The sequence below is a fragment of the Rhinolophus sinicus genome, chromosome 17, assembly GCF_057876585.1.
Source record: "Rhinolophus sinicus isolate RSI-liver-muscle chromosome 17, RSI-T2T, whole genome shotgun sequence".
Lineage (NCBI taxonomy): Eukaryota > Metazoa > Chordata > Mammalia > Chiroptera > Rhinolophidae > Rhinolophus > Rhinolophus sinicus.
The window spans coordinates 123968821-124112999 of NC_142517.1; the positions used below are offsets into that span (position 1 = coordinate 123968821).

At 40.6% G+C, this 144179-nt stretch overlaps 1 protein-coding gene and 1 long non-coding RNA gene across 2 annotated transcripts; one reads left to right on the plus strand and one right to left on the minus strand.

The window, feature by feature from the left end:
* Positions 1-78165: 78165 nt before the first annotated feature.
* On the minus strand, positions 78166-102670 carry INSIG2 (insulin induced gene 2). The gene is made up of 6 exons (XM_019748228.3): positions 102600-102670; positions 96482-96873; positions 84870-84994; positions 81202-81368; positions 80922-81021; positions 78166-79878 (listed from the first exon to the last, which is right to left on the minus strand). Exons 2-6 carry the CDS (start codon positions 96723-96725, stop codon positions 79837-79839), a joined length of 678 nt encoding a protein of 225 aa, XP_019603787.1. The 5' UTR covers positions 96726-96873; positions 102600-102670; the 3' UTR covers positions 78166-79836.
* LOC141572171 (uncharacterized) lies at positions 102207-120568 on the plus strand. Its single transcript, XR_012497374.1, has 3 exons — positions 102207-102420; positions 120122-120221; positions 120341-120568. It is a non-coding gene; the product is annotated as an uncharacterized LOC141572171 (long non-coding RNA).
* The last annotated feature ends 23611 nt before the right edge of the window (positions 120569-144179 follow it).

Sequence of the window (144179 nt, forward strand, 5' to 3'; positions counted from 1 at the left end):
ACATAGAAGAATATAAATTATGTCAAAATCCTGGTTATGGGGTAGTGGGTTCATGGATGCTCATTACATGCTTAAAAATCAAAGGAGTGATGCGTAGAAGAGGACCGAGCACACACCAATGAAGAGAGTGTGTCTCAAACAAGCAATTCTTTGCACCTAGGATTCAATAAAAATTAAAGAAAATAAAACATGAAAAAATAAAAGTGTCAGACATACCATCAATAGCAAACACCATAAAGAAATTATAGGTAAATATGACTAAAACTTTTAAACTTTTTATATCAAGAAAAAGAATTTAAAGAGTTAAAAGCTGAACAAGCTAATAAAATATTTTTGCCACATAAGAAAGTTAGTGACTATACTATATAAAAATTAATTCAAAGCAACAAAAGGATATCTTCATTGAGAAATGGACAAGAAATATAAACAGCCAAAGCACAAAAGAATATGTATAAATGGCCAATAAATATATGAAAAATGTGTTCCCACTCATTAATAATCTAAGAAATGCAAATTAAAATAAGAATGAAACATGGCAAAGATGGAAATGGTTGATAATGCTTGGTGTTGGCAAGCATGTGAGGTAATGGGCTTTTTCCTACAGGCTGGTAGAAATTGCTGCATCACGTTTGGATTCCATTCAGAATCAGAGTCATAATGGCAGCTCATATTTATTGAACCTTTGTTATGTGGCAAGCACTCTTCCGAGTGCTTTCCATGTGTTGAATTCCCACAACAACCCCAAATGGTAGGTACTGTGATTATTCACATTTTTCAAAGGAAAGCATTTTGAAATGTGTATAAAAAGTCATTAAAATGTGCTTATTGTACTGCATTAGCAATCTCCTATGCCTCAGTTGCTGAAGATAAATACAGAGGGGACTGACATCTTTAACATTTTCTTTCTGTTCACGTCTTGAATACTCATAATTTCATTGCCTCTAAATATCAAATCTTTCTGTATTTTGGATGCAAAGGGGTCCTGAAAGTGTGTGGGGGGGAAAAATACATAACCCTTGACCAGCCATTCCATTTCTAGGGGACATCGTATAAGAAAATGAGTAGGGACATGTGCCAAAATTTAGCTACAAATGCATTCATACCAGTGCTTTGTGAAATAAGAAAATTATAATAACCTAAATGTACAACAGTCAAAGTTCCCTGAATAAATTGGAATACACTCATAGGATGCAATAGTCTGCAGTCCCTTTGTAAGCTCTTCAAAATGTATTTTTAATTAAACTTTTTATTTTGAGATCACTGTAGAGTCACAAGCAGTTATAAGAAATAACTCACAGAGAGCCCATGTACGCTTTACCCACTTTCCCTCAATGGTAATATCTTGCAAAACTCTAGGACAACATCACAAGATACAGAACATTTTCAATACCACGGGATGTTTCATATTGCCCTTTTATAGCCACACCAACTACCCTCCCACTTCCTTCCCCTCCTTAACCTTGGGCAACCACTAATCTTGCTACATTTCTAAAATGTTGTCATTTCAGGAATGTTATAGAAATGGATTTATACAGTATACAACCTCAAGGGATTGGCTTTTATCACTCAGCTTTATTCTCTGGAGATTCATCCAGGTTGCTGCATGTATCAATAGCTTGCTCCTTTTTACTGCTGAGTAATATCCCATGGTACAGATATACCACAATTTGCTTAACCATTCACTCGCGGCAGAACAGCTGGGTTGCATCCAGTTTGGGGCTATTACAAGCAAAGCTGCTACCATTCTTCCTCTATAGGATTTTGTGTGAACATATAGGTCTTCATCTCTCAGGGATAAATGCACAGGAAGGAATTGTTGGGTTGTCTTGTAGTTTCATGTTTAGTTTTTGAAGAAGTGCCAAACTGTTTTCCAGAGTGGATGTATCATTTTACATTCCCACCACAGCAATGTATGAAAGATCAGTTTTCTCTGCATCATTGCCAGAATTTGGTGTTATCATTAATTTTTTATTTTAGCCATTCTGATGGGAGTGTAATGATATGTCATTGTAATTTTAATTTGCATTCCCTAGTGGCTAATTTAGATGTTGAATACATATATAACTTTAAATAGGTTTTAATTTTCAGAGCAGTTTTAGGTTCACAGAAAAATTTAGAAGAAAGTACTGAGAGGTCACCTATGCCCCCTGTCCCCCTACACAAGCACAGCCTTCCCCACTGGGAATATCCCACACCAGAGTGGTACATTGGTTACAACCTATGAACCAACATTGACACATTATCACCCCAAGCCGATAGCTTCAATTATCAGCCCAAGCCTATAGCTTAAATTACATAGTTTATACCCAAATTCCACAGTTCACTCCAGGTATTTCACATTCTGTGGGTTCTGACAAATAGATGATGACATGTATCCACCATTATGATCTACAGAATGGTTTCACTGCCCTAAGAATCCTTTGTGCTCTGCCTGTTCCTCTTCCTCTCCAATTTAAGCCCTGGAAACTACTGATTTTTTTACTGTTCGAGTTTTGCCTTTTCCAGGAGGTCATATAGTTGGAATCATACAGTATGTAGCCTTTTCAGGTTGGCTTCTTTCATTTAGCAATATGCATTTAAGGTTCCTCCCTGTCTCTTCATGGTTTAATAACTTGCTTGTTTTTTTGTTTTTGTTTTGTTGTTGTTGTTTTGTTTTTTTTAGCATTGAATAATATTCCATTTTCTGGTTGTACTACAGCTTATTTATTCACCTACTGAAGGACATCTTAGCTGCTTCCAAATTTTGGCAATTATGAATAAAGCTTCTATAAACACGTGTGCAGGATTTTTGTGTGAAATAAATTTTCAATTTATTTGGGTAAATATCACGGAGCTTAATTGCTGGACTGTATGGCAAGAGTATGTTTAGTCTTGTAAGAAACTGCCAAATTGACTTCTAGTTTGGCCGCACCATTTTGTATTCCCTCCAGCAATGAATGAGAGTTCTTGTTGCTCTATATCTTCACCAGCGTTTGATGTGGTCAATGTTTTATATTTTGGCTATTCTAACAGGTGTGTAGGGGTATCTCATTGCTTTAATTGCATTTCCCTAAAGATATAGGATGTTGAATATCTTTTTGTATTTGCCATCTATATATTTTCTTTGGTGAGATGTCTGTTCAGGTCCTTTGTCCATTTTCTACTTGGATTGTTCATTTTTTTACTGTTGATTTTTAAGCATCCTTCATATATTCTACATATTAGTCATTTGTTAGATGTATGGTTTACAAATATTTTCTCTCAATCTATAGCTTTCATTTTCATCCTCTTTATAGGATCTTTCACAGAACAGAAGTTTTTAATTTTGATGAAGTATAGTTTATTTTTTCTCATGTATTATGCTTTTGGTGTTAAATCTAATAACTCTTTGCTTAGCCCTAGATCCAGAAGATTTTGCCCTTCTTTTTTTAAATAAAAGTTTTATAGTTTTATGTTTTACATTTAAGTCCATGATTTATTTTCTGTTAATTTTTGTATAAGGTGTGAGACTTAGGTCAAAGTTCGTTTTGTGTCAATTATCCTGGCATTATTTGTTGAAATGGCTGTTTTTCCTCCATTGAATTGCTTTTGTGTCTTTCTCAAACATCAACTGAATATATTTATCTGGGTCTACTTCTCAGTTCTTTATTCTGTTCCATTGATCTGTGTTTATTTTTCTGCTGATAACACACAGTCTTGATTTCTGTGGCTATATAATAAATCTTAAAATTAGGTAGACTGATTTTTTTTCCCACCTTATTCCTCCTTTTTGAAATTGTCTTAGTTATTCTGGTTCCTATGCTTTTCCACATAACTTTTAGAATATTCTTGACCATACCTACAAAAAAATTAAAATCTCACTAGAATTTTGTAGGAATTGTGTCAAACCTGTATATCAGTTTGAGGAGAATTGGCACCTTAACTATGGTGAGTCTTCCAATTCATGAACATAGTATGTCTCTCCATTTATTTGGAATTTCTTTAATTTCTTCCATTACTATTGTGTTATTTTCAGCATACAAATAATGCACATGTTTTGTTGGATTTATACCTAAGTATTTCATAAATAGTACTATGTTTTTAATTTTAGTTTCCACTTGTTTATTGTCAATATATACAGTAGAAGTGCAATTGAATTCTGGTTGTTGATCTTGTACCCTGTGGCCTTAATGAGCTTACTTACTCTTTAGTTATTTTGCTTGTTTTATATTCCTTGGGATTTTCTGCATAGACAATCATGTCATCTGCAATAGGGATAGTTTTATCTCTTTGTTTCTAGTCTGTATGTTTTTATTTCCTTTCTTACCTCATTGCCCTGGTCAGAACTTCCAGCACTATCTTGAGTAAGAGTGGTGAGATTTCACATCCTTATCCTATTCCTAATCTTAGGGGGCAAGTCGTAAGTCTTTCATGATTAAGCATAATGTTAGCTCTAGGTTACACACACACACACACACACACACACACACACACACACACACCACATAGGAAGTTTAGGAAGTTTTATCAAGTTTAGAAAATTTCCTCTATTTCTACTTTTCTAAGACTTTTGTCATGAATGGGGTTTGAATTTTGTCAAATACTTTTCTGCATCAGTTAGCATGATCATGTGATTTTCTTCTTTAGCTTGTTAATATGATGTATTACATTAAATGATTTTTGAATATGGATCTAATCTTGTACCCTGGAACAAAGTCAACAAATAATAAAAATACTTTCATTATTTTTAATGTATTGCTGAATTCTATTTACCAAAATTTTGTTACAGATTATTGTACCTATATTTATGAGAGATATTGGTCTGCAGCTGTTATTTTTTGGAATGTGTTTGGTTTTGGTAGAAAGGCAATACTGGCCTCATAAAACAAATTGGAAGTGTTCCCTCCTTTTCTGTTTTCTGGAAGAGATTATGTAAAATTGGTACTAATCCTTCTTTAAACATTTTGTAGAATTCTGCAATGAAACCACATGAGCCTGGAGATTTTTGTATGAGAGATTTTAAATTATGAATTTAATTTCCATAGTAGTTACTGGATGAGTTGTGATAGTTTGTTTTTTTAAGGAAGTGATCCGTTTAATCTAAGTTGTCACATTTATGTGTGTACAGTTGTTCATTATAATCTCTTATTATCCTTTACATTTCTGCAGGGTCTGTAGTGGTTATTTCCTGCTTCATTTTTGATATTGGTCATTTATGCCTTCTCTCTCTCTCTCTGCTACAGGTTTGCCAATTTTATTGATCTCTTCGAAGAACTAATTCCTTGTTTCATTGTTTTTCTTTATTTTTCTGTTTTGTATCTCATAGATCTCTGTTCTCATCATTATTTTTGCCTTCTTTCTGCTTGCTGTGGGTTTAATTTTGCTCTTCTTTTTCTAGGTACTTGAAGTGGGAACTTATATATTGATTTGAGACATTTCTTCTTCTCTAATGTATGCAATTAGTGATATAGATTTCCCTCTCTGCACTGATTTATCTGCATCTTACAAATTTTTATGTTATATTTTCATTTTCATTCAATTCTATGTATTTTTTAATCACTCTTGAGACTTTGTCTTTGATTTATGGATTATTTAGAATTGTGTTGTTTAGTTTAGTTTTGTGTTATTGATGTCTAGTTTAATTCCATTGTTATCAGAGAATGCACTTTGTAAGATTTCAACTGCTTTAAATTTGTTTTTTGGTTCAGAGTATAGTCTATTTTGGCATATGCTCCACGACCACTTGAAAAGAATGTGTACTCTGCTGTTGTTGACTGGAGTGCTTTGTAAATGCTGACTTGACCCTATTGGTTGATGGCATTGTTGAGTCTTCTATATACTTTTCAATTTTCTGTCTAGTTGTTCTATCAATTCTTGAGATAAGGGTGTTGAAGGCTCCATCTATTATTGTGGATTTGTCTATTTCTCCTTTCATTTCTATCAGTTTGGGCTTTACACATTTTTCAACTCTGTTGTTTGTTGCATACAAATTTAGAATTGTTATATCTTCTTAGAGTAAACTTTTCATCATTAGATAATATCCCTCTCTGCCTGGCAATTTTCTGCATTCTGAAGTCTATGTTATGTCATATTAATATAGCCACTTCTGCTTTTTTTCCCCCTACTTCCGCCCTCCCCCCACTCCCACTCCTGTTCAAACCATTGTTTCTCAATCTAGTTGTGTAGGACACAGCTCCCAGTCCCACGCTGGTATTATGAGCCTTGCGCTCCCTCTGGCTGAGGCAGTCGGTCGCCAGTCGTTGGTTGGTCGGCCGCTCACAGCAGCTCACGGCAGCTCTTGCCAGCTGCCGGCTACTCACTCTGGCCACCAGCCACTCATGGTGGCACATGGTAGCCCACGGCAGCCCACACCGACCTCTGGCTGCTCACAGCAGCCCAGCTCCAGGGAGAGTCATTGTTCCCAATTTAAGCTGTAGAGGACGCAGCTCACTGGTCCATGTGGGTATCCACCCGGGGACCTCCGGCATTAGGAGCATGGCATTCCAACCACCTGAGCCACCAGGCCAGCACCACTTCTGCGTTTTTTGATTAATGTTTGCATCATATATCTTGTTCCATCTTTTTACTTTCAACCTGTCTATATTTGAAGTGAGTTTCTTTTAGACAGTAGATAGTTGGGCCATACTTTTCATTTCACTCTTAATTTCTGCCTTTTAATTTATGTTTTTAGATTATTTACATTAAATTTATATATTGATATGTTAGTGCTTAAGTCTACCATTTTACTTTTTGTTTTCTGTTTGTTCTTTCTGTTCTTCATTTCTCAGTTTTCTTTCTTCTTCCTTTCTTTGTTTTACTTAGACATTTTCTGGAATTACATTTGGATTTAGCTATGTTTTTAAATGTATCTCTCAGTACAGCTTTTGACTGGTTGCTCTAGGTGTTACATTTACGTGTATATAACTTATGTATACAATAACTCATCTTTGACTCCTGTGTAGAATCCATTATTCATTTAGCAAGCAATTATTATTTGTTAAATTTGACTGAGGTAGTTGCAACGTAAATCGAGTTATTTCTAATTTCATTTCAATTTAGTCTCCCAAATGATCATTTCACAAGAAAGAGAGTCATCCCCGAGCTACTCATGAATGTAGCACTACAGAAGAAAATTATTTGACAATGTAACATCCCTAGAACAAAATATTTTTGAAGGAGTGAGAGAAGACAGAGACAGAGGCAAGAGAGAGAATAGTCAAACTACCCATTGCATGTGACTGTTCCATGTACAAAACTGATTGGTTAGTCAGAGCAGCTCTAGATAAGACAGTTCTCAAGCTGGCGGCCTGTAGACCTAATCCAGCCATCCAGTTTTACATTGAAATTGGAATTTTCCAGCTTCTTTTGAAAATGGAATGATCTAGAAATACGAAATCCTTATTCACAAGTGTTCACATTGGCTGGATTGGAGTAGCATAGATGAGCATACCCTACACCCCAGAACCCAGCACTCCCTGCTGTCTTTCACCACCTTCTGCACTGAGGCTTCATTTGCCACCCTACTGGCTCTTATGGATATTTATTTAGCTTTTTCTGCTACAGAAAGCCCCAAAGTTTGGCGACTATAAAAGGTAAAACTTAAAAACGTCATAAGAGGGAAATTTCAACCAAAGCATGCATTCAACAAATGTTAGTTGAGTGCCAGGTGCCATGTCCTCAGATTGGAGAAACAGATGTTAAATCTGAGCTGAAGCTTCCAGTTTAATAGGAAAGAAAAGGCAAGTGCATAACCAGTTGCCATGATTCTTCGAAGTGGTCAGGGCTGCATGCGATGCACAAGGAATAATCACACCCTCAAAGGGATAGTTTGTCCTGCTGTCCATGGGGATGTCACCCAAACGTTTTAGGTTCTCCTCAGGGTGACACATCAATGGGATGTCCAGACACCTGCTTAAATCCCATTGCTCTTGGTAAGGAGGTTCCCTTTCCCATCCAGACGTTCGCCAGCAGATACACCCAGTCTTCATCTGTCTTGTCAATGGATGGGCCTAAGAATAAGAATCACAAAGGAAAAAAAAGGACAGTTCCCACATCCAGAATGTCGTAAGGGACTCTTCCTACTTGCAATGCTTTCCTCTAAGTCCTGGAAAACCGGTATCATTAGGCTCTACTTTGCACAGAGGTGATTAGGGTAAAGTTATGAAATGCACTATTCTAAAAGGGTCATACGGGAGCACACGCATGTACACATACCCATATGCACGCCTATATACATATGTGTGTAGTTATATACATGCACATATGTATGTATAAAGAGTCCTATCTATCTGTCTGTCTGTCTGTCTGTCTGTCTGTCTGTCTGTCATCTATCTATCCATCTAGCTAGCTAGCTAAAGAAATTGACTAAGCCATGTTGCTTTCTTCTTAGTGTTTTTGTTGTTGTTGTTGTTGTTGTTTCCGTGTTGCTTTCTTAAGGGTAGACTAAAACATTTGGGCATGTTCAGAGACACCATTAGAGAGAACTTTCCCCTCACAAATATCCAGGGACACATTGGGCTGGGTGTCCATGGGACTGACCAAAATCACATCTTCCCTGGGGCTTTTTCCTAAGTCAGTTCTTGCATTTACTCTCTGGTTCCATTTAGGAGGAAAAGGTTAAACCTCCTAATCCCTCTCTATGCAGAACTGAAGGGATTTGGGCCTCTGAACATAAGGGCTGTAACCGTCTTTGGATTTATTGAACTGCATGATTACAACCAAGAAAAAAAGATGTATGGAATACTTGGGATATGAGTAGTTTGAATGGAAAGGAAGACATGAATAATTAATAGGATTAAGAGAGAGGAGTACCTACATTTATTTTAAGGTGCCCCAGGCAGATCACGGGGGCTTTAAAAATCCTCCAGAGTTTAAGGATGCACCATCTCTGTGGAAAGTAATACCAGCTTTTCATGTATTAGTTCAACTCCAAAAGTCCTGAAATAACTGACAACATGTCTGACTTTTAGGGTGGAAAATACAAGTGCTGAATCTTTGTCTGGTGTTTTAGATACCACCGCTGAGGATACACGGGGAAAAAAAATCAGACCAACAGTTTAGCTCAGAGGAACAGCTGTTGTGGAAGTAGCGAAGGCTGAAATGTAATTCTGACCTTGCTCTTAACCAGCAACTGACCATGGGCCAGTCACTCCCTCTTCATGGCCTTCACTTTCCTGTGTCTACAGTAAGAAGATTGGACCAGAGGAATCTCGGGTTTCTCTTAGCTCCAACCCTCCCTCTGACTCTGTTCAATCAGCATGATCCCAGAGATATTCTGGTACTAATCCCAGAACCTGGGAGTGTCCCCTTCTATAGCAAAAATGACTTTGAAGATAGGATGAAGGATATTGAGATGGCAAAATCATTGTAATCATGAGGGTCCTTCTAAGGAGAATACTAAGGGAGATTTGACACAGAAAAGGAGAAGGCCATGTGATCACAGAACCAGAGGCTGGAGGGGTGTGGCCACCAGAGGCAGGAAGATGGAAGGAATAACTCTACCCTGGAACCTAAAAGACAAACCAGCCCTGCCATCACCTTAACTTCAGCCCTGAAGATTCAGTTAGACATCAGGCCTCCAAAACTGTAAGAGGATTAATTTCTGTTGTTTTAAGCTGTAAGTTTGTAGTGATTTGTTATAGCAGTAACAGGCAAGTAGTGCTCACACAGACATTGACCTTTCAGGGAGTTTCATGGATATGACACTTTTTGCCTCCCGCATGCCTACTTCATGCAATAATGCTACCTGCCTGACCCCTGAGGGCACTGGAGTTAGCAACCCTGGAACCCCTCACTCAGCAAGACTGATGCTACAGTCACCATTTATTTATTTATTCCCTCACTCAGTTATTCAGGCAATGTTCACTGAGCACCTGTAGGCCAGGAAATCTGCAAGTACTGAAGATGTAAGAATGGACGAAACACATCCCTTCCCTCCTCACAGTCCTGGGTGACAAACAGTGACAATAGTGTTGCAATAGTGGAAGGAGTAATGCAGATGTGGAGAAGTAAAGGGAAGGGCCTTGTCATTGTTGGTCATCAAAGGGGGTTTCTAGGACGCAGCAGGTAGGTCTTGGGTGCCAGACAGGGACAGAATGGGAGACGGAACTATGCCAGAGCATTTGCCCACATCGCTGCTCATGGCCACAGAAGACAATGCATCTGACTCCGGGTCCAACACCTCCTCACTGACCCCCACCTCCATCACTACCTCCCATGCCTCCCCAAGGACAGAATTCAGGATGGCCCACTGCCAGCGCTTTCTCAGAATCCTGCCTCTTGGCGGTTTGAGACTGAGGGCCGTGACCTATTAGTGAGTTGTGAAATCAATCTAATAAGTCACAGCCAGCATTTTTAAAAGCAGGATGGAGTTGAATAGAAAATACTCGAGTGTGTTGTACCTTACCAGTAAAGATGCTGTTTTGGAAAAGTTTAGTTTCAGAAAATTATACACACACACACACACACACACACACACACACACACACACACACACACCTAGTAATGCTACAACATGTATTCTTTTACTATGGATCTTGAATGAAGTATTTTGAGAGTCACTGACTCAACTACTTCAAAATAAGATAAGCTGCCTTAACCCTTTCTGGAAAAAGGTGGGCAAGAGGTGGTAAATAAAAACTTAAACAACAAGTGAGCATAAGTGAACTTATGCGCAATCTCTAACCCAGTAAGCACATAGGCATCTTATTGTGTAGATGCCATTATCCTTGGCATTCTAAGAGGCACAATAACAAACAGGGCCCAGAACTCAGCATTACCAGCTCTCAGAAAAGGTGAGGTGTGAGCACACTTACTATTGATTCTAGGCAAAATGCAGTTCAAGTACTGAACAGGTGCCTCGAAGTCTTCTGGGCCTAGAAATCATAGGCATCTTCAGGGAGAAGATGGCACTTGAGTTGGCCCTTAAACTTGGGTTAGTTTTTCATTAAGTGAGATGTGGTAAAGGCATTCAGGAGGAGGGTACAGCATGGATAAAGGCAGAGAGGCAGGACAGTACACAGCCTCTCCAGAAAACAGGAAGTACTCTTATTTGATTGAGTATATCATGAATCAGGGTAGGTGGGGTTCCTGCAGGAGATAACACTGCAAAGATAGACTGGGACCTCCATCAGGCCACTGACCCTCTTTGACGATCAGTTTTGTTTCTTTTCTTTTCTTTTCTTTTTTCTTTTTATTGGGGAAGGGGAACAGGACTTTATTGGCGAACAGTGTGTATTTCCAGGACTTTTTTCATTGGGGAACAGTGTGTTTTTCCCAAGAACCATCAGCTCCATCCGAGTCAAGTTGTTGTCCTTTCAATCTTAGTTGTGGAGGGCACAGCTCAGCTTCAAGTCCAGTCGCCATTGTTAGTTGCAGGGGCGTAGCCCACCATCCCTTGCAGGAGTCGAACCAGCAACCTTGTGGTTGAGAGGACGCACTGCAACCAACGGAATCACCTGGCCGCCTGGGAGGTCAGCGGCAGCTCAGCTGCAGCTCGTTGTCTTCATTCTAGTTGTGGAGGGCGCAGCTCGCTGGCCCATGTGGGAATCGAACCAGCAGCCCCGTTGCCCAGAGCTCGTGCTCTAACCAACTGAGCCACCCGACCGTCCATCAATTTATTTTCTACCCAATGAAGTTAATGGTATTTACCTTACTCATCTCTCTGGTGCCAGAGAATATAAAGAGAGAAGACAAGGGACAATGTTTTGAAGAATATTATTGCCCAATTCACCCATTCCCTCAACAGACGTTCCTGAGCCCCTGCTGGGTGGCCAGGATTGGTCTGAAAGATGGTGGTGGATGAGCAGTGCCCAGCCCTGTGATGCATGAGGGAATGCAAAGAACAGATCACTCCCTCTGCCTCGGAATGTCAGGAAGTGTCAACAAGAGCAGGCCGCTTGAGCTGAATCTGGAGAGATGAATTGAAATTCGCAGAGAGAACTAGGAACCCCAGGCGGAAGGAAGAGCACATGTCAAGGTTATAGAGTTGTGAACGAGGCTGATGTGTCCAGGGGATCCATGAGGCTGGGGCTCAGGGGGTGCAGACAAAGCAGTCTTGCATGGAGATGCCCTGCCTTCCACAGGGAATCTAAATTTCAATCATTTGCCGTGGCTTTTCCAATTCACACCATCTGCTGGCCACACTGTGTACCTGCAGGGGCGGGTCAGCCCAGATCAAGCGTATTTTTCTGACTCACACCAAGGTTCTGTGTGGGCTAGATAAGGCTTGCAGAGGTAGGACTTGTGAGAAAGGCAGATGAGATCCAGAGGGCAAAGGAAATTCACTTGGGCAGCGAAGGGACTGCAAGCAGGTTCATCACCAATTCTCCTGTGTGTGGACTTCTCCCAGTCCCCAAACTTGGCTCCCTACCTGGATTCTTAGCTCTGGCTCCAATATTTAATCGCCTCCCTTTTTAAACCACTCCTGACCATTCTCTTCTTCCAGCTACGGTCTGCCCCTCTGCCACCTCCTCCAGACAGTCTTCCCAGATTCCCCATCCAGGATTAATCATTGCTTTCCACTGGGTCCTTCTCCAGCCCCCTTCTCCTCCATGCAGGTAGCATGGAAATCTCTGTGTCAATCATTTGTGTTTCTCACATCTGCTTAGCCCATGAATCTCATGAACACACCTTCAGGTCACAGACCCCAGCGTTTGCCCCTTTACAATCCCACACAGCTAGAATGGAAAATAGTGGCCCAGAAGTATCACTTCTGATTCACTAGTAAAGGAAATACATCTCTGGATGAAATAGTCGGAGGATAGGTGCCAAGAGACAAATAGGGAAGAGCTGTCTCTCAGGAGAGGAGGGACAGGGGGCATTCAATCACACTCGGTAGAAACTCCCTCCATTCCTACTCCAGCCTCCTCACCTCAGATACTTCCACAGGGAGACAGTCTTCCAGGCCCTAATGAAAAAGCAGACTGAGAAAGTAGAATCCTGTATCTTGCATTTGCATTAGGGGGTAAAGAACTGATACTAGTGTCTTCTTTCTCTTGAGAGGTTGCTCTTCACGCTCCCTTCAGGCCAAGGAACGCAAAGATATGAAGTACCTGAGAGGAGAAAGGGGCGCCACTGACGGGGAAAGGGATTAAAAACAAAAAAGAGCATAGAGTCTGAACACACCACACAGGAGGTGGAATTGGAATGGCAGACTAAGAGTAGTAGATACAGCTCCTGCAGCCCCTGTCCCTCTCGCTTGATTCTCTTCTTCCAGACATCAGCTACTCCTGTCAGTTAACTTCCTCACCATCCACAGACAATTTCTGACTTTGGCTGGGGGACAAGAGGGTTCTGGGCGAAGACAGAATGGGAGCTAGCTGGAGAAAGGGTCCCAGGAGCAGAGGCCCATATGACAGATCAGCATGTCAGATAAGGAGCAGAGACGGGGCCTAATGGAAAGAGCAAAGCCTTACAGGGTACACGCCATGAACTGAATATGTGTATCTCCCGACAATCATATGCTGACGCTCTTCTCCCCAGTGGGAGGTGATGAGGTCATGAGAGTGGAGCCTCTTGAATAGGATTAATGCCCTTATAAGAATAGACACATGAGAGATGATCTCTCCACCACGTGAGGACACAGCAAGATGGTAGCCATCTGCAAGAGAGTGCTCACCAGGAACCCACGTGGCTGGCACCTTGATCTTGGACTTCCAGCCTCCAGAACTGCCAGAAATAAATGTTTGCTGTTTAAGTCACCCAGACTATGGTCATTTGTGAGAGCGGCACGAGCTCACTAAGACAGCAGACAGTTGGACTCTCTCTACCACGCGTTGCCATCCCTCCTGGGAGAATATCTGCACAGAAAGACATGTTCACATCTACCGACACACACACCCCTCAACACAGAGCTCTGGTTAGCACCAAATAAAATCTGGGGAAACCGGCCCTATTGCGGACACAGGAGCTACAACAATGGATGCAAATAGATGTGTGATTGAGAATATATTAAATAATCTTGCCCTAAAGAGCTCACTTGGGAAGTTGCTGGCATTCACAGCCAATCACAGTGCAAAGCAGATTATAAATTGTATGGTACAGCTACAAATAATGTAATGCGGGAAGATGGAGAAGAGCTGGATTAATTTGAGCCAGATTATATAGAAGCCTGAATGACATGGCAAGGCCTGTGGTCTGAGATCAATCTGTGTTGACTGACATACCATTTGAACTACATTGGCGGGCAGGGATTAAGCTGGAGGACCCGTTGGAAAGAAATCACAATTTAAAATAATAGTTCGTAATCCTCAGCACTTACTTCCTGTGCGCCAGGGCCTGTCCTAAGTGCTTTATGTATATAACACATAAGTGCTTTATGTATATAACACACAGTGACGTGCAGCCAGTGCCACAGGCTGAACTGTGTCCCTCAAAAAAGCCATATGTTTATATCCTAACTCCCAGGACCTCAAAGGTGATCTTGTTTGGAAATAAGGTCTTTGTGGATGGAATTACTTATGTTAAGATAAAGTTATACTGGAGTAAACAGGGTCTGGCATCTTTACAAAAAGCGTAAATTCGGACACAGACACGCACACAGGGAGAACACCATGAAGATGAAGGCAGAGGTAGATGTGATGCTTCTACGAGCCAAGGAATGCCAAAGGTCACCAGCACATCACCAGAAGTTATAGGAGGAAAGGAAGAGAGGGAGAGGAGAGACAGGAGGAGCCATTAAACAACAACAAAACTAGGTTAGCGGGGACTTAGCTGATTGTGACAGAGGTTGAGTTTCATCCCTGACCAGACTCAGAGCCCAAGTCTCCTTTCTTCCCACCTTGCTCCTTCAGCCTCACAAGACAGCCACCCCCAGGCACTACTGAGGTCCTCGTGTGCTGTGGTATTTTAAGCAGACGCTCTACTGCTGAGGTGGAAAGAGCACCATTTCTGAGCCAGAAGACAGCCCCTGTCCCAGCACATCCTCACACCTGCTGAGTGACCTTGAGTAAGAGCCAGATGGCCTCCACTCTCTGGCCTGCTCCCTGGTGTGCCCAATGCAGGCCTTGGGTCCAAAGACTGCTATCCATCTTCTCCCCTCAAATCCATAGGGTTCTGCGCTGTTGCCTTCCTTCTGGTGTCACTGGAAGACACTTCTGCTCTCTCACTCATGTTCTGGCCTCCACCGCATCTCTCCTGAGAAGACATTTCTGGGTATCCCAGGCTATGGAGAACAGCTTCTACCTTCACCTCTGATGGCCCACCCCACAGAAGGGCCTGTGCCATATAGAGCTTCTGCTGCGGGCGATCCATCTCTCGTGGGCGTGTACTCTTTTTCCAACTAACTAGGAAATTTCTTGAGAGCTGAGAATGTGTTTTGTGTATCTTCTGTATCTCTCACAAGAGTAAAACCAAGTTAAAGATAACATAACAACGATGATAATAACGATGCCGACGAGGGTGGTGACGATGACGATGACGACGATTGCCAGCCTCTCCTGAGCATGTCACATATATACCTGCTCCTCTCTTCCTGCAGCTTCTATCTTTCCCACTTTGCACTGTGGAAACTGAGGCACACAGAGGTTACAGGACTTGCCCAGGAGGAAGAGTCTGGAGTCTGGGAGGCTCTGGTGCAGAACCCTTGTGTTAAGAACTAAACGCTACTGCCTGACAAAGCTTGGCAGGGTGCTGAGCACTCCGTCCTCGCTGCACACGTCACACCCATGCACAGGGCTATTCAACCGCCTTCTGTTTGTGACACATGTTTACACTTCTGCCTGGTTTATCTCTGTGTTCCCAGTGCCTGGCATAATATTCAGTAAATGGATGTCTCAGTGAATGGAGATGTTCTAAAAGGAAGGTCATCCCCCACCCAGGCCTTGCCGGCCATTCACTGATCCCACGGAATCAACCTTTCACCAATAATCCATCCGTGGCCCCAGCCCCTACCCCCCAAGCACCTTATATACCCATAAGGCTACCAGAACAAGCTAAGGAAGACCCCACTCACTTTAAATTATCTACTCAAATGGTATTTACTTAGAACCCTCTCTGAGCATGGCCTTGCATAGGTAATTTATCTTTCACATTCTTTTTTAGCACCTTTTAAGACTTCTTAATAAACTCTGGGCAGCTAACTAATTTACATATCTGATGGCACAAAATGCACATTTACACTGCAGCTTCTAGAGAGAACTTGCCAAAAAATTCTTCAATTAGTCCCTGCGGGGTTGTTCCACTTTTCAGTGAACAGGATTCAAATTCTTTCCCTTCTGTGTCCAATAGCTCAATCCCAAACTTTTTCAAGAGTGTTCCAATGCAGTGTGGATGCCAATCACCCAGGGACTTTGCTAAAATGCTGCTTCTGATTCCGTTGGTCTAGAGAGGAGACAAAAAGTCTGTATTTCCAACAGCCTCCCAGGTGGGGCAGATGCTGGACTATATTCTGAGGAGCAATTGTCTAACTTCCTCCCTGCTTCAGCAGCACCTTCCCTGCCATTCCCAGGCCCATTCTCCATCCTCCCAGGAATCTAACACACAACACGGATCCCATCACTTCCCCACTTATCTCTCTGGGGCTACTCCCCACACTTCTTGGACTGACTCTCACGGTGATCCTCTTGGAGTCAGCCTGTGTCTCTGCCTCCTTCCCCTCAGTTGCCCCATCATACGACTTATTCTTCCCTAATATGCCCAGAGCGCTTCTCCCTCCTCACATGATTACCTCTGGTGTCCCACAAAGCCTTCCCTGACCAATCCTACACCTCACGCTTGAGGTAAAGCCTCTTCCCTCTGCCCCCCTTACTCTGCTGTATGCTCCCACCAGAGCGCAGCTGTGTTGAGCTAGGTAGGTGTCCCCACCAGACTGAGACTTCTCTGAGGACAGGGACCACCCGTGTCTTGCTCATCTCCATATCTTCTGTGACTCAAATATTTATGGAATGAACAGATGAGAACCTCTTTGAAGTGTTCCTGGACACAACCACTGGAGACAGTTAATAGAATTTCTAGAAGAAACAATGGTTACTTTGTTTTTAAGAATACAGATCATGGCTACGTGCATAGACTAACTTTTTAAGGCTAATTAGATGTTTGCTTATGTTAATGTATTTGACTATACCATTTGCTTTGCAATGTGCAGGTAGAAATTCTATATGTTGACTGACATTAAATGGTTTCTTTTAAGGGTGAAGTGAGCTATTTAAATGCACTTAGTCCACGACCTGCACAGGAGATAATTCTCCTTGAAGTGACTGCAGCACAATCTTCATTCAGTATTAGAGCCAACGTTTGTAAAGAATCGTTTCTTTTTTTTAATGTTATTACATCTATTGGGGTGACATTGACTAAAAAGATTATATAACTTCCAAGTGTACAATTCTATAATACATCATGTATATATTGCATTGTGTGTTCACCACCCAAAGTCAAGTGTCCTTCTGTCACCATACGATTTGACTCCCTTTACCCTCTTCTACCTCCCTCCACCCACTTTCCTCTGGTAACCACCATACTGTTTTCTGTGTAAGAATGGTTTCTTAAGAGATTATAATGGAAAGCACTAGGGATATTTGACACAGATGGGTAGATAGGTAGCCTTCACACAACATTAAGAATAAAAACAACAACCACAAATAATAATAGCTATAGTTTATTTCACACTTACTCTATACCAGGCATAGGGCTCACGCTTTACATCTATGATTTCATGTAATCCTCAAATTAAGCCAGGGAGATACTCTCCAGTACCTGCATTGCACCAATGGGACGACTGAGGCTCGGAGGGATTGAGTGATCAATGGGTCCTCACTTAGTGTCAGAGGCTTCTTCCACTGCTCATAACATCTGAGCAGATCTGCCTCGGTCAAGTGTTTACAGTGGCCATATGTGGTTCAAAGACAAGTGTGTCAAGTGGCCATATGGCATGAGATACATAGAAAGTAGAACAGAGCCTCCATTCTCTGTGAGCTGCCAGCTTAGAGGCCAAGGCAATGCCCACGATGCCCACATTAGTAGGAGAGATACAAAGTAAATGTATCCTTGATGGAACCCTACTTGATGGGGAGAATGAGACAAAGTAATCTAAATGAAAATTTAATAATTAGGCATAGAACCCACAACAGCTGCATGGAGCTAAGCCAAACCAGAGTCACATAGGAGCAGCATATAGTGGGGATCAAAGTGGCTAAAATGACTGGGAGGGGAAGTGACAAATATCTAGGGAGCGCCCAACATGGGCCAGATCTCATCCCATGCTTTCACACATGTCACCTCACTCATTCTTCAAGACGTCCCTGTGATGTATTTATAGTTGCTGCCATTTTACAGATGCGAAAAATGAGGCTCAGAGAGACTGAGGGATTGTTGCACAAGGGGAAGGACAGCCTTTGGAACTCAGGTCTGTCTTGTGTTTTCTGTGTAGATTTGTGGAGTTTGCTTACCTCTCCCTACCCACAGTCCCTACAATGCTGCCTTTTCTAATGAATTTTTTAAAGTTATCTAAAAAATCACTTGCCAGTAGACTCAGCCTGAGGCTGTGGCAAACACCAGCCCTCAGCAGAGGGAAGAGAGACTTGAAATTTCAGGAAATCACAGAAAAATTAGTAACTTGAGAGCACTGAAACCTGTTGAAAGGGCAGGAGATTAAGAAAAAAATTTTCATTTTATTACTGGAAACTTGAAAAGATGAAAATATGACCTTTTTCTGCCTCCCCTGCTTTTAAAAAGTGACAAAAGTGTTTCATATTCATACAAGCTATATTAGCAGAAGTGCCTCCAAATGTATGCTGCCTCCTGGAGCTCAAAGTTTCCGTTTCTTTATTATTTCTTTTTTGTTCTTTGGCAAGAAGAAAAGAGATGCTTTTCCAGTATAGGATGGTCCAGGTGGTTTTGATATGGGCTGGGCCCTGGCTAAACAAAGCTGTAACCCAGCAAGTTCTTCAAACCGTATTTTCCCCCTAACTTAGAGATGTCTAACCACGAGGTCCTTCCAGGCATCTGGCAGGGACACTAAGGGAAATACTCAGGTCAGAGACCCCAGGGCTTGGGCCCCAACCGTGAGGAGAGGAAACCATACAGTGCTGGAAAGTGTCTCCCACCAGCTCTCACTTCTCTGAGCCTTAACTTCCATATCTGTGAAATGGGAATACTTTTGCCTCCTCCATGGAGATTTGTGGAGAGAAAAAAACATTGCACAGTGTTTTACTAGGCACTTGTTTTAACCGGTATCAACTCATATTAACTAGGCACTTAATAAAATACACTATGCATATAATTGCTATTATCTACAATCACATTAAAGCAGAAAGTTCATCCAGTGAGGGCAGATGTCAGGGTGCGTGAGGGGAGGAGGCACTCTTTCCTTCCATGGCCATGAAGGGGCCAGCCTCTGTCAAATGACTGCATGTCTATGCGGGTATAGGCAGCTGTGTCGCCTGAGAAGGAGCTACCCATGGCTCACCGTAGCTCTGTGGGGACGAGCTGTGTGACCACGGAGCAGACCACGGGCAGGGACTTCTTCAATGGGAGAAGCGTGGGCCACTTCAGTGGCAACATGAGTCAGACCAGTGCCCAGGCAGCCTAGCCTGCATCCTTGCTCCTTTTACAGCACAACTTACATGCTGTGCAGGGTGCCCTGCACTGAGAGCCAAGGAGACAAGTGAGGTCTGAAACCCAGCCCAGTCGGCCAGCCCATCCCCCGCTGGAGAAAGGAAGCACTTCTTTTGAATATTCATAAAGGAGTGTAGGGGTTACTAGTAGAGTTCATAAAACTGTGAATCATAAAGAGTCCTTCTTTCCTTCCTTCCAGCCTTTCTTCCTTCCTTCTTTCCACTAACCCTTTTCAAGTCCCCCCTATTTGCTAGCTCATTAAGCCACAGTCCCTGCCTCATGGGCCCTCGGGTCTGAGGAGAGAGGGGACAGACGTGAAGGCGAATGACTACAGAACAGGACAGCAGGACAACATGGCTAAGGAAGGTGCTCCTCCAGAGAGAGAAGGAGCCCCTGCCCAAAGAGGGAAGAAACTGCCCCCAGATCACACAGCTCGTTGTCGCCGCCGGGCAGGTCCCCATTGAGAAAACTTCATGAAAAAGATAAGGACCAACAGCCAAATGAAAAGGGGACATTAAAACGGAGGAACTAAGGGACAGGAAATGCAGAAGCAAAAGGAAGGGAATTAAAGGAATATTAGAAAAGGGGGAGGTGGAGGTGAAAGAATGAAGAGGAGCCCAGATGGGATGAAGAAGCCTGTGACTCTATGTGTGTGTGTGTGTGTGTGTGTGTATGTGTCTGTGTTTATGTGTGCTTACATCAGAAAGAGACACATGAGGGTTGGGTACACTCTGTGAAAGCCACTGAGATAGTCATTTTACAGACATGGCCTCATTAAGCCTTGTGGCAACCTTGTAAAGTGCTTTTTATTATTCCCATCTTACAGATAAAATCTTGGAACTCAGGGAATGAAAGCCCAGAAGTCCCAGCTGATGTAGAGTGGCGCCCACACTGTGTGCAGTGCCCCACAGGACATGCAGAGCTGTCCTTTGCTGCTGGTGACTCAGCCCCTCCAGTGCCCCTCTCCATCTACCCTGTGACAGGCTATTGGTTCAAGGCAGCAGCCCAGGGACCCAGAAGGCCTGGCCTCGCCAACACAGCAATCTCAAGTGGGTGAGATTCAAGTCACTGGCATGGAACCAAAGCTGCCATTAGCACAGTGTCCAGAAAGAATTTGGGGAGCTGTCTGTACCTCTCAGCTCAGGTACACAGAGCCTCCCAGTTATGTTAATTAAACAAATCTAATCATGGAAATGAAGCGACCCAAGCACAGCAGTCAGCCTCAAGTTCCTGAGGATTGTCAGAAAATCCAATTAAGATAGAACTGTGCCTACCACGCTTCAGAAAGATAATTGGGGGCAAGGGTAGAGGTTAAGGAGAAGCTACGAAAGAAAATCATATCTTAAAATCCATTAAATGAACTTCCCTCTTAAGCAATACCTCTTGTGCCAGAGAGGGTCCAGGAGGAGTCTGAAAGATAATTAAATGGAAACTGGGCATCAGCCTAGTCCCCTCTTTACCATTTTCCTGAGATCCTGGTTGGGCAGCACGTGGCAGGCACAGGAGACGAGGATACGCAAGCTGGGATAGGAGTGCGGAGGCCCAGGGTCAAATATGACCTCGGCTCCACCACCAGTGAGCCATTTAATGTTATACTCAATGAGCCTTAATAAAATGGAATGGCAGGAACTGGACGAAAGCCACCTCAGAGGGTGGCCTCAGAGACCCAGGGGCATAATGGATATACAGGAAACTGAGTATTAGATTGGTGCAAAAGTAGTTGCGGTTTAAAAGGTTAAAAAAATTGCAAAGACCACAATTACTTTTGCACCAACCTAATAAAATCTTCTATCAAGCTTGCCATAATGAGCGTGTGTTTTGCCTAATGAAACAGCAAGCAGCAAGCAAAATATTGGTTAGGTGGCGAAAGAGAACAGGCGGAAGATTTATTCTTTCTTGCATCCATCTATTCAAAACATATTGAGTAACTGTATGTTCCAGGTTTACAGACATAAACACAACATGATCCCTGGCCATGTGTCTGTTTTTCTTCCCATTATATCCCTAACACTTAACAATAGGTTAATAATACTTGACAGAGTAGATAGTCAATAAACATTTATTGATTAAATGAATGAACTGCAAATTTTGTAGAGATTCAAGACAAGTAAACACATTTTCAATAAAGCATGATAAAACTATGAGAGAGATAAAGGGGCCCTATGAGAGAGAATGTGGGCACCACACCTGGCTGGGAGAGGGATGGGGGGAGCATTAGAAAAATGTGCTATGAGGGAGATGTCTCTGGATAAGAGAGGAGAAAAAACGGACCAAAAGAGGTCTGAAGGGCTAGAGACACTCCCGGAGCGCGACCCTCCTCCATAACGAAGGAAGACCCAAGGATGGGGAACTCAGACGTAGCCTTGCAAAGGTACCCTGCAGGTGTCCAGTCAGGTGAGAGAGAGCGAATGAAGGGAAGCAGGAAGCACGCGAGTGAGATTTGGTTTAAGTCGAAAGAACGGGCTGCGTGATGAACCAGAAACTAAAGTGGGAGCTCCGGAGGGCACCCCTGCAGAGGAAGGGCAAGGAACTCGAGAATGATGGTAGGGTGTGACTTACTGGGATGGAGACAGGGAAAGTGGCAGAGGGATGGAAGAGCGCATGCGCATCGTGTGTGTGTGTGTGTGTGTGTGTGTGTGTGTGTGTGTGTGTACGCGAGCGCCCGCGCACACACACAGATGAAAATCCTGCTGATGAAACTGACAAAGGCGAGGGCGCAGGGCAGCAGCCACCCGCAGGCCCTGAGCTGGCACGGCCAGTCAATGGTGCCCGAGGCGAGCGGGAGGGACAACGGGTCGCCTCGAAAAGCCAGACCTGAGCAAAAACAAAGCCATCTCTTTGAAATAAAAATGAAGCAGACGTGGCCAGGGAAAGCCAAATATTTGCGAGATGATGTGAACAAAGGGGAAAAGTCAATCTAGGCAAGTCTGAGTTTGTGCGGGGAGCCTTCCGCAGCTCTGGTCTCTGGATGCTTATTGAGAACGTCCTTTGCCCCTGCTTTCCCTGTCTCCTCGAAGGAAAATAAATCCTTGGCCAAATGAAACTTGACGGCAGGAAAAGAAGAATGCCTCCAGACTGTCCCAGATGGCACAAGTGGGGCGGGTCAGAGGCACCGCGCCGGTAGCACTGCAGCCGGTGGCTCCGTACTGTCACCCCGGAAACGCCTACCAGCATCGTGGCGCAGAGAACTTGGCCCTCCACAGAGCTGGGACAGGCGCAGCGCCAAGGAAACCTTTGTTTTCGTCTCTAGCCCTTCCTGCCAAATCCTTGGTATTTCTACCTTATAACATTGCTCATTGTACCCCCACCTCTGATTCTCAGTACTGCAGCCTCTCAGCCCCACCCCCACCGTCCATAGCGAGTCACTTCCCCCTCTTTTCTCTAAACCACAGCATCACACAGAAAGGCCCCACTGCAGTTACCCAAAAATCAAAGGCAAAGGAGTCACCAATACCTGTTTGAGGAGACCGATTGCATTTAATTAGCTAACTCCAGCTGCCATTAACCCGAACTCCTGTCCCACCTCCCTCCCCCGCCCCCCACCCCTCTCAGTGCCCTCTCCCAACCGCGCTGCTCACCCCCATCTATGTAAAAAAGCCATAAAGCCTTTCTCCAATCGCCTTCTCGGAGTTTATGCAACCCACAGAACACAGGTTGATTGGAAAGGTCTCTCTCCTGGATAACAACAATTCAATGTGCCTTGACATTTTAATAGCCTGCCGTCCTGGTGAACACAATCGAGCAAGGCAGTGAAGCAAAAATCATTAAGTAAGCAAGATAATCTAAGCAGAATCTGCTGCCTGCACTCTCACATCTGGGGGCAGGTTGTTCGGCTGGGGCAGTCCACAAAGCTGGGCTCGTCCTGGCTGGCTGCGCCTTTGTGTGAGTACACCAATACTCTTGTTTAGCTAGAGACACATGCCCCTGCTAACGGGTTTTGGGAGATAAACACATTCAGGAAAACATAGGTGCATTGAAACCCCAGTATAAAATAGGCTGATAGTGAACGCATTTACAGTGAATCAAAATACCTGCCACCCCACCAAACAACCACCAAATTAAACTTATTGCTCTCAGTTCAGGTTTGCTGTATCACTGAGAATGAAGCCAATATTGGTTGGGATTCCTAACGTCAACCATCTAAAGGCTTCTGTATTTCCATGCATATATATGTATTCATTTACATAAAGATTTTGAATACAATGCCATGGCTAAATATATAATATAAAACATTTATGCCTACTGTATGCAAAGTATTATAAATGCTTCACATCTATATGAATTCATTTAGTCCTGAAGACATAGATACTATTATCTCCATTTTACAGATGAGGAAACTGAGGCGCAGAGATTTGCAGCAACTTGTCCAAAGTCATCCTCTAGTAAGTGGTAGAGCCAGTATTTGGATCCAAGCAATCTGGTTCTAGAGTCCAGGTTGTCTTCCACTATGCTATGTTGTCTCATAAATTGAAATCACACAGAAAATTTTATAAAATCAGTTACATGTCTGTATAAGGTCAGAGCATTCCTTCACAAATGTGTATACAAGGTCTGACAATTTGAGTTCACGAACTCATGCTAGACAATGTGCTACATCCCTCATTGCTGAATATCACTACAGTCACCTTCGAAGCACTCCCCTTGGGAAGCTATGCACCAACAGCAGCACCTAGTCCACCCTTCAAAGCAGTTTTGGAACTCTTTTTCTGGAATGGCCATCAGAGCTATCGTCTTATTACCCTTGATGTCCTGAATGTCATCGAAATGTCTTCCTTTCAATAATTCCTTTGTCTTCAGGTAAAGAAGTCATTGGGGGCCAGATCAGGTGGGTAGGGAGGGTGCTCTGATACAGTTATTTGTTTACTGGCTAAAAATTCCTCACAGACAGTGTTGTGTGAGCTGGTGTATTGTTGTGATGCAAGAGCCATGAATTATTGGCAAAAAATTCAGGTCGTTTTTGTCTAACTTTTTCACACAGTCTTTTCAGCACTTCCAAACAGTACACTTGGTTAACACTTTGTCCAGTTGGTACAAATTCATAAGGAATAATCCCTCTGATATCAAAAAAGTTTAGTAACATTGTTTTGACTCTTGATTTGGACTGACGGAACGTTTTTGGTCGTGGAGAATTGGCTGATTTCCACTGTGCACTTTGATGCTTTGTTTCAGGGTCATATTGGTACACCCATGTTTCATCACCAGTGATAACACGGCCCAAAACATCGCTTTGCCTCTTCAAAAGGTCCTGGGAAACTTCGATTCTCCTTTGCTTTTGTTCATCGGTGAGCTCCTTCGGGACCACTTTTGCACACACCTTTCTTATGCCAAGATTTTCAGTTAAGATTTTCCTGTTTCTCTATCGATGTTTACTTGGTCTGCTATGCTTCTCATAGTCAGCCAACAATTTTGATACACAATTCGATGAATTTTTGCAATGTTTTCATCAGTTCTGTTTGTTACTGGCTGCCCTGACCTCTCTTCATCAGTGACACATTCTCTGCCCTCAGAAAAATGTTTAATCCATTTGCACACTGCCGTTTTCTTCATGACATTATCCCCATAAACTTGGACTAACATGTCCCTGATTTCACTTCCACTCTTGCCAACTTTAACAAGACAGTTAATGTTTGTTCGTTGCTTTAATTCAAACTCAGACATTCTTGCAACGGCACACAAAACACCGTAACAATAATGAACGCCACTCAGCAAGACACAGCCACACATTGACACGAACACAGCTGTGAGACACTGATAGACCAAGGTTAGAAAACCTTCCCGAGTTGTTTGTACAGAGCTGCCAATGTAAGCTCACCATGGCAAGTTCACAAACTTAACTGGCAGACCTTGTATTTACACACACACACACACACACACACACACACACACACACACACACAACATGTGATGATGTGGATACTCAAAAGGTGCAAAGAAGTTACCTGACTTCTTTTCATCACAAACACCTGCATTTACGTATTCAGCCATATTCACATATCGAGCATCTTGAGAGTCCCAAGATAATGTGTGAGTACTGAGGATACAATTAATTAGACACAAATGCCACCCTCAAATAGCTCATAGCCTCTGAGGAAGTCAGACCAGCAAACAGATGCTTGACCTTCCAGGTGATAGGTTAGAGACTGACAGAGAGCTGAGAAGACACTGCCCCCACTCACCTGCGTCACACATCCCCCACCCAGAGTGTTCTTGGGAAGCCATACACCTACTCCCATGAGGTTGCCATCACTCAAAACACCTGGAGATCTCCATTTGGGAGTTGCCTTCAAGACCAGTTGACAAGCTGCCCATGAAAATGAGCCTCATTCGTTGATAACCACATATAACACACACACTCACACCCCTTTCTTAGGAAGGAGGTAGGGGCGACATCACAGAACCCTGGGGTGGGTGGAGGGGGCAGCAAATAACGGAGAATTCTCCTGTTGGAGTCTAACCCTCCCCCGTCGTTCATGCTCCACCCTCTCTCCCTGCCCGGGAGCCCCCGTACATCCCTTTCCCTGGGTGCTGACTTGGCAAGCTATTCACTTTATGAATATGACCCTCAGAGGGGAGAGCCCCTCTCAGCAGCCCCCGAACTATGTTATCACCATTATTAAGGAGCTTAAAGAGGAGCGGGGAGGACCAGACACCACTGGAATTGCGGCCTGATTGTGATTGATGTGTTCCTATTAGCGCCTCAGTGTTATCTCTCTGGATGGCAAGAACAGCCAGTGGCTTGTAACACAACAGATTACCTGAGTTCTCAGCCTTAGAAGGATGTTTAAATAAAATATAGTCCCTCTTAGCAAGAGGCTCATTTTCTCCACGAGGCTCCCAGACTATTTCATGTCAGCTCTGATTCGCTGCGACTCTCCTCAGTAAACATGTCTTATCATTAATAATTCTTTACAAGCACAATCTCCAAGAGTCCTCTCTCTCTCTCTCTCTTTCTCTAGGTGGCTGGACTCAGACACATCACGCCCCAGTTTGGGTTCCAAGGTGCTTCTCTCTGGATTTTCACCTGCCTTGCCAAAAATGATTGATTACGCCGGGCCGACTGGGTGTCCGGCAATACCCAACAAATGACTTTGGCCCCTAACAGCAGGCCTTGGCCAGATAGAAATCAATATTTCACCATTAAAATCTATCAAAGAAGAGTTAAGGCACCATCTGTCCCTGCCGCCTCTCTATGGTGTGTGAACATTAAATCCGACACTTGTACTACATGGGTGATCAATATATAGTGGTTCACAGATCATTTGTGGTTCCCTCTTAGCAGTGATGGATGTCTGGAATCGTTGTGATTCATTTTGTCAGACCATTAAACAGGATTCTGTCCAGTTCCTTCCTGATTTCATTTAGAGGATCATTCTTCACAGTTCATAAGAGGGAAACGGTTTTACCAATCTGCTTCTATTTCAATAAGTCACTTTATAGAGATTTTGTGTCCTCCAGACTGTAAAAATTCTGGAGAGATAGTACAAACAGACCTCTAAAACTATTCACTGCATGACATATGCATAAAGTGTGAAGAGAGGAATGTAAATATGTTTACCTCTTTATCTGCAAATGTTGGTTTTAACCCCCTCCTGGCTGGAGTGCTGGCCTGCAGGCACCCGTGGAACAGTGCCTGCCACAGCAGAGAAGCTGGTGACTGGGGGCTAATTGACAGAGGCAGGGGGACATCCCCTGAACCCTCTGTGGCATGGCTGAAAGCAAATGGGAATGGCTTCTCCCGAAGTTGCGTTGCCGAGACTTTGATTTCTATAGTTACCATGAATCGCCTCTTAACCCAAATGATTGGCAAATGCCTCCCTGTGCTCCTGGGCAGCATGCCATCCCAGGAGAAGAAACACCAATCACGCCCTTGAGGGCAGCAGTGGGTGAACATCAGGATTGGTGACAATAACAGCTGTCATTTGTAGAGTGCCAACCTGTGCCAGGTACTTGGTGGGCACTAGTCCGGTCCTCCGCCATCCTGTGAGACAAGTGCTACTCTCCCCACTTTCCAGTGAGCAAATTGAGGCTCAGAGAAGTTAAATAACCTGTCCAGTATTACTCTAGCCAGGGACTGAAAGAGTCAGGACTCAGACCTGGGCCCATCACCAGAGCCCACGTAACTGTGATCAACTCTTGACTGGTGACCATTACTTTGCAGATGATTTTGTTTCACTCCAAGTGAATATCCTTCAGTCCGCCCGAGAGTGGACCAACCAATCAGGGAACTATTAGGAAATTAAAATTTTATTTTATTATTATTTTAAGTAAATCTGTAGCAGGATCACTAAATAAAGTGCTCCAAAGCCCAACAATTGCTATCAAACTATTTTCTGGATTTGGATGATTGGACAATTATGTACATCATTGTAGCACCTGGGGAATTCCCAGGTGAGAGCATGTTTTGGAGGTGTGTGGCATGGCAGAGAGCTTGGATGTAGTCTTCAGAAAGACTAGGCAAAAAAAAACAAAAACAAAATCTGTGCTGCTAATTAACTGTCACCTTAGGTAAGTCACTTAACCTCTCTGAGCATCTGTAAGAGGGACATTGATCACACCCACCTCACAGGGTAATTGTGAGGATTACATGAGACAATACAAACTTCAGCACAGGTCCTAGTACAATACACATTAGTGTCTTTTTATCCCTGTCTTCTTCCCTTCCTTTCTCCTTGACGTTGCTCCATAAATTTGTATTATACTGTATTTCAGCCTCCAATAAGAACCTGTAATGGTTTCTGCCACATCAGAATTTATTTAAGTCCTTTTTGATCCTAGAAACATAAAACCTGGGAATTAAATCAAGAATTGAGAAGTCTTTGGTCCAACCGTTGACCCAGTGCAGGAATCACTTTCCCCACCTGCCTAACAATTCATTTGCAATGACCAGGAGCTCAAGATGTCACAAGGAAGTCAGCCTCTTTGCTGAACAGCCTTTTTTAATGATACATTTCCTGCTAAACCTGCCTCCATGGAAATCCCATCCATTAGTCCCAGTAATAATTCCAATCCATAATCCCCTCATGTTCCGTATGATAATTTAATAGAATGAAAAGAAATGTTCCTTTTAATTTGTGATAAAACTACCTTTTTAAAGCATTTTGATTATTGAACTAAAATCCAGAGGCTTGTGACTGCGCCCAAGTTGCCCTTATGCATGTCTTCCAATGTGAGCTCTGAGCACATCCCAGCTCACACTGAGTGTGGTGGAGAGGTGTTTTTTGTTTTTTCTTGTCTTTTACGAATCCTCCTTCGTCCTTATAACTCTCTGGGTTTTCTCTGTCTCTGCAGTTCCATTCTTAAGCATGAAACCCAGAACTGCACAGAGCACTGTGATTCAGATTCGGTACTTCAGGTTTCATCCATTTCTCCCTTCCTTCTTTGTTCCTCCTCTCCACTTTTCTTCCATCTACCTGTCCTTCCACTTATCTATCCTTCCATCTTAAATATCCCAGGCAAAGCAGTATCTAGCTGGCGTCCGAACCCTTAATAATGGAATGCGATAAACTCCAGCCCCAGAAGCGATGCCAGCCTCAGTGGCTGTTGCAGCACCTGTTGCCCACCTTCACCCATGACCCAGACAGCAGCATAAGCCGCGTTGGGCAGGCTCTCATCCATGCCAGGGCCTCAGGGCATGTCATTGTCTCTCAGCTGTTCCCACCAGTCACATACTCCCAAAATCACAGTCAACAATTCTATGTTGCGCGTTCCTAAAAGAGCCACCCTCATCTCTCATGGTCATTCAAGCTGGAGCCGTCATCACATGGGCCACCAGTGCTCTGCTCTGCCGTTGCCCACTCTACCATCACTCCTATCACTCCGAGGTTTTCCTGGTGGGCCCCACTCAGGTCCCACTCCATGCTCTCCAACGTGTTCTGTCCCAAATGTTAATATGTTGAAATGTCAATTTTGCTGCCAGGTTCTTCACCTGTGTGCAGACCTCTGAATCCAGGATCTCCTGCCCACTTCAGGCACATACACAGTCCTTTCAGGTGTGGCCTTACACATATTATGAAGATGGACCTCAGCACTGGTTCCTTTTAAAAGTTAGGTCTGTGCACTCAGGTCAAATTGCATGAGTACATTTTTAACCAGAGGTGTGGTACTGTACTCAATTAGTGGCCAGCCAAGACCTAAGCACGCCTGCCTGGCACATGCATGTGACCATTAGATGTCAGTGGTGCAGGTGAGGACACAGCCATCATATACAGTCTGAGGTTGGAAAGCCACTGGCCCGACCTCTCTCCCTCTGTTGGGTAAAGCCATGGCAGAACTACTTCTGATGGAATAGGTCATGTACGAGAGCGTCCTGAAGGTTTCCAGGAACTCTAGACATTCTCTTACTCTTTATCCTAAGGTAAAACAATATATACATTCCAGACTTTTTTTTCACACCTCACTTTAGCCCGTCTTGCTCTAATGTAAGCCCATTCTGCGGGCTTAAGATTTTCATCTTTTTAAAAGGGATTCTCCTTCCTAATTATAGCACTATTAATTGCAAACCTACCATGTGTCAGGCATTATATTGGTTGCTTCATGACATTGTTTCATTTAATTCTCACAGCAGCCCTCTGCAAAATAGGTTTTATTTTTCCCATTTTCAGGTGAGAAACTGAGGCTGCAAGAGGTTTAGTTATTCATATAACATTGCACGGCTGATAAATGACAGAACTGAAATTCAAACCCAAACTGGACTTACAGCCAGAGCTACCAAACACGCGGCTATACATCTATCAGAAAAAAAATATAGTTGAATATATGCACCTTACAACTGCAGTGGGATTTACATGGAGTTCTGAAAGCAGAATCTAGGTCCGATTAGAAACTCTTATAGCAGTTAAATACATCTGCTTGACTTACCCCCTAAGTCATACCCTGCTGTCTAAACATCGGTAATATTTTTCCTAATTTCACTTTCAACTCTTGATTAAAGGGGCCAGCCAGCCTATAAAACCCTGTGCAGCAGGGACACAAGACTTAAACCATCCCTTTCAATGCAGAGCCACGTGGGGACAGAGTATCTGGGAGAGGTCAGGGCTTTTCACTTCTTCCCAATGGTAAGACTGCTTTTCGGGAGTCAGGCTGATGTCTGCCACCTGTGGTGAGGAAGGAAGGTGGATGGCTGCATGTGGACCTTGATCACAGACAATCTCAGACCATTGGAGGCTGTTCCCAGGAGGGCAGGCTGACTCATGGTGCCCCCACACTCTGGGAAAGGGCTGCAGGGAACCGATTTGGAAAATTACAACTGAGGAACTCAGCCAGGGGTTCCGAACTGGAGTAGGGAGCATAGTATCTCCCTGAGAGCACTCAGCAACCTGACGGTGAGTTGTTGCAATGACTGAGGGTGCTGTGGGCATTTAGTAGGCAGGGCAGGGTATGCTAAATGTGCTCTAATGTGTGAGACAGTCCCAAGCAATGACGAATTGCCCATTCAAAATGCCAGTAGGATTCCACTGACTGAGTCCAACTTTCTCATTTTACAGATGAGGAAGGATCTGAGTGATTTCCCCCAAAAGAGACCTAGGGAGAATTTTTGTTTCTGCCCAGTGGTGTCAGTGTATATTCAGCTCCCTCAGGAAAAAAAATCATGAAGGTTGTTGCTTCTCTTTAAACTAAACAGTAGGGTCACAGTCCCTAAAAATGAAAAAGGAAGTGATATTCAGTGAATGTGCCGAATTCTGCATTCAGTGCAACATGTAACACAGATTATCTCATTGCCTCCCTGAAAAAACAAACAAGCCCTGGGAATAAAGTGGTGTTGGAGGGAAGAAAACTGAGGCTCAGACTGACTAAGTCAGCTGACCAACGTCACACAGCTCATTTATCGCAGAGGCGAGATTCCGACTCAGCTCTCCCAGGCAGCAAAGTGCTTTCATAAGACACCTGAAAGCAGCAAGCTGGGTCCCCCAAATCATACCTCTCTCTGGACACCACAAATCATACCTCAGGTCTTCTAGAGCCTCCACCAACCTGGAGCAAAATTGAGAGAGGCCAGCTTCATTTTGGAGCCTTGTCTCCTCCTCATGTGATTCCTTCAACCTAATCCCTTAACCACCAGAGTTAGCCAGGAGAAGCTGGGTATGGATTATTGTTGCCAGGAATTTTTGCTTTTTATAAGAGTACCTATCAAAATATAAGAAAGGAAACTCCAATTGTAGAATGGGAATGGAGAGAGCGATTAGTGTCAAGGAGAAGTAGAACACCTTTCTAGAACCACTACTGTGTCACAAACTTGCCTTCCGTAAACCAGCCTTTGGGACCTGTTGAAGAAATACACAGGCTTTTGCGTGGTGCTTCTAACCAACTCTGAGTGTTTCCCTTTCTTTCTAACCAAACTTGACCCACTCAGTAGAGGGAGGAGGGGAAATAATAATGCAAAGAGAAACAGGGAAGGTAGGGAAGATGTCACTTCAGTTCAGGCTTCAAGACCTTCAAAGAAACAGGAAAATGAAAAGAACAACAGTGCCAATAAGATGATGACCCATCTTGGGAATTTTTGAAATCCTTATATATTTACTCAGCAAGTGGCCAGGTTGGGACGTCCATGCTATCACTTCTTAGCTTGTGATCCGGGCAAACGCCTTAACTTCGCTGGACTTCAAGTTCCTCATTTGTATAAACAGGGGGTCATTCCCACCTCACAGTGTTGTCAGGAAGAATGCACATGGAAATAAAACACTTACCACATACCGTGTTTCCCCGAAAATTAGACCTAACCGGAAAATAAGCTTTAGCACAATTTTTCAGGATGACATCCCCTGAACAGAAGCACTAATGCGTCTTTTGAAGCAAAAATTAATATAAGACCCAGTCTTATTTTCGGGGAAACACAGTAGTAGGCAGCCAGTAAGTGGAAGCAGCTGGGCCTGATCCACTCAAAAACGGAGAACATGCGATGGGTTTGGAGAGGTGCGGTCCAGAGTCCGTCACCTCCAAAACTCTGACTCTGCTATTGTCAATCTCTTTTTCTCCTCAAGAGTGGGCAGTGGGTGGTGGAGCAAGGAGGGGGGTTTTCAGGGTAACAAGACTAATCAGGATTTCACCATCAAAGCAAATATATCCAATTAACAGCTATTAGAGAAGCATTTTCTGGCACTGTGTGCAATGAAGTCCATTCTATCTAGTGGAAATTAATCTTAATTATTGGTACCTGCATACATACGTGCAAAGGGAAGCAACTCACATTAATCTACATTAAACTTAATAGCAGTCCGTGTATTATCTATTCTGAGTCAAAATTGACTGCTGGCCCCTGCACAGATATCTGCAGTGCTAACTCAAGTAATTACAGTGCAGTGGGTCTCAAAGACACAATTTGTTCCCTATATAATAAATCAGCTGCTAGAGCTTTTTATAATTAAAAACCAAAAAGAAAAAATAGAACTGTATAGGCAAATGTCATTTTCTTTTAAGGGATGTTAGGAAAAAAAGAAAATATGTCCTCTTATTGCCTCAACTGAAAGGAGAAACACCCATCTCTGATGGAATCCCAAACAGAGAGATAAATACAGTGTTAGGTTTTCAGAACTAGGGAAAACCATGTTTTCAGAACCTCACATTTAAGGTTTCTAAGAGGCACTCACTTCATTTCCAAGGAGACTGGGAAGGTTGTGTGAGAGAGATGTTTTATATTAACTGGAATTTCCAATAGTCTGGGTCAGGATGGAAGACCAAGTTGATTTTATTAAATTCTGCTTAAGAGGAACCCACTTCCTTTAACCATGAGAAAAAAGGAAATGATAACTATGTTCTCTTTTACTCTGCTGCCCACAACCCTTCAAATCAGGGCATTGTTCATTTACTTAATAAATCAACTTTTAGAGGTTGCCTTCCCTGCCATAGATCTCTTTCATGTTTGTCATCCCTGTCTCCAGAAACCGTGGGTCCTCCCTCCACCTCAGCCACTCCAGTTAGTGTCAGCTCTTCTCAGATGCCTAGAATCATACACCTACTCGTGTTCTCCGACCTCAGAGGCCACCTAGTCCAACCTCCACTGCAGCCAGCGTTTCCTAACGGGGGGCACACCTACCACCCCTGGCACAGGGGTGATTAAGCGACGCACAGGTAACACAGTGACTCCATTTGCCAGGTGCTGCCCGGCAGGCACCTGCTCCACATCAGTAAGGCTGCCCATACAACCTTTGCAGTTGGGAGACAGCTCATTCAAGCCAGATTTTCCCAGACCTGTCCCCCACCATCATCGAGACCCCAGCTCACCCCAGTGCAGGACCCTCCCTAAGCCCTTGCCCCCTCCCTGCCCATTCTTAACTCTCACTTCTGGGCCCCCCCCAGGCCTTCCTTCAGCATGCCTAGCATCCCTCCTGAGTCTCAACCAGGGACGCCATGTCCAGCTATTGAGGTTGTGTGTTTCTTACTCATGCCATAGGAGGCTGTCTTGACCTATAACTTAATTTTCTGAAAGTCAGAGACTGAGGCTTTGGCTTCTCTAGCATACCCTTCCAGTGCCTGCCACCATGCTTCCCACACTTCACCTGGAAAACATCTTATCGTCCAGATCTGAGCTGGGTCATTTCTTCCCCCAGAGAGCCTTTCCCAACACTCCACCCCCAGAATTTTTCTCGTCATTGTAATTGTTTGTGATCTGTATTCCCAGTGGATCATGCAAAGCCTACACACACACACACACACACACACACACACACACACACAATTTGGTGAATAAATGAAGAGACAAGTGACTATGAAGAGGGAAATCAACTGTGGCTTTTTCCTGAAATACAGCAATGACAGATAGGTTAGTGTTCAACTTCTGAAGGGGATCTTGTAGGATTCACACGCTAGGGGCATTCTCCTCCAGGACCCCAGGAACACTGATGGAGCTACCACTTGCCATGTTTAACAGCCCTAGGGCTCCATTTACAAAGCACCACAATCATAACAGCAGCTCCAGAAACACAAAAGTGGGAAGCGAACTTTCCAGGTCACGCAAATTTCAGGAAACCAGGTACCTCAGAGGGTTCTCAGAGAGTTTTCAGAAAAGTTTTTGAGGGTCACAGAGAAGAGAACTAACATTCATTGTACTCCCATCTTGTGCCAGAAATGGAGTTTGAGGTAGAGACAAACTTTTCCTCTTGCAGGAATGAAGGATGGAGTCCTGGAATCAACCCTAAAAACACTCTTCTTCCCTGCCCAGAAACAGCACCCAGCTATAAGTGGGAATTTTCAGTCAATCTACCAATGAACATTTGGTGAAAATTTCCACTTAAAAAAACAAAAAACGACCAGTTCTGAGTCTCAACACTCTAGTCGCATACAGAGAGCTGACGTTGTTGAACAGCCAAACAATGTTATAAATAAAATACCTCTATAAAACATTCATGCAAGATTACTGTGGTAAACAGAGCACAATGCTCAAAGGACAAAGCATTTGAATCTTGGTTTTGCCACTGTTCAGCTGTGTGACTTCTGGAAGTTTGCTTCAGCTTCCTGAACTTTATCTCTACAATGAAAGTAATAATGCCACCTCACAACTGTCCTAAGAATTAAACGAAACTTGACAAGATTACGTGCAGGAAGATGGGCAGAAAGGCGGTGGGTCAGAAGTGGGGCACAGAAGAGAGATTTGCAAAAGGAGAGAGGGGTCTGCACTGCCAGAAGGAGAACTCATCCGTGTGGTGCATTGGAGGACCCTTGACGTGTCCGTAATTGCTCATACATCCTGTTAGTCCTGTCATCCACAAGGATTCAATGCGCGTTTACAAATGGTGAACCAGTCAGACACAAGGCCTGCCCTCATGGAGCTTACAGTTTAACAAGAATACAGACACATAAGAAATTATTTGAATTCAGTGGGTTCAGTGCTCCAAGGTGGGAGGGAGAGGTGCGAAATGGAAGTAGCTTCTAATCCAGGCAGGTGAGTGAGGAGAGACTCATTCGAAGCAGGTGACATATTAGCTTTCAGAGGCAAGTACAGTCAACCAGGCTGGGCTGGACTGGAACAAAGGCGGTGGGAGTGGATGGTCCAAGGGAGAATAGAGGCTGAGGTCTCCACTCCCTCAGAGACTATAAGAGAAGTAAACAGAAAACAGAATCTCATAAGTCATGTTAATGAGTTTAGACCATATTGTAAGAACCAACATGGAGTTTTAAGCAGGAGGGTGACACCCATGATCAGAATAGCATTTTAGAAAGCAGGATGGGGTAGAGCAGGGCAAGACAGAGAGCAGGAGACAAGTTAGGAGAGATTTACAGGAAGTTAACTAAGGGAGAGATTATAAGGGGTAAGGGAAAACAGCGATATGTTTAAGGAAAATTACTCACAGCACTCATGAAAAATTGGAGTGAATGTGAGGAAAGGAGGAAGTCAACAGTGATTCCCAGGTACCTGACCTAGGCAACTAAATAAAAGGTGGTACCATCGACTAATATGAGATTTTGAGGGAAGATGTTATAATTAACTTCAGATACGTCAAGACTGGGGAAGTTGTGCGAGAGCAGATAAATATGTAGATCCCAAATCATGAAAGTTCTAGACTGGAGACAGAAGTTTGGGAGTATATGGATGATAAATGGATTCTGGGCTGTTGATGAGATTCCCAGAGAGTAAGAGCACAGAGGAAGAGAGAACAGCTGGCAGGGAATGCTCTAAGAGGTGGGCAGAAGAAAGGAATGCAATACAAGAGACTGAAAGTCCGCTGGAGAGGTGGGAGAGAACCTTGCAGAGAGTAGAGTGTTATAGAAGCCAAGGAAGGAGAGGGTGTTGCCAAAATGAGATAAGATTTGAGAAGAATTTATTGGGTAGGGCAAAGTGGAAGACTTGGTGACCTGGGCAAGTTCCAGGGGAATCCATATTGCTAACGTTGAGAGGCAGGTGGGAGGTGAGGAGGAAGAGACAACCAGTGCAGCAAAACTTACCAGGAACGTCCTATGATAGTTAAGATGAAAGACAGATAAGTACCTGGAAGGGGATGAGTATAGGGAGGGTTTTGGAATGATGTTGCTTTTTAAGGTGGGAGAGTCTTGAGCATGTCTTCCTACTCATGAGAAAAAGCCAATGGGAATGAAAGGCCAAAAAAAGTATATAAAAGAGAGGAAGGAAATAATAATAGAGGAGAGCCCTGAGGGAAATGGATGGAGACAGGATCAAGAAGGAATTTCACTGGAACAAGAATGAAAGAAGATTATGTATCTGCTACAAACTCTTTTGTGCTCAAATAACAGTAAATCCTCTAGGACCACAATCCTCTAAGATTGTGACTTAAATTCAAAGTTTAGAAATCAGGAGGTAGCTTTTTTTTTTACCATTAGTTAAGCAGCTCAAGGTGGGAAGGGCTCAGAATAAACAACCCTGTGATTTGCTTCGCCTTTGCCTCGTGGTTGCAAGATGGTTGCAGCAGCTCTAAGCATCATATCTTTGTATGACCAATTCATAGTCAGAGAGCATGGGTTGATACAAGGCCAAGACTTTCTCCTCATATACCTCCCTCGTAAATGAAAGAAAAATATTTTCCAGAAGCCCTCTAAAAGACATTGATATACAGTGGTACCTCGGTTTTCGAACGTAATCTGTTCCAGAAGACCATTCAAGTTCTGAAGTGTTCGAAAACAGCCGACAGCTGGGCCTCAGGATCTTGCACTCAGCAGAAGCTGTGTGACATGTTCGTGTTCGAAGCATTTACTTCCGGTTTATGGCGTTCGTAAACCCAAATGTTGTCAACGGAGACAACATGAGAGATACTATTGTATCACATTACCTAAAACCGAGGTAATATTGTATCACATTACCTAAAATTGAGACTTCAGTATCATCCCTAGACCAAAGCTGGGTCCACTTCTCTGAGATGAAGAGATCTCCACCCAACACCCACAGAAAATCAAGACTCCAATGGAAGACAAGAAGTGGCGTTAGGTTGGAAACGGCAGTGTCTACCTCAGAGGTACAGCTCAGGGATGTCAGTGAGCTTGGGGGCAGAAAGTTGAATTAATTCTCATCAAACCTCTGTTTTTTCTGTAAGTTGGTCACCTCCTAAGAGTGACAGGAAAGAGCTGTTAGGATATGAGGTCTGACAGGAGTGAAGAGATCTAAAATAACCACTGTGGGTAAGGGGAGAGTGAACTACTTGAGGAAACATCTGAAATTCCAAGGAGGTCCTCAGCAGGGAGAATGCTTGGGGAAGAAACTATAGAGCAAAGGAAAGAGGAGAGGGTGGAAGATCTGCTAAGTGACAGCTCTGCCCCAAGTGTTCACCAGGGTTTCCCAACCTCTGCATTATATTGGCACTCCGGGCTTATTAGTTCTTTGTTGTGGGGAGCTATCCTGTGCATGGTGAAATATTTATCAGCACCGCTGGCCTCTACTTACTAGATGCCAGTAGCACATACTGCCCTTTCCCCCAAGAATGTCTCCAGACATTGCCGAATGTCCTGGGATAAGGGGGCGGGGGGGAATGCAAAATAGTCTCAGTTGAGAACCACTGTTGTACACTGTTTCATTTAGTCCTACAGTGCAGGGATTGTGGTCAGGTTTTCAGGGATAAGATGAAATGCCCAAGGACACACAACTAAGAAGAGATGGAGCCGAAATTCAAACCAAGGATACCGGAGACATTCTTCTCTCTGGCCCTGAGCTCCACAGCCTGCAATGCACCACTAGCACCACCACTAAAAGGCAACGCTGCACCCTTGGTCCTGGCCTCAGCCTCCCCACTGGGTCTCTGCACTCATAGAGTCATTTTGAGTAGTGATCTGTTTTTCCGGGAAGAATTAGAGAACTCATAAAAATTCAATCTTTACAGGAGCCCTGTATGCTATTTTCCAGTGTGTCAATCATTTGGGTAAAAAAATGTGGCAATATTTTCCCAAGGACTTGGAGGAGGAAACCACCATCTAGAAAGGAAAATCTTTCAAGCTGGAATGTGCTCTAGGCTGCCTCTTTAAATGAAAAAATGTTATATGCCTGGGAAACATTATATCTGCCAAAGCAATATGAGGGTCGCGCTGTAATAATGATAGCATCAACTTCATGCTGCCTTTCATCCTCAAGACTCCAAGAAGGGCCTTAAAAATGAAATTTTATACAAGTGCACACAAACATACACACTATTGGAAAAATTCACACATATATCACTTTGTCCACCTCTCTAATGAAGGTGGAATGCAGTGGCAGATGTTTCACAGCTGCCCGACCCTTACCCTCCAGCAGTTTAGGACAGGAAGCTGAGGACACTCGATCCAAGAGGAATTGCAAGGAGAGTCCAGGGAGGTAAAATATAATCCTGCAAACTGGGATTCAGCCAAATACATGGAGTATCCTCCACATCATTGCCTCATCCCTTACTCCAAGAGACGGAACGAAGAAAAATGACAGGAATCTATCTGAAGCAGAGAGGTCATGCTCTCCCCATGAAGAGAGTTGGAAATAGAAAAGATCCCTACCACTCGAGGCATGCATGCTGTCCATACGCCTGCATCCAAGCCCAATAAAGTCAAGGTTATATGGGTTTGGTCCCCAGGACACTTAGTTATCACTACTCAATTGAATCATCATTGGCTGCATCCCTGTTGCATAGGTGGCTGCCAATCCCACTACAGGACAAGTCTTTTTGGTGATAGATGGTATCTTGTCTAATTAGGTCAGGCATTACAGAAAATGTGAGGTGTAAACACTAATATCTGTGGGGCATCTAGCTCAGATCAGGCCCTGAACTTGGAGATTTACCTGTGTCATGTCATCAATCCTTTCTAGGTCTTACTATCTGAACTTTACAAATAAAGAAACAGGCTTAGAAAAGGTTAAGAATTTGTGGGGCTATATCCCCAATAAGCCAGGATTCAAAGTGGACCTATCAGTATTACTACCACATCAGGACATAGAATATTGCTGGCATCCCAGAAACCTCCTTCTGCCTCCTCCAAATCATTACCGCCTTCTGCAGGTAAAAGCTGTTCTTCCTTCTATTAGTATAGATGAAATTGAGTCTGTTTTTGAACTACATATAAATGGAATCATGTAGTATGCTCTTTGATTCTGACTTCCTTTGCTCGATAATTTACTTACGAGATCCATCCGTGTTTTTGTGCATACTAATAACATATTCATTCCCATTGCTATATAGAATTCTACTGTGTGAATATATTATTTATCCATTCTACAGTTAATTGGCATTTAGATTGTCCCGTTGAGGGATATCTTGTATGAATAATGTTGCTACAAATTTTCTTGACATTTCTTTTAATGCCCACATGTTTGTATATGTATACCTAGGAATAAAACTGTTGTGTCACAGGGTATGTATTTGCTCACTTTTACTACGTAACATCAAATAGTTTTCCAAAATGTTGTACAAATTAACACTCCCACCAACAGCATGTGAAAGTTCCATTTGCTCCATATTCTCTAGACTTGGTATTTTGAGTTTCTTGTTAAATTTTAAACATTCTGATGACTGTGTAGTTACATCATGTTGTGGTTATAATTTCCTTGAAAACTAAACAACCTGATGACATTTCCATATATTTATTGGCCATTTAGACCATTCACTCTTTTGTGAAGTAGTTGTCTGTTTTAATATATTAATTTGCAGGAGATTTTTTAATATATTATGTACAAGAGTTATTTGTTGGATATAAGTATTGCAAATATCTTCTCATACTGTGGCTTGTACATTCACTCTCTTTGGGGATTTTTAGTACTTAATTTTAATGATTTTAATAAAGTCCAATTTATCAGTCTTTTTATTATGATTTTGCATTTGGTTTAAAAAGTACTTGCTACTCAAGGTGATGAAGATATTCTCCTATGGCTTCAGAAAACAAGTTCTAAATCGTTCTCTTTTTTTCTTTTCCTAATCTCTGGAAGAGTGTGTGAATGATCAATCTTATCTCATCTTTAAGTAATTGGAACAATTCACTGGTGAAGCCATCTAATCTTGCTGTTTTCTTTTTGGAAAGGTTTTTATTTGCCAGGAGGTAAAACAAGAGAAAGAAACAGGCAAGAGAAGCAGACTCTTAGATAATCCAGATATTAAAATTATTTGATGTAGTCTTTAACGGTGATTAATATGTACACGTATCCATTAGAATATATAGGAATATTTAAAATTTCTATTTGGTTTTTCTTTCTTTTCTTCTTTTTGTTTCTTTCTTTCTTTTGGTCAGTATTGGCAGGTTGTGTTTTTCAAGAAACTTATCCACTTAAATTTCCAAACTTATTAGCATAATATTCTTCATGATATCGTATTACTTGTTAATGTCTCTGGGATCTGTAGATTTCTTCTTTATTTCTTCATATTGACACCATATACATATTGGTACTCTTTTTCTTCTTGCTCACTCTTTTTGAGGCTTTATCCATTCTTTTAGTTAATTCAAAGCAACAACTTACAACATTATTGATATTTTTCTATAATATGATTTTTTTGTTTCACTAATTTCATATTTTATTTTTATTTTTGCCTTCTTTTTACTCTTTTGGGTTTATTTTACCATTATTTTTCTAACATCGTAAGATGACTATTAAAATAATAGATTTTAACACTTTCTTACTCTTTAATACATTCATTTTAAGGTTACACATTTATCTTTATATTTCAGATGTGTCTTTTATATGTAGTATTTAGTTGCAGTTTGCATTTTTATCCATTTTGACAATCTTCACCTTTTAACTGTAGTATTTAATACATTTATATTTAAAATAATTACTGATATAGTTTGTAAATCCCTAACCTTATTGTTTTCTAGTTGTCCCATTTCTTCATTCATCCTTTATTTTCCCTCTCTTGCCTCCTTTTGGACTAACCAAGTATTCTGATTATGCCTTTCTCCCCCATATTAGTATTAGGTTGTTAGTTATAAAGTCTTTTATTATTCTTTCAATGGTTATTCAAGCAGTAGTTCTCAAACTTTAGTGTGCATCAGAAACATCCAGAAGGCTTTTAAAAATGCAGGTTTCTAGACTTCACCTCAGATTTTCTGCTTCAGCATATTTAGGGGGAAACCCAAGAAGTTACACTTCTACCAAGTTTCCAGGTGATACAAATGCTGCTGTTTCAGGAATCACAAACAAGAAACATTGTCTTAGAGATTACATTGTACGTTCTTGATTTACTAGTCTACTATAGGTTGATACTTTTACTATAGGTTGATACTTTTACAAGTTTACTATTTCCCAGATAGTGCAACAACCTTAGAATTATTTAACTCCATACTCTTATTTTTATTTTTATGCTTTAATTTTCATTCATTGTAATTCTATTTTTAAACTCCAAAAACATGATCTTGTGGTTGCTGTTATACACGATAAATATTTATTTAATTTATTCATATACTGATCTTTATTTCTTCTTGCATTTCCACCTGAGATCATTTGTTATTTGCCTAAAGAATTCTTTTTAGTATTTACTTTAGTGTGTCAGTTGGTTGCAAATTCTCTCAACTTTGGTTGTCTAAAATGTCTTTATTTTATCTTCATTTTTAAAAGATATTTTTGGTGGGTATAGAATTCCAGATGGGAGATACTATCTTTCAGCATGATAAATACATCATTTCATTGTCTGTTTTGCTTCCAGCAATTCTGTTGAGAAGTCAACCATAAGTCTTATTGCTGCTTCCTTAAAGTTAAGGTGTCTTTCAAATGGCCTCTTTCAAGATTTTTGCCTGTCTCTTGGTCTTTGATTTTAAACAGTTTGACTATGGTGTTCCTAGGTATGGTTTTATTTGTATTGACTCTATGTGGTGTTCATAGTGCTTCGTGAAATTGTAATCAGATGATTTTCATCAGTTCTGGAAAATTCTCATAGAGTATTTTTCAAATATTGCTTCTGTCGCATTCTCTCTTGTGTTTCTGAATTTACACTTACAGGTTGTTAAAACTTTTCAACATGTCCTATATGTCTCTTCTGCCCTTTTTAATTGTGTGTTTTCCAACCTTTTTTCTCTTCCTGCTTCACTGATATTTTCAACTAGCTACACGTATATTTTCTAGTCATTTCTCTTGATATTCTGTTGTTCTGTTAAATCTATCTATTGAATTATTATTCCAGTTATTTTTACTTCAAAAAATTCCTTTTAATTCTTATTTATAGTTTTCAGCTCTCTAGTGACATTTTCTGTTTTGTTACCTGGTTTTTGCACCTATTCATGACAGTTATAAACTGTCAAATAACTTTAATATCTGGATTACCTATGGATCTGCTTCTATTGTCTGTTTCTGTCTCTTGTATTTCCTTCTGGCGTGCTCAGTAATTTCTAACTGAATTCTGGACATTATGTACAACAAATTATAGAGGATTTGGGTGATATTATGTTCCTCCATAAGGTTTTTAATTTTATTCTGGTTGGCAGTTAAAGTAGAAAACATCACCTTGTCTGAGTAATAATTGAGATAACTCAAGACTTGATTTTGGTTTTCATAAGGGTTGACATACATTAGGTTTGCCCTCAATCTCAGGGTATAGTCTTCAAAGGTCTCAACTGAAAGCCTTAGAGTCTATAAGGCCCTCTCCTTTAGTGCCCTGAACTCCAATAATTGTCCCCCTAATACAGTGGGACTGCAGAAAATTCTGCATTGCTTTAGAGTCTCTTTATGTTGGCCCACCCAACTTAGAAACTGGCAAATGCCTCAAGGTGAAAGCAAGACAGAATTTTGGGCTCACTTCTCTAAAGTTCTGTCTCTGCTGGGATCTCGGCCTTAGAAGCTGAAACTCCAATTTTTGTCTTGCTAGCCCCATGGAACTGTCAAAAGCTCTGATTCACTGCTTTCTCCTCAGTCCCTCAGCCCCATTCTGCTTATAAATCAGCAAACACTTTAAGAATAAAAGTATCAGAAAATATTGGGCCTGAGTTTACCCTAGAATCTTGGTTCCCCTTTCATTGTCATAGATGCTTGGCCTTACAAGGCCTGGCTGCTTGGGTTATTCTCCAATGCCTTCAAGGAACTGTTTGTTTTTCCCTTTTATAGAGATTTTACAGCTATCTGCACTGATAAATATATTGTCATACAAATTATTCAATTATAGCAAGAAGTGGAAGTTGATTGGTTATTTTTAAAGTCCTGCAGGTAGCTTTAATACGTGGTTGAGAGTCACTGCTCTAACTTACCATTCTCTCTCATGCACATGCAGTTTCCTCTGCCAGAAACTTCATTTCACATCCTCTACCTGGCCAACTTCTAAAGGAATCCTTTCCTTACCTAAGGACAGATGGGATTAGTGGCCATTCTACAGAAGAAGCCCATAAAACATTATATCTACTCTATTTTATCATTAACTCCACTATATTCTAATCTATGTGCTTTTGCATTTATCTCCTCCATCAGATTGTGAGTTCCTTGGGGATAGGAGCCATCTAATTTTTTGTTTCATCTTGTAAGTATTATAAATAAATTATTTTGAATATCACAGTGCTTTTTCAGTCCTCACTGTTCCCAAACACCAGTCTTCTCTCCCTGTCTCCAATCCCATAGAATAGCTTTTGGATCCATCGTAATACATCTGGCCTTCTGATCCTCTGAGGCCCATTAACTCCTCACTTTCCTTGGCTTAATCAGTAGGAAGCATTTCTAATCCTGCCACCAACTTCGACTATCCTTCATGCTTTCCCTTTCATTGTCATACATTCAAGAGATTATCTTTCTGCTAAATATATATATGTATGCCCTTTTTTTGGTGTATTAATTCAATTAGTCAATAATATGTATTGAGCTGCTAATATATGTATCAGCTGTGATGGAAGATATGGAAGATTTCATTATTGAAAGCTCAGCCCATAATTAATTAGCTTTGGAAAATTTCTTTCTAGGCATGTTTTTTTTTGTTTGTTTTTCTTTTGTGGTGGGGGGTGTGTGAGAGTGCTCATATATCTGGAGTTCATGGCCTGGTTGGAAAAAACAAAATGACCCCATCCTTCCACTCAGAAAAGGATGAGAATGCTTCCTGCATTACATTGATTATTTACCTAACTGTTGAAATAGTGATATCACATTGGAATTTTTCTAGATATATGCTGGGGGAATGGGGGAGGGGTCAAAAGTTGTTGACAGCCCAAAGAAAAGTATCTTCCCAGCAGAACAGCTGTTGCTATATTTAGTTAATGTGTGTCCTCTCAGTGAATAGAAAATAGGACCCTTTCTTAAAAATGTCATTTTTTATTTAATTGTTCGCCTCTTCCAGCACCGATTATCTTGTTTTATAAGTGCATAGTTTGCAAGGGGTGTGTGTGTGTGTGTGTGTGTGTGTGTGTGTGTGTGTGTGTGTGCATGCACACTGGGGGCCAATAGAGGAAATGGGAGGGAGAATGTCTTTCCCATAGTTGTGACTCCTGCTAGGCTCCGTCAGTGTCCTTACTGAATTTTCCCCAATGGTATTGAAATAGCGCTGTGGACAGTAATGAAATGGGTTGTGGAAAGCATCTAGCGTCTTGTTCTTCCTGTCTTTTAAGCATCGAGCATCTTTGTGTGATCCCCTAGGCAAGAAAATTCAGATCCTGAGACTACTCCATGACAATCTCTCAAAAGGCAAACTTAGATTCCGTAAAGATATCCTGGTAGAGAGAGCTACACAATTTCAAAAAAAGGGATCCAAGGAGGTAGTGTATTTCTCTTCCCAGAAAACAGGGGACACCTTTTATTTACTTTTGTATTTCCCGTGGTACCCATTGCAGTGATTTCCACCCAGAAAAACTGGTAAACAAATCCAAATAATGATAGAGATCAAGATAGATTGTCATCTGTCTAAGGTGAATGAGGTTTGACCCTGGCCAGAGGTAGGGAAATTGATAATATGAGCTCCTGGGTTCCTTTCAGCCCTGAGAGTGATAGTGAGTAACCCAAATTCCCTTTCAAACTTCACCTATCTTTCCCCCTCTTAATTCTCTGTATTTCGTTTTTTGTAGATTGACACGAACACCATATTCCAGACTAATGTTTACCAATTATTGCAAGTACACGACACCTTTTAAATGACAAAACCATTCCCCTTACTCACACATGCTGAAACTGTACTTTTAGAATCCAGTGATGGAGAAAATACTTGACAAAATCAACTATGAATTCAGTATCATTTTTTGGAATATATTTAAATCAGTATAACATTTGTACATATGTAAAATTAAGAATAAACTGTGTGGTATAGCATTACACATTAAGCATACAGACTGTATTTGATATGTGTATGGATTTGCAACACACTTGAAGTAACTCACTGTTTGTTTTTTATTCTTTCTGCTCACACTGCCTTCATCCTGTAGCACTCTTCCTCAAGGATGTCACCACCTTTGCTTTTGCACTTGATTCTGTCTCCGTCCTTGGTCTGGCCTGCCTTGTCTGCTCCTTTTCCATAGCCCTTGCTTAGCCATCCCTTCCTTTGAAATCAAATTGTTTCCCGTATCCTTGTGGAGATCTCTCTGACTTTGTTGGCCTTGTACAAAGTTGGCTTTACTCCTTGCCATCAGCATCTCTCACTCACCTGGAGTCAACTGAGCATAGCAAAAGGTCTCCTTACACCCTCTTCCTTGTTTGTCTTCCTGTTCTGTCTCCAACTGGCTCTGCTTCGTAAATACCAATTTTTTGAGCATCCATCAGTGAATACATGAGGCCCCCAGGTGTAACCATGTCCGTTCTCTGTGAATAACTCAGGTCTGGACTCTGCAGCTTAAGGGGTCCATAAATATTTGTTGAAAAGGGTGCCATTATGAAGTAGGTGCCGTATGTACTCTCAGGTGTCCCCTATTTATGGAATCTAATCTTTGCAGATTAGATGAGAACATTTGGTGACCTGTGAGGAGACCGCCCTGGCCTTATTGTCTAGAACACCACCAGGCCAAGCCAGAAGAAAGAGCAAGATAACCAAAGGCCAAACATTGCCATCCTATAATCTTCATTCCCATAGTTTTAATTTTGCTTCATGGGTCCCACAGAACAAGCCTGACCTTTCTTACATAAGACAGCCCTCCGTAAATGAAATGGTAATTTTTCTATCCCTCCCTTTGTCTTCTCCCTATTGGTTGAACAATCCCAGTTGCTGATGTTCCCCTTACTGGTCTGGCTGCTACTCGGTCACTCAGCTCACTCATTCTTATCCCTCTGAAAGCGTAACACACAGAATGGAACGTGATATTCAAGATGCAAAGAAGCGACACAGAGTGTGAGGACGCACTGCCCCAGTCCCCTTCTCATCACTGTGGCCGAGACCCACACCTCAGTTTGGAGAAGCAGTGTTTACAAAGAGTGTCACGAAACTCGTCATTTGTAATCACCTATTACTTGTATGTCTTTGAAGAGAACTTCTAGCTTCTCAAGGCCGCAGATTTCCAATTTTAAAAAAGTGCCCAACTTCATTTGTCACCAGGGAAATGAAAATGTAAAGCCACAGTGCAGTACACCAGACCCACCAGGAAGGTTAAAAAGACAAAGAGACTATACCAAGTGATAGGGAAGGACATGGAACAATAAGAATTTACATATATTACTGCAGGGGAGAGTAAATTGGCACAACTACCTTGAAAAAATATTTGACAGCACCTACTATGGCTGAGTCATTATTCCCATTTTTAGGGAAAAGTGAGTGTACAGGTCCACCAAAAGACATGTGCAAGAACTGTCAGAGAAACACTATCCATAATCCCACGTACCTGCCAACAATAGGATGAATATGGTGACATATTCACACTATGGAACAATGTAGACACGTATTTCGAATGAGTGAACTTGAAACACAAGCCGCCGTATGGATGGATCTTACAAACAATCGCTGAGCAAAAGAAGCCCACTTAAGAGAGCGTGTAGTATACAATTGCATTTACATACAGTCAACACAGGTAAAACCCATCCCTGGTGTTAGAAGTCAGAATAGTGGGTCCCTCTGGGGTGCGAGTGAGTAGTGACCAGCAGGGAGCGAAAGGGGGCATTGGAGAACCAGGATTGCTCTGATCCTCGATTTGGCTACTGGTTACATGAGTGCGCTCATGTTGTGAAAATTTATAGAGTCGTCTGCTTATGATTATGATTTTTTCTATAGGTATTTTATACTTCAACAAAAAGTTACATAAACTACAACAATAAAATAACAACAATAGCAATAAAACTAGGGCTACTAAAACTTCTTCAAAACTACCAACAATTAAGGAGGGGAAAAAACAGCTAGCGCAACTCCACTTAATTTTTTGCTGTAAGAGCATTGGCACGCCACGTCTAGGTCCAAATGAACCATCTCTCTCTTGTCACGTTCCACTACTAGCCTGGTCGCTTTTGCACCTGCTCTGTGGGCTTAGGCTTTCTCAGATTCATATATGCTCTGCCTGTGAAGGGAGCCCATTAGATTTTGGAAAGCATAATCACTACAACATACTAAGCACTTACTGTGTGTCAGATAAGAGATTTAGTTAACAATATTTTATTGTATCTACCCAAATACTCTGCAAGAAAGGTGCTTAACTCTTTACAAATGAGGACAGCGAAAAGATTAAGGCATTTGCCCAAATAGACATTGGATTAGTAACTGGATTAGAGGTAGAAATGATACCACATTTTTAATCTCTAGACACTGTCTCTGAATCAGATCACAACACAGCGTTCAGGTAGGTGTTATGTGGACCTCACTGGCGAGCCTTCCAGGACTTCTGAACTTCAGTTGCCCACACATCTACCTGCCCCATCAGTGTGTTTCCTATATGGTTAGTGATATCTTGCCTGTTCCTGACCTCCAGCAATGGCAGCACTCTGGACTCCAGGATGGACAACCCGATGACCATGTGCTTCCAGACAACTTACTGGATATTCTGAGACTGACGTTCATCTGGTGGCCTCTGTTTGTGGATCTGGCATTGACAAATTCCAAGATGCCAAGATCCAAGATACCAAGAAAGAAACCAGATGAAAAGACAAGGTCATACCCTAAAAGAAGGTCTATGGATCCCATAGGAAGCTCCAAGTTTAAATCTCCAAATCTCTGTGAGGTTTTTATCCTTCATGGCTGAGTTCAGAGAATAAAGTTGACTGAGAGCTAGAGACCACCCCTTGACAAATTTATTTTTTAAAGCAAGCTCTTAAGTGTTCCTGTTTTTTGGCTTTGAGCTGCATGGTATTTCAGAAATTTCTTGTTTCTCTTAAAAGCTGTTAGCAATCCCCAAATCTACAAACAGGCTTTAGAAGACAGGGGTGTGGAGAGAGTTGTGAGAAAGATTGTTTCAGGAGCAATCCCTCTGTAAGGAAAGCCGGAATCTAAATTGGATACAGCTGAAAATATCTCAATCCTGCAAGATTAGTCTTGACACAAGCCCTGCAGCAGAAGCATTCAAGGAATTACTCCAAAGGATTTTCCTTTCTTATTGCCCACTTATTTTTCTGCAAACCCTTTTTTTGAAATGTTGTGTTTTACACTAATGCAAAGCCTTTTGGGTTATCATCCTAAATGGATTCCAACAGGAGACATTTTGCTGGGGGCCGTGATTAAACAGGCTCCCTGGAATTTAGGCTGACCTGAGCCAGCGTGAAGCATCAACACTCCAAGAAGACCCAGCCCCCATCAAGGAGACCTGAGTGACCACAACAAAACAAAAAAAATCACCCACATTAAAATTGAACAGGACCAATTAAATCATTGCTTTGTCCTCCAGGGAGCAGTCCTGATTTCCTATTTCACCTCTTTGGGTTTGTAACAGTCTAATACCCAATGCCCTCACCACTTCCGCTTTGAAGTTCCTTCAAATGTCAGGGTTTTGCAGACAGGGATGTTTTCTAGGTCTTGATCCAAGCCAACAGAATAATCCATCCACTCTCATTCTCAAGAATCTTTGTTCTCATCTCTATTTGGATGTCAGCTTTCCAGCTTTATAAAATGGCAACAAGCTAAAAGGGGTTTGAATAGAAATGAGAGAAGTAGAACTTCAATTGACCAGGATGTTTGCTCTTATTTCAAAGAGGGTCTGGGTCATACTGATTGCCTTAAAACTAAGTGGACTATAGGACATCAGCAAATGAACGAACAGTATTTGGAGACCCAGCCAATCTCAAACATTTCCATGGGCGTTAGACCCCCAAAATGCCGGTTCGTTTTTTCCATACCCCCCAAAATTTAGATTTGCAAAACCAGCCAGATCTAATCTGAATTCTCCTCTTTGTTCTAGCTATTATAGTTATTGGACTCCTCCAAGTGGCCTCTTCCTCAGGCATGCTCTTGAAGAGAGTCATATAATCTAATGGCATAATATACCTTTTTCAAGAGAAGTATTTCATTTTAATAAAAATGTGTACGACCATATTTAATCAATCAGGCTGATTGACAACAGCAATAGTGGAGTCTTGCAGCAGATGCTGCTGCTACCTCATTCTTATTCCAGTTTCATTTCTCAATCAAATCCATGTGTAAAAAACATAATGTGCTGCCAACACAATGTAATAAAACCTCAACTGAAATGCACACCAGCGCGACAGAAACTGATAACTCAAAGTATGGAAAAAGTTAACTTCAGAAAAATCACTTCTGACACCCAAGTATTCAAGTTTTATGGACAAGAGATGCATCGTCTCACTATAGCTAACATGGATGGGCCAAATTCATGGATTTGTCTTGAAACAGAAAATAATAATCTCTAAAGCAACATTTTCCGAAAGCTGGCAGAAGAAGCCTTTTTTAACAGCCCAGAAATCATCCTTAAAATTGGCTGAGTTTGTTTGAGATGCACCATTTGTGTCATGGAGCAATAAATTAGTACTTGAGCAGCATTTTTTAGGGTGGTGTGCACTGGTTAAAGATGATGTATCACTGGTTGTCACACACTGAACCAGCAGTTTTTAAAGTTAATGACTCATAGAGGAATAAGGTAACCTAATTACAGCAGTGCCAGCGACAGAACCCAGTTACTGTACTCAGATTCCGAATGCCTCCAAATTTCAGAGTGGGGGAATTCTAAAGGACTTTCTTCTGGCAGAAACCCCAGTTAGGAAGCAGAAATAGGAGTGTCTGGAAAAGAAAATGGATCCATAGTCCAGTGAAATGTAAGTGCACTGGATTGATGAGTGTCTCCCCAAAATTCACATCCCTGCAGAACCCCAACATGTGACTTCTTTGGGATATAGGGTCTTTGCAGATGTAGTTAAGATGAGGTCAGATTGTAGTAGAGTGGGTTCTGTCAACAACCAATGATGGCGTGTGTATAAGAAGGCCGTGTGAAGACACAGGTACACACACAGACAGAAGACAGACATGTGAAAACAGGCAGAACATCAGAGTGATTCAGCTACAAGCCAAGTAATGCCAAGGATTTCCAGCAATCACCAAAAGCTAGGGATAAGCGAGGAATGTATTACACAATGCAATAATGCCAACGTTTGAATGATAACGTAGTAGTGATTCTCTCCGAGGAATTCATTCGTCATTGGGCACAATATGGCCAAATAGTCCATGTCACAAAAGGATTTAGCATGACACATTGGCTATAATCACAGGTAACATTTAGAATAAAATACAAGAAGTCAGCAGAAAAAAACAAACAAACAAAAAAAAACCACCAAACATTCTTCCTTTGAGTGATGGTGGGAGATTTTTAAGGTGGCACACAACACAGGAGTTGTTTCTGCAAAAGTAAGGGAAACCTACAAAATCTTATCGCAGCAGGCCCACGCACAAGAAGGCCACTCTCAGACAGTTGCAGCCGGCAACTACAGTGGCAGCATTTGCTCAGCTCTGTGCGTGCCTAGTTGGAGCAATGGCAGCTAGAGCCCCAGGACATGGCTGAGTGTGAGGCACTCTCAGTACCCACCTCCAGCAATTGCAGCCGGGTGGGGGGAGAAGCCTGTGCAGTTGGCATATCAGCTTTCAGAGAGGGATACGATCAGTCCATTATGAACTGACCTGGACCCACGTGGGATAGAAAAGAAAATTCAGAAGAGGCACACTAAGAGTCACACAGGATCCAGTGGGGCACGACGGCAGTTAACCCCAGGCCCCTGCTCTCGCTACTTTTGCATCTAATTACTGCGAATGCATACTTGTCTCAAGCTCGTTGTTAGTCAGCTAGCCAGGGTTCCTCCACACGGTGGGTTTGGTTCATCTCAACTCAATATTTCGCTGAACTTTATGAAGTTCTCAGAAAAGAAGCCTTTTAAATGTAGTGAAAGAAAAACATCTGGCCCACAGTCCGGGTGTTAACCACAGTCAAGACACCCACAGCTCAAGTAAGCAGATCTTTTATAAAAGAACGCAGACTCTGCTGAGTTGGGCAGCAGGATTGTCATTCCCTGGAAAGGAGAAGCATCCATAGGCCATTAGCGACATCTACAAATCCACCCCTGAACCGTGGTCCCTGTATGCATTGTCTGATCACACAAAATCATAGCTAGTTTTCAATATATATATATAGATTTATAGTCTCCCACCTCAAAAGGAGCTATCTGTAACAAACTTTTACTGAACACTTAGCTGGGTGATGAATATGGTAGTTTGGATTTTCACACACATTTGACAATGCTAATTGGCCTCAACCCCTCTCTGGGCCAGCGCTACCTCTAGTGTCTGAAGATTGCCGCAACTCTCTTCGCGAACCAATGGGAAGCAAATGGGTCAGTCTATGAGGAACCTGAGTGCACAAACCAGCAGGGTTTTGAAATACGTTCTGGTTGGCGTATGCCCGTGGACTGAGGACCAGATCCCCCTGCAACAATGTCACGTGGTAGCCAGGCCCTCCAGATTCTAATTTCTTGGGTCTCCCAGATATGGTATTCAGGGCACTGGTTACCCCTGGATATAAGAACCACTTTCACATAACTGGGAACTTTGGTTAGCATGTATTTGTCAGTCTCAGTCTTTAGGTTCTCAAGTATTACAACCAGCAGCACACACACACACACACACACACACACACACACACACACAGTGTTCAAAAATTCCTGAAATCATTTGCAGGCTCCCTTTTCCCCTCCCTGATCAGGTATGCCCTATGCCCCATCTTTCAGGAACTAGACTGGTTTAAACACAGTCTTCGATTGTCAGTTCACAGTTGGTGGGAGAAGACTCTGCCCCCACAGCCCACTTGCCTAAAGTTTGACAACCTCCAAGGGATGCCCAAACCTCCAGAAAGAGGAAAAGCTCAAGAGACTTTGTCCCAGATGAACCTTGATAGGAAGGGAAAAGGTCTAACTCAGTAGCCAAAGGGAAAAAGCTAGAGCCAGAGGCTCTAGCTAGAACATGACCAAGGAACATCATCACATGGGAGAAGCCAGGACAATAGGCAACAAACGACTTCCTGAGTAAACATGACCTTGGTGCTCCCTACCTCTCAGCTTCCTGCAAGAGGCTGGCATGACAGGAGGGCATAGGCACACAGAAGACCCACTATGTGTCCCCATCCAAGAGCATGCATGAGATCTGTGCCCTAACAGGTCCTGGCTGGGGAGACCACCCTTGACCAAACCTAGAAGGATTTTGTCAAACAAGGGGGAGGACGAGAGAGCTATGAGGTCTCCTGGGCTGGGATCCAGGAAGTGAATCATCTAGTCTATCATCCTGGTCAAGAGTCTTAATTTCCTCATCCATAAAAGAGAAGTAATACTTGTCCAGGTAGGATTGTGAGGTGGAAGAACTCAGCACTCAAACCTGATACTAAACTTTAGCTCTGCCATTTCCTAATGTGGTATCTTGGACGTTATATGTAATTTCTGAGTGGTAGTTTCCTCATCTATGAAAATGGGGATCATAACCAAACACAATGAATCATATGTATGAAGTTTCTGGCTTTATACTATAGGAACTTACTAATGGCAGCTGCCACTGTATAGGTAGCTATTTAAATTAATGAAAATTAAAAATTCAGTTTGGTCATGTTAGCCCCACTTCAAGTGCTCAATAGCCACATGTGACCGGTGGCTCCCACACTGAATAGCACAGATATAGAACATTTGCATCCTCCCTAGTTTCTACTTGGACAGGGGTCAAAAAGGGCAAGAGTGATCATGATTGAGAAGAAAGTCTTGAAGTCTCCAACTATTATGATGGAGCTGCCTATTCCTTCCTTCGATTCTGTCAGTTTTTGCTTCATATATTTTGATGTTCTGTTATTAGGTTCATAATTGTTTCTAATTGTTATATGTTCTTGCTGTATCAAAACTTTTATTAATATATAATGTCCTTTTTGGCTCTTGCAAACTTTTTGATTTAAAGTCTATTTTGTTTGATATCAGCACAGCGACTCCTCTTCTCTTTTGGTTACTATTTGCATGGAATATCATTTTCCATTTGTTCACTTTCCATCTATTTGTGCCTTTAGACAAAAAAATAATTTCTTGTGGACAGCATATAGTTGGATCATGTGCTTTTATCTCTTCTGCTAATTTCTGTCTTGATTGGAGAGCTTAATTCATATACATTTAAACTAATTACAGATAAGGAAGGACATACTTCTGTCATTTTGCTATTTGTTTTCTATATGCATTATTGCTTTATGCCTACTATTTCCTGCATTACTGTTTTCTTTTGTGTTTTATTAATTTTTTTAGTGAAATGTTTAAATTACTTTCTCATTTCCTTTTGTGTATATTCTATAGATATTTTATTCATTGTTACTATGGAAATTTCACTTAACAACCTAAAGTTATAACACTTTAACTTGAATTTTACCAGTTTAACTTCAATAACACACAAGAACTCTGCTCTTTTATCCTCTTTCCCCACCCCTTGCAATTAATGTCATAAAACTGGATACATTGTGTGCCCCAAAACATAAACTAAAAATTATTTTAAATGCATTAGTCTCTTAAACTATGCAGAAAACAAAATGTGAAGTTATAAACCAAAGTTTATAACAATAACAATGATACTAGTTTTTGAGCTAATAATTTTTTTAAATGTCTCTTAAATAATGTAGAAAACAAAAAGTGGAGTTACAAATCATTGTTATAATAATATAAGCTTTTATAATTTCCTATGTATTTGCCTTTATTGAGATCTTTATTTATACATATGACTTCAAGCTACTGTCATTCAAATGATGTCATTTCATTTCACCCTGCAGGATTCCCTTGAACATTTCTTGCAGAGTAGATCTAGTGATAATGAATTCCCTTAGCTTATGTTTACTTGAGAATGTCTTAATTTTTCACTTTTAAAGGACAGTTTTACCAGACATAGGATTCTTGCTTGCTAGTTTTTCCTTTTAGCACTTTGAATATGTTAACCCATTGTCTTCTGGCCTGCAACATTTGTGATGAAAAATCTGCTGATAATCTTATAAGGATCCCTTGCATGTGATGAGTCACTTCTCTCTTGTTGCTTTCAGCATTCTCTTTTTGTCTTTGTCTTTAGAAAGTTTGATTATATGGTGTCTCAATGTGGATCTCTTTGAGTTCATCTTGGACTTCATTGGGCCTCTTGGATATTTATATCTATTTCTTACATCAGATTTGAGAAGTGTTTAGCCATTATTTCTTCAAATATTCTCTTTGCCTCTTTCTCTTTCTTTTTCTGGACTCCCATAATGCATATGTTGGTTTGGTTTATGATTCCCTGCATGTTCCTTAGGCTCTGTTCACTCTTCTTCCATCTTTTTTCTTTCTGTTCCTCAGACTCAGTAATTTCCATCAGAAAACTAATATTTGTTTAGTGTGACTATGTGTCAGTCACTGTGCTGGGTCTTTACATCTGTCATCATAATTGATACTTACAAAAACCCTACAGGTTAAGTACTTTTTACTCCCATTAGAAATTAGGTAATGGAGGTTTAGAGAGTTTAATTTGATTAAGGTCACTCAGCAACTAGCCAGACAAGGCTAATATCCAGCCTTATTAATGGCCAAACTCATGTTGTTAGCCAGCTAGAATTGGATCACCGGTGAGAATATTAATGTGACTATGGTTTATAAATATGTAGGTGCTATGAAGAATGTTCCAGAGGAATTCATGAACAAAGGGAGAATTATGTAAACAAAGATTGATACATGACACAATTCCACTTACAACAATATTTCCACAAAATTTCAAAGAAAGGCAGTAACTAATTGAATCTGAAGTTTCATTTCTGGAAACTAATAGCCTAAGAAATTTGCAATAATTTCTGCCAAATGGAAAGTAAGATACATGATATGTGCACGTTGGATAAGAGAAGTGTTTGATCCCTTATCTTCTTAGTTAACATTGATCTTTAACACTGGTTATATGACAGTCCTCCAAATACATATAGCAAGGGAGGGATGGGGAGGAGAGGACAGAAACAAGAAAAATCCTGTTTAGTTTTACAGAGACAAGAGGAAATTTGTTGATACAAAAAGAGAGACTCTTGCATGCACTTCCTTGCTGCTTCTATCTGTCAGCTAAGAAAACCTCTAAAATCACAAATCTTATTTGAAAATCTTACTGTATACAGGCAAGAGCTCCTACCAGAAGGGCCAAACTTATAAACACACTTACGGTGAACTGTTCATAAGGCCCTGTGGATCTTCTGGCCACTCATGCCCCAACCAGCCTGTGAGTTCCTACTCCCACTATTCTTCCAAGTGATATGACACATGGTATCAGGTATCATGTAGCTTTTGTTGTGTAACAGCAACAACTGAAACCTCCCACAAAACCTCAGAAGCTAAAACAATGAACATTTATTTCTCACATGTCTACAGAGCCCAGCAATGACCCAAACTGGGCTTGACTGGACAGCTTTGATACTCTTATCTGAGATCTCAGCTTGGCTAAGGGTTGGCAGATCAAGGCTGGCTTTTGCTGAAGTGACTCAGCTGTGCTTCATGGAGCTTGCAGCCTCCTCTGGAATCAGTGGGGCTGGCTCAGGCAAGCCCTCGTAACAGTGGAAGCAGTACAAGAGAACAAGTGAAACACACAAAGGCTCCTGGGTTCTTGTCTCAGAACTAGCACATTATCTATTCTGCCTTATTCCACCAGCCAAAAGGAGTCACAAAGCTGAGCCCAGCGTCAAAATGGGAAAGCACTGCAGAGATGCATGATATATGTGCATTGATATAGTGAAAAGGAAGAACGAAGACCATTCATGCAGTCCGCCACAGGACCCAATCACACTAATCTGCTGAAGACTTAGCTTTCCAGTTTGCCTGGAAAGGTTCCTTGAGGACAATAACCACATCCATTTATCAGCATTTTATCTTTACAATTACTCTGCAAAACATTAATACGGTTTTCATTTTATAAATGAGGATATCAAGGCTCAAAAATATTAGTTAATAGGATTTCCAAAACTGCTTAAAATTAACTGTCCTTTCACATTGTGTAGCCCTGGAAAACTGAATTCTTAACACCAGCAGCAATTGCTAACATGCTCTACCATTTCAGCAAAGTGCCTCATTAGTGGTCCAAAGCCTCACCACACATTATCCTCATGACTGTACTCAGTGAGAAGCAACTAGTTTAGGGCACTGAGACTGTATTCTGTGGAGAGCCAGGCTTTGAGGAGAAGAAAACAGTCCTTTGAATATAAGGCCCTGTCTTTGCTTTATGTCAATAGAAGTTATAGAATTTGAGGATATATACTTACCATGAAGGCTCAAAAAGGGGTTGGCAGCCTTCAGAAAAGGCAAAACAAATTTTCCTTTCTTTTTTTTTTCTTTTGGAAATGTGGGGGTGGAAGGGTTGCACTGACAGCCATTCTTGGTTACCTACAGCAAAACTACCGCAGACTTGTGAGTCTTCCAATGGAGGTGGCAGTCAGGAGGGGTGATGGAAGGTGGGTAGTGGGGGCTGTGCCTAGCTCTCCAGCAGAGGTGCTATTGTGGCCTCTCTGGGGAGGGGTTGAGAAACTATGGGAAGAGATGAGGAAAAATGCCCAGGAGCTTCAATGGTGGGATCAGACAGGAGTGCAGAGTCCTGGCCAGCCCTGCCCCACCACCACCACATACACAGGGCACTTCTGCCTACAATTGCATTATATGCCACCCTATGAGCACATCACATGCTGAAGGAACCAAGTTTTAGTTAGTTTTAGTCCCAGCACCTTCACCTGCCAGTGCCATGCTAGGTGTGGGAGATACTGCGATGAGTAATAAATGATACTTGCCTCAAAGAGCTCACCGAGTACAGGATACATCAGGAAAAGAGAGAAACAGAGAGAGAAATGCCGTTGGGTGACCGAGTCCGGGCAGCATGTAGGGGTCAGTGAGCGAGGCTCCCCACGAGCGGTGACTGAAGCAAGAAGTTGAAGTACAAGCGAGAGTTTGCTAGACAAAATCTGGCAAAAAGACTTCCAGACCATGAGAAGATGCCGACCAAAGCTTGGCTATTAAAATCCCCAAATTCCAAAAGTATGAGTATTGAAGTCAGAACAACCGGTTTGAATATTATCTCTACTGTTTACTCCTCCATCAAATTGGACTAATCCAGTTACTCTCTTAGACTTAGCACCCTCGTCTGTGAAATGGAGATAATCAGAGTTATCTGAGTATCTGGGGACTGAGAGAGACACAGTATGTGAGAACATTTTACAGGCTATGTAAAGTGCTAGCTACACAGACACTCATTACCCTTATAATCATTAGTGCTATTATTATTAGTCCTTAATTAGGTGCCATTATTATTTGTCATGAATTCAGTGCCAGTGGCTCAGCTGGAAATGGAGGATTCCGAGATGAATAAAACAAAGCCCTGCCCTCCATGCGGTCATAGCCTAATAACAATCCACACTCATGCAGTGGTGACTGTGTGCCACGTTCTGTTCTCAGCACTCTCCGTGCATTAGCTCATGTCACCCGCACGACAACGTGAGAAGCAAGTGCCGTGCTTACTCTCATTTGGCAGATGGGGAAACTGAGGCACAGAGAGGTTAAGAAACTTATGCCAGGCCCCACAGCTGATGGGCGGTAGCATTCAATGTCCGGTGGCTCCAGGGTACCCACATTTCAGCACCCTTCATACAGGCAGATGGACAGTTAAAGAGGCCACCATAACATGATGTCATTAGTGCAGCGAGTGTGTTATGACATGGCAAGTACACTTGGTGTCCTGGGACAATAAAGGAGTATAAGTTGAGTGAGGGGTGGGGACGTAGTCAGCGAAGGTTTCTTACAGGAGATGGTCCCTGAGCTGAGTTCTGGCTGGGATGTGGGGAAAGAAGAGCCTATCAACAAAGACGCTGAGGGGAGAGCAGAGTTCCGTCCTGCAGTGTGGGAAGGGCAGGGAGAGGCAAATGGGAGGAAGCAGGATATGGTCGGAGAGGTGAGCAGGAACCCAGGCCTGCAGGGCCTTGGGTGCCATGCTAAGGAGCCTCGACTGTCTTCTGAGGGCAGCAGAGATTGCATTGAAAGGCTCGCTCTGGCTGCAGTATGAAGGACATATTTGGAGAGGGGTCTGGGCTATAGCTGAGGGCAGAAAGACAGTTTGGGGGCTACCACGGAAGTCTGTCTGCTGTTACTACTACTGGTGTCTGGAAGCAGACTGCCTCAGTGCGGGTGGCAAGTTGGAGAACTATTAAGAGAAAGACTGATGAAAGAGAAAGAGGAGGAAGAATCAAGAATGACAACTGGGTCCTGGCCTGGGGGATGGGTGGGGCAGGGTGGCATGCACCAAGCCCTGAGGAGGAAGACCTGGGAAGCACTAATACTTAAGGAAGGACAGCGGAAGCAGAGCCCGCAGGAAACTGCCAAAGAGTGAGCAGAGAGGAACGAAGAAAACAAGTGTGTGTCTGCCCAAGAATCCAAGGGAAGTTGAAGGTTGAGGAGTTAAGTCAGACAGACACCAAGAAGTCCCTTCCAATCAAGTTCTGAGTACTTCAGCCCAGACTTCGATAGCTGAAGGGCGGTGCTTTTCCTTGTGATTCAAAATGTTCTTGTTTTTCCCCAGTCTTCATTTTCTAAGACTTCACATTTCACTGCCCCACTCATTTAGTATGTTCAATTAGTTTCTCAATATCTTTGTGGACTCGTTACTGCTCCCTGCACACATAGACATCAGAGAATGAAGGAGGAGGTGATGCTGATTGTATTTGTAATGTGCTGAGACTGATAAATGAGCCGATAAACACACCATCACCATCACCAATAATAATAGCAACCCTTATTATTAAACGGCAGTCTCATCTCTCGTTTATTGAGCAGCTATTATGTACCAGGTGTTCTGTTATGAGTTTCACAAACGTGGCCAATATACAGTGTAGAAATGACATTTTTTCTTTTACAGAGGGAGAAGCTCCAGCTTGAGCAGTTAAGTGAGCAGCTGAAGATCACACAGTAAATAATAAATAGCAATGAGATGTATGTGTACTACCCGCCAAGGGTAGAGCCCTCAGGCAGCCCTTTGAAATGTGTTTGCACCTAAATGACTGATATCCTTGCTATGATTTGTGGGAAGAGGAGGAGTTATGTGCAGGAAGTAGAGAATGGGGAGGGGGGCAGAGCAAAGGAAACAGAATGAAGTGGACTCGGGTCAGGGAGTTACTGTTCCCAAGCCCAGTATTACAAGTTCAATTGTACCCTCAAACACTCAGTCCCGCAGTCTCTTTCAGAATCAAATAAGCACCTGAATGGTTTTTCATGCTTGCCATAGAGATGTATCCAAAGAAACAGAACACACTGATGCAAAAATTCCTGGCCAGCTTTCCTTCAAGGATACAACTATCAATCATTTGTTCCTTTAACAAATGTTTACCAAGCATCTACTGGATGCCCAGCATTGGGTTAGGTCCTAGGGATACTTGGTGAACATAATCAACCACACCAGTATATGAGAGAGGCACAGAGGATGCCCTTCTGCATTGTCTTGGTGGAGGGCGCTTGAAGGATAGAGTGGTTGGAAGGGAGGTGAGGGGCGGCTTGAGCAAAGGCCTCTTACTCTTACCCTATGTGTTCACCCCTCCTGCAAGCCCCAACTCACCCCTTAATACTTGGGAAGGCTTGGCTGGCCTGAGCTCCCTGGCTGGGTCCTTCTTCTGCACCCTTTGCACGTGTCTGTAAGAGCAGGTGTCAGCAGGCAATCCAGTCTCTGTTCCACTCTAGTCTGAGCTCTCTGCAGGAAGGGGAGGCGTCTCCTTGTCCCCAGTGCCAGCACAGAGTCCGCCCTTGATAAACACAATGGCATACATGTTGCATGCTGGAGTAGGTGTCTAAGAACACATGAGGATCTTTAGGTAGTCCTAAGCAATACGCCCATTTAACCACTTTACAGTTCCTTTCTGAGGGAGGTAGTTGCAAGTAATAGAAAGATTGGACGCCTGGGTTCTCAGAACAAGCTGAGAATATCACTTAGGGTTTTGTTTCCTCTCTTAACAAAGTCAGACCAACATTGTGGGCTTAGGACAATAGAGAATTTATCAAAGCCCATGAGTAGGGTTGTATGTGCTACAGCAGGTCCAAGGTCAACCTACATCCTGTAGTCAAGATGGTGCTAAGAGAGACTGTCTAGAAGGGAGGTAACAAGCACATTTGCTCTTTATTTTTGTTAACTCTGACCTATAAGCGATTCACTGGAAACAATTTTTCAACAAAGGACAGTTCCAAGTGCCTGGCATAGAATACAATGGCAGCTAAAGTAATAATATTTAGCAGTAGGAAAATGATCACGTGGGTAAACTTGTAAGATGTACACTGAGAACCTTGCCCCATCCATGCTTGTATCTGCTCCATTTCACACCCCTGCTTTCTGCTGCCATGATCAACAGTTTCATTCATTCTTTACCTGTACTTCCAGTGTTTATGCAAATACAGGCATGTGTGGAATTTTGTCAAATGCATCTGCAGTGTCTACAGAGACGATCATGTGATTTTTCTCCTGCGATCTATGTTGATGAACTGTCTTTGCATTCTTAGAATAAGCTGCACTTGGTCTTGACTATTGTTCTCTTTGTGTGCTGCTGCGTTTTGATTGCTAATATTTTATTTAGGTTTTAAGGACCAATATTCACGTGTGAGACTCACTTACCATTTCTTTTCTGGACATTCTTGGTTATCAATGTTATCCTTGCTGGATACAAACAATTTGTCTATGTTCTTTGTCTATGTTCTGGAACAGTTTAGTGTTGGGATCATCCATCCTTTAAGGGTTTGGTTAAATTTGCCTGGGAAACTTCTAGCCCTGGTGCTTCTTAAAAATGAGCTCCTTTACAATTTTATCTAAATTTTTCTGTGAAAATTGATCTATTTAGATATTCTGGAGTTGGTTTCAGTAAACGATAGTCTCCTAGAAACGTGTTTGTTTCTTTCAGATTTGCAAATTTAGATACAGTTGTGCACAATTATTTCAAATTTCTTCTCTTCCTGCATTTTCTTCTTGTCATTTATTATTTTTTGCATTTGTTCTTTCTTCCTTGGTTTCTGAGAATACTTACCTATTTTACTGAATTTGCCCTAGTGATGCAGGTATTCATTTATTTACTTTGTTTTCTCTCCTGGTCACCTAACTCACAAATTCCTTTTATTTTTATTTTATTCCTTCTGCTTTTCTTGCGTTTATTTTGTTCTTTTTTCTAACTTTTTGAGTTGATTCTTAATTCCTCCAATTTCATTCCTTTTATACTTTATATAACTATTCCTTTTATATTTTTGGCTATGACATTTCCTATGAGTATGGTTTTAGTTCTATCCTCTAGATTCAGAACCTAAAATGTAGTATTCACACTATCATTGGTTTTCAGAAATCCTGCAATTTTAATTTGTACTTTCCCTTTGACCCAAAAGTTGTTTAAATGACAACATTCTTAATATTCTCTGATTGTTTTATTAAGTTTTAAGTTTACTGCACTGTAAACAGAAAATGATGTCTACGTTATCTCTACTTGTGAAATTTATTGTGGTTTCCTTTGTGGTGATCAACGTTTTGATCAATTATTGTGGCTGTTCCATGGGCACTTGAAGCAAAAATATATTCCCTACCTCCAGGGCACATAATTTGATTTATATTCATCACATCTACCTTTATGTTTATGTTGTTGAAGTCTTTCGTGTCCTTATTTATTTTTCGTCCAATTGATCTGAGAGGATGTGTTGCTATTTCCTGAGATGTGGAAAGGCTGAGAAGGAGCCAGTTGCAGGAGGGTGGGGAGTGGGGTGGGGAGAAATCATAAGGTCGGTTGGAGATGTCTGTTAAATCATCTCCAACCAAAAATGACTCTTGCCATAAAGAAAAGGCCCCCTAAGTTTGGCCAAGATCTATATTGTCTAATTTCTATTGTTGTTACTTGAAAGGAGAAAAAATTAAACTTCCTTTTAATCAGGTCGCTTTGTATTGTTTTCTAATATTTTTCATACATAGATTTTTGTTTCTCTAGCCGTGATGGAAAATCCAATCCTCTTTTTATATTTCCAAGGTGGGTAGGACAAGATCCTTTCATGACTTGGAGGGGTTTTAGATGATGATGTTGCTAATAATAACATTTGAGCACTTACTATGAGACCAGCTCTCTTCTAGGCGCTTTGTATGTTTTAGATTATTTTTCTTGTTGAGTCAACCAGTAAGATACTGCAGAGCTAGAACTATCTCCCTGATATTTGGACCTTCATCCTGAGCCTTCCCACCATGTTGCACTACCCCTCAGTATGCATAGAAGCAGTGTTTTGTAATAAAAAAAGATTTTCTAATTTGCTGGATAATATGAGCTAATCATCAAATAGCAACCCCTGCCTGCCTCACTTCACAGGGCTGTGGAGCTAATACCATAGTCGGTGCAAAGATGTTTTAATCTAATGCTACATAAATAATGTATACTTTGATTCCTGAAAAAAATCATTCAGCTATGGAATATGTTCACTTTTAACATGATTAAGATATATGAAACAACTAAAATTCTACAAGGGATAAATTCTTCTAGGTGGGTAGATTTTTAATAGGCACCTCGTGTACTCTCAAATTCCCATGCATATGATCTTCATTCTTTGATTATGGATTGTGGATATCAGGTGTCAAAACAGGCTCATTCCCAGGACAAGTAGCAATGAAAGATAGTCAATGGAAAAGAATACTAATCACTAGCCCAAGAAGAGGTCCAAGATGGTGGAGAAGATAAACACTATGCTTGCTCCTTCTGTGAACAAGTTAAAACTACAACTAAATTATAGAACAATCAACTTGGAGAACCACCTGAAGTCTGGCTGAAGAGAAGTTTTATAACTAAGGATATGAAGAAGAAGCCACATCGAGACTGGTAGGAGGGGTGGAGACGTGGAACTGGCTAACCCCAATCCTCCATGTGGCGGGTGAGAACAAGGAGGGATATCTCAGCCATGGAGATTCCCTGCAGAGGAGAGAGGGGATTTGCAGGCCAGAGGGGATTGACACAAAATATTCAACGTGATGAAAAGCAAGGATTTACAACCAAGAGTACTCGCCCCAGCAAAACTATCATTTAGAATCAAAGAACAAATAAAGAGCTTCCCAGATAAGAAAAAGCTAAAAGAGTTCATCATCACCAAACCAGTATAACAAGGAATGCTGCAGGGACTTTTCTTAAATGAAAAAAAAAAAAAAAATCAAAATTATGAATAAAATGGCAATAGCTACATATCTATTAATATTTACTTTCAATGTAAATGGATTAAATGCTCTATTCAAAAGACATAGGAGAGCTGAATGGATAAGAAAACAAGACCCTTACATATACTGCCTATAAGAGACTCACTTCAGATGGAAAGACACACACAGATGGAAAGTAAGAGGTGGAAAAAGATATTTCATGAAAATGGAAATGACAGCAACAACAAAAAATCTGGAGTAGCAATACTTATACCAGACAAAATAGTTAAAACAAAGGCTATAACAAGACACAAAGAGGGACCAAATAATCCCACTTCGGAGTATTTATCTGAAGAAACCAAAACACTACTTCGAGGGGACATGTGGATCCATATGTTTACTGCTGCGTTGTTTACAATGGCCAAGATGTGGAAGCAGCCTGGGTGTCTGTCAATGGAATAATGGATAAAGAGGAGGTGGTACATATACACAATGGAATATTGCTCAGCCATGGGAGGGAATGGGCTCTTGCCATCTGCAGTGGCATGGATTGACCTGGAGGGTACTGTGCTGAGTGGAGTATGTCAGACAACGAAAGACAGATGCAATGAGATATTACTTATATGTGGAATCTAAAGAATAAAACAAACAAAACAGAAACAAACTCATAGATACAGAGAACATATTGATGTTTGCCACTTGGGAGGAGTGTTAGGGGTGAGTGAAAAAGGGGAAGGGATTATGAAGTACAAATTGGTTGTTACACAGTAGTCATGGGGATGTAGGGTATAGTATAAGGAATATGGTCAATAATATTATAATAACCATGATGCAGATGGGTACTAGATTCATTGGGGTGATAGATACAAGGGGGGGTGGCGGCAGGGTATAAAAGGTGAAGGGATTAAGAAGTACAAACTGATAGTTACAAAATAGTCATGGGGATGTAAAGTAAATCACAGGGAATATAGTCAATAATACGGTAATAACTATGTATAGTGCCAGGTGAGTTCTAGACTAGTCAGGGGGATCATTTCTTAAATTATACAAATGTCTAACCACTACTCTGTACACCTGAAATTAATATAAAATAATATGGAATGTCAACTGTAATTGAAAAATTTTAAAGTGCGGGGGAGGTGAAAGGGAATTAGAGGTCCAAATTTCCAGGTATAAAACAAATAAAGAAGTCATGGGGATGTAATGTACAGCAGGGGAATATAGTCAATAATATTGTGACAGCATGGTACAGTGTCAGATGGTTGCTGGACTTATCATGGTGATCACTTCTTTAGTTATATAAATATTGAATAACTATGGTGTACCCTTGAAACTAATAAAATATTGTATGTTAGCTAGATTTTAATAAAAATCTTTTTTAAGAAAAGAGTACTAATCAATCCTCAGGGAAGAGTATGATCGTTAAAAACCTGCACATAAAGGGGTGTGTTTCAAGTATTTCTTGTACCCAAGTCCAGTTCTCAAAGGTTTTCTCTCTTGCCAAAAGTGATCTAACATCTCCCTACATAGCTTGGCTTCTCTGTTCCATACTTATTCCAGGAATTATGAAAAAAGAAAGGCGTTTATGACATTTGAGGGGAGACTGACCCAGTGCTTTCACCTTTACTAAGAAGGACATACCGATTTTGGCAAAATAGGAGAATTTCATTCTGAAGTTGTAAAATCATCCTATCCTAGTGGAATGATTAGGCTTGCCAAAAATCAGAATTGTTTCACTGGCTAGGGCAGGGACCTAAGCCAAATGACTAGAGGTGGTCCTCCCGCATCTCTCCACCAGAGGCTTTCAAAAGACTCAGGTTAGGGAATCTGATTCTGATGCTGGAGCTGGTGGTGTTCCACTTGGATTTGTTCACGAGGAGCCAGCAAGAGAGGATCAACAAGCAGCCCTGGAAACCTGCCCTCTAGTTGCACAGAATCTCTGTAAGTATGAGAACAGAAATGGAGAGCTCTCAAATCAGGACATCATGAGAAGATTGGTCCCACAACCTGCCTACTTTGGGGTGTGCAGTACAAATTGAATAAAAGGCATTTCTATCATCTTAAAGAGCAAACTGATCTCTCAAGCCTTCCCACCTAGCATTTGGTAAATGCCAAACGAAGAGGATGGCAGCTGAAATTTAGGATGGATTTGTTGGAAAGGCACTAGACTCCTTTCCCAGTTTTCCTAGTTTTCATTTCAAACAAGAGACTGAAATGGTTTAGTTGTGGCCTAGCTCAGATTCAAGGGAGTTGTTTCAGTGGTGTCTCCAGCCCCATTAACCTAAATGTTCTTAGTTGCAAAAGAAGATCTTATTTAAAAGGAAGTGTGGCCAACTTATGCTGTACCACATAGGTTATCAGGGGCCTCCTGTTACACCAAGTGAGAAAGTTGAGCTAGGAATTGTCTCACTTGGTTCAAACTCAAGTCATAAATGACATATACCTAGTAAAAGTGATAAAAGCGTTGAAAAAGGTGAATTTTGCATGAAACTGAGTGTAGGTATTATCTGAGATCCAAAGACCTTCACAACCTCAGGTTTCATGGGGGCCTCCAAGGTCATTTAGTTCAAACCATACATCTAATTACTCCAAATAATCTTTGAATAATCCATTTGGTCAACAGGTTTCTCTTCCCATTGAGGGTCACTGTTATCTATGAGGTTACACAACTGAGTGCGTGAACTTGTTGCAACGATGTTGCTAAACTTTTTTGATATCAGAGGGATTATTCATTATGAATTTGTACCAACTGGACAAACAGTTAACCTAGTTTACTATTTGGAAGTGCTGAAAAGGCTGCATGAAAAAGTTAGATGACCTGAACTTTTCGTCAACTATTCATGGCTCTTGCATCACAACAATGCACCAGCTCACATGGCACAGTCTGTGAGGGAGTTTTTAGCCAGTAAACAAATAACTGTATTGGAACATCCTCTGTACTCACCTGATCTGGCCCCCAGTGACTTCTTTCTTTACCTGAAGATGAAGGAAATATTTAAAGGAAGACATTTTGATGACATTCGGGACATCAAGTGTAATACAACGACAGCTGTGATGGCCATTCCAGAAAAAGAGTTCCAAAATTGCTTTGAAGGGTGGACTAAGCGCTGGCATTAGTGCATAGCTTCCCAATGGGGAGTACTTTGAAGGTGACCGTAGTGATATTCAGCAATGTGGTATGTAGCACTTTTTCTAGGATAAGGTCGTGAACTTAATTTTCCGACCTCATATAATGCATCTGTGGCTTACATATTACCCAGAATCCAGCCTGACTTAGTAAAGGGAACATTAGCACAGTGTCTTAGTCATGGTCATTTAGTTACAAAGAACAGAAACCCACTCAGTTCAAATCCTTTTGTCAAGGGTTTGTTGGAAAGTGTGAGTTTCATGGGAAGTAGAAAGACATCAGATGGTTTTCCTCTCTCTCTATTCCATTTCCTCATGGTCTACTATCTCTCTTTCTCTCTACAATTAGCAACTTTCTCTGGCTTTTACAGCTTCAACTTCACTATGACTTTTTGGCTCTGATACAGGACACTGGTGTTTTTACATTTACCCTTATTTCTGTCATCATATCTTATCATCTGTGGAGAACCAGCCATGGGGATTTGTTTCGCAATGGACCTCACTTGACCAGAGCCAGTAAGACATGATGAGGCTTTTGCAGAGGCTTCTGAGAGATGGGACATGAATAAGAGAAGATATGAGGCTGGAGCTGGCAACCCCTCCTGTCTCTGTGAAGCCCAGATACATGCCAGCAAAGAGCAAATGGAAGGGAAGAAGCTGAATCCTACAGCAGTTTTTGAAACCTGAATCCCAGTTATACATGAAACCAGTCCTGCTCTTCTGTTTCACGAGTCAATAGCTTTCTTCTTGCTTATGTCATCTTTGAATCAGGTATTCTGTCATGCATAACCCCCAAAGCCTCCACTGCTAGAGCCATCAGCCCTGGATTCCCACTGCCCCGACCCCCTCCCTCAAGGACTGTGTGTCTCTCGTCTCCAGATGGGCCTAGTGTGGAAGGGCCGGCTGGGAGGAGTGCAGTCTAATGTATGTAGGACTATCCCTTTCAGATCTAAACATGGGGTAGAGAGAGGGGAAATGATTAACCTCTGGCATTTATATTCATGAAGTAGAGTCCTCGATCTGATAATTAGCCTAATTGCATTTTCTTCTGTCCTGTCATTGGTAAGGCCATGAACTTCAAAATATAAGGGATAATAAGTAGCAATCACTTCCAACTTCATAAATAATGCTTGTGATTTTTTTCATATGCAAGTATAATGGAAGTTTAGAAAATTACGGGTCCATTTCTTTGTTATTCTTATGGACATACCAACAACATTTGAAATTTTTTCACTATGCCAACTTTCATTTTAAAACTGAAGGCAATAGAGTGACTTAGAGGTTCAAATTTAAGTCATAAATGAAAATGTATCTGGTAAGAAGTGTTTCACATCCTATTACTTTATAATGAGAATATTTCTTTGATTTAAAAAACATCTCCACTTTAATGGCATGATGCAAACAATCTTTCCCCACACCTCTTCTTTCAAGACATCCAATTTATTTCATCGCAAAATAAGAAGTCTCAGGCTCCGAACCCATTCCTTAGCCAAGAATCGTACCAGTGAAGTTCATTGTTCCAACTGAAATTTAAAATCGTTTAGGAAGGCCAAGGGCACGGCTTTCACATATATGTTTAAGATCCACATCCAACATTTCATAGGAATAAACCAAGTTCCACCAACATATTCCTGTGTTGACATCACAAAGCAGATACAGCCTGGGGAGAATGAGGGCGGGGCTCCCTCCCCAGCTGTAATGAGACGTTGTGTGACGTTGGCATGTTATGCATGATCTCTGTAGGCCTGTTTCTCCACATACAGAGGCGAGGACGGACCTTACACCTTTCTATAGATAATCATATTTACCTCACAGCTTTAGTGGGGTAACTGAGTGAGGTGATGTAGGTAAGATATATAATAGAGACTTAATGTTATTTACCAGCTCTTACTTAGATTAACAAATAATGGCCCTTTATGAAGAAACATTTTGTAACTGTTTCTATTCCTGACTGTTCACTGCCTACCAGTTGTCAACATTGCCATAAATCTTACATAGTTGTAAAATTACATCTACATTTTTCATGAATTGAAATGTTAATGCCCTATTAAAGCCACTGAAATGTCTCTTTCTGCCACTAATTGACTGTATGACCAGGGACAAGTACTTAACCAATGTGAGTTTTGCTTCTGCATTTATAAAATGACAAGATTGGACTGCCCCAGATGAATTTTAGGGTCCCTTCCAGCTCTACCATTCTTCTCTGTGAATCTCATAATTCGGTTAAGTGGCTATGCGATATATATGAATCGTCATGGGCTAGTTACACCCTGATTCTAAATAAATCTATATTCTTCTCAGAAGAAAAACCACTGTAATTTAAAACTAGTCTCCCAAATAAATATCAGCCTCAGGATAAAAGGAGAGCGAGACAAGAGAGGTGTGATAGTACAATAATTCATATTCTCAGATTTTGTAATTTTGGAAATCTTTAAAATGTATTTCTCAAAATTTGAAGATGAATTTTGTGACACAGTTATAGTTAAAAAAATGTGTGTTTCCGGGCATGATGGACAATTATCCATTAGGTTTACAATCTACTGCTCCACATACAAAGCTCCAAACCCAAGTTACCTTAGTTATTGGTATAATAACTAATGATTGGTATAATTCTGTTTTTCTGAAACTACAAAACAGACTTGTCTAATTAACCATTCCTTTGGTGTTTATTTTGAAACCAACCACGTGTTTCTTGGCCTCTTCACATACAAATGATACCAGCTCCTACGCAATTCTTGTGCAGTTCACTTACTCTGTCCAAGTTTTTTTCTTGCCCTCCCCCTTCATAAATGGTGAACGTGTCAGAAATTACGAAAGACGTGCCTACATGTTTGTCTGTAAGGCATTGGAGGAAAAAATCAAAAGATGCCCTCACACAAAAGTAGAAAAAAGGTGCATAAATTAAATTTCTAATGGACATCGCAACAGAAGAAACTGCTATGTGTGAAGAGCCTAGATGCTCTCTGACAGATGGCATGCAGTGCACACTGCTAGCTGGGCAGTGCCCATGGGCTTTGTTCCATTGCAAATACAGAAACAATAAAACTGCTTATTGATTTTTAAGAGGTCGGTAATTAAATATGACATTCTAACAGATAAAGGTTTACCAAGGCAGAACAGCCAGGATTTAAGGGGTCTTAAAATGGGATATTTAATTGATACAAATGTCATTCCTAGGATGGCAAAACTTCAAGAACTCCCACGTGTGTGTGTGTGTGTGTGTGTATGTGTGTCTGTTTTTACATCTGTGAGTACACACACATATGCACAATTAGATATCAAGTTTTAAGTGCTATGCGCCCGTTTGAAATTTTTGTTGAACTTAGAAAAGCAAAGGTTGCAACCCTTACATTCAGTTGCCTTGGGCAAGCGAGAAAAATATCTGTCAAGACTCGGGTCTCACTGTTAAGGCTGGAGTTGAGAAATGCCCTCCAAATGCCTTCAAGTCAACATTAGCTATGACAGAAGCAAGACTATTATTTAACAGTAGCAGCAAATGTCAAAAACAAACTGTGCCTGGCGTTTTGACAAGACACTATTGAAAGAGAACCACTTTTTCAGCACTTGTGCAACCGTGGGAGAGAACTCAACAATTAATATCCTGAGGTCTGGTAATAGGATTCCCAGGCAGCTTGGTGGTGTCTTTCTAATGCACATGAAAGGAGTAGGCAAGTGGTGGACATGGGCAAAAAGAATCCGAAACGATGAGGACTGAAGAAAAGAACGGATACATTAGAAAGCAGGTACCTTATGGCTAATTAAAATGTAACTCTTGTTCAGGAAACTGCACGCTCACAGTGGTGACACTGTAAAGTAGGAGCATGGAGCCATCGTCCCTGGGCAAAAATAAGATGCTGGCGAAACCTGTCTCTTATTTCCCACCTCCTCCCTTCCCTCCGGTGTCCTCAGGCCACCCTGTGGCACCTCACCTTTCCCTCCCTGGAGAACACCCCCAGCCTCACCGGGCCAAACCTCCAGCCCGACAGTCATTACAACAAGTAGCCAGCTTTCCACCTACTTCCTTAGGAACCTGCTCCCTGTTACGGAACCTGATGAGTGAAGCTGTGCAAGGCGGTCAGAGGGCAGAGTAGCTCCCCCGCATTGCACTTCCTTTTGACAGAAACATTAGGGAAGTATCCTAACGCAGAGGAAATGCTAATGTGCTGAGTCAGTATCCATACTTTGAGGTGAATCCCCAGACAGAAGAGGAAAGGAACTGCTGTTTGATTGATGCCCCTTCACGTTATTGCACTTAATGTTAGCCGTTGGAGGAAGGTGGTAGTGTACCTCCATTCCATAAAGGAAAAACTGACTGCAGAAAGCTTGGGTGATCGGCCCAGGGCCCAGGTCTGTAAACTCAGCGGGTGTTCAGGCCAGGACTTGTCTGACGCCAAGGCTGACTCTTCGCTAAAGCTCAGGATCACACCTGGATCAGCTGCAGAACGTTCTTTTTCAATAACGTCTGATGACGATTTTAATAATGGGAATGCTATGAACAATGGTAGAGGTGGCAGCCTCAACCTGCAGGCCTCCCAGAAGTAACCCCAGGGCAGCTGTGCCTGAGCAGAAGCCTGCCTGCTTCCCGGCTTCAGGGGAGCCATACAAATCCCCAAAGAGAAGTAAACAGATTGTGTTGTACCTCCCACCCCATCCTCCCTGCCATCTTCACTACCTTCAGACCAGACCTTGGACTCTTCAGAGTACATTCGCCTGTCTGTCCGTCCATGTGGTTTTCCCGTCCATCCCATGCCAAGGAGAAATACCCTCACCTCCTCAAGCTGAGTCTGACCCTTCCTTCGAACCCTGTCAGAACCTGGGCCCTACCTCTCAGAACCCTTCCCTGACCACCATGTAAACATTCTGTTCTCACTCGTACAGAACAAACCGTCTGTACAACCCGTGTGCATGGCTCCCACAAGGCCAGTATGTGTGTACCACAGAGCACATCAAAAACTCTGCCACCAGCACCATAATTCACGCAGACTTGTCTCAGACTGAACTTTATAAAAGGTCAGAAGTCAAAGCCTGTTTAAAAAATGTATCTGTTCTGTGGGATTTCCACACGGGACTGCACCTATGGAGGCTGTGGCAGAGCATCTGTTACCGAGAGAGGCTTGCGGTCCAAGCCAAGGCAGTCACTGAGGGCTGACGTCGTTAGGCCTTCCACGAATGCTTATACTAACATCCTGAAGAACCCACATTCTAGAGCGAAGTAACACATCAAACATGGCTACGCTAAGTGATGGTCTTAGAGATGCGCTAGGCATGCACGTGTGAAGACACTCGCAGGGACTTGTGGCGACAGCCGTGTGGCAACGAGGAGCAGCCTCGGTCGTTGAGCAGTCAGAGGAGGATCTGAAGCCCTGTCCTGCCATTCGGAAAAATGTGGACACTGGCAGCTGCCAAGGGGTCCATGTCTGCAGGGTGTGGTGGGGATGTTCGTAGGAGGCACGAAGGAAATGCTTGTGAAATTTCCGTCCCCTCACTTCTCCTTTCAGATAGAAAAAGACAAAAGTGAACCCCTTTCCTTCTTGCCCCCCCACTCCAGGGCCTGAAAACCAAGTTTATATTTTATGTATTTTAAAGACTATAATGTTAATTTTACCACCAAAAAATACATAATTTATTTTCGTATAGTTGTGTTCACTAAGAAAAATATTCTGGTGGGAAGAGAGTGCTACAAAACGCTTTCCACCACTGTGCTGGATTACGCACACTTGGTTCTCCTGCCCTTCACGGGCGTCCTTCCACGTCCCAGGCCGCGGGAAGTCAGTCGGGGCCATAGGACCAGAACTATTCCTTACAAACATTTAAGGAACACTAGTTTATTTTTATGAAAATAAAGCTGAACACGACTCAACTTTTTTTAAATCAATTTTATATGTATTTTTTGGAAAGAGTTGCTTCAACATATACTGACTTGCTGTCTCTTGAACAGGCATATTGACACACACTAGGTCTCAGGCACAGAAAATTCCACAAAGATTTGTCTTTACACACATATTTGAACTTCATCTCCCACTTGCCAGTCTGCAGGCCTCCCAAGTCAAGTGTGTGGAGAGCGCAGAGCAGCTGCCTCCAGCTGATCCTAAGATGATGGGGGAGCACTTTGTCTTTCTGGAACGTCCTGCTGGAAAATCTCAAGTCTTTGTAAATGCAGAAAGAATTGTTTCAAAACAGAACTGCCACTGTCATACTTTGGTTGAGTAGACATTCCCAGAAGATCTGGGAGTGACATATGATAACTATAAAGGGAATAGAAATGAGTGTCATTCAATGGCAGAAATTCCCAGGGAACACATTTTAGAAACTTTTCTTCTAAAACAAACAGATTCAGCCCTTGAGTTCTTTCTTTTCCTTTGTCTACTCAATTGCCCATCACAATGGCTTGGTCCACGATCACGTTCTGTACAAGTTTCCTCAAAAAGTGTTTCTAGAAGAAAGACAAAATCTCGCCAGTGGAACATTCTCATGGAAACACAGTAGCACAGAGCGAATTTATTGTTTTCAGAACAGTAATAAAAAAAAAGGATTATTTTTAAAAGGCAATACTTTTCCTAAGTGCTCATTACAGCCCACCTTTGGGAAAGCCACAGACAATTAGTAATTACAAATCCTGTTACAGGAAAGCAGAATAGGACACAGTTGCACCAGGACACAATTTCAATTTGGAATCAAAACTGCCCCTTGTTCATGAAAATCCTTACAGAGACCGCAACTGGAGAAACAGTGAAAGGGAAAAATTGCCCACATGTGGCAATCAGTTTTGACACGGGGCTCATCAATAGCCCCGTCTTTCCCAGGCACATCATTATCTATCTGATCTGCCAAATCTGATGCTTAACAACATTGTCTTCAGAACAGTTGACATACCCTGGAAAAGTCTGTCTTGTAAATCACAAAGAAAGATGACAGGTTTCACAGATTTCATCAGTGATAAAAAGAAGGGAGGCGTAAAGGAACTAGTATACTGACACTTCCTGGCACAGTGAACTCAATGAACTAAATGTATTTCAAGGGGAAAAAAACCCCTCCACACCCCATTTTTTGTTGAGACCAAGTAAGAAACCACTGACTTAAACTATTTATATCTCAGCTCCCAACTGAATTGTTTTTGAAATGTAAAGACAAATGACCAGGCAGATGGCATGATTTTGTGGTATAAAAAAGTGGTGGGAAAGGTTGAATTGGGGCAGCAAACTAGTCAAGCTGTAACTTCTCCCTCCTGTCCCAAATCCATAGAATAAAAAAAAAAAAAGGAAAGGAAAGAAAAGAAGAGAAAAGAAAAGAAAAAGAAAAGGAATTCACAACTGTTCTGCCAAATGAGGAGAAATAGCCTCCATGGACTAGATACAAGAAATCCCTGAAAAGCACGAAAACATTGAGAACAGAGAGGTGGAGAGAAGCCACAGTCCAAAACACTCAAGAAGACTTGCTAAAAATGAAAGCAGGTACATTCAAAGCTCAGAGGTGGCTGATGCCCAGGGCGGGAAATGCCAAGGGCAAATGACCTGATGGGTGCAAGCAGGCTGCTGTGGAGGCAGCCATCTGGCTGACCCTCCACACTTCTACCCGCCCACAGAGACAACACAGTATCTGCCTGCAGCTGCAGAGGGTAGGTGTGAGCACTAAACTCAGAGAGGTGTGGCAGGGTGCCCAGGGCAGAGCAGGGAGCCTTCATGGCCAGAGACCTCTGGGCTGGTCAGGCTCATCCTGCCCTTCCCTACAATGGCTCTTTAAAAGAGTTTATGACTTTAGAATAATCAATACCCTCAGAAAATACAAGAATGACAACACATGTCCACACACAAAAAAAGACAGACCTTGGAAATTAAAATTGTGATCACAGAAATTAAAAATTCAACTGAGCCGAATGCTGAGTGGATATAGTTGAAGAGCAACTCACTGAGCGAGAAGATCCAGTTAAGTAATCCTTCCAGAATGTAGCACAACAGAGAAAAGCTAAGGGGTATATAGAAAACAGAAACTCTTGAATAAAGAAAGAGCTCTTGACTAAAGAAATTTTAGGAGACTAGAGAAGGTGAACAAAGTAGTAAGAGCAAAGAAAGAAAAAAATGCCCCAAATTAAAGATAATGTCTCTGATAGAACAGGGTTAATAGAAAAAGACCCATTCCTAAACATCCTGTGGTAAAATTTCTGAATGTCTAAGACAGTGAAAAAAAACTAAAAAAAAAGAAGAAAAAGAAAAAACTAAAAATAAAAGGTAGAAAGGGACCCTAAGTACCTTGGGTTTTTTGGTATGTATTTTGCTTTATTGTGCTTTGCAGATATTGCATTTTCATCAACACTGAGACAAACCCCCTCCCCCACCCAGCAAAAAGATTGACTTGCTGAAAGCTCAGATGATGGTTAGCATTTTTTAGCAATAAAGTATTTTTTAATCAAGGCATGTACATTGCTTCTTTTTTAGACGTAATGCTATTGCACTCTTGGACTCCAGTATAGTGTAAACATAATTTTTATATGCACTGGGAAACCAAAACATTTGTGTGATTCGCTCTGTTGTGATACGGGCTTTATTACCGTGGTCTAGAACAGAACCCACAATATCTCCAAGGTCTGCCTGTACAGTCAAGGCGTCTGCATACAGATTTCACTCAAGTGGTCATCAGACTACAGATGAGACCCTTCCTTTCCACCTGACCTCTGAATCATTCCAGGAAACATCAATACTGGTATTAACAGCTAGTCACCAAGGCCTTGGATCTCCACTGCTGTTCATTCCACTCACTTCAGTGAACTAAGTAAACAGTTATTTAGATCATACCCTGGACCTCAAGATCTGGAAATGTTCCATGAAATTCCTCTCTAACTACAACCTCCAAGTCTACCACCCTTCCCATTACATGGGGTTTTAACCTCCTTAAGACTTGCAGTCCTTTCACCCCTCCCCTTCTGCCCCCGCCCCCACTCTTTCATGCTGTCAGGTCAGCACTGCTGATTCAACGTCCTTCTCCAATTTGCCTGGATCCCGTGATAAATCTGTTAATCTATCCTTAGGATCCTCCATTAATTTTCACATAACCTTGTGCCATGTCTCCCAATAAATCACCACTAGAATCAATCTACTCCATCACAACTGACCTAAATTCATGGTCTACTGAGACCACTTAGACGTGGCACAACCATGTCCATTGGCTCCACTGCAAATATCTGCTCTCTAGCTTCACCTGGGTCCTTGATGGCCTCCAAACTGCCTAGCAATTCTTTCAACATCCCTAGTCATTTCCTGTGTCCATTTTTCATAGATGTTGTCCAAATCTCCACCATTCTTTCCAAGTTCTCCAGTTGCTCCCGGCTCTCCTCACTCACAACAAATCACTTAGTAGATGATCAGGCTTTCCTTAAACATACTTTGTAAGCTATTAGTATACAATGAAATGTTTTAACTATTAAGATAAAATAGGTTAGAAAAAGCATTTTTCAACACAAAACATCAGACACCACCTTCTTTATCTCTAAGGTTAATTATTCCTTCCAACTGCATTTCACACAGTTAGCCTCTGCCTGAAACTCCCTCCGGCCTTGGTTTCATCCACCTCACTCTTCTGTTTTTCCTCCTACTTCTGACCACAGCCCTTTATTTCCTTCACCAGTTTCTCTCCCGACGTGTCAGTGTGCCTCAGATCTCTTCTCACTGTCACATGCTCCCTAGGTGATCTCATCCTCTCCCACAGCTTCAGTGATTTCTGCCATATGCTGATGACTCCCTCATTTATATCCAATAACCCTGACTCGAATATCCAACTCTTTACGACTCTACCAGATGTTCCTTCTGTATCTCACCCTCCACACACCAAACCAAACTCATTAGCTTTACCCATTCACCCACTTCTCTACATATTTCTTTTGGCTTATGGAAATATCATCCACCTACTTTCCAAAGAAAGAAAAAGTAAGTCACCCTTTCTACTTCCATAACCTTCACCCTCAAGTCACCAAGTTCTGATGATTTAATCTAAAATTTAAGTCAGTGTATCTCTCACTCTTTATTTCCAAAGTCGCTACCATCTCATCTCTCTCACCCTCCACCTTATCTTACCTTTATCTACACCAATGATTAGCAACCTGGGCCACGTTAGAATCACCTGGGGAACTTCTGAAAATCCCAACGCTTAGGACAAACTCCAGACCAATTACATCAGAGTCTCTGGGGGATGGGAGCCAGATGTCAGCATATTTTTCTAGGTTCCCATATGATTCCAATATGCAGCCAGATTTAAGAATCTTCCAGAATTGAAGATATGAGCCCACAGATTGAAAGTGTATACCAAATACCAAGCAAGATAAAATAAAAATAAATCTACAACTAAACAAGTTAAAATGAAACTGAATAACCTTGTGGATAAAAAGAAAATCATGTAAAAATTTCTGGAGAGAAAAAGACAGATTGTCTACAAAGAAAAGAAAATTACACTAATGGCAGACTCATTGTCTTATGGTGATCCCTTCTTGATGTAGGGAATAAAATCAATAATGTGGCAGTAACTCTGTATAGTGTCAGGTGTATACTGTTGAATAACTATGATGTACAAACTAATATAATATAGTATGTTAGCGATATTTTAATAAAAATCTTTAAAAAAATGAAATGGACTTTTTCAGACACACAAAACTAAGACTCTAATGCTCATAGACCATCACCGAAAGAATTACCTAATGAACATACTTCATTGAGCCATGAAAATTAGAGAGGTATTTCATAATGTTGACCAGGTCTGGATCCTACCAAGAAAACACAAGACATGTGAAATGTATGCACCACTGAGGTTCAAGTGACCTTAAAGATGGTAACATAGTTCAATGCAAACAAATAAATTTTACAACAAAAGTATTAGTAGGGTATGGCTAGTTAATTTTAATTGTTTTCTTGTGCACTTTTGTAGCATTTAGTCTCAGTTTTCAACTCTTCAAGAGATAATATATTTATATACTTATCAAAATATCAACACAACTTTATTTTTGCCATAAATATCTTTTCTTGTGCTCTAGATGATCTGAAAATAATTTAAGAATCCCAAAATGACATCATTCAATTCCTGTAATACTAAACATAATTTCCTTTCATCGTTTCTTAGGAAATTTAACCATGCATGTTAATTTTATTAAATTAATCCTCAGTACTTATATTTTATGATTTAACATGAGAAAGAAAAAAAGACTCTTAACCAAGACGATAATTATATATTTAATACATCTTGTTTTTAAAAGCAATTCAAAGTAAACACATCATAGACCTTATAACTTATTAAAGATTTATAGTGCTTACAAAGTTGATTCTAAAAATATACCTTATTTGTTCTAAATGAATAGCATTATCTGGAAGATAGAATCATAAATTATAGTAGTCTGTTTACCACCACTATAGTTAAGATTGTGTACATATATTCAATATGAAGTCCTCTTAGGATTTTAACACTTTCAGCCTTAAAGTGTAAAAACACATTAAAGTTTGGCATACAAGATCTCAGTCTGACAGCAATGGTTTAAAAACCAAAAATTAAAAAAATATCTAGCTGGTATATTAAAACAGCATGGGCACACGCACACATATACACACATACACTTTCTCTCTCAGTTCAACACATACACACGCGTGTGCACACATGCCCCCAGAGTACACAGAAGATTTCCCCCTTGTGTATCAGACAGTTGCCATCAATTTCAAAAATAAAAATTGGGAAAAAAAGTTAATTAAAATATATACTTAAGCCATATTTAAATGGCTCTGGTTGGAAAGATGTACACAAAATTGTCATCAAGGTCTCTAACATGCACAATATGCCATCTCAATACTCTTAACCACGCTTGAACTATTCATTGATGCGCATATGAATACATACAAAATTATGTACCCAGCCATTCCCCAGATGGCACTCCACTAACAATCAGTCATATGACCCAGCCCAGCTAAAGTGATTTGCTTTATAGAAACCAAAGAACAGAACCCAATAGAATTAGAAACTTCATTTTGATCTGTTTGGGGTTTTTTACGTGTTCCATGTACAAAAGCAGCAGGATTCTGTATTGCAAATGACAGTTAACACCACTTAACACTTTGTGGCACAACAGAAGGTCATTTTGTATTTCTAAAACATATATTTATTCTAGTTAAAGTCCCCAATGGTCCTTACTTTTAATTATATATACTCTTCCAGGTTTAGACGCAAAACAGTTTAATGCTGATAATCTCTCCTGCTCACCAGTTTTACCTCCAGTAAAATCTGTCCAAACAGAAAATTACTCTTCTGACTCTTTCCAGTAACGTACATTTGAAAAGTGTTCTATGGAAGTTCATTTTCATCATATAGTAAAACGTCCAAAGTTCTCTGAAACCACGTTAAAATAGAAACTAACTACACATTAGGGCACCCATAAGTCATACTGTTGTGATTAGAAAAATAAAAAGGCACAATAGTAAGCAAAAGAGAATATACCAGCTTTCCATTCATGTTTTTGGGCCTTCCTCTTATTTTATTTCAGTAAGTTTGTAAATTGTTCAAAGCATTCTTATACTCTGCATGACAGGAACAGAATATTTTGGCACATCAACATTGTGATACAATATATGGTATGTTTAAAAAATTAATTAAAAAATTTCATCTATTAATCAACATTTTTAATGTAGTGCATATATATTTTACACTTATTTAAGTCAAATACATAAAGATTTATAACTGATTTACAGACAAAGCAATCACAGATTGCAGTAATACAGATATACCAATCAAGGGAAAAACTGCATCCTGGCAATTTTATAGTCCATAGTTTCGTTGGTATAGCTATCGTTTACATGCCCTTTTCATCTTGTTTTTCTGTACAAAAAATATATTTTTGCTTTCTTCATTCCTGATGAGATTTTTCTGCGATAACTTTACATTCATACTGCAAAATTTAAAAGGTTAAATAAAAGGTTAACAGAGTAAGGTTTAATGTGAATAGCAATTTTCCTATAAACTAGAAAGTTCTAAAAATTAATACTTTATTAATCTATGCCCACTTTATTCCTCAAAGAATCTTGAGACTTACACAACTATTAGGATTCTATGACTAGTGAAATTGGGAAAAAGAAAATCCACATTGTAGAAGTGAAAGTCATAGCCAAAAGCAGGAGGAAGATGAGGTTTCTGCATTACAAGCAAATGATAACAGGGTATGTTTCAGATCAGCCCGAGAATATGAAAGCAAGCAAAGCAGGTTTCCCTGAGTGCTCGGTAAGTTGAATCAGCAAAGGAAAAGTCATGAACTTAAGGACAGGGCTGATAATAGTAAATTCAGAAGCAAAAGCTTCTAGTCAAAACAACATTTTAGAAGTACAACTATAAAAATGTACACTCACGTTTCAAAATAAAGGCAACAAATGCACTTACGGTAATTGGGTGGCTAGATTATCAAAAAGAGCAACGTGTGAAGCCACTCAATTCTCCTGCTGGTTAAACTGGTAACTGACAACTTATTCCCGAAACTGCTGTGGCCTCTGCATGTTACTCCCCGACCCCGGCCAGTCTGACTGTGATCAGCAGCGATGTCCTTTCCTTCTCAACCAAAATGACCAAACACCTTGATTTCCTAGAGATCGTCCTAATTCATATCTACCGTAGTAACATCATTATTAATAGAGCCTCTTTTCACTTTAAAATTGTTCCTTTTTGATGGAGTAGAAACCTATAAATTAGTTTTAAAAAAACAGGAGCATAAATCATATTGCCCTATGCCTAACACATTTTAGCTTTTCTATCCAGTGGCTCCTTCAACTTTTAATACACTTGTGATTAAATCCTTCCAAATGATTTATTTCAATGGAATTGCAAACAGATTCAAAGGATGCTGTCTTCACAAACTGTTTTCCCTTAAAGAAGGACCGCCATTTGGAGAAAACTTGTCTTACATCTAGTAACAGAAAAGTGATTAAATAAGCATCAGCTTACCATCGCCAGTTGTCTGCCAATGTTTCCCATTGTTATGCCTCCAGCAAAAAATATACAAGGTAACCAAGAACGAACATAGAGAAAATCTGGAGATGTATATCTAGAATAATAGAAATGTTTTTAACAACCCAGAGGAAAGATAATGACACTTATTAAGATAATTACAACTGAAATCAGTTATTCTTCTGATTAAAGTGGCTAACCCAATTTTAAAATCTCAATTCTGAATTCAGTTATCATTTATTTATTTTAGCAAACAAGCACCAAAAAGAATACTTACTGATAAACACCATTGTAGACTAGCAGTTGTGTGACCAAGGTTGCCAAGAAAGCAATTCCTACTCCAAGGCCAAAACCAGTTCTAGATCTATCAAAAGTCCACCACAATCCAATGGACAGTGCAGCCAGTGTAAGAGACAACTGTATGTTGTTATCAAAATCCACTTTCTGAGATCAGTGTTAAAGAGTCATCTTAAAACTTGTAACCAAATAACATCACCTGTTCATTTTTCTAAAATAAGAGATGTTACTGTTAAGAAGGGAATTAATTGCTTATTCTGGAGTGTATTCAGTCTTTTAACACAATGTATGAGATTTAGTGGAATTAAAGCTGTCTCTGATATTTACTAAAGATACACAGAGGGCATGATATTTCATTAATAGAGCCTACCAACCTGTAATTCCTCAAATTAAAAAACACTCTATATACATTTCCAATTATAAGATCAGACCCATTTTTTGAGAAATGTTTTCTTGCTAAAACTGGAACTGGAAGTCTTGGAACACAAATTTTACAAAAAGAACACAATTTTGCTAAAAAGGAAGCCAATATTACTTCCCAAAAGGGTTGAGAATTACTTGAGAATCATATAGGAACTTGAAAATAGAAGAGTTGACAGCTATTTAACAGGGTACAACATTGTCTATGTGATTTACTGACAGACACATTTTATAATAATGCAGTTCAGAAACAAGAGTACCAAGGACACAGTATCCCTTTCTATTATGTCAACTGTTCCAGTTTTAATTTGTAGAGGATAAAGCCTTGAAGTGAACATTATCTTGCAACCTGCCAAGCTATTTTGGTGCCTGAGACATTCTGGTATAGGACAGTTTGCTCAAATGATATTTTATTTCCATCACCTACTTAAGCATCTATTCACAAACGTACAGCCCTTTTCTACTCCAAAATCTCTGGACAAAATGAAGCTTTACAAATTCAATTTTCTCATTTCTTTGCTAGAGGATTACACTAAAGGAATTAATTTCAAGTATCATTAAAAGGGCATTATCTATGTCCCAAAGGCCACATCTTGGCTCTCCATCCAGCTCTCCAGGGGAGCCTACATATCTCACCAAACTAACTGGCCATGCTGCGAGTACAGAGAAGAGAGCAAAAGTTCAAAAAATGCATACGAAACCATTTCCTACTTTCTTTAACACCCTGTTTACCACCTACCCAACCAGCTGGTATCCTGAACACCCAGCTGCTTACTTCTCAGCTGTTAGGGGCCTCTCCCTCCGGGTCATTCACCGTTGAGCCTTGATTTAACAAGAAACCTATAGTTTATGGATATGCTTTCTGGAAAAGAAAGCTTTTCTTATTTTTTAGCAAGCATTACACCTAAAACTCTACAAAGAAAAGCTTGTGAACTCTGACTTCTCTATGCCATAAACATTCTTGTAAAGAGCGATACTAACTGCGTTCTATCTTTGCTTACTAAATGAACTTCATTTAGAGTCAAAGCAAAATAAGGAGGTTTCTAGGGTCAGCAGCTAAAAAACATCAATCTCAAAAATAGCACCGTGTGATTTTGTGAAGTCTAAATATCCTAATGATAAGCCCATATTATAAATTTGTAAACATTTGGGGTTTTGCTTAAAGGATGGCCAGAACAGCTAAGATTGCTATATTTAAGTATTTCATTGAGAGAAAAAGAATGACCAGAGCAAAAAATTTTAATTAGATATATAAAGTTTTTTAAATTCCAGAAAAGCCTATTTAAATTTCTCAACTTAAAAATATTAGGTTGGTGCAAAAGTAACTGCGGTTTAAAAGGTTAAAAACAATTGCAAAAACCTCAATTACTTTTGCACCAGCCTAATAACGAAAATAAAAATACCGAGATAAAAAGATCTAACCCACCAGGTAGAGAGAATTGACACACGTGTGGGGCTCCTGGATGGGAGACTGGCGTCAGGATCTCTGGAGTCTGGTCTCGGCTCTGGCACAGCTTCACAGTATGAAAGACTTACCGTGTTCCCTCGAAAATAAGACCTAGCCGGATAATCAGCTCTAATGCGTCTTTTGGAGCAAAAATTAATATAAGACCCGGTATTATATTATATTATATTATATTACATTACTATATTATATTGTATTATATGACCCGGTCTTATTTTATTATAAGACCGGGTCATATAACATAATATAATGTAATGTAATATAATATAATATAATATAATATAATATAATATAATATATAATAAGACCGGGTCTTACATTAATTTTTGCTCCAAAAGACGCATTAGAGCTGATTGTCTGGCTAGGTCTTATTTTCAGGGAAATATGGTAGCAAAGTATCTAGACTCTCTAGCATTCATTTGTCTTATTATCTTTATAAAGAAAACATGGAACTAGGTGATTGCTAACTTTTCTTCTAGATAGAATTTTCTATGAATCTATCTTTTTAAGCTCTCATAACCACTAGACTTGTTTAAATGCTAAATATCAAAGATTTCCCCAAATTATACACGTGGGGAAATTCTTTAACACAAAAGGAAATGGAAAACCAAAACAATAACAGCCACTGGGGGGCTTCCAATCCAAGGGCCAACACAACTGGGAACAGAAAGGCAGATGTGTTTTCAGCATTAGGACCCTGCCTCTTTCCATGGTTCTTCTTTCCAAACTTTCCAAAACACTTTCCGTAAAAGACCCAGCAATTGACTTCCACATGACCACCCCCTCTCCAGCTAACCACCAGCCCTGAGCCCAACCCAGGACAAGGGAAAGCCTGGGCAGCCCAAGTCACATCTCCTGCTCTTCCCAGTACCAAAGGCTTCCGCCACGTCCATTCTCTAAGCCAAGTCTTCTAGAAAAGGGAAGACTGAACTCGCATTTCCCAGATCCTCCTCTACAAAGGGAAGTTGGGGGTGGGGGGAAAAGAAAGGGAGGAGAGCATGAAAACCTTAGGAGGGCAAAACCTTTTGTTCTGGGGGTAGACATTGTTTTCTAAGGTGTATAAGTCAGAGGAGGCAAGGGGAACAGAGGCTACCACGCCCTTCTAGCTAGGACACTATAAAAATACTCAATCACTAAATAAAATGTCAGAATTTTTTAAATGATTAAAGTTTAAAAATATGTACCTTAGAAAAAAAATTCCTTTTGGCCAAGGTCTAAGTTGGATATTTCTATGTATGCCACCCTTACGAAGATGGATGTGGTTTGCTGGTATTGACTAAAACCAATAAATGACAGTGTGCCATATATATATATATATATATATATATATATATATATATATATATATATATATATATATATTCTTTAAATTAAAAACAAAACCAAAAAGCAACCAGCCCCTGAAGCCACCACATGTCCTTATTGGCACATCTTAAATGAAGAAATAGAGGAAAGAAATCCTTTGAAAATGTATCTGTTTCAATGCTAAAGTTACCAAAACTATAGGTAAGTCACTTAAGAAAAACATGGAAAATCTTAAAACATGTTAAGTCTCTAAATAATATTAAAAAACGGGGATTTAAATGAAAAGGTGAACCCCACACTGAAGTAGCCATCACAGCCGCCACTGTGACGTTTTAACAATATGACACGTATTCCTTTCATGACAAAGTGGGCGTATCACAGTTTGATGACAGCGAAGTTGCAAGGGGCTGGGTCACCTGTGGTTCTTATAATGCATTTCATTACAGCAAAAAGGATACAGCACTGGCGTGGTTTATACCGACAAAGACGGCGACACACCGCATTACACTTGACCACTCTCTCTTAAATTCATGTGGTTCTCCTAGATGCCTGTCAATGCAGGGGTACAACAACCCAATCACAGCTGTGGAAAAAGAGAGAAACAAATGAAATCGTCTCCAATGCTTTCCTGGCTAAACTTAAGCTCAGAGTCACCACAATCCCCATAAGCACTGGAAAGATTATTTTGAAAAACCTTACAAGTTACTTAAGGTCACTTGCTGATATTTAAACTTACCTCCCAAAAGGGGAAAAAAGAAGATAAGAACACTGTTAATGGAAGCATTGTAAATGATCGCATCAGTATTCTAAAGCGTAACAGGCAAAACACCATTTCAGCGCATGATTCAGAATTTAACAGATTGGCCTAGATGATTCATGCTACATTTCTACTATTATCTCTGAGAGTTAAGAAACATCAAACCAGTTGGCAGTTAAGCAGTGTTCTCTCTAAGCTATATAACAACCATGGAACATGGCATTAAATGCCACCAATCTAGAGGCTAAACACGTACAATAAACTCGTCATACACACGATGTTCAGATGGCAATGGCTGTCCTGTTATACAGGTCACCTGTGCCCCTTCAGGTTCCAGTCTCGAGCTCCTGCATCTAGCACCTTGATCTGACACTCCCTTCCACCCCGGCCCTCTAAGACTCTAGATTATATTGTCCAAAGCAGGAAAACTCTCAACAGAAATCTACATGTAAGACTCATTCTGCACATAGAAAAAAAATGGAGGAAACATGGTCTATAAGAATTATAAATTTTCAGTAAAAATTTAAATTCACTGTTGAAAGATAAGAAGTCATTTTAGTACATTTCTTATTTTTCGAAAGAACATCATGACTGCTAAATATGTAATTAATTATGAATAACTGTATGCAAAATGTCTGTGATTGAGACTCAAAATATTCTCACCCAATTTTTAACTTAAATACTTGACGAACCTTAAATTTTTGTTCGTTTGGTTGGAGAGGATTTTAAGTGCTAAGTTAGTCATTAAAAATAAAGACCAATGAACCAAGACTTCCTGCAACAAGTTATAAGGAAAAAGTACTTCCACAGATTAAATTTAACAGGAAATAGCTAGGCAGCTTTGATTTGCCAATCTTCCTAAAAAGAGAATGGTTATGCTGCCATTCGGTACTACCTATGACGTATCATGAAACTATTGTACCAAGATCTAAGTGCTTGAGGATCAGAAGCCTCTGCCTAGTATTGGCTGCCTATACCTCACAAATGATGCATTTAATCTCCAAGGAAAAATGAAAGTCAATTAATATAAAAAACCACAGGCTAGCAGACCAATGGAGCAGCACGGAGAAGAGGCTGCATGACCACCCTTCCATCTGGAGGTGAGATGCTACAACGATGTATGCATTTTCTAATCCACAAAACACTTGCAAGTGCTCTTCTGAATTAGGCTTTGCTGAATATAGATGGTTCACAGACCATCACGAGATCACCAACAGCTTCAGTTACGCAGAGCTCCAAAAGCTACTAATAAATATAAAAGTTTCACATCACAGCAGTCACTCTACCATCTTTTCATTATCACATTGCAGGAAATTAACTTTTGTTTATATCAATTAACCTATGGTAAAATTAGTTTTGTTATACATAGTTTCATGTAAAGCCACAGAACCTACCTGGGACTTTTAAGTGAGGATTTACTGTACATTTCTATTTAAAAGGCTGCTCTAAAATCTTGTGAGATTAACTGACAGCGTTTCCAAATTTCTACAAAATTAAAGTAGCAACAAGCATGCCTAAGTTGAAATATATCTAAATGAATAGTACCTCCTTTGTTTTCCTTACGGGGTCACGATACTAACAGCTCATATGTCATTCCTCACTCTCACTCCAGCTCTCTCCCCCCTCCCTTTGCCTGTTGCTGAGTAAAATCAACTAAGATCGGGCATTCCAAGTCAATTTTCCTCAACAGCTGATGCCACAGGTAAAGTATTATCACATAGAGAGAGTACTGACATGTGTGTGCAAAGATATAAATAACTAAAATTGACTATATTTTTATGCATGTGATGTCAGACTTGCAAGTGAGAGACAACTGTGGAGAGAAAGCAAAAACACAAAAGGAATTTAAACTGCCATGCTGCCAACCTTGGGATTTGCCAATAAAAATCAAATCCATTGAGTATGCATAGTTCTCGGTTGCTCACTGAGAGGGAGAATTCGAGGAAGCTTGTCACTTCCCATTAAATGTCTTCTTTCTTCCCTTTAAATAAAGGCATGGCAGAGTCTGATAGCAATATCTACAGCACAGTGAGGCGCCACTGTTGAAGAGCCCGGCAGAGGTATGTCTGGGCTTCTTTTACCCTTTCTGTTAAAACCATGCCTGCGTAAAATCATATGCAAACACAGTCCTGGTTAATCAGATGGTTCTCTGATGCAAAACTCCCATTCGTTGGGATACAGGCAGGCCTCATGTGATTGTGCTTTGCTTTATTGCTCTGTGCAGATAGTGCGTTTTCTATGAATTCAAGGTAAGACCCTCCACCACCAAAAAGATTACGCCTAGCTGAGGGCTGGGGTGATGGTCAGCACTTTTTAATTAAGGTCTGTACATCGTGTTTTTAGACATAAAGCTATTGCACATTTAATAGACCACGGTATAGTGTAAACATAATGTGTATATGCATTAAGAAACCAAAAATTCATGTGACTCATGTTATTGCAATATTTGCATTATTGTGGTGGTCTAGAATCAAATTTGCAGTATCTCCAAGGTATGCCTATATATTAAGTTATTGCCCAGGGACTAGTTGCAGCCTACCAGGACTAAAAACAAAAAAGTTTATAAAACATCAATATTGTCATCACTTTTTCATCGTAATGTGTTTAATGCAGTGATACACTAAAAGGAACAGTTAAACATTTTGCCAGGAAAGGGGGCTGAAAAAAAGAAAACCACTGAATGAGATATACTTTTGTGGAAAACTATTCCAGGATAGGAAACATTTTCATTCAACAAATACTTAAGCTCCCACAGTGTCGCTTGTTCTTGGTATTTGTTGAGGATTTAAAAAGAAAAAAGAGTAAGACATGATCCCAGTCCCCAGGTGACCACAGAAACAGCCACATACAGCCATGTGTTAGGGGCAGCACTGCCAGGGCCCAGTGGAGGCCCCATACTCTCCTGGCCTGTGCTGAGGGAAGATGGGGTACTGTGTTGTCAGGGAAGCTTCACAGAAGAGGCGATCCTTGAGGCAAGAGCATTCAGCAGGTGAGTGGTGTGGAAAAGGCTTTCTAATCACAGTGAAGCATTTGAGGAAAAGCGTGGGGAACAGAAAATGCCCGGTGTCGCCTGAAAATTTTAAGCATTAGTCCAGAAAGACTCCAAGGAAGATAAAAGTAGTCAAGGGTCGTATCATAGAGACTTTCCCTGTAGCCACCGGGGAACCAGGAAAATAATGCCATCACAATTGTACCAGATAGAGAGGCAATCACTCTTACAGCATTGAGTATACAAGACGGGAGGGGAGGTTGGAGGATGGTACAAAATTAGAGACAGAAAAAGAAAAAACTGAAAATTCCAAGCAGAGTGGTTGAGGGCCTGGACCAAGAAAGAGACAGAAAAGATGTAAAACTTGGAACTGAATGTGGGAGGTGAGAGAGAGAGGCAGGAATCTCACAGGGCTCTCCAGGAATTGGGTAAATGACTGGATGGCTACACAGGGAAGATCTGTTTTATTAAATTTTTAAATTAGACATTAGTTTCATAGGTATGAACACAATCTGGTAACCTGTGATTTTTGAGTCAACTTCTCTACTTATTTTACCCACACAATGACAGTTGTCTTGCTTCTCCTAGCATACATTCTTCAGAAAGACTCCTCTGTGGCCCTCAATAATGTTCAAGCAGTTTCCAACTCCAATTCTAATGCACTCCACATAAAGAACTTAATCAAGCACATCCAAACAGCAGTCTCAGCAGGCACCAGCGCCCACTGGGGAGAATCCCGCTCCATGGGGTAACCCTCCCGCAAGGCAGCCCATAAGTTGTGGACATGGCCAAACCCACAGCCCGTTAGACTGAGGGTCAGAACCACCCACTGCCACACCAACAGCAACCAAGGCTCAACTATAACAACAGGGCACACACAACTCACACAAGGAACACACCTGGAGTACGCATCACAGGTGACCAGGGAGACTGTGCCACTGGGACACACAAAGCACCTACTATAAAAGGTCACCCGACCAAGACTGGGAGACATAGCAGATCTACCTAATATATAGGAACAAACACAGGGAGGCAGCCAAAATGCAGAGACAAAGAAATATGTCCCAAATGAAAAAACAGGAGAAAATTCCAGAGAAAGAACTAAATGAAATGAAGGTGAGCAACCTACCAGAGATAGAGTTCAAAACAATGGTTATAAGGATGCTCAAGGAACTTAGTGAGCACTTCAATAAAGAGACAGCAAACATAAAAAGGGACATAGAAACCATAAAAAAGAACCAGTCAGAAGTGAAGAATACAGTAACTGAAATGAAGAATTCACTAGAAGGAATCACCAGCAGACCAGATGAAGCAGAGGATCGAATCAGCAATTTAGAAGACAAGGTAGCAGAAAACACCCAATCAGAACAACAAAAAGTAAAAAAAAAGAAAAATTAGAATAGTTTAAGAGACCTATGGGACAACATCAAGCATAAGAACATTTACATCATAAGGGTACCAGAAGGAGAAGAGAGAAATCTGCAAGGGATTGAGAACCTATTTGAAGAAATAATGACTGAAAACATTCCTAACCTGGAGAAGGAAATAGACATACAAGCCTACAGATAGTCTCAAACAAAATGAACACAAACAGGCCCACAAGAAGCATTGCAATTAAAATGGCAAAAGTTAAAGACAGAAAGAGAATCCTAAAAGCAGCAAGAGAAAGGAAGATATTTACTTACAAGGGAGTTCACATAAGACTGTCAGCTGATTTCTCAACAGAAACTTTACAGGAATGGAAAACGATATTTCATGTATGTGGAAACAAACAAACATAAAAGCTGTGGTAGCAATATTTCTATTAGACAAAATACACTGTAAAACCAAGACTATAAGAGACAAAGAGGGAAATTATATAACGATAAAGGGATCAATCCAACAAGAAGACAATAACACTTGTAAATATGTATGTACCCAAAATAGGAACAACTAATATATAAAGCAAATATTGACTGGCATAAAGGGAGAGATGGACGTAATACTATCACACTATGGGACGTTAACGCCCCATTGACACCAATGGACAGATCTTCCAGACAGAAAATCAACAAGGAAAGAACAGCCTTAAATAACACACTATACCAGATGAATTTAATTGATATTTTTAGAGCATTTAACCCCAAAGCTACAGAATACACATTTCAAGTGCACATAGAACATTTTCTAAGATCAATTACATGGTAGGCCACAAAACTAGTCTCAATACATTTAAGAAGACTGAAATCATATCTCCGACCACATTCTCCAACCACAATAGTATGAAACTAGAAATCAGTAACAAGAGAAAACCCTGAAAAACACATAAATCACAGTTTAAACAACATGCTACTAAATAATGACTAGGTCATCAACAAGGTTAAGGAAAAATTCAAAAAATACCTTGAAACAAATGAAAATGAAACCACAATGATCCAAAATCTGTGGGACACAGTGAAAGCAGTCCTAAGAGGGGAATTCATAGCAACATAGGCCTATCCCAAGAAACAAGAAAAATTTTAAATAAGCAATCTAACCTTACTTACATCTAAAGGAACTAGAAAAGAAAAATAGCAAACAAACAGTGAGTAGAAGAAAGGAAATAATAAAGATCAGAGTGGAAATAAATAAAATAGAGTCTAAAACAAACAATACAAAAGGTCAATGAAACCAACAGCTGGTTCTTTGAAAAGACAAGTAAAACTAATAAATCTTTAGTCAGACTCAGCAAGAAAAAAAAAGAGAGGACCCAAGTAAACAAAATCAGACATGAAAAAGAAGAGACAACTGACACCAAAGAAAAACAAAGGATTAGAAGAAAATTCTATGAGCTGTTACATGCCAACAAATTAGATAAACTAGAAGAAACAGACAAATTCCTAGAAACACACACTCTTCCAAGACTGAGTTAAGAACAAACAGGAAATCTGAATTGACCAATTACTACTAACAAAATCGAATCAGTAATCAAAAAACTCCCAACAAAGTCCTGGACCAGATGGCTTCACAGGTAAATTTTACCAAATATTCAAAGAAGATTAACACCTATCCTTCTGAAACTATCCCAAAAAATTCAAGAGGAGGAAAGGCTCCCAAACTCATTTTACGAAGCCACCATTACCCTGATTCCAAAACCAGACAAAGACATTAAAAAAAAAGAAAATTATAGGCCAATATCCCTGATGAACATAGAGTCAAAAATCCTCAACAAAATATTAGCAAACTGCATACAGCAATACATTAAAAAAATCATGATCAAGTGGGATTTATTCCTGGCCTACAAGGTTGGTTCAGTATCTGCAAATCAATTAACGTGATACACCACACAAACAAAATGAAAAATAAAAATCATATGGTCATATCAATAGATGCAAAAAAGCATTTGACAAAATCCAGCATCAATTTATGATAAAAACCCTCAGCAAAGTGGAAATAGAGGAAACATACTTCAAATTAAAAAAAAGCCACATATGACAAACCCACAGGTAACCTCATTCATACTCAATGGGGAAAAGCTGAAAGTGTTCTTCCTAAGATCAGAAACAAGACAAAAATGCCCACTTGTATTCAACATAGTATTGGAAGTCTTAGCCACAATACTCAGACAAGAAAAAGGAATAAAAGGCATCCAAATTGGAAAGGAAGAAGTAAAACTGTCATTATTTGCAGATGACATGATACTATATAGAGAAAACCCCAAAGATTTCACCAAAAAAAAAAAAAACCTATTAGAACTGATAAATGAATTCAGTAAAGTAGCAGGATACAAAATCAATATTCAGAAATCAGCTGTATTTTTACACACCAATAATGAACTGACAGAAAGAGAAATTAAGAAAACAATTCTATTTACAATTGCATCAAAAACAAAAACAATAACAAAAAAAACCTAGGAATAAATTTAACCAAGGAAGTAAAAGACCTGTACTCAGAAAATTATAAGACACTGAGGAAAAAAACTGAAGACACAGATAAATGTAAACATATATTGTGCTCATGGATAGGAAGAATTAACATTGTTAAAATGGCCACACTACCAAAGCAATCTACAGGTTCAATGCAATCCCTATCAAAACACCAATGGCATTTTTCACAGAACTACAACAAATAATCTTAAACGTTATATTGAACCACAAAAGACCCTGAATAGCCACAGCAATCTTGAGAAAGAAGAACAAAATTGGAACCTATCACTCTGCCTCATATCAAATTATACTACACAGCTATAGTAATCAAAACAGCATGTACTGGCATAAAAACAGACACATAACTCAATGGAACAGAATAGAGAGCCCAGAGATAAACCCATGCCTAAATGGTCATTTAATTTATGACAAAGGAGGCAAGAACATAGAGTGGGATAAATACAATTCATTCAATAAATGGTATTGGGAAAATACGTTCTAAAAGATGAAATTGGACCACCTTCTTATACCATATTCAGGAACAAACTCAAAATGGATTAAAGACTTAAGTGTAAGATCTGAAACCATAATACTCCTAGGTGAAAACATACACAGTAAACTCTCTGACATTGCTTTTTGTAATATTTTTTTCTGATCTATCTCCTCAGGCAAGGGAAACAAAAATAAATAAACATGTGGCACTACGTCAAACTAAAAAGCTTTGCACAGCAAAGGAAACCATCAAAAAAACAGAGACAGCCTACTGAATGGGAGAAGATATTCACTAATGATACATCTGATAAGTTAATACCAAAATTTATAAAAATCTCATAAAACTCACCAAACAATCCAATAAAAAAATGGGCAGAGGACCTGAACAGACATTTCTCCAAAGAGGACAGACAGATGGCCAACAGACATCTGAAAAAATGCTCAATCAATTTCACTAATCATCAGAGAAATGCAAATTAAAACCACAATGAGATATCACCTCACACCTGTCTAGGATGACTATTATCAATAAATCAACAAACAACAAGTTTTGGCAAGAATGCTTGTACACTGTTGGTGAGATTGCAAATTGGTGCAGTCACTATGGAAAATGGTTTGGAGGTTCCTCAAAAAATTAAATCGAACTATTTATGACCCAGCAATTCCACTTCTGGGTATTTATCCAAAGGAATCCAAAACACTAATTCGAAAAGATATATTAGCCTCTATGTTCAGCACTATTTATAATCACCAAGATATGGAAGCAACCTAAATGCCCATCAACAGACAATTGGATAAAGAAGTGGTACAGATATACAATAGAATATTGGCCATAAAAAAGGAATGAAATCTTACATTTGCAACGTGGATAAACCTAGAGGATATTATGTTAAGTGAAATAAGTCAGACAGAGAAAGACAAATACCATGTGATCTCACTTATATGTCGAATCCAAAGATCAAAATAAATGAGCAAACAAAACAGACAGACTCATAGATGCAGGAACAAACTGATAGTTGCCAGAGGGGAGTGGGGTTGAGGAGCTGGATGAAAAAGGTAAAGAGATTAAGAAATACAAATTAATAGTTACAAAATAGTCATGAGGATGTAGTGTACAGCATAGAGAATATAGTCAATAATGTTGCAACAACTATGTAGAGTGCCAGGTGGGTACTGGACTAATTGGGGGATCACTGCATAAATTACATAAATAGCTAACCACTATGCCACACACCTGAAGCTAATGTAAAATAATACTGAATGTCAATGGTAACTGAAAAAAACATAATTTTTAAAAAGGAAAAAAAAGTTAATCAACTTGAAACACCAGTCAGTATTAAACTAAAAATAGAGAATACAAGGAAAATGAGATCAAAAGCAATTGACCAGAGTTTTCTACTAGTTGTCCCTCCAGAAGCACCAAAAGCACATTGTCCAACCCTAAGTGTTATAGAGAAAGGCAGCAAATAACCAGGAGCCCTTCCGTTTATGTGTAGTACGTGTGATTATGGAGACCCTGCAGAAGGTAGTTGTTTGGTTAGTTGGACAGGAAAATCAAAGGACAATTATCAGCTTTTCTGATTTAAGATGGTTGAGAGCCTAGAGCTTTAAAAATGCATACCAACACAACATACAAAAATATAAGCACACTACATACACATGCAAACTCATATACACTATGTTTCTTACACCATTTACTTTTTTTCTTGATATTTTCCCTAAATTTGGTGGGGTGGGGGCAGGTGGCAATTATGCAAGAATCCATTTTCCATCTTTGGTGATTTCCACAAATCTGATGTCTTTATCCTCATCTGTTAAACACCACAACTTACCCAACAAAATGAGTAGCAGAAGTAACTGGAATCTAGAGTTCCTAATGCCTCGCTATTTTCTGTTGCCCAGGTGCCTCAGAGAATGCACTGCTTTCGGAAGAAACAGTGAAGCAAGAAATGTAAATGCAGATCCCCAAATGAAAAGGTGTGTGGTTAAGTTTGTCAGTGTGAGAAACCTAGTGGCTGGGAACAGGAAGGAGGGCAGGGACAAACTGACTGAAATGTAGTGTCCACATCTGGAGTTTCCCTTCCTCGGTGTGAGTTTGTGGCAGAACTGCCCATATCCCAGAGACAGACACAGCCCGTTTCTCTCCATAATGGAGGGACGACGACACCTCAGTCAAGGTCTCCTGCCCCCGCCCAGAACGTGCAACACACTCCAGTGCCTGCCATCCAAGCCTGGCACTCAGTCTGCAGGCTTTGAAAGAGGTGCCCTAAGCGCAGAGTGCCAGTAGCGCCCCCTTTCGCCTTCCCCGGCGTGACACGACCAGCTGAACCATTCACTGGCTCCAGAACCCTGGGTTCACTGATATCCTCTCATATCTCAGCTTCTTCATCCCCCCCCCCCCGCCCCCCAAATAGGCACGATGCCATACATCTCACTCCCGAAGTCGCTCTGCAGACCCTTGGGGTTAAGGGATGTGCCCAGCACATTAGCAGACACTCAGTAATAGTTCCCCTTCTCTGACCTTCCTTTCGTCTATTCTTAGAAGATATGTTCTTCTAAGTCTCTGAAAGCTTCTCTTGGTAATCAGACAGCAGCAATACCAGAGTGGAAAATAAACAAAGAACTAGAAAAAGTTGTTGGGAAAACTTCCTTTTTCTCTTTTCTGAATTTAAACTTCCTTTCTGAAAGAAAGGAAAATACACGAGGACTAAGAGAATGAGGAAACGTAATTTAGGCTGTCTTCTCTTTGCCTGTTTGGTATATTTTCCCTCTTCTCTCGGAGAACGATAAGAACCCTGTGGCCACTAAGAAGCATCACCTTCACAATTTCTCTTTTGACGTGAATACTGTAATAGTGAGACACAATATGTACCCCACACTGAAACCTCACCATGACAACACCCTTCCATCCCCGCCATGGGTAGATGCAAAGGTCATTCTAAAGCATCGCACACCTAACTCCTTACCCTTGGACCTCCAGCTCTAGGATGGAAGTCAGGAAGGATCTCCATTACACTGCAAGGTATTTATGTATATTAAGTATGAGACACCAATGAGACATTCAAAAAAAGCAGTTTTCGCCCTTAATCAGAATTCTGTTCTACCATACAATTATGGCTTCCTTCTATTACTTTAATAAACTATTATTAATCTATTTGTCTCAGTCATTAGAAAAAGCTAAAGGGCTGTCCATTATGGAAGGTCAGCATCAATAGGAATTCTGAAATGTATTCATTACACACTGCCCTCCAAAAAAGATCTAAAGTATCTAATAGGAAAATAATGATTTCAAGCAAAGAGAATCTACTTTATTGATCTCTTTAAGTATTTATTATCCTTGAGGTACATCTGAAAACAAGATGTCAAGGAAAGAAGCATATATAAAAATCTGAAAAAATAACAATATGAAGCTTTAAACTTGAATAAAACTATTTCATCTTCAAAAACAAGACCATAACACACACATCAAACCCTTAAAACCAAACAGTGGCGACCAGGATTAAAATAAGACTTATTTATATGAGGTGGGCTGAAGAAAAGGCAAAATTAAGAGGTTAAAACCTTCATCCCTAAAGGAATCAAGTTTTTAGGATTTCATTTTTAAAGGTCATAGGTCAGACAGAAATTAGACACAAAAGAGTACATATTCTATGATTCCATTTATATTACATTCCAGAACAGGCAAAAATAAACTAGTGACAGAAAGATCAGTGGAAGCCTGAAGCTGGAGAAAGGGAGTGGACTGCAAGAGGACACAGAGAGTCTGCAGGCGGCTGGAATGTTCCATAGCTTAATTGTGTATGCATTTGTGTGAACTCAGCAGGTACATTTATTGAATTTAAATTATACCTCCATAAAGCTGATTTTTTAAAAAGTATTGCTCAGACAATATCCACACTCATTGACCATATTTTCTTTCTCAGCATCACGGAAACAACCTACACCTACCTGAAGCTGTGCCACAACACGGTGGTACCCACCATGCTGAGGAAAAGATGCTTGCAATCACATCAGGTGGAAAGAGTGTCACATTTCTCTGAATCTGAAGTAAATTTAACACTAATGCAAGAAATACTCCAATAAAAAATAGCACTACTCCTCGAATCATCAAATTCACACTCCGGCTAGTCACAGATGAGATATAGGGGCCATGCTTTTTGGGCCCAGGTGACTCTGTCTTTCCTTCTGCCATGGTTTCATAAGTTCAGTAAGTCGGCCAAAAAAAAAAAAAAAAAAAAAAAATTGGTTTCCCAGCAGAAAAGCCAACTGTCTGTGAATCAAATTAGACTGGCGTTCCAACAGTACAGCATCTTGTCCTAAAACAGGACCTACCAGAAATCCTGCAAGAGATAAGAAAAAAAAAACATCAATGTGGGTCTAATGATTATATAATTTTCCTGATTTCAATACTAATTAATTTGAAAGGACAAATAATGAAATGACAAACTTAAATGTTTATTTAGTTATTTACTGAAGAAGAGGTTTAAAAAAACATTTTTATATGCATGATGTAATAAAAAAATGAAGTACTCCACTTACATTTACTAGGACAGAATAAGTAACTGAAGAGACTTAAAGGTTAGAATAGTAGTAAGAACAGCTTGTGCTGCCTCCGAGAAAAGCAGAGCAGGTTATGAGACACTCTCACCAGAATCAGGAAGATTAAAATCCAGATTTCTGTTTCATCTACCTGAATCTTTATACTTTACATTCTGACTGAAAATTGTTGAATTGTTCACAATAAAATGTGAACAAAAGGACATGTTTTAATGTTTCATGCTTATCTATTTGAGTTTCTGCTCAGAAGTGTCTTACCAAAAGCAGACCACCGCACATTCACCTACACATATCCCACGCACAGAAACCAGACCTGACCCTTTCCCCAGAGCCCCAGCTGCGTCCCAGCCCTGGCTTGACCCAATCCACCCTTGTTGCAGTCATGGGAGCTTTCCAGAGAAAGTGGAGTAGGCAGCAGAAGAAAGGAAGCTAAAAATGAAGAATAACCTACTCTAACGAGTTTTGTCCACATAGATCCGGACACCTAAAACGTACAATCAGTGTAGGTATTTGTTCACTCCTCCAACCAAAGTGATCTTTCCTTTGTGTATGTTTCAGGCTTTTCTATGGCCCTGACATATGGTAACTCATATAACTTTCACAATAACCCTAAAAGGTAAGTGCAATTATTATGTCCATTTTACAGGTGAGGTCAAAAAGCAAAGACAGGTTAAGTCACTTAATAAAGCTTACACCCCTAACAAGAGGCCGAGCTGGGATTCAAATCCATGCCATGACTCCAAAGCCCTCATTCTAATCATGACGTTCAGCCTCCAAAACTGTTGCATATTTTTCTCTGTTTCCTATAAATGCTATCATTTTTGAAATGGGATAATACTCCACAGACTGTTTTTGTCACTTACTTTCATCCCACCCTATAATAATTCATCTTGGGCATCATCATAAGTCAGCACATAAATGATGTTTCCTTCAATTCGCAAAGCAGTGTATTTAAAGGTTTAGTATGGCACTTCTCATAGCTGCCTTATAATGACACGTACAGTTGCTTTACGGATTATAAGCTTTTCCTATAGATCTGATTCCCTATCACGTCCCCACTGTGTCTATGTACCCAGAAAGGTGCCTGCCTCGCCCAGAGTGGGAGGTGTATGTAGTCCGATTTGTTGAGTGAAACTGGGCAAACTTTTTGAATCAAACAACATGGGGTTAAGCGGGCTTTCAGAAAGCAAACCTAGCACTTAATCATCATTTAAAATACATTTCCTCTGCGTTTCCACGTTTCAAACTACCTTAAATTTTAAAACAAAATTCATGTGTAAATAGAGGAGGTGCCAACTTTAGAAATAATCAGTATGAAAACGAGAATATCTGTAAGCACTAGCAACCTGCACAGCCTATCAGTTTCATGGGATAAACAGACAACAGAGTATTTTCATGAGCCCCTGTGCCCAGGGGGAGACTTGTGTCCTCAAGCCACGCGTAGCCCTCACAAACCTACTTCAGTTTATAGCATCACTGAGCCCTCCAGCTTAGAGGACTAGAGAAAACAGTACGTATGACTGGTGATTCACGGGACAACAGACTGTCAACACCAACTGAAAAAGTCCGGAAAACACCTCCTCCTGAGCTGGTCTTGCAGACTATTCCTCGCTGTGGTATCCGCCATGTCCTCACGGCACGTGCTCTGGGCACTTAGCGAGGTATTCAGTAGCTACAGCGCTCTTCTTCACCTTCCTCATCATCACGAGCATGACTACTGATAAAATACCCTTTACAGAGGGCCTAATCCGTGCGAGACAGAGTAATCCTAGTCTTCAGAATAATCCTAAAAGCAGGTATGATGATCCTCACTTTACAAATGAAGATGTAAATCAGAGATGTAGCAACTTGCATATGGTCACATGATATGCAGTCTTGGAACCTGAATTTTCCCTTACATCAGACTGACCCTAAAACCCTTTCTGCTCCCTCTAGGCCTGAGTCCCAGTCCAGCCCAACTCCTCAGACTTCTCTTTTGGCACATGGGTCTTGGGAACATGACTTAGTTACTGAAAAGATGGATAGATATTAGAAAATAATCTCAACTACAAGATATTCTAAGATAAATGCCAATGCATGCTCCCTCCCCAGTCTGAGACAGCTAAAAATGACACTACGTATTTTCAAATGCCCCCAGAAAGCCAATACCCTCCACTAAGAGCCAGACTGCTAGAGACTCTTTCCTCAGTGTATTTCAAGGTTGCTAGAGACTTTCTACACTCTTCATTTATGTTATTCTACCATGGCTGTTTATTCAACCTTTACTGGTAGTGCTTCTTATAGTTTCCTACTTCACCCCAAAAGTTTTCTTTAAAAATAACACATTTGCTTGATGTTTATTTGAATGAGTTTTTAAGCCAATTTTTAAAAGCCCCAAAATCTAATTTTGTGCCTACATAATACAGTAGTATATAATTACTGTAGACGAAAATAAAAGTTAAAATGCTTTAGAATCATGGTACCCTAAAATTTAAGAAATGGAAGGTAACTGGGAGATCACCTGTTCCAAGAGGTGTGTGAGCCTGAAGCAAAACAAAAACAAAAAAGTTGTGCATATATGCATTTTTCTCAAAAAGCCCAAGACCCAAAAGGAGTGAAGGACCAGCTATCTAACAGTTCTCTTATTTTACTGGCAAAGCAAATGAGACCAAAGTGGTCACGTGAAGTGCTCTACTGGATCTCGCTACCACGAACCTGTGAAGTGAACCGGGCAGACTCACGAAAAGGGTAAGAAACGCCACAAGACCATTCAGTCCCTACTGTGGATCAAGTAAGATCCTACAAAACCACGTTTTTTACAATATTAGTCACACAGTTGGCGAGTGGGTTAAAGTGAAAACTCTTGGAATAAGTATCCCCTAATTTGTTAGCTTTAAAATTTGGTTTTCTGATTATGTATTGATACTATTTTCTGAAAACAAAGCATACCGCTGCCTTTAAATATTATTCTAACATCAATGATAAATTCGGTTCTCCAAAATTAAAAAATAATGTATGTGTGAAAACTTGAGCTTACTCAAGAAATAATTTGCTGATCAAGAAGAAGTGTGTGGTATAAAAATACCCTTTAGAGGACAAGATCTCAATAGATCCTCAACAGTAATCTTGGTAAGTAGGCAAGTGTTTTTAATTCCCATTCTATAAAATAAAATAGTCTCAGTAACTCTCTCAGACCATAAAACTGTTACCAGGTAGTCCAAGCACTCTGACTCCACATCCAGACTACTGTGCATTTCACTACATTTGTTTCCACCTACAAACACCATACAAAACAATTTAAGTGCCCCACAAGGAACAGTTTTTAAAGTCATGCTCATAAACTACGTTAATACCAAAGTGATACCTTTTTTCAACAACTGACAAAGAAAAAATTCCACAGGACATGAAACACTGTTGTACCTTGAGCCCTGACGTACAGTTTCTATAAAGATATTACTGAACAACAGCAACAACAACCAAAAACAACAACAACAACAAAACCAACAAAAAACAGTGCAAATAGTTTGGATAAACAACAAATCATCAAAACTAGAAAAAACATTATTCCAGGTATATGAATATGACTACCTGTTAATGGATTAATATTACCACTTTTAGATGAACAAAAGAGGGTTGTAAGTGATTCTGGGATTTGTGAATGAAAATCAAAGTTGATATTTGCCACTGAAACAATTTCAGGCAATAGGCAATTGAAAACAAACTCACAAATACAATCTCCTATTAACCTTAAAAATCGGTTGTATTTTAAGAATTGCAACAACCCCTAAAACCAAAGATCATTCATCTTCCAGTGATTAGTAGTCACAGAAGTATGTTTGCTCCCTCAGATAACCTGGTCTCTTCAGGTGCTCAGGTCACATAGGCTACTAAATAATAAAATTAAATTACTACCTCACATCTTTTTCACCATATGCTCTCTTAATTACAATGGCATCCTCGAAATAGAATACGCATTAACATTAGTAAAAACACACTTCAATCAATGAAAAAGTTTAACTCTCCTTAAACATAAGCATACACATGTGACCCATAGGCTATGGACACTAAAAACTTCCAGGAAGAAAAACTTGTTTGCCTTGAAGACACTGAAATTCATTTTTCCTATGGACATTAACACCCAAACACAGAAACCATTAAACAAGCAGCATTCACATCCCATTACTGCTTTTAAATGTCAAATCTCAGCCCCTAAAAAGTATACTCCATTGTTGGGGAATAATTTTCTCATAACAATGAAAACAAGCTGTGTTTAAATTACTGAATTATATTTTATCCTTTCCTTTCCAGCCCACCATATGTAAAATCAACAGCTGTCAGTTTCAAAAGAATCAACCTTTCCCAAATGTACACAATTCACAGCTTGGTCATTTTATGTCAGATATATACTGAGAACTCTAACAAAACACACTACTCAATATAATGTCCAAAGAAAGAATGAAGGGGGAAAATAGAAAATACATGGTTCTTCCTGTGGGACACCTATTAGTGGCAGCATCAGCTTCATTCATTCCCACAGAGTGGTTTGCTATCAAGGCCAAACTCAAAAGTTGCAAAACACCTTCTAGCCACTGCTTGGCTGCCTTCATTCTTCCAGCACCCAGGACTGGAGCGTGTCTGCCCCTGCAATCCTCAGCCCCACTGCAATACCGATCTGGGCCAGTTTCAGTGACCCAGCTGTCAAATCTATCCATTCCTTCTTAAAGCATTTCTTCATCAATCCTACAAAACAGTAAGCTCTTCGTGAATATTTTTCTTAGACTATCTAGCTAACACCGTACTTCAATAACTTTTTTTCCAACACTAACGGGGCAATGGGTCCATTATCATTTCTTTTACAACCCTTCCCCCGGCCCCATCATCCACACTGCTTTCCTTTTCCGGATTGCTCATCCCCACTGACCAACTCTAAAATCCCAGTAACTATCACCAACGGACTTCTAGGTGTTGACTAGAGTTCCCTTTGGCATACCGACACACCCACTCCAAAGGTTTCCAGTTCCAATCCAAAATGCCAAAGTCCCACTCCTCTCACTCCACATCAACATACCTTTTTGTGGATTCTAAACTTACTGCAACACCTACCTCTTTTGGATCCACCCCCCTCCCAAGCCTCAGTCTCCCCGGGCTACAAGCCTCCCAAGTCCTGACAGCTCCATGCTTGACAGCTCGCCGGCCTCCACCCCCATCGGATCTCCAGGGTCGCGCTCTCCGCCGTCCTCCAACCTTCTTTCCTCTCAGACACTCTTTCAATGTCCGGGGAGCCTTGACCTCTCCTATGGCCTCTCCCCGACCCCGCTGTCCCCTTCCGGACCTCTCCGACCCTTCTCCAGGTAAGCGGAGCCCCTCGCCCTTCAGGCCCCATCTGCGGTCCTGGCTCCCCTCGCTTGCCATCAGGGTTCCTAGGCTGCGAAAACACCAGCAGCTCCTCTTCCCGAAGGCCACCCCCTTCCTCAGGCCGCTTCCCTCAGCCCCAAGTCACTGGCGCTTCTCCGGGAGACCCCCAACTCACCCCCGCCTCCGCCATCTTCTGGGATCGCCCCCCTCCACCTCTTCCTTTCCCCCCCTCCCACAACTCCGCCCGAGCTCCACTGCGCCTGTGCGCCCAACGCAGACGCATTCCAACGATCGGGGCAGAAGAGCTTCCGGTTCTGACCCGCACTCGTTGGTAAACGGACGAGCCGGGGCAAAAGGGCTTCCGGTTTGCCAGTAATTCGCCGCTGGGTGTAGGAGTGAACCATCTAGGTAGTGGGAGGATGCCAGATCAGCTGTTGTTTGCCAACTAGGCAGTCGTGGGTTGTAACGAGTGCCCAGACCCTGTGGGCGGTGTAAGAGAATCGCGCGTTAACACACGCACACTCTCTGGAAGGCGCAGCCCTCAGCGTGTCTCTCTCCTCGGAGCCTAAAGGAGATCTGTAGCTCGCAGGCCGCTGTGTTCTCCCGCTAAGGATTACATATTTGTGCTTTTCCCGGGCCTTATTCTTGACCTTTTTTTCCTTCTCTACTAAGTCGTAACTTCTTTTGGGAGAGGAGCACAGTTGATACTTCTCTCATCTCCATCCTACAGCTCTTTTATGTGTTTGTCACTGATAATCGTTCTCTAAGTTGGACCAGGTAACATGGTTTTCTTAGGAAGAGCTTTAGAGGTTTACAGCAGAGTGGAGAAAATACAGAAAACCTCTGACTTGTCAGAAGTAGTACTATAATATGGATGTCAGACTACAATGGTCTTGAGGAAAGTTTTGGTTGAAATTTGGGCCTAGAGTAATTGTTGTAAGAGCTTTGCAGTGCAGTGTCCGTTAGTGAAATTCCTTTGTTGTTTTTACTTTGAACTGCTAAACATGATGGATTTTTATGTTTATGACCTTTTTATCGGTACATTTATTTATGAAAATTGAAGGATAAATTAAATTGCAACAAAATGCATCTGGGCAAGTAGATGACCTTTCTTGTTTTCTCTAATGTTTCCTATAGCTCTTAAATTTCTGTCCTGTAGGTATTTACAATAGCACTAAAAAAAGATCTGGGCCAACTGTACTGAATAGATGAGGAATTTTAAAAAGAGAAAGAAAAAGCACCCAGAAAAGACACAGCAACTTCAAAATGTGCTGATGTGAAGGCTCTATAAAGCAATATGAGTCCTATTTATCCACCTCATGTCTCCAAACCCAGCTTTTTCAAATACTTAGAAATTGCCTTCAAGAAAATGCTTATGGAAAATTTTCACCTACAGAGGCATTTATTTTAGTGTAAATATTTATTGATTGCAAGGAGGAACAAGACCTAAAAGAGCAAGTACCATGTGGCCACAGTTCCTAAGGTTCTTCTATCCAGTGCAGTCATTTCTACTGCAGTACAAAACACAATACGAACTCCTTAGGGAAAATACAAAGAGCCATTGCCATCTTCTGGTTAGGTTTGAGGACAGTTTTCACGCAAGATGTAGTCTTTCAGTAGGCATTGAACGTAAGTGGGCAGATATGATGAGGCCATGCATTCTGTGGGAGCTCAGAGTTGGAAAAACATGAGACATTGTATGTAGACCCTGAAGTGTGGAAGGGTGTATGGTGAGACATGAGACCTGAATGTCAAGCTCATAAATTTGTACTAAATTTTTGTTGTCATGGAAACATTAAAATCTCATATTGATTCCAGAATATAAATTGACTAAAACTTTGAAAAATCAAAACAACTTTGGGTTACTTTGAAGTCGATGTAATATGGTCAATAGAACACTGATAAAGGATTCTTGAAACCTGGTGCTATGACAGCAAGTACATAATCATGTCCAATAAATTCATTTTTAGGCTTATTTTTTTCATTTGTAAAATGAGGGATTGGTCTAGATTATTTCTAAGGTCCTTTTCATGGGCAAAAATCTCAATGATTTGCTAAATCTGTGACTTCAGAGAAAAGTTTTTTTCATTAACCTTACATGTTATTTGGTCTCCCAATTGAATGGGCCAAAAGGTAAACTAGAAAACAAACAAACAAAAAACTCTTTACTTAGCTAATACAAATACCTACAAAAGTTAATTTGCCTTGTTGAAGTGAGTTATTGTTAGACTAACATTATTGCCCAAGGGTTGATGACTAAGCCTTAATAAGCTTCTAAGAACCTTGGACTTGGTGCCTTACCCAAATTAAAAACATGCAAGAAAAAGAATATGGAGATGTTCATCATCTTTGTAGCACACATGCTCAATTTAAAATTATATATTAATTTAACTCTTTACTGTGTGTTTCGCTAACTAGACTGCAGATTTCACAAGAGCAGGAACCTTGTTTTGCTTTTCTCTTGAGATCCAGAGCCAAGTGCCTGGGATGTGCTACGTGCTCAGATGATCGCTGTTGAGGGATGAAATGGATTAATAAATGATCCATCCTGTAATCTCAAAAAGGCAAAATTCCTTGACTTTTTGAGTCCCTCACTGTATGTATCCCTACATCAAAACACCACAACAAAAACTGAAAGCAAATAAGTAGAATTCTCCCTAATGTTTTGGGTTCTACTGTAGTCACAGAAGTATTTTTATGAAGCCTTCTTATATAACCAGTATTTATCCCTAAGTATCATAAAGAAATTGGCCTTAGAATCTGCACTGTCTAGTATGGCAGGAACTAGCCATGTACAGATATTTAAATTAATTAGAACAAAATAAATAAATTCAGTTCCTCAATCTCATTAGCCACATAGCAAGTGTGCAATGGCCCCACGTGGACATTTCTATCATTGCATGAAGTTTTACTGGAAAGCACTGTATTAGATAATTTATATAAATTTAGCTTTCTCAAAATACTGACAAGGTAAGAAAAAACAAGAAAAAGAGGTGAAATGAAGTTATTACCTACCAGCAATTTGTCCACCTAAAATTTATAAGGTCTTTTAGCATGTTGGAGACAGAACTATGTAATGCAAAGGAACCCAGTGGTTTTAGTTTTACTTTAGGAAATGTTTCAATTACAGTATTCTAAGCTTTCAGATCTGGTACAACCCTCTTCCAGAGGGACGTGTCAATTTCAAAAACTGGTTTGGTTTTTCAGCAAGAATCATGAGTAGGTGGTCTGTTAAAAATCTACAGGATGGAATGTGGGCCAGGTTATAAAGAAAAGCCCTCGTGCTGAAAACAAAAGTTTATGTTGGAATATTTTTTAAGTATCATCAAAGAGCTGAAAAAGTAAAGAGGGTTTACCAGGCCAAAAATGGAAGAAAATGTAGGACCCTAGAGAAGTAAGCAGATCAGGGAAGCCCGTCTTGCCCTGAAATCTTTGCTGATTAGAAAATACTGAAATTGTTTTGGTGAAGTTTTCAGTCAAGAAGACATTGCTAAACTTGGGGTTCAGAGGCCTCAAATTTAAAAGGTGGGACCAAGAAGAACAGCACCATTGGCATAAGGGTAATATGAAGTGATACCACTACGCACACCCGGAGGGAATGAGCCGAGCAGAGGGAAATTAAGAAAAATAAATAAGTACCTGTGGAAACATAGCCACAAGTTGGCCCTCAGGCAAATTTATATTCCAAATTCACCCCACCTCAGTAAATACAAAAACATCATGTCTAATTTTGTTTAAACTGGCCTTAGCCTGATAGAGTCCAAAATGCCTGTGAAATAAACCCTTCTAAATGCTTTGTCCAAACTTGTACAAATATCCAGCTCACATCTAATCCAGCTGCAAGTTTCTTTAGTGACATTCACCTTAACCAAGTTTCCATAGCTTTTATTTGTCATAGAAATAAAACTGCCCTTTTTATATATTCAGTCCATCAATTTACAAATTTTGTTTTGCATTGTGTAATTACAAGGACACGACTGACAATAATCACAGCAGATTCTTAGTGGGCGCAATCTAATTGCTGGGCCGGAAGTGCATGGGGCAGTTAGCCCCAGGAGTGAAGCAGGCTGTACCAGGGAAAGGAGGCTTTCATTTTACTTGAAGTGCATGATGTCCTTCCTTCCTTTGCTAGTGCTGTCAGGTAGACAGGAGAGGCTCACGGACAGGAAGGATTTGCCCAAGCTTTACTAGTAGTCTGGTCAAAATAGAAATCAGATCTTTTGCTTCCTAATCCAGTACCTTTTAAAAAATAATAGATCTAAGGACCATGTTTTAAATCTTACATCACATAAAATAAATTTTTTCTATTGTATTAGTTTAACAGACTCTGAGATAATGGAATGTTCTTGGTATATTTGTAGACAAAGCATTTATACCTTTCCTTGATATTCAATGTAAGTTATTTATTATTTTGTAAATCTCTACACTGAGGTCACCCACTATTCAGTAGTAGTTAAGAAATGTGAGTTGATTTTATAATAGGGATGCTTATCTTCTTGGGTATAAGCTCATTAAATGTTTCCGGCAAGTACTAACCTGATTTTAATTGTGTAATCAGTGACAAACTCTGTACCACATTCAAGCAAACCAAAAATAAGATGGGCAGGGGAATGATAGAGGTGATTATAAATCAATCTAGTCACAAGCAGGCAAACTAACCTGAATTCTCATGGTTGCATTACTGCAATCTGTGATTATAGTAAGATCAGTGCTGGTTACAGGAAAAGAAAAAAAACCCATGTGACCAAAGCGGGGGATGGATGGGGAACAGGACAGGTTGAACCTCCACAGCTCCGAAAGAAGAGGGCAGTGAGCTGGGCATTCACCTTTTAGTGGTGGCCTTGGTATAACCCTTTCAGGGTGCTTTTTGGGTGTGTTAGGAAGCAGTGACGACTAAAGTCAATAAATTGAATGTATATAAAGTCAATGGTCCCTGTAAGGCTTGGTATGTGTGGTCAGGCAACAAATAAACTAAACAAAGCCCAAACAAGGTCACCATGGTCGAGCAAGCAAATGTAGAACAACTCTAAGACAAAGTCACTGAGGTATAAAACACTGAGGTGAGAGGACAACTGGAAAGATTATAGACTATAAACTACTTGTCAGAGAGGCAATAATAGAGACCAAGAATAAAGAGGCAACACTAGCTATTATTACAAGGGCCCACACAATTTGAGGTCAAAAAACATAACAAGGTGTTCTCTAAAAGATTTCTGTCTTGCTAATTCACCACACTGTTGTTTCAGGTCTGCAACACCCATTCACATGGAATTTCCCCTGATTTGCTAACTATATATGTGTACATATATATGGATAGATTAGATAGATAGATGATAGATTGCTAGATTGATAAATTGATTCACAAAGAGGATTTCATCTAATAACAGATGGAGGACACGTATGATCAAATAGTTAAAAATTTCCCAAAAGAAATATGTATATGGCTAGGTGATGTAATCGACATAAAACACACATACACACTTATAGAAACTCTAGGGCTTAAATTTAGTTTTCTCGTGGGACTTGGATTTGCCACAAACAGAAACTAACAAAAGAATTTTCCAGAGAAATAAAGTATTTGAAATGATTTAAAATTTAATTTCTTTGGAATTAAATTTCTTTAATTTCTTAATTGCTTTTCTTAAAGGCTAGGAATTAATGCTCTAATAATGATTAGAGAGAATTAAAAGATGTCAGGCTTTTCAGAAGCAGATCTCAGATTTGATAAAATTCAGTATTGAAGTATGATAGAACCATAAAAGACACCCTAACCTGGGAAATGATATGTGCAGCTCAGTGATGGCCTGGAGAGTCCTGTTGATGCTTAATATTCTACTTTAGCTGAGGTAGATCCCATAGCTCCTCTGTTGTTTTAAAGATTGATACAGCGTCCTCTCCTACAGCTCAGCTTTCTTTTAGTAGGAAGCCTGGGGTAGTGGCAAAGCACGTGCACTATTTAGAATGAGACAGATCTGGGTGCCAGTCTCTGCTCCCTGTGACCAGCTGGGGATTCTTGGGCAAGTTACTTGACTTCTCTGATCCTTCATTTCCTCATCATTAAACTACTTCTTATTGTAAGGAATACATCTGATAAAGTCATAGAAGGTCATAGTTTTGTGGGTATTATTAATCACTTCAATTTTTTTTTCAAAATTTTTTTGGGGAATATTGGGGAACAGTGTGTTTCTCCAGGACCCATCAGCTCCAAGTCATTGTCCTTCAATCTAGCTGTGGAGGGTGCAGCTCAGCTCCAAGTCGCTGTTTTCAGTCTTTGGTTGCAGGGGGCACAGCCCACTATCCCATGTGGGAATCGAACTGGCAACCCTGTTGTTCAGAGTTTGTGCTCTAACCAACTGAGCCATCTGGCCACCCCTGATATTCTTCTTGACAACTAACCTTCCTATTTCTGTCGAATGCATCCAGGATCAGAAATTCCTCACTTTTTGAGGTAACTGCTTTCGTCTTTGCACAGCTTCAGTTGTGAGAAAGTTTTTTGTAGAGTTCAATTGTACTCAGCTCCTTTATGCAAACCACTCCGACTCCATTCCATGCGACAACCTCTAAATTCTTCATCTCTCCTCCCACTCTGCACTCACCGCAGATTCTCATCCTTGCTAAATATACCCAGTTTCTTTAGTCATTTTCTATATGACAGATTCCCCATCCCTTCACCATAATTGTTGTTTTCTTCTGGACATACTTTTGTCTGTCGATGTCCCCTCCGTAGGGTCACTTCCAGAGCAAACATCAGAGCTGCATCATCACGTCCCTTGTTCTGGATCTTCTTTAACACAACGTGCCATCACAGTAGCATTTTTGGCAGCTACATCCCACTATTAAGTTGTATTGAGTTGTTAAATTTAAACAACTCTTAAATCATTTCCATGTGCACAAACCACATCTTCTCCATCCTGTTCTTTTATAGTTGTGGGTAGAATTGGGGGGTATTTGGATTTTTCCATGTTTTCCATTGAGGATGAGGGGTGGATGCCTACACAAACGTGTTTGTGACTTTCCTGTTCCATTCCTTCTTCTTACACCATGTCCACAGTTACTACCTGTCAAGATCTCTTTGGCACAAATTCCACCATTCAATCTAATGATGAGCTCTCAGTTTTGTGTTGCCTTCAGCCTGCCACAGCATGCTAGCATGCTATCAAAATCGTATTCCAAGCCCTTAATAAACATTTTGGGTAGTACAGTGCTAAGCAAAGAAGGCTGTGGTGGGCTCTAGAGAGAGCGCTGCCTTTTGACTGGCGTAAATCCATTCATCAGAAAGAACGCTGCTGACTGTATACCCAGCTCATGTTCAGAGCGATATCATTAGAGATTGATAAATTCATATAGAAATGCAAGCTAACCACTTCATTTTCACTACCTTATACTGACTTCTTTGCTGGGGGCTTGCAAATCGTGTCTTTAATGATTTATTTTAGAAGATTTCCAAGAGATTAAGCCCATCTAGAGTTTACAGGATTCGCCTTTGTTCTGAGAATAAGACATTTGTCTATTTTCAGTCTTCCCTAATTCCTAAGATTCCTCAAAATTTATTGACAGGCGTTCTTCTGTTTTACCCCAGAATTCTTTCAGTGTCCGAGAAATGTACCTCATCTAAATCATGAGACGTATACGCATTTTGAACACGCAGGGCTTTCTTACAAGTTCCTCACCTACCTTGTTTTTAAAAACTACTGTTAGGGCTGCTCTTCCCTTTCTGACAATCTTTCAGCTGGAAAACAACATAGGAATTAAAGCAGTTAAGTGGTTTTACTTTCCTCCTCCTGTCTTTCAACATTGCAAGTATCAGACTCCTTACACTTTAGGCACGTTTCTGTGTGGCTGTGAAAATGTGCCTTGCTCAACTTACGACATCGTCCCAAACCACTTACATTTGTGTTGTTCATAATTTCAGTCCTGAATGCTTCCACCTCACAAGTCTGACCTGTATCCAGTCTGACCCTATGACTTATTTTTATCTTTCATTTCTACTTCCCTTCTTAGGCCTGATACTTCTCACACTTTGACTTTTCTCTTTGCTCCTAAGCCTTGGCTGTACTACTTTGGTCTCCCAATGGTAAATGCCTCACCTCAGCACATGGGTCATTTCCTCTGGGTAATACTCTTGGGTCTGACATCCTCACCAGGTGTATTGTGGCGCATCCAACCAGGTGGCTCCTGCATCACCTTTAGGTCACTCAGCTTCACTCCTGCCATACTCTGTTGGTCAATGGATCACGATCAAAGAGAGGAGACTTAGACTATATCTCTAATGAGAGGTGTGTCAGAAAATTTGTGAACAAGTTTTTAAAACACCACTTGATTGGGTGGCTGGATAGCTCAGTTGGTTAGAGCATGGTGCTGTTAACACCAAGGTTGCCAGTTCGATCCCCGCATGGGCCACTGTGAGCTGTGTCCTCCTTAAAAGCAAAAAACAAAAACAAACAAACACCACCACCTGATTAATGGTGCCAGTGAACAGAGCCCAGGCACAATGCAACAAAGGCATTTGTTACTTGTTCTTCCTTCACATGAGTGTGTAAGTCCGTTTTGGTCCATTTCGGTGACTGAGTATTTTTATACACCTCCCTTCATTCTGGACATTAGTGTCGAACATTCGTATAGGCTTACTCGTATATTGTTTTATCTTTGAACATGATTGCTTGTCTGTTTTCTGTTTGAATTCCTCAAAGAGCACCCTCTGAATCCATATCAGTTTTATTAGGAGCCCTTCCATCGCTTCCATTCCACTGTATTGCCAAAAATTAAACTTTGAAAATATTTCATTCCTTTTCTTAGCTTCCCTATAAATGGAATGCTACTGATTCTTTTCTTCTGTCTGCATAACCCACTTTAACTGTTCACACCAGCTCTTTGCCTCTTGTCAATGCTTGTCATCCTGTTCTTAGGGTGGGCAAGGTATAACGGCATGGTTAACAGTCAGACCTGGGTTTTAACTCCCATACGCCCTGACTAGCTCTCTGTGTAACTGGAGAACATTGTGTTACTCCTTTAAAACCTAGAAAATGTTATGTCATAAATGGGGACAACAATGCAATTAAGTGACAGTGGGGTTAAATGAAATACATGTAAACAACTTAGCACATAGTGGGCACTCATTAAATAGTAGCTGTCAATATTATTCACTTCTTATCCTTTTAAGAGAAAACTGCAACAATCTCCTCATTCTGTATGCCAATTCTGCATAAAACGTCACCTGTATATCTATACCAAACACCCTGACAGGTGACTTTATAACATCATGTGTTCTTTGTAAGTTGTTGCATACTTATTTGCCTGGTTTTATCAGCAATTTGGGTCATGATCACCCATTTTTTTCTCTTTGGTAACCCTTCTAGCTCCAAGCTCAGGCCTGAACTACAAAGTCTAGAGGTACATCCTAGTTTATATGAACTGCCCCTATGTTGAACAGTTGAATGTCAGAACCGAAACTTGCTCCAAATTTCTCTCTGCAAATAACACTCGGACACCTCCCTACAGAGAAGCTAATGTAGAGGAACGCTGCCTTTCCAGAATGATTGCAGTGCTTGCGGGTGTATAATTAGTCACTAGTCAGTGTGTAAATACTCTGTAAATTGCTTTATTTGTTAATGTGAAAAGCTCTGCGGAAATACAAGGTATTATAGGAACCAGGGCTGAACACAGGAGATAAGGTATTGTGGAAAGAGAACAAGTGAGTGAGGTATCAGTGTGTGTCATGTATCCCTCTGAGGGGACGAAGCTTATAGGTTCTCCCCCCCTCGCTTTCTAAGAACACCGACTCCCCTGGGTGAATAATTTAAAGGACAAATTACCACTCTTCTGGGTACCAAAGCCAGCCATAAGCTGAAATTAAATTAAATCATAAAGCCCTACAAGAAACTGAGGGAAGAGTCAGAAATATAAAACCAAGGGAATCCAGAGCTAAGCATGAAATATTAGAGTCAGTACGATGTCCTTGCCTTCCTGTGCTGATGAAGGGAAAAACTGAAAACCACCCCGGTACAGACTTAAAGGACCACCATCAAATATCCATTGTTAAGTACTTGGCAGTGGCTATTGCAATGATTTCAATTCCAATGGGGTATTGAAGGGAGGTAGGAGAGAGAACACTAGATCAACTTCAAATCCTTGCACTTCAGCTAAGTAGCTGGGTGACCTTGAGCTAGTCACTACCTAAACTGGGCCTTAGTTTCCTTTACCTCTGAATTGAAAAAAGATAAAATCAGAGTTTGTGTTTCTAAAATCTTTTTTCAAAATATTTCTATAAACCCAAAGATCATAGTGTGCTGATGAAAACATGTATAAAATGTGCCTATTAAAATCCAGAAAGCTCATTATCTTTTTTCACAGCACCGGCCCTCCTATCACCATTGAAATCCCTTATACACCTTAGGAAGGGGCCTAGAGATATGAGGGGCAACTTCAGAACCACAAAGCCATAAAGTGTTGTATAATAAAACAGTATGTCCCCACAGTTGTTTCCTCCAGAGGGAAATGAGTGTTTACACAGTCACTTAGAGGGATGGACCCACCCTGGGTGAAATGAGTTAAGTAGCACTTTAAATACCCAAGACTGGCTTCTGAGAAAGGATCTCAGCACTCCTGTATTGAAGTACAAATCCAACAATCTCGTCATTCTATAACAGAATGAGGAAGAATTGGGCAATAGTTCCATTATTCAATCAATATAAAGCAGGGACTTTGGTAAACAGGCTGGCAGCTCTTTTGCTGTCAGCGTAGCATGTAGCTCTAAAAAAAAGTGAAAGTCTACAGAGCAGATGGTGTTTTCTAGGGTGCTATTATCGTTGAAAGACCTGGGACACGTCCTAGGTCCAGCATATTAAACTTAACTCTATCAACATCATGGCTAAGCCTTACCAGCATTTATTGCCATGACAGTATCATGGGGAATAAAATCCTAAAATGCAGTGGTCCTTTTTGTTACTAGAAAGCTGTACTCAACATCTTGGCCTACGTGGGTGAGGGCAGCAGTAGAGGCCAAACATTAGGAATGATCAATCACCTAACTGGTGGTACCTAGATCTTTGAATTTCCTGGGCCAGGAAAATTTCAAAGAGAAAGAGAAAGACCATCATAGAGAGGCCAAATCTGACACCATTACTTCACAAAATAAAAGCATCTACTATCTATGACCACTATCACTTTATAACAGGATATTTTAACACCAAAATGAGGGAGGGACACTGTCTCAAAATGAAGAACAGTCTTTTAAATTGCTTATATGTAGTTTTCAGACATACTTGCTATGTTTCTCTGCACTGTTTTCAGTAGTCATGGGTCAGTGAAAACCTCATCTTGGATCAGAATGGTCCTTAGACCTGCATTTGGGAAGTCCTACTCTTTGTAAGATACCATTAGAACTAGAAATCCTCTTTCTGTAACAATTCCAATCTGAAATTTCCTCAAGGCCAAACTTTAAGCCCCATTTCTACTTTGAAGTTTTCCTGATTACCTCCGACCATTATGATCTTTCTGCCCTCTGAATCTTTATAGCTCTTGTAATTTTAATATATAACCTACCACTTTCATTTTGTGGGAACAATATTTTGAAATTTAGAATGTTTTGCAGGGAATGGTTTCATTGTTAACTAAAAACTTTAAAAGTTTTATTACCAACTGAGAGAAGCACAAGTTAGACATCTCTGAAGAAGATCCCAACTTAGGAAAGAAAAAGGTATAGAGAATCTAGAACAGAGATGAGTCATCCATTACTCAAAATGCATCTGAAGTCAGCCGAAGTCTTTTAAGGTTGACAGTATAGTCCAATATATTTTGATCAGTAAACTGATGTGGTGAAAATGCTCTATTGGTACATTAAGGAAGGGTTACTAAAACTTTCATTTCAATATTGTCCCTTCTCTTCACCAAGTTAAGTAAGCATCAGGGTAATCACTCTCTGACCTCTTGTTCCACATGGTCCCATAGTCTCATTTACATAGAATAACAGAATTCTATACAATAGAAAATTGTCTTAGAGATTATCTAACCCAGCCCCTTGCTTAACAAATGGGATACCAAAGGCCCAGGTAAGTGAAGTGACTCATCCCAAATCCCAAGCAGATCAGTATTAGAGAGTTGAGATTTCTACCATGATGTATGATCTTCTATTTCAAATGTAATAGTCGTATATCCCCATATCTCCTGTTTCCTTGAAATCACCACATATAGGCAGTAGTTCAGTTCCAAAGTCGGCCAAGCTCTTCCGAGTTGGAGCCCTGCTTTTCTTTGGTCCCCTCACTGCAGGTACCACAGTCCTAGATATTTAATAATGTTAATAAATCTATATCACAACATAAGGGACCTTTCTTCATTTTCCTTTCTTGGAACTGGTCTTTTCTTCTTTAACCAAAACCAAAGCCTTAACCTTTCCACTTACACACATCTTTGAAATGTTTTAAACATTTGTAGTTGTTATCATCAAAACCACTCTTACCACAACCTGAAAATGAGGACTCCCATTTCTGGAACAAATATACCACGTGACCTTTGTCAATTTTCTAAAGTTCTCTGGCCACAACTTTTCACATTTGTGAAACAGAAAAAAATGTCCTGAATAGAGACTGAGGTATTGGAGGGTTGGGACCACGCCTTTTAATCTTCCGTATGTTACCATATAGAGCTTCGTCTCGGGCTCTGCCCACGCAGATGCTCAGGAAATGCTTGCTAACTGAAGATTTTTATGGTCGCTGATAGAAAGACAGCATAAATGCAAAACACAGTTTTCCCCTTGCCCTGAGTTACCCAGGAGCATCATTCTCATTCAGAGATGACCACATTTCAGAATGTGGGTCTCATAAAACATACAATTTAATGAAGCCATCTGGGAAGATGATAGTCGTATAAATGCAAGATATTGATATTATCTGGCTACTTGGGGAAATGCCATGTAAATGAAGGTACAGCCCAGCTCCATAATTCAAATCAAGTATTGATGTACAAGGTCTTTAGATAATGGACTTTGAAGATTGATATTTCTCACAAATCTGAGGCTACTTTTCTCCCCTCCTGACAATTTTGCTATTTTTACAGTAAGATTTTATTTTAATTTTTGGAAAACATCTTTTTTTCTTTTTTAACAGGAATCCATCAGTGTCAACTGGGAGTCTTGAAACAGAAATTTTACATCTGTCTTTATCGGTTTTTTTGTAGCTTCTTTTCTTTTGAAGCAAGAAATGATGCAAACAACAGAGGCATTTCTTTCCTGCTCCAATAATTATGCAGAATGTTGTTCAGTTATTCAGCGTCCCAAATGACCCAGATGCTTTCTTCTCTTTGTGATTCTTCTAGCAGGAAGGTGTGTTCTACTCCAGATATTATCCGGGAGACTCTTCTGAATGAAGCTATTCAATCTGTACTCCTTTTTAACCAACGTTACCTCCTTTATCTGAGAGACAATTGCTGAAACAATACCAAGTTCAGTCATGCCAGTAATCACAAAATGAACATTCAGCTAGCTTTGGCACTCTTAATCTCGTATGTGGTCAGGGAGAGGATAGAGCATTTCTTCAACACTTACAATTCTGCCCTACTACCTCGGCTGAGGGAATTACCCGTAACATTGAGGCAGCAGCTGCCCCCCTGTGTAAACCAGAGTTCCTCTGGGCTCCTTCCAGTCTCTGCAGGGAAAAATGGGATCCAGTGTTTGTGCTCACTTTCCAAAATGCTGAGTCCATTTGGCCCTGGCTGTTCCCAACCACCCCTCTTACCACGCACTCACCAAATAATACATAAATACAGTCAAACACAACACTCCTCCCAGAAGTGGCTGGGGTTCATGGACATCGTCTTATATGTCTTTTATGGGAGTGTATGTTGTGGGTTTGCTGGTCCCAGGGGCCACACAGAGTGCTCATCTAGAGAACGTGCATGGCAGGGGGTGGGGGAATGGAGGCAGGGAGCTTTGACTGATGACTGGGGTGGGATAGATCGGGAGATGGCAATATTGCCTTGATCTTTAATCCTTTTCATAATCACTGAAGAAACTCCCCCCACCGCTCATCTTCTTGCATCCCTAAGTCACAGCCTAACAGCAAGTGTGCCCAGAGCTAAGGGCCAAGACTCACTTGCGGGCCCTGTATCCCAGAGACAAATTTGCATACTCACAAGCAGGGTAAGAAGAATCTGCTGGCCCCTTTTTCCCTTGGGTTCTGCCAGGCATTGTCACTCCCCATCGCCGATGGAAAAAGAATATTCTGAACTTCAGCCTAGTGAGACTAAGGGAGGTCTAGCGTCTTGGAAGCCATATTAGCCAGCTCATTAAGTGAGTCTTATGGGCCAGATAGCATACTAGGCAAGGGTATACAAGAAGGAAGAAACCCAGGTTATGCCCTCAGAGAATTCTCATTCTGGGAGGGAGCTCGTAGTAAATTTGTCTACATGGATCTGTTAATAGTCTCAACATTATTCTGTTTTAAGAGTTTCCCAATATATTTTTCATGTTACAAAACATGAAACTAAACTGCAAAGGTGATGCCAAAAATAGTCTGAACATGCCAAGGGATTGGAACCCTGTCTGCAGAGATAGCAAGTAGAGAAGCCACCCCATCCAAGTAGCTAATGGTAACATATCGACAACTAGTATGTCTAGAAAATCAGCAGATTTGCCACAATAAAAAAACATGTACTGGGAAAAGCCATTTCAGTTTCTCATAATACATTAGGCAATTATGAGAAATAAACATTTTTTTAAAAAGTATCTTTATAAAGAGAAATTAGTCTTTTAGATAACCACATGTTTTCTTAGCATTGAGACAGGGTGCCACAATATGAGAAGACAAGTAACAGTAACACAATCTTTTCCTTGAGTCACAATATTGGTGAGATGATGTTTTGCACATGAGAAAATTAAAAAAAAGAAAAAAAGACGTATAACCATAACCAAGAGGTAAAAATTGGGTGTAGAGGCCTTTTGTAGTTAACGGGGTGAGGGTGGGGGGAACGGTGACAAAGGACTTGAGGTTAGGAAACTGGGAAGAGCTGGTAAACTGTTTTTCTGTGCGAACAAAAGGCAAAATCCTTTCTAATGATTGTTCCCAAGTGCTTTTCTATAAGCATCAAAAGTACAAGACCAGTAGGGTTTCATACTCTGTCATTACAGTGTTTGGGAAATTTTGAGTCACATATAGATTTGTTTTTAAACATAAGAAATAAAAATTGTTTTTCTGATTATTTTTAATTCATAGCAAAAAAATTCATACCCTATAGAAAACAATAAAGAGAAAAGCAAAAAAAAAAATTACCTATAATCCTAGTACACAGACATAATCAATATTAGCATTTTGATGTGTACTCTTCTAAACATTTTCCTATGCATGTATACACTCATTAACATATAGCTTTTTATAAAAATGAAATCATCCTAGCCATCCTGCTTTTTAATTTTTTACTTAATAATATCTCATCTTGCACCTCAGTAAATACTACTCCTACTACAGTGAGTCGAGTAGTGTTCTCCCAAAATTTGTGTCCACCTAGAACCTAAGGATGTGAACTTATTCGGAAACAGCATCTTTGAAATTTAAGGTTCTACAGATGAAATCATATTGGATTTAAAGCGTGCCATAAATCCAATGGCTGGTGACCTTATAAGAGAACGAGAGGGCGATTTGGACACAGAAAGGGCCATGTGAAGATGAGACAGAGACTGACGTGATGCTGCCACAAGCCAAGGAATACCGGGAGACACCAGAAACTGGAGAGGGCAAGGAAAAGATTCTCCCCTAGAGCCTTCAGAGAGTTTGGCCCTGCTAACACATTGGTTTTGGACCCGTGGCCTAAAGAACAGTGAGAGAATAAATTCCTATTATTTTATGCCATGAAGTGTGTGGTAATTTGTTATGGCAGCCTAGGAAACCAATACAATTAGCATTGATACTGGCTGCAGAGCATTTATTGTGTTCTATTCCAAGTGGATCTACCATAGGAAATGGAATACAATGATGGACATTGTTGATGGGCATTTAGGGTTCTTCCAGTTTTTCACTATAGTAGACAACACTGCAATGAGCATCCTCATCCAGGCAACTTTATGCCCTTTTCTGCAGAGGGAATATAGCCTAATTATTAACAGCATGGGTTCCAAAGCCAAAGTCAGGCTGCCTGGATTCGAATTTTGACTCCTTCTTCTACTAGCGATTACCCTGAATAGTAACTTAACTAGAGACTTGACACTATGTGGATTTTTTTTTCTTTTTTTGCAGTGTCTGACATATAGTAAGTAAATGTTCTCTATTTATGGTAAATGATCAGAGATAAATAATTCTTTCTAGGTCAAAGAAGAGATAGACACATTTTCAAAAATCAAATGCAATTATAAAAGGCTTAGGAATAAATCTAATAAGCATCAGAGTTCGCTTTTGTTCACAGGCATACACATTTTCATAGAAAAATATATAGAGCAAAAGGCTATGAATACTTAATTTCTAACATCTTTAACAAAACAAAGAAAGTCCATTAGTACTTTATTTTCACTGACTTTGAGAAGGCAATTGTTAATTGTTCAACACGATGGCATTTCAGTCAGACTACATTTAATTTCACTACCAGTTCTGCCATCTTTTAATTGGGGGAAATTCCTAAATTTCTGTGCTCCTCAGTTTTTCAATTACACACTGGGACAGTTACCTCAATCTCATTAGGACTCTTATCAGAATTAACTGAGGTACTTTATGCAAAGTGCCTCGCGCAGAACCTGGAACATAGTAGAGTCATAAAACATTTAGTAAAAATGTTATTTTTACTAAAAAAAGATTAATGTCTAAGAAAATTCTAAGGAATAGTTTGTTGAATAAAGAAGACCAAAGTGATATTTGCAATCACTTCATAAATGAATAATGAATATAGGGGGTCTAGGAAGCTTTGGGATCTTGCACCCCATAAGTAAAAAGAAAGTTTGCACCATGCACCCCTGAGATATGTATATTTGTGTATAAATTATAAATATGTATAATGATATTCATATGTACATTATAAAACTCAAAAGTAGAGAATTTAAAGGGATGAGATAAAAATTTCTAAAGCTCTGACATTTCCTTCCCACACTCTTGTGGATTATCTTGGACGTCCCCCAACCTGGGTTCACACGCTCCACTTTCAAGATCCCTGATGATACAATGTTCTCAAATATAAGAAGGCACAGCGATGGGATGGGCTTAAGGATTTGTGATCATCAAATGTACCTGGAACTCACCAACAAAGTATTTCTGGCGGATGTGAGTGCCTATCTGTCTGGTATATACCCACTTGCTCATTTTTCAAGATTTGGTGCTACGGCTATCCCGTGCGTGAAGCTGGCATTTCCAGGTAGAACCGACAGGTGCTTCCTGACAAGTGCTTCCCTTGGATTTCCCTATCCCTATGCAGGTATCTAGGCCAGCATCTGTAACATGTGATTGCATTTATTAGCGTCTGTGTCTCTCTCCCCATCTTGACCGTCAGTTTCTCAAAGGCAGGAATCATGTCTTATTCCTCATTGGTTTGTTAGTGCTTGTTATATAGTAGGTCCTTAATAAATACTTACAAAGTGAATGAGCTGACAAAACTAGGGAGCAATACAGTCCATAAAAACTAGGATGTCCCGGAAGCACATGGAAGAAAAAAATGCTATTAAATGCTAGCAAGAGCCTCCTTAACATAGAATTATGTTTAATTAGATTGTAAAGTCTGACTTGTTTGCAGCACATTTCCTAGAATTTCCCAGTGAACTCTCCAGATACTGCAACGGAATTCTTGGTTGCTTCGCTCGTCTGCACAGCTCTTCCTCTGCTCCACAGAGGAGGTGAGTTAGGTCTGGATGGGGATATTTATGAACTTGCTAATCCTAAATTTGTTTTCCCTCTAAGCTCAGTTCTGCCTGCCAAGAATAGCTCAGGATGACAATCATTTTCATGCTTTCAGTCAAACAAAGGCTCCAGAAGGACATGGAAGAAGGGAACAAAGCCAGAAGTTTAACATCAACGACAACAAGGAAATAGAAGAAAATATGTTTAAATATCCTGCTCCTCATTTGTTGCTGTCCTTTCTCAGCATGTTCAGGACTCCTGTTCACCTGCAATTGAACGTTGTGGGTAGGTTAGAATGGGTCGACTTTAAATACTTACAATAAATAAAAGGCTGCAATTCTACCCTTTACTTCCATCCCTCCAGAGTCATTTGAGTTTTTAAATATTTCTCTCTCTCTCCGCCCCTCCCTCTTGTCTTTCATGTTAACTTGAAGCCACAACTAGAAACTGTTAACAATATTTATTTCCAGCTCTGTTTCCCTAAAACATTGTTTTCCAAAGCGGGTTCTATGAAATGATCGTAGATGCTCCATGGAAAAAAGTTTCTGTGGTTCAATGTTTGGGAAATTTATGGTTATACAAATGTCTTTACAACAGGCCTTCTCATGTCCTTTAATTGTCCGATGTACCTGGTCAATCTCTAAGAGGAGGCATAGTTCGCACGACAGAACCCTCTTTTTCTAGAATCATCCGGCCAGACTAATGTTCTGATTAATACCCTTTAAGAAATGCCACCATTTTGACTTAGGGTTTGGCTTAAACTAGGAACTCTTCATCTGAGACACAGACACTCAGAACTACGTTGGTCATTTGGATTGGTGTGTGGCTCTTGACAACACAGAGACAACATCGCAAAGGAACTTTCCCAAATATTCATGCAACGAATTTCATTCTTCCTGTGGGCAGACATTGCTATAACTATAGCTGGAGCCTGAATTGCCAATCCTGAAGAAAGAGCTAGGCTAGAAAAATAGCCCGATGGAAGGGCAAAGGGACCTCATCTGGGCACCGTGGTTTTAGGGATATGCATCGCAGGACCTAATTTGTGCATTTAATCTCTCAGCAGTTGCTTATCAAAAGAGGAATGCCCTTCCCTCTTGAGGTGCTTTCACGCAGAAGTCCTTTGTTTCTATTATTACTCACCCCCACACAGAGCTTTCCTGTTATACACAGTTTTTGTTTACTGTCTTCTCACCAAGACTATCACTTCTCTATCTCATTCCTACATAGTCTTTCTCCTGCTCCTGAATGAACACTTCTCTTTCCACCCACTGAAACACTCCCTTATTTCTCTGAATACCCACACTACTTAATGTCTGTATCAGAAGTCAGCAAAACGTGGTCCTCCATCCAAATCCAGCCTCCCATCTATGTTTGTTAATACAATTTTATCGGAACACAGCCACACCCATTCATTTATATACTGTCTATAGCTGCTTTCTGTCTACAAGGGCAAAATTGAGTAGTTGAGCAAAAGACCATATAACATGCAAGCCTAATATAATTACTATCTGTCCTTTACAGAAAAATTTGCCCAACTCTGGTCTATACCATTTCTTTAGTACTTATCAGATATAGCCTTTCTTTATGTTGTGATTCATACTTTGATGTTTTATATGTGTTTTCTCAATTAGTGTTAAGCCCCCTGAGGGCAGAGTCTATGATTTGTATCTTTTTTGAATCCTTTATAAAAACTATGAGAATAGCACATATCAGTGAAATCATATGGTTCTCTACTTTTTCTGTCTGACATATTTTGCTTAGCATTATAATCTCAAAATCCATCCATGTTGTCACAAATGGCACTATTTCATCTTTTCTTATGGCACAGTAATATTCCATTGTGTATATATACCACAACTTCTTTATCCATTCATCTATCGAAGGACACTTGGTTCTTTGCATGGCTTGGCTACCATAAATAAAGCTGCAATGAACATTGGAGCATATATATCTTTACAGATACATGTTTTCAGATTTTTTTGGGTAGATACCCAAGAGAAGGATTGCTAGGTCATATGGTAATTCTATTTTTAATTTTTTGAGGAATCATTATCAATAAACATTAGCTAATCATCTATTTTTTATTTTATTTTATTTTTGAAAGAGCACAATTTACCCAAATTTTCCATAAAAAGTTTCTGGCAGCAAAAAGGAGAGAGTAAAATGATGTCATGTTATTTTCATATCACTTCAGAGTAGTGGTTTGCCATGGGAAGTGGGGCACAGGCTGTTTAAATTGGTTCACTTTGAATTTTTTCTGAAAGTAAAAGAAACAGTCACATATTTCTTCCAGGTAGCCTGGAAAATATTATCTTTTCTATACACAAATTACACAACAGTAATACTTTCCTCGTCTACCATATACTAATTTCAACCACCCCCAAAACAGTTGCAAAACACACACACACCCCTACCGAAGGGGTAACTAGTAACAGACAGAACGCAGACTAGCAAAACTTGGCCAACACAGTTCTCGGGTGGCCATCACACTCCCCTTCCTAACCACCACTTGGTGGAATGCGTGGCCTGGCTGAGATTTTCGTTCTGGGCAGGGCTGCTCTGCCAAGGCCTGAGCTGTACTACTGGAGGCTGCCCATATACACGAGCCTCTGATGGACCAGACTGGGGAGACAAGAAGCTCTTTGCACAGCCATGGTATCTGTTCTGAAGACTTCGCTGACGAACATTTGTGAGGGCAAATGAAAATCCTAAGCTAAAAGTGATGAAAGAAGCCTCTTTACAAAAGCCAGCAAGGAAATCCTCCTCCTTATGAGCAGCTTTTATATACTCCGATGGGGTTAAATGGGCCACTCAAAATGCTTAGTTTGTTCGGTGCCAAGAAGTGGTTCCTGATGTTGTATGCCTGGTTGACACACCTGTCTGCATTTCTTCTTATGGCTCCAACTGGTTGTATGTGTGGGCCTGAATTTTCAGTTTGTGTAACATCCACCTCCCATTTGTTCTCTACCCACAAATACAATTGCCCGAAAAAAGGAAAGGAAGCATCCTCAGAGCTCTCCTGCAGCGGGTGTCCAGCTCTACCACTTCCATTCAGGCTGACTTGTCTTTGTTTCTGAATAAACGTGAGGACTGACTTGGGGTTAAACGTGATGTGATTTTTCCCCTGGTCTGGCCCTGGTTGGGGGCCCAAGCAGAAAGAGTCTGATTTTTCTATTGTGAAACAGCAACAGCAGATATGTTTGAATCTATAGAAAGTAGCCTTTTTATAATATAACAATTTTTTGTAGTTATAATTTTCATGGTGTCTACTGGTTGAGAGATGATAGAACTTATTCATAGAATTTACACTCTAGTAGTTTGATAAATATATAACATGTTGAAAAGGAGTCTTGTGGGAAAGTAAACATTATTCATCAGGGCTTTAGTTTCTCTTACATTTTGCTTTCCGCTGAGCAATATTGTAAGTTGTTTGTTTGATTTTTATTTATATTTCATTTATTTGGCTTGCTTTCTAGATCCTTTAGCTAATTGAACCCACATAAGAACAGTACTTAAGCAGCTCTAAATATGGCGTAGGGGGAAATGTGTATATCCTTTTCTTTACACTACCTTTTGTTCACACACTGAGGGCTATGGAAAGCAAAATGTGGTGAGGTGCTATTTTATAGCATGTTTAATGCTTATCAGTAATTTTTTCCCTCTGACCTTCTGCCTCAGACAATTAATTTTGTTGAACTGCTCACACACTAGAAGAACATTAGGGGGAAAAATAATGTTAGTACTAGTGAATATAATCTTGGAAGAAAAGCTGTGCAATTATTCAAAGACCTAATCTTATCTCTTGTTTCATTTTTATATCACAAGTCTACATTTAAAAGTATTAGATATACTGTTCTGCTGTCCCACACCTTCAAACCCCAGTAAATAAATGCTGCTAAGTGCCACCAGGAGTGAAAGAGCTTGTAATGGGAAGTGTGAGGAGATGTGTGCTCCATTCATCATTCTGTTCAGTCCAATATTGAGGCTCTTGTTATCAGCAGGATTCGTGGCAGTGTCATCGCGGCTGGCATAAATCTTCTGTCAGTGTGGGTCGGACTGATGCCCTATTAAAATCCTGCTTTCAGCTAATCACAAAATGACCTTTCGATGTCTTTAATTAACCTCTGACCCGAGCCATGCCAATGTCTTGTTGGTAGGTAAATCTATGGCGTGACATTTGCTTATGACACGACATTTGTCTTGGTTTAATCATCGTCCCTTTCAGATTATGGCTTGAATGAAATACAGTTGGGATCCCTGCTAATAGTTGGATTAATTTTTAAAAGGTTAGAACATAATATTTTCCTCTGAGCTCCCAGTGATATCTTTGCAGACATTTCCCCCTGGGGAGTTAGAGCCCCCTCCTTAAAGTAAATTCAGGTGAGCCTTCAAATTCACCAATAATGTCGTCTTTTCTATCCAAAGCTATTCTTTTTGAATGGCCTGGGGAGCCGGAAGCGTTCTAGGTCCTACGGATGACCAGAAGGTGAAAGATTTAAAATATGATCTATCCTCACTTGTCTGAGACAACAGAATGCAGCAGTGGCAAAGGATTGAAAGAAAAAAGGAGAGAGGGAGGGAAGGAGGGAGGGAAGGAGGGAGGAAAGAAGGGAGGGAGGGAGGGAGGGAAGGAGAGAGGAAGGGAGGACAGACTTTCATCTCACTTTGGGAATGTGCTTTTCTACTCTAATATGTGTGTATCTCGGGTCCTGAGAGTTCTTTGAATGATGAAAATCTCATCCATATCTCATTCCTCCACTAAGAAGAACCCTATTGGTGACCTCCTATCTGAATTAGTAGCTATTACAAATGTAAAATATTTATAAAGAATTACACTTTTCTTTTCTTTTTTTAGTTAAATTTATTGGGGTGACAATGGTTAGTAAAATTACATAGGTCTCAAGTGTACAATTCTGTAATACATCATCTATATATCACATTGTGTGTTCACCACCCAGAGTCAGTTCTCCTTCTATCACCATTTATTTGACCCCATTTACCCTCATCTACCCCCCCCCGAATTACACTTTACTTATATACAAATGTAGTTATAAATCGATTGAAGTGGTTATTAATTCATTGAAATTGAGTAGGTATTTTAAGATGGCAAGTTGTGATTGGCTTGTAAATCATAACCTTATGATTGGCTTGTAAATCATAATGAATAAAATAAAAGTTTTGAGCTACCTAAGATTTATCTAATTTTATGCTCAGCCAGAAGCCCCATGAAGGGCTTAGACTAGAAAATCTCTCAGGTATTTTTCAGCTATAAACGTCTATGATTCAGTGTCTCAATATTACAGATTCTGGGTTTATTGAGTCTGAATTCAAAAGAGTTTCCTGCCTTAAAAATACTTTTTGAAAGTTATATTGTAAAGACTTTAGCAGTTGGAAAGTTTTCAAGGGTTCCACCTGCGTTTGCCCTCTTCCCTGCCTCTTCCTCAGGTGGGCCTTTGTTGACTCACCTGTAAAGTGAGGATAATGATACCTACCAGTAGAATTGCTTTAAAAATTAGAGGAAGTGTACATATAGCACCTAAAATAGTGTCTGGCATGTAGTGATGCTCAACTCACTGTGGATTCTGGTGCATCTAGTAGTATCTGCAGCATTTGCTGGTAGATACTGCCTCTTCGGTTGATGCACTAGCCAAACCTAATCTCTTTTCTTCAAAAATTATGCAACTTAATGGTTAACTTTGGAGTCACTACTGGGTTCCAAAAGGGGCTCTATCAGCAACTCACTGGCTGTATCATCATGAGCAATTTACCTAAGTTTTCACAACTTCTCATCTATAAAATGAGAAAATAATGACCTAATTAATGGACCTATTCAGTGGGGCAATGCATAAAAGGGGCCATGTCTGATTTTGCTCCATATTTTGTCCCCATTACCTAGCGTAGTACGTGGAATACAGTAAGTACTCGATAAATACTAAGATTTAACTATTAGTAATAATTATTATATTATTCAATTGCATATTAGTATTACACATTATATATCATCACCATCATCATCAGTGAACTTGTTGTATCTCTATCTCACATCTTCTTTGGTTTAGAAATGATAGTTACATCTCTCTTTTAAAAATGGGTTTTGGTTAGGTCTTAGGCTGAAGAAGGGAAGGGATGTCCACTAATGATATTATCTATTTGCTCAATTATTCATTTATTTAAGAAGTATTTACGGAGCAGCTGTTATGTGTCAGGCTGTGAGAAAAGCTAAAAGACACACAATCCTCGTCACGGAGCAGTGTTTGTGAAGGAAAAATTGAGTTAATCATAGAAGGACACTAACAACTAACAACTGCATAACTTTGCCAAAGACCATAAAGGAGAGATACATGGCTCTATGAGGGGGCTTTGACTTAGTCAGGGGAAAGTTGAAGTCTCAATGACTAGCAGAGGATGAAGCAGCCGACCCACCTGGGAGTTGATATGTCATGTTATGAAATTTGGGGGTTTATCCTACATTGACTAGGAAGTAGGGGATAGCACATAATGAGATTTGTGTTTCCAAAGGCTTGCATTGATGATCACATGGGGAGTGAATCAGAATGAGATGGGGCGTACAAGGAGATGTTAAATGTCAATGATTCACACTGTATAAAATCCCAAAGGGGGCGTCACCATTGTGATTCCTTCTTTGAATCTCAGAAAAAAGTTAGGTTGATGCCTTCTTCATAGGTACCAAAAAAGTAGAGGGAGGGAGATCTGCCAAATAAGCAAACCTTTCCTTTTATACTCAGTGTCAGTACTAATGACCAAGAGGTAGCACACAGGTCTGTGAATGGATTCTTCTCTGAAACTTTTGCTGTGACCACAAGAGAATAAGGCTGTGCACGTATACTATCTCATATTATGGGCAGTCACATGCCCTCTGATTGCAGAGTTGCATGCCTAGCCCATGATCTAGCCTCATAAAACCTCCCTGGTTATTATACTGATGGGGCTAGGCTCCAAATACATTTAGAGTTCTAAAACTTACCTCTAAACCTCAGTTCCAGCACAGACAGAAGAAAGAAAACCACATCTAGCTGGAGAGTGCTCATGGCAACCAACCTTTTAAGGAGGTAAAATGGCTTGTTTATTCATATTTCCTCCTGAAAATATTTATTCAACTCTTATTATGTAGTAGGTACTCCTAAGTATTAAATGGGGCAACTCAGCCCAGCCTTGAGGGGGATATCTGCTATGTCATGTGATTTAAAGGGAAGAGCTAACATTTATGAACCTGCTGCATGCTTGGCATTTTATATAAATATCTCATTTGGTCATGAAGACAACTCCATAAAATAGAAAATATTATTTCCATTTCAGAATAGCTCAGATTGGAGCCCAGATCCTTCAACCACAAAGCCCTGGCCCTCCCATTACACCATGTTGTTCATCAAAAAGGAACCCTTTTCCAGAGGTAGCTCCCCAAGAAGGGGAAGTTAGAAAGCTTCCCCCTCTCTCCAGTTCCCTCTCTCTAAAACCACAACAAAGTTTTTGAAACTCAGCCCGATTGACAGGTCTAGATAATTCTTTGTTGTGTGGAGCTGTCCTTTTGCATTGCAGGATGTTTAGCCACATCCCTGGCCTCTGCCTAAGGATGCCAGTAACACTCCACCTGTCACGTTCCAAACTGTTTCCGGATATTGCCAAATATCCCTGGCAAGCACACTGTCCCTGGGAGAGAGCCACTAGTAGAGAATAAAGGTAACAGGCCAAAGGACTAAGCCCTGAGGTCCACTAATATTTAAAAGGAAGGTAGAGGAAGGTAAGCTATTGTGAATAACCAAGAGAGGAGAGTTTCAGGAAGGAAAGGTGGGCAAAGTCAGATGTTCCAGAGAGGTTACATAATATATGAACAGAAAAAAATAATCTTTGAAATTGGTGGTAAGGAGGTTCTTGTTGACCTCAAAAAGGTAAGTTTCAGAGAACAAGGGAAGGAGGTGTCAGGAGCCTGGAAGCGGACAATAAATGGAATACATGGGCTAGAGTTAGTGAGAGTAAACTCTCCTTCCAATAAGCTGGAGAAACGGCAGAAATGATGCTGTGCAAACTTTGAGTCCAGAACTTAATTGGAAGCTTCTACTTTCTGTATCTTGGAATACTCTCTCTGGGAGCCCTGAGCAGCCATATGAGAAGTCTCACCACCACGCTGTAGTCACAGCCTCAACAAAACCCCGCCTTCCACCCATCCTCACCAACTGGCAGACTTGCAATTGAAGTCATCTTGGAGCCTCTAGGCCAGCCCACCCACCAGCTGAATACCACTGAGTGACCTACTCGTAAGTGAAAGCTACACGGAGCAGAACTGCCCAGCTGCACCCTGCCTATAAAATCATGAGCTGCGATAAAATGCTAAGTTTTAGAATGGTTTACTACCCAACAATGTGTACCTGGACCACACTGCCGGCTTAATCCCAGTTGCCTTTTTCCAATCATGAGGTTTAAAGAAAAGGGATGTGAGACTCCCTGTCATCCAGTCCCCACTGCACTGAGAGTAACTTCTAAGGATGAGTTCTGTGCCATTAGTATGTGACGGTCAAGTACTCAGATCCTAGAGTCAAACATCACGTTTAATTCTTAGCTTCTCTGCTTCCTAGCTGTGTAAAATAGGAGTTATTAAAGGTCCTAGTCGTAGACACATTGCCAAGATTGAGTGAGATGCATTTAGAAAAGCCCTTATATAGTGTCTGGCAGAATGAATGCTTACTAAATGTTGGCTCTTAGTTAAATGATGAGTTTTTCCATCAAAGGACAGCAACTCATCATATTCTTTAAAAAAATGACCCTGACCTCATAAAAGCTTGCACTGCATGTCTCCAAATGACCAGGACTCTTCCCTTAACTTCCGCTTGTTCTCAATGAAAGCCACAAATCTGTTTCTGTTGGTCTGCCTATGTCTCCTAACCTCGGGTTCTCACTGTCTAACCTACAAAACTTACACACACACACACACACACACACACACACACAAAGAGAATGTCTCTAAACCACAAGTTCTCCTGTGGGAAATGTGAGTACTAAAGGATTGACTTCTGAATGTCTTTTTAGCAACCACGGAAATTTCAGTTCTAATTTGTGTGACATGTGAATCACTCCTGTTGGAAATAACTATAAAAAAGATAACTAGGTGTTGGGAATAGAAAAGAATGAAGTAGAAATCAAAGGGGGAATAGAGGTTTTTAGTAATGAAGCATTGGAAACTCTTAATGAAATTGTAAAAATAAAAATAAAAATAAATGGACACACCTATTTCTGCCAGGAATCAAAGGGCTAAGCTGTATATGAAGAGGGCCCAGGGCAGAGCTAAGGCCATAATCCTGGCTACTGGACAGATATTTCAGATATACCAAATTGTCCATGCAGGTAGCCCAAAGCTTTTTCCATCTCAGGCACTATGGAAACAATTCTGCATTTCTGAACCCACAGGGGACCCCGTATCTTGGAGGTAGGAGTTAATAATTCTAAAACATAAGATTAACAAACATTAAACATTTAGGTAGAGGACCAGACACAGAGAGAAAAACGCCTCCTAGCACGCATATTATCTGAAAGACCAATTTACAAACGTCTCATTGATCTTCTCCAGTAGGGAATTCCTGCAACGTTGCTAATAAGCAACGGGCGCTAAGATAAAATTAACTATACAGAACGCATCGAAATAAATTAAACTGGTGAAATGTCAACAGAAAGTTATTTAGTGTGCCCTTTACTGTTTTAGGTTCCCAAACACAAAACTATAAGGTGAAGGACAACCTCTGACCCTCGACTTCTACTTCCACATTGTCATAAGTTCCTTATCTTCCATGGGCTTTTTGACGAGAGGACTGAGGATCGATACGAGTTTGTGTGGAGGGCAGCAGAAGGGGGTGATACCAGGAAGAGATGGACTTAGGGTGGTAGCTGGTCGCCAGGTGCTTCATCAGGATCCTTCCAATGCCACGGGAACAGGCCCACTTTGTAGAAACAAACTGGTGTGATGCCTTCGGGTCAAAGTACTGACGATGTGTCTGCCCTGCTGAGAAGTGTTCTTGTGACCACAGGGCACAGAACCATGGACCAACTGCTTCATATTTGCAGAGGCTCCTCTGAGCATTAAAATGATTCCACTCAGCCCCTCCCACCAATCAGGGTTATTATTATTATTATTTTATTATTATTATTATTATTAATGGCAGGGGTGTGAGTGGGTAATGGGAAGGAAAGGAGCCAGACCTCACACTCATAAAGAGCCTGCAGTTTAGACTTTTGACATTTTCTCAAAATAAAGTTATATTGACACACTACTTTTAGAGTGTTAAACTATTAATTTTTAAAAGGTAAACTTGGAAAACCTACCACGTATGTGTAGATGTTTTGGCATCTCTTCATTTTTAGTATATCTGGATCCTCAAAAACGGGAATGGTCTGGGTTCTTTCTGTCTCTGAGAGGCCCTGCCCAACCCAGAGATCACCTACAGCTCTTCCCCTCAAATACTGAAACTTCTCAAATGAAAGCTTAGACATATGCTAAGCTGAAAATGGGGGTGATAAGTGACTATGCAGCGAGCACATGCAGATCCAGAGGAAGGTACTAGAAATGATTCCATTAAGCCCCACTAGAAGGTATATCCCTCAAGAGCCGGGGCCCCATCTTTCATCTCCATATCCCTAATTCATAGTACAGAGCTTAGAACACAGTAGGGGCTCAATGCATGAGTGTCGAATGCGCGAATGAATAAATGAATGAACAACACTAGCCTGGCCAGATGATTCTTTATGCAATATATGATACTGTCAAATTCAACTGCCTGCAAGGGAATCATTTGTCTATGGAGTAGGCAAATTTTCAATCTGAAGCTGACTTCAAGCCATTGCTCAGATCAAGTGCCCAGCTACAGGAACATAAATGATTCTTAATATCCTACCCAGGAAAGCATAGTGGGAGAAGGAGTTCTACGGCTGGAAAACTCAGAGCATATTCCAAAATCAAAGAGAAATTCCATTTGGATGGTCAATTATTTGGGATTATCTGAGCCTGGGTCACAGACCATTGGTGTGGATAATCAAGAATTGACTGCACATGTGGATGTGAAGCCTGTTTGGACTTGGGTATCCCCCAGTGGCCTGCTCACATCGTCCACCGCTCCCTACCACACAGAGCCCGGGGTAGGGATGCAGGTGTAAATCCACAGCTGGCTGGGGGCAGGGACCTTCTAATAACACCCCCAAAGGCCAGAGTTCCCCACAGGGCTACAGGAATGAACTGGGGTTTGGTATGAACTCTGCAACCAGAGCGAAAGGGAACAGGAGCAAGGGGTCGTGGAAGAGAGAATCAGGAATTGTCCAGGCCAGTTCCATTTTCCAAGTTACTACAGCCTCAGAATTGTCTGTCCTAATACCTCATAAAGCAGGGACAACTATAAGCACAGTTGAAGACCAGGTAATTCTGCTTTGGGCACTGTTTCCACCTGCCCTCACTACTGTGTCCTCGGCAGTTGGCCGCCACTTGGCTCCATTAGCTGCTCAAGGTCTTACCCCAACAGCTTCCCCTGCGGATGCCAGAGGCCCCATAACCCGTTTCTTCTCCATACCCTGTTGCGCCAGAGGCCTGCTCTCAGCTCTCAAAGGTTAAAGCTAGAATAGTTTGATACATTAATCTGGGCTTTCAGGTTAATGTGCTTACAGGCACTCCTTCCAACAAGACCTGTCCCCCATTGGTGTTGACCCATCTAAAAGAGCAGCTCAGAAGGAAGGCAGCATGGGGTAGGGGGTAGGGTCAGGGGGCGTAAATGTTCTGGGGTCTGTGAACTAAGAGGCTTTCAACACACTTCCGGTTTCCTATGGCTGGATCTGTCTGTAGAGGCAGGTGGCAATCAAGATTTGATCAGGATTTCCTGGACCAGGGGACAAGTCTAGGATGTTACTTGCTCTTTTTCTACTCCAGGGGTCCCCAAGGGGATTATTTAGAGGTTTTCCACTTTATTATTCTGGTTTCCTGAGAGTATTTGAGTAAATACAAAGGGGGGTGATTTGAGAAATTATAACAGCATTATAATCGATACAGAGGAAAGGACCTACCATGAACAGAAGACTCTGTGGCCCATTCTGGTGAGAGAGGACTTGGGGAGCACATAAACAGGGAGTCTGTCCCCAAGGTTGGGCCGTCTAACAGAATCCTTAGCCTCACCAGAAAGAGTGGGATAATTTATAGGTTAACATTTTCTTTTAATGTGGATAGCATTTTCCTCATCTATAGTTAATTAGGTTAAGCATGCATGGGGAGCAAGGGAGAACGGCTTTTAGTGATGCTCTAAATGATTAGTAATTTGAATAAAGTGAAGAACCTCTAAAAGAGGGAGCATTGGCCCATGTTAAACAGGCTCACTCTTAAGGGCTAGAACTGGCGGCCCACACTAGTTTGAAAAATATCGTCGTAATTAAAGGACAAAGGTAAAAAGATACAGAACGTGCTAAATCTTTTTAAGCCATATGTACGTGCGATGTAAGTGACATCGAAACAAATGGCTAAAGAGTGAACATATTGGATATTTGGTGCCCTGGGAGCTACCATGTTGAGCTTTAGTCCTTGTGTCACACCCACTTGCCAGAGCCCAGGGATAAAGTGACAGTGATGAGCAAGCAACATCCCATTTTGAGCTTCAGGTTTCTCATTTGTGAAATGAGAACAATAATAGTACACACACACATACACACACACACATCCTTAGTGTGGCTGTAGGATTCAAGGTCATGTATGTATTTCACTTAGTGAATAGTGGGTACCAATAGATTAATAACCAATATTCTTAGAAGATCAAAATCATCCCTCCTTTGTTTGACTGAATCCAACATTTTAGGTCTTACTCGTCTTCTTCCGTTTAACCAATCCAGACTTCTTTGCTTTACGCCAGCTATCTCATGCAAACAAGGTGAAAGTCCTCATGGATAGAGTTTTTCCCCAAACGCTAATCCAATTGGAAGAGTTCCAAGAACTGCTTCCTTACCAATAATTTTCAACAAACTAAAGATGTAAGCAACAGAATCTTTCCCCCAGTTTGCAGGACATCATTTCTATCACGCCACAGCAGCTTTAAGCATCCCTAGCAAGCATATCAGCAAAGCATCCTCTGTATACAGACAGGTGAGTGAACACAGGGGCCGGGAAAGAGCCCAGGGAAGCTTGGCCTGGTCCTGCCTTCATCCCCTATCTGTGTGTCCTGGGATTAGTTCCCAGACTCTCTGAACGGGTTTCACTCTCCATAAATTGAGGACTGTCTTCATAAAGTAAATACCATAATTTAAAAGAAAGAATTAGAAGTCTCAATCCATGGGTCAAAGAATCATTTTTCTAGGCACAAAGTTTTCAAGGCTTAAAAGGACCAACCATTCGCTTCCTCCTTGCATTTCTCTGGCTGGCTTCTCCCTCAGGTCTTTCTCCTCCATCAGCCTCCTGGTGAGAGGAACAATGAGATTTGGAGCAGAAAGCGCTGGGCTTTGGGGCCAGGTAGACTGAAATTTGAATCTCAGTGTTTCCATTTACTGGTCATGTGAGCTTCAGCAAATTCCACAGCAGACTGGGGGCTTCACTTTGTTCCCCTGTAAAACGGCTAAAATAGCACAGAGCCCACTCTCAATGTTGGCATGAGGATAAAATATGGATAAAAAGAACCTAGCATATAGTTGGTGTACAGCAATTTTTAGTTCCGTTCCACAAAACCATCAAACAGGAAAAGTGCTGGATTTCCAAGACCCCCTCCCCTCCGACTCTCACATAGGACCCTGAAAATAGTCAGTAAAAACACTATTTTGAACTGTCTCTTACACACACACACACACACACACACACACACACACACACCCGCCCTGACCCACCACAGCCTAGACCCCTCTCACCCTTCTCCTACCTTCCCCACTTGCCCCTGAAACAAGCCTGCATGAGAGTGAGGCCCAGACAAGAGGAGGCCATTTGAAAACAGCGTTCAGACCCAGTGGGGAGGGGTCATCCCCTTCCAGCTTCTCCACCCCCCACCCCCTTCGGGTAGCTGGCCTGATGAGGAGCAGGTGATTCTTTTTTCCATTGTTTTAATTTAATTCTAATTGAATGTATGGCTGGAGATGCCTTAAATGGACTCCTTTTTTTTTTTCTAGTTAAATTTCCTCAGGGAGTGTACCCCAAGACCTCTCTCTTTGTGATAACTTATTCTGGCCAGCAGAGCCAGGATCTATTTATTACATCTCCCCACCATTCCCTCCGAAGCTCTGGGAGGAGGGGCCCCTTGCAGTTGCTGATGACTAGAGAATTACTCAAGTGTGAACTGTTTCACTGTCTGTCACTTTGCTCATTAGGCAAGTGAGAAAATGTATCTATGGCTCTGTCTCATGGTCCTCATTAGCTTAGTGGCACATTTTTACTTCCCTTATTTGTTTTAAAGATGAATGCATAAGAAACAGTATTCAGTTGGTGTTCCTCAGTATAATTTCAAGAAGCAAAAGCCTGGATAATCTTATTATCTTCCCAATAATTGTGTTGTTCAGACGATAGGGAAAGGGTAATTGCCTCCACGGCATTTGCAGCCAGGGGTTGGGGTGTAACTGTTTTAGTTGTAAGGATTGAAGTCCTCAGCATTGGGATAAGATCATGGTGTTTTCAGAAAGATAATAAACAGATACTCCAATAAGGACAGCTAAATAAACTAATGAGCCTATACCCTGAGAAGGTTGTTTTGTTTCCTTCCAATCGCTAGTCCCTGTAGGTAAAAAAAATATTATCATTACTTTTGTGTCAAATGTAATTTTATTTCCACATGGAGATTTAGCAAAGGTTTCATTTTGGGGGATGGGAAGAAGTGACATGGGCGGGATACGTGGGTACATTTAAGATTTGATTTTCATGGAGCTCTCTTTACAGGCATTTATGGTTGTTTATCATCTCTAGATATATTTACTGAGATGATAAAACAGAGCTGAGATCACCCAATATCATTCAAGAGTTTGACGTTCTGGTTGCCTTCCTGATAGAAACGTGTCAGCCTATTTCTTGGTGGCTGCGCTTGACTTGGGGTGTTTGGGATCCATTTTTGTTCAGCCACATAAATGTTGTTTCAAGTTCATTAGCATCTGTGTGGAGCCCTGGCCACAGATACCCTGTGGCTGATGACTTAAGTGGGGAACGTCCGTCCCACCGGACTAAAGGACACAAAATCCTGGGTTCTTTACTTTACCTAAACTTACAACTTCTAACGCACATGTAGCATGTTAGAGTGGGCATTAGCTGCTAGCACTGGTTCACACATAGGTCTGCATAACAAATAGATGAGCTAGACTGGCAAATGCGCAGAGCAGGTTTCTGTTTATTTGCATTTTCAGCTCTAGAGTCTTAAAATCTAAGAAGTGTGGAGAAAGAAGCATTCTGTGTTTTTTTTAAAGCTTGATTCTTTTAGTAACAATGCCCGCGAAAATGCCTGATTTTCATCTCCCTCAACCATTTTCCTCATTCAGAGAAATGAGAATGCACGTAACCCATTCAAGGGAAATATAATGCATTATTATAATATGACTTGGCTTAAGTAGCTAATCACTTTTTATTAACACTTTTTGGCCCAGGGAGTTGGGATTTCTCCAAGCTGACTGTCAGGGTAGGGATTCTGGGAGTCTATATTAGTAATTAGCATTACAAGATCTCGACTCCTGGGGTGATTCAAATTAATACAAAATAAAAGTGCAAATTTCCAAATAGCTTTGCAAGCCATATCTATTATTAAATTTATGTTATTAAAGCCCTTTCCAACCAGTATGACAGGGGTCCAAAGCAGAGGGTTTCCTTAAATATCTGCACAACTCGTCTTGGACTCTTTAAAATGAAATAAAGAGCACACAATGAAAGATCAAAAGAATTTTCTGTACAATTGAGTTACGCCTTGGCAGTAAAGTTCTCCACCACACCAAATCCCTACAAAGCAATATTAGTTTCATGGTCACAGTTGCCTTTGGACTTTCCTTGATACATTTGGCAGCTATCTTGAGAGCATCCAAAGAACCGCTGGCAACATCAATCACTCATTTCATAAGCAGGCACTCAGAGGCGACAGGAGGGCGCTTGGCACATTACCATCTCCCCTCCACGGAGCCCCTCCCAGGCAGGAAGAAAGAGAAACGGCACAGCATAGAGACATTATGGAGTACTCGTCTTTGGATAAGGTTCCACTAATGTGTAAATAACCTGCTTTCTCTAACCATGTCTTTAGCAGACTAAGTGGTTAATTGTTATTGATCAGCTCTGCCCGCTGTTCCAATATCAGTCATTATTGAAAATAATCTCAGTATCCTTCATTAAGCATGCATCTGTTTCCATGGGAATGCATTTTAAACACAGAGAGCTACTTGAGTGTTATTGGTTTCACTGGTTGTGCCGGCACTGAGGGCTGTGGTTGCCCAATCTGTCATAGTTAATCAACTCTCATCTCTTAACACGGGCTGCAGTTATCAATGAGGTAAGGATTAATATTCTGGGCGAAGCAGATGATAAATCATTTGTATATAATTAGTGTACAGCAAGGTTACAGCTGACATGAATTTTTATCTTAATTATGAGAGAAATTTGTTCCATTAATTTAATTTAGTTTGCATGAGTGGCTAGACACCTAACAAAGTTAATCTTACACCTGTCATTACAACATTAAGGAGAGAGCCTCGTGTTGAGGCAGTCGTCTCGGGTCTCCCGCGATGAGGATAACGTTGTTCATCCTGATGTGAAAATAGACGACCGTACATAGACAGAAGACGTCAAATCGACTCTTTCAAGTTGTCCCCGGGTATTTATGGGAGAATATTGAAGTGACTCAAGTGACGTCACTGTACTTTGGATGCCTTAGCTCCCTTTCTAAAAGACCTCTCTCCTGCCTTGTAAATCAGGCGGGAGACACCAGACACAAGAAGAGATTTGTTCTGTTTTTCATGCATATATGTTAACGTCAGAGCTTTTGGCCAAAGAAAGCTTTGCTTCATGACAAGCTATTGCATTTTTATCAAATGCAATGAATTAAGAAATGTGTGCTGTGCAGGTTGTCTGTTCTAAGTGCTTCGTGTTTATGTTATAATTGAATAGAATAATTCACATAACTCGCGTTACTGTGCAAGTGGTAATTATGCAGGCATCCCGAAGGCTTCAGAGTACTGCACAAACCTAAACCCTGTACTAATTATCCAAGTGATTACTAAGTCTGATCAATCATATTTGATTGATAGATTAGGTGGGGCTGGTTATGCAGCAGAATGTGATGTTTTTTCTTTTCCTAATCATTAGGATTTAAGATTAAAAAAACAAAAAACAAAAAGACTTGCTAACCTGGCTTTTTTAAAATGGTTTCCATATAGACTTAACCTCTGTGATGATTATTTTGCCCTGTATATCTGACCTGGTGCAGGGGAAATCTTTACAGGAAAAGGGCAGGAAGTCACCAAGTCACCATACAACATCTTTGTATCCAGTATGCCTGAGGAACGATTCCAGTGATGCTGAAACAGAACTGAATACGGGATCATGGATGAGCCCATTTCAGTAACTGTATGTGTAATGTAAGTTCTAGGATCCAGAGGAGTGGGTCTTTGCATCTAGGAAACCCCAAATCAGCCTGCAACTGAAAGGCTAATTGCACAGTAACTCAGATTAATGTATTGTAATATTAGTCCACAATTATCACTTGGAGATAGGGTCAAGAAGTGTATAGTTGGTTATTCACAAGAAATGACTGATTTAAAAACAAAGAGCTCTAATGGAATTCAATAGTGCTTTTCAGTCATTCTGCTTGGCATCTCTATTACCTGAGATGATTCACAGTCCATTATAGGAGCTTCCATGCTAATAGAATGTCTATCTTCTGTAATACAGACACATCAGAGCACTAACTGGAAATCTGTCACAATGAATTTCATCTAGATTTCACTTCATCTCTTCATGGACTGTAAAATTTGCTCTTGTACAATGCCTAAATTTACTGTGGGTAATTGAGAGAGATCTATAGATGCAGCAGCACTCAGTAAAAACCAGTTTTCCAAAGATCTATTGTAAATTGTGCAGCTTTGCCTCAGCTGGGGGAAGATTATGGTGAACTGAATCCTGCCTTTACTAATGAGATGTTTTGGTGAGTTCAAAAGATGGTGGGGTGGGGGGAGATGCTTTAGGGGATTGTGCCACGTGGAAAAAGGAAAACAAGGAAGGCACCTATCTTTCATTCCCAGGAAAGCTTTGCAAAAGGGACAAAAATAAGTTTGGACACAGGCTTCATTACCTTCCCTGGGAAGTATAAATCAGGGCTACAATAACCATAATATTTTCCGAATCTGCCTGCATTTCCTTGGCAGGGAAAGAATGTCTCGTGCACGACCCAGCCTTCCAGGAGCTTACATTTGCCTCCCCTTGCAGCTGCAGGAGAACAAATTCCATCTCTCATTTGCTAAACCTTCTGTTTCACAGATTGTTAATCCTACCTAAAATATTTGGTATTAAGCTATCTGCATGAATTGTTGATAAAGAATTAAGATAACATTTGAGCTATTAAACGTAATGTGTGCTCATATTTTTTCAATGGATACTTGGGTTACTGCTCATAAAGTATACACGCTAACCTTTTTTTTTTTTTCTTTGCTTCAAACTGCTTCCCTTTCTTTATTTTACTTATCCCTATCAAAAGCTAAACAGAATCACTGGGTGCCCTTAACAATCGTAAGGTTTAATATTTGTTAGCCAATTAGAATTGTGATATATTCTATAGCTTTTTTCCTAAGCCAGGAACTGAATAATAGCATCATGCTTCACTGGCAGTGAAGTGAGCTGAGCCTTTACATTAGGAGAAAATCAGAATGGTATGACTGCAGTTCATTACTGAAATAGGTAACTGATGAACTGAAAAGACAAAGGGCATTGTTAAATGAAATGTCATTATTAGAGGTGCTCATGTTTAACAAATGTACTGTAAGTTAATTCAGTAGTGTTTTCTATAAAGTTCTTCACTGAATGTTCGCTGCTCATTTTTACTGTCTCTGCATACCTAACATCTCCTTAAAAATGTTTTAAAGGAAACAATGTCAACTCCCAATCATGGGAGTAATTAAACCTAAGTCAGAAGCATCGTCTCTTGAGTCACTTCCACTGAAGACCCTGACCAGATGCAATTGTGTTTCTGTTCCTAGATTTACATGGAACAGAATGGAACACTAAAAACAAAACAAACAAGTGTAAAAAAACAAAAAAACAAACAAAAAAAAAACCCACAATGATTTTGCAGAAGACTTAAGAAAAATGTTTTCAGCTTAAGGAGGGGAAAAAAAAAGCAATGAAACCCCTTTGGCATCTGTGCAAAACTGTTTGCTTGGCTCTTGAGGTGATAAAAATAATTTATGAAGCTCTACATTTTTAGCAAGAGGAAATGACCTCAGCTTTTGGCAATCTGATGCAGTTAGTGAAGCCTCTCTCTACTACTTTATGGATTTCCTTGAGCTGCATATTCTGTGACCTGTATTTCAGATTTATTGGCAGATACATAAGCCACATTAAGTAATATAAAATGCAGTGAATGCATCAAACAACTCAGTGGGGACCAACTGACAGCGGACGAGAGGCTGCCTCTTGGAAGAAGTCACTCGGAATTGGATACCTGTTTATGCATTTGTCTAAGCAGGCTCTGAATTTTTGTTTTAAATAAAGACATTATTTCAAAACAAAGAGTCTCCAGCTGAACACATAATATATTGAGTGACAGGAAGAGGGTGTATGGGCAACTTTAAAATCTAACCAAACCCTCAGGATTTTGAGTGTGAACACTCTTTGCTTCCAGTTTGGGGGGAAACGTGACTTTTCAGTAGGAGAAAGGGGGTCCTCAGCATATTGTGTTTGGTTGTAAGCAAGACAACAGAGTGGCATTTTGATGAGGGAGATGAAGACTGACCAATAACGTCTTTTGGTAAATACTTACTGTCCTGATTGAGAGAAGAAAATTATCCAGGGGGAAATGGGTACTAAATAGGGCCATATACTAGGCACTTGAAACAGAGCTGGAAGTATTTTTGTAAAACCTATACGCCCATCCCCGGTGCCAATGTGGCAAAGAGAAAGACCACCGGTGTGGTAGTCAGGAGGCCTGAGTTCTCTCTAGCTGGACAAGCTGTCATCTTGGGCAACTCACACCCTCTCTCTCGAGCTCAGAATGGGACTCCTGGCATCCCTTCCACCACAAAAATCTCTGGACCCTTTAAACAATGAGGTCCAAATGATTGATGTAGGAGAAGTGAGATCACAGGATGCAGGGGACACCTCAACCAGCAGTGAATTACTTGGGAAGATTCAGGCCCTGACATAAACCCAAACAAAAAAAATGGTGGACGTATGATTTCATGGAGAAGTTCTAATTCACCTCCTTGTGACTGTTACATTTGACCATTAACTATTACCTTTTAAAGAGAGCCTTGTGTGGTGTTGGCAAGGATATGGAGAAAAGGGGACCCGTGTGCACTGTTGGTGGGAGTGTAAATTGGTGCAGCCGCTATGAAAAATAGCATGGCGGCTCCTCAAAAAGTTAAAATAGAACTAGTGTATGATCTAGCAATTCCACTCCTGGGTATCTATCTGAAGAAAATGAAAACATTTATTCAAAAAGATATATGCACCCCTATGTTTATTGTAGCATTATTTACAATAGCCAAGATATGAAAACAACCTAAGTGTCGATTAATGGATAAATGGGTAAAAAAGATGTAATTTATATATATATAAAGGAATACTACTTAGACATAAAAAATAATAATTCCATTTATATGTGGACTCTAAAAAACAAATAAAACAAAACCAGACTCATAGCTACAGAGAACAGGTTGGTGTTGCCAGAGGGAAGGGGGATGGGGATCAGCGGTGGCAAAATGGGTGAAGGGGATCAAGAGGTACAAATTCCCAGACAGAAAATAAATAAAGTCATGGGGATGTAATGTACAACATGGAGAATATAGTCAACAGTAGCAGACTAACCTTTTTTTCTTTTAAGATTTTTTATTAAAATACAGCTAACATACAACATTATATTAGTTTCAGGTGTACATCATAGTTACTCAACAGCACCCACCTAGCACCACACAGGGTTATTGCCACATTGTTGGTTATATTCCCTATGCTACAGAAGTGATCACCATGACAAGTCCAGCTACCATCTGACACTGCACCACGCTATCACAATATTATTGATCTTCCCCCCCCTTTTTTAAATTTCAATTAGAGTCGACATTCAATATTATTTTATATTGGTTTCAAGTGTACAGAACCGTGGTTAGACATTTACATAATTTCGGATTGATTTCCCTAACTAGGGAGTATAAGGATGTACTAACTTTTTATGGTAACAGATGATAACTAAACATTGTGGTGATCATTTTAAAATGTGTATAAATGTTGAATCACTATGTTGTACACCTGAAAGTAATAGTAATATCATATGTCACTTTTATACTTCGATTTTTTAAAAATTAAATAAATAAAGATAGACTTGTGAGACTCAGATAAAAGTACTCTCCTCCAAAACACCTTCTGGGTGGATTTCACCCTACGATGGCCTCTCCGTTCTCTGAAAGTGGACTGCTCACTGTTCGCATCACTTAAAATGTTCATATGAACGTGTAAGCAGAGTGATTAAAGGCTCAGGTTCTACAGTCAGATGACCTGAGTTTAAGTCTTGGTTCTACCACTCTTCGCTGTGTGACCTTGACCTTGGGCAAGTCTTCTAACCTCTCTGAGCCCCACTTTATTTGCCTGTTTAAAAAGGAGGACAATAATAGTGTTTGTTTAATGGATTGTTGTGATGATAAAACAAGATCCAATTTGTAAAGCATTTAGCACAAAGCATGAAAGAGTAAAATTCACAATCTGTATTAGGTAGTATTATTATTACTCTGTTTCATGCCTTTTCTTAGCAAGAGAACAATTCATTAAAGGCAGAGCCACAGCAGCACACACCATTTGCATTCCCTACAGTGTTGGGCTCAAATTATAGTTTCAGAAAATAAGTACCAATGGATAAAGTCCTGTCAAGGTGGAAAAAGGAAAATGAAGCATCATAGTAATAGAATAAAAGTATCGGCACTCCTATTGCACAGAGAGCAGTTCTAATAATGGTTACCATTATTAAACACTCACCTCATGCCAGATACTTTACATAAGTTGTTTCCAATCACTACTCTGTAAGTCTGTATTATTATCCCTGTTTCACAGAAAGAAAAATTGAAATGCAAGGAAGGTAAGACTTATTCACAAGGATACATCACTGAAGTGAAAGAATAATATTCAAACCCAGGTCCGTCAACTGCCAATGTCCATTTCTATCATATAGCCCTTCCACCCACAAAGTACTATCCAATCAGATAGATACCCAACCTCTGAACAGGCCACAGAGCTATCTTTACTGGTGAGGGTGGGGAGAAATTAGAGATGAGGTAACCATAGGAGCCCTCAATGCTGAATCACAGAGCAAAATGCATGGCAGGTAGTGGCCAAAGCTCAAAATCAGTCTTCAAATATGCACTGAATAAAAAGAAATGCAGATCATAGTCATTTTGGGCTCACACCATAGCAATTACAATCACCAGGGTTCTCTTTGAACCCTAACAAAAGTGGCTTAAAGACAAAAGATGCCAAAGAATTAAGACATTGAATATGGCTACTAAACAACAATAATATGACACCTTGTTACTTGGAAATAACAGTCATGCCTTATGCTTAAAAAGCTTCTCTATCTCCCTAGAATGTTCATCAGCATTAAGTGTGGGGTAATAAGATGGAGGAATTCACATTGTCAAAGTTGGGACGTGGCCTAAGAAGACATTGGGGATTGGGAGAGGCAGCCAAGACCAGCTGTAAAATCCCAGTTGGAAGTGCCAGTACAGGTTGTGGCGTGGACTGGGGCCAGGGGAGAAACACGTGGTCCATGCAGCACATGTTGGCGGCCATATTGTGAAGAAGGACACGGTGTTATGAATGCCTTTGTCTGACTGAAAATATCTGCTCTCTCTAAGCAACCGTTTCCAGATCTGAATGTTGTCTTTCCTTCAGAAATGTTGCACCCTAGACCTGAGTTGTTCCCATTGTTTACCCAAATGTCAGGTAGAAAAGCTTGCGATGATAAAACAGAGCGCAGGAGTACATTTGCCTGGGGTACGTGCCCTGAAAGTGCTTTACAGCCAAGAAGTCTAGAGCTATGCTAGCAAATTTAATAAGAGTTGAGGCAAGCACCACGTCTAGTAATTCAAAACTAAAATTACACATTCACCTGAAAAAAAAAATCAGGTAACCGAAACAAAAACGAAGGGGACTTTGTTTATTTAAATTATGAGGGTAATTGCCTCAATTCTCCAATTCCCCTCACTTGGGTAGACTTGGCTTGAGTGCATCAGTATCCATGGTGACTCATCTAATAAGTAAACTGCATTAGCTCGGCTACTAGCAGAGAGGAGAGGAAAAGGTCTTGAAATCTATCTTTCGTGGCTTCCTTCCAGAGCAAGGGATTTCATTATAACCTGAAGACATGAGACAGTTCAAAGAGATTTAAAATATGGAATGAGAAAGAGGAGGAGGAGAAATTTGGGCTTATACACTTGCTTTTCAGTTTTGTTTTTATATATGAGAATCTGACACTAGACACCAAGACTCGAGGGGAAGGCTTTATTCCTCTGGTCCAGGATTTTGTTTGGGTTTGTTCTATGGTTGATATCTTTCCAAAGGGTTCCCCCATATGAGGAAGCTTTCATGTTTACCCTATGTACATAATTTCAAATAAGTAAGGCAGAGGATCCTTTAAAAAAATACACATACATGATTTTATGTTCCATGGCTGGAATGAAACTTGATGGAACAAATGCATAATGGTACCTGTTTAATAAATCCAGACAGTGTGGAATGGTAATAGAAACCTTCCCAAAAGAAAGTGCCAAAATATCCATGCAAC

Excerpts from the sequence above, each read along its gene's own strand:
- INSIG2 (XM_019748228.3), bottom strand. The coding sequence starts at position 96,725 with ATGGCAGAAGGAAAGACAGAGTCACCTGGGCCCAAAAAGCATGGCCCC. Across the intron at positions 81,369-84,869 it reads GTATAAACCACGCCAGTGCT|AAAGTGGATTTTGATAACAA; the intron begins GTATCCTTTTTG and ends CACTGATCTCAG. Across the intron at positions 79,879-80,921 it reads TTGGCAGACAACTGGCGATG|TATGAATGTAAAGTTATCGC; the intron begins GTAAGCTGATGC and ends TAAATTTTGCAG.